General features: G+C 32.9%; 3 protein-coding genes across 6 annotated transcripts in view; 2 read left to right on the forward strand and 1 right to left on the reverse strand.

Moving 5' to 3' along the window:
* Positions 1-1,209: 1,209 nt before the first annotated feature.
* LOC132757688 (RNA-binding protein Musashi homolog Rbp6-like) lies at positions 1,210-111,299 on the reverse strand. Of its 4 annotated transcripts, XM_060749041.1 has the most exons (16): positions 111,137-111,298; positions 110,936-110,976; positions 110,667-110,748; positions 101,167-101,251; positions 99,339-99,380; positions 78,951-79,043; positions 47,523-47,571; positions 22,123-22,205; positions 20,956-21,031; positions 18,714-18,776; positions 15,217-15,309; positions 8,218-8,316; positions 5,722-5,946; positions 3,966-4,150; positions 3,332-3,391; positions 1,210-2,591 (listed from the first exon to the last, which is right to left on the reverse strand). In XM_060749041.1, exons 1-15 carry the CDS (start codon positions 111,202-111,204, stop codon positions 3,353-3,355), a joined length of 1,323 nt encoding a protein of 440 aa, XP_060605024.1. In that variant the 5' UTR covers positions 111,205-111,298; the 3' UTR covers positions 1,210-2,591; positions 3,332-3,352. The 4 variants fall into 4 exon arrangements, with proteins under 4 accessions (XP_060605024.1, XP_060605026.1, XP_060605027.1 ...); XM_060749043.1 differs by lacking the exon at positions 18,714-18,776 and having other exon boundaries at positions 111,137-111,299; XM_060749044.1 differs by lacking the exon at positions 8,218-8,316 and having other exon boundaries at positions 111,137-111,296.
* Positions 111,300-131,685: 20,386 nt separating this feature from the next.
* LOC132757678 (uncharacterized) lies at positions 131,686-140,518 on the forward strand. The gene is made up of 4 exons (XM_060749028.1): positions 131,686-131,764; positions 135,063-135,878; positions 136,574-136,633; positions 140,332-140,518. The coding sequence occupies exons 2-4, from the start codon at positions 135,259-135,261 to the stop codon at positions 140,516-140,518; spliced, it is 867 nt and encodes a 288-aa protein (XP_060605011.1). The 5' UTR covers positions 131,686-131,764; positions 135,063-135,258.
* Positions 140,519-140,716: 198 nt separating this feature from the next.
* Positions 140,717-144,179, forward strand: part of LOC132757689 (uncharacterized) — a 5,129-nt gene continuing 1,666 nt past the window's right edge. The window contains exons 1-2 of the mRNA XM_060749046.1: positions 140,717-140,897; positions 143,106-144,179. The exon at positions 143,106-144,179 is cut by the window's right edge and continues 1,666 nt beyond it. Coding sequence (XP_060605029.1) covers positions 140,797-140,897; positions 143,106-143,508 — 504 coding nt within the window. The 5' untranslated portion in view covers positions 140,717-140,796 and the 3' untranslated portion in view covers positions 143,509-144,179. The remainder of the gene's footprint in view (positions 140,898-143,105) is intronic.

Raw genomic sequence — 144,179 nt, forward strand, 5'->3', positions numbered from 1 at the left:
GCACCGATGAACAGACTCAATCAAACAGAATTATTAATATTGGCAATGTTGTCTTCTTTGCCGTACTTTAAGGTTCTCATTTTAACTGTTTTATTTATCTTTTGAGAACCTTTCCATTGCACATAATCATGGTACAATTTTCATTGTGTAAGCCATATATATACTTTATACATCTAAGATGTACACTTATATTTAAAAACAATTCTAATGTTTGTTTTGTTTGGTTTTACAGTGCACCAACACAATCTAGGTCAAACGGTGTTGAAACAGGAAAAGATTATTTTGGCTAACCTCCGGTGTTGTAAACTTAAAGAAAACACAAAGGGGTCATAAGCACCTCACATGCTGGAGCTAAGAGATGCAGACTCCAGTACAAAAAAAAACAACACATTTAAAGAATCCCAAATTTGGAAAGAGTTGTTTTAGGCTGTTGAACAGAGTAGTATAGAACACTATAGGTTACATAATGAATGCAGGTATATAAACACAAGAAGTGATAGAGAGAATGGTAAAAGCACATAGAGAAACGAGGAATATACACATGTACGTGTAACTATGGTTACTAAATGGAAGATAGTCACATGATCAAATACAATATGGTCACATGACTGTATCACATAGCGTCAAAAAAACGAGGAAAAAAAACCGAAAAAAAAAGAAATCTTGCATAATGTTAATAAAAATGAATGCCTAGTAAAAAAAAAATATCGCCACTACCAAAGAAATAAACAAAATGTTTGGTCCTAGACTGCTATTTACAGATAAAAATATGTCAAGTCTCAAAAAACATTTAATAAAATATAGAAATCATTCTACTTTGATGTTATTCTGTATAGTATTCACCCTCAATCAGTATAAATCAATACCTTTATTGCAGTAATGCGTTAAATCTAATAAATTTAATATTGAGTTAACCCGCTACTGCATTACGGTTATGAAATTTACTGCCATACCTGCAATGAAATGATCTCGAATGTATTGCCATAGCTTTTTTACACAAAACAAGCTTATTGCTTAGTTTTGAGATCAAAGCATTCTTTTTTTTTTCATTTTTCAATGCCAATACTTTTTTTTTCCAAAACCCAATTAAAAAAACATGTGTAATTAATGCCACAATCAAATGAGACTTGAGACCCTGTGAACTCTACACAACTCTACGTTAGCTCTAAAAAAAGCTTGGAAGTTCCAAAAAAATAACAATACTTGAAATAAAGTCATCAAAAATATAAGTACCAGTTAAAAATAAAAATCAATAAAAATCACAAACAAAAGATAGAGAAAAAAAAACATGTGCAACAAAAAAATGTTGTTCTGGTCATGTATATACATAATGAATTTCAACCAAGGTGTATGCAAATTTAAAGTCATTTAAATAATCTAATGAATATTCATTTGCACGATGTCCATTTTTAAACATGCACCTGCCAGGGCCTTCTATGTAGTCTCAGACAACATAACTTCTGATGCGATTTACAAAAAATAATAAAATGTTCCAAGCTTGTCACTAGCTAAAGACAAAATGGAGAGAAGCATGTTTTATTCGTGCTGAAATTTAAAGAGATGGATTGAAAAATGTGATGCTTGCTTGACAAAGTTTAGGCCAACATATGCCATTTGAAGTAAACTTAAAAAAAAGTACAGAATTCTAGCTGCAAGCTCGTGTGCTAGGCTAGAACATGCAGGGATATAATGAATTCAAATATAGCAAGCAACTTTAAAAATGAATTTCCATCGATGTGTGTGCAGGACTCTTCAATTTGAATAATGGACGCATTTTTTCAATGCCAATAAATTTGCATACAACATTAGCTTGATTATAAATGACAATCACTATTTAACATAACGTCACATTATGTGACAAAATTATAATATTATAATAATATAACATCTTAATAAAAGACTCTCCAGATAAAAAATGTATGTCAATCTTATTCAGACCCTTCTGTACATAGATACCCTATCTACCAATGAAAAAAGAATGGCAATATTCGTATCTATTTATAGCATACCTATTTATAGCATACCTATTTATAGATCTGGGAGGTCTGGTTCCCAGTCCATCACAAGACAGTAAAGCAAATAATTTCTGCCAATGACAGAGAATGAAAACAGTTACTATGACAACACAAAATGGTAACCTTGACAATGCAAATTTGTAAACTTCACAATAGATAACAGATTTATATAATAACATTTTGTGATACAAAAAAAGGATTATTACTTAACAAGATTAGATATAAAGACATAAACAAATGAAGTTCCTTCTCCCTCAGCAATGCATTTTTCACTTCGTCATATACGCTGGGACGTCATATATTGTGGGACTCTTTTTTTTTATTAAATTTTCTTCAGCATTGCACTGTGTCCAGCTCTTAAGTATATTAAAGTAATTGGTGTCATTTTCACAAATAGTTGCGCAAAATGACCTTTACTCGACCTTTGGTCACATGGTCTTTGACCTCCACGTAGAAAGCAATTTAAACTTATCAGTCTTTAGTGTAAAGAATTTCTAGAAACAGCATTGAAGAAGAAAACAACTGTAGGAAAAGTCAGCAAAATGTCTTGTTATCTTTGGCAAATTGTCTTGCTTCCTGTAGAATAAAATATAATATTTATCAATTATAAATCTATCTACATGTATAAATAGATTAGAAAATAAGACTGATTATAAACCAAAACAATCCTAGTACAATAACACATAACACCTAAATGTCATTAGAGCCGTGTCATGACAAAACCAACATAATGGGTTTTGCGACCAGCATGGATCTAGACCAGCCTGCCCATCCGCGCAGTCTGATCAGGATCCATGCTGTTCGCTATCAGTTTCTTTATTTGTGATAAAGTTTGTAAGCGAACAGCATGGATCCTGATCAGACTGCGCGGACGCGCAGGCTGGTCTGGATCCATGCTGGTCGCAAACGCATTATGTTGGTTTTGTCGTGACGCGGCTCAAATGTCATTTAATTATTCAGCTGTTGATTCAGTTACTTTATAACACATATTGATATGTTAAATATAAGTTAGCTCAACAGTGTTGTAAGAATCATTTACAGAACAAGTAGTCACTTTTTATTAATCTTGGCATCAGTGGCCAAGTTTTTTAGGTCGTTGACTTTAAACCACCGCTGTGAAACCACGGCTGTGGGTTCAAGTCCCAACATGGGCTTTGGGTGTGAGGAAGCTATTCAGCTAGCGTACCTGTCCTAATTTAAAATGCTTTGATCTTTTATAGGAATGGATTCAAAGTTAAATAGTCTTAATATAGATATTCAAGATAAATACATAAGATGAATAATTTAAATTCATGTTAAGACAGTATGTTTTTTACCTGTCATCTAAAGCGAGGAATTTAATGGTAGCCATTCTGGAAGCTGACCAGCTGTGTTGGCTGAAATCAAAGAAAGTTTCAATGTATATGTTAATTTTCATATATTATTCAATGTAAACTCTCGTATAATATAGACTACAATCATGTACGTACATCAATTTTCATTTCATTTAATATTCAATACAATGTTTCATATAAATTATATACATCAATTTTCATTAATTAATAAATACGATATTGATTCACTTCATATAATATTGATAATAATATCAATTTTGAAATCAATATTCATTAATTCATATAATAATCAAAGTACACACATCAATTTTCCTTAATTGATACATGTATAATATTCACAATATACAATCCTCATATAACAAAAATTCTTTATTTGACATATAATATACATGTAGATAACATGTTCAGTTTTCAAATAAAAGTTCTTTTCCATATTACTTCATACATTCATGCAATATGATAATCAAATGCTATGGCATTCTGTAATAAAGTTATTTTCATATCATATTTTTTTAAATTAAAGTCACTTAAATGAAGTAACAGGTTAATTGCTATTAAATTTCAATGGGAGTGAAACCATTAATGCACTCAGGTGGCAAAATATGCATGGACTTACCCTGGTCAGATTAAGCCCGCTGAAGCCGGCTGGCTGTGGGCTTGTTGCCTGCAAGTAGCTGAGGGGGTCCTGTACTGAGATCAGTTGATCGAGAGGCCCTGGGCTGCTGGCCCCGGGTATGATCTGACGACTTGTAAGAGGAGAGGTAGCCTGTGGGACTTGTTGAAGGGACGAAAATGCCATAGCTACAATATATCAAAATATTATCTTGTTATTTGTTATAAATAAACTCTGAAATAATGCTCACACATGATCAAATTTACATATTTACATGACTAGCTCAAGAATTCTGTTTGTTTCAGATATCATTGTCCCATTCCTTATTTAGACCGCAAAATCTACAGTTCTCTGTCGTCCAAGTCAGGTTCACTGTAAATGGTGACCTTGACCCATTTAAATGGGGGTAAATGATCAATCTGAAATAACTGCAGAAGCAATTGCCTAGTTTTCTACTTCTATAAAATGTACTCAATACTGTCATCCTACTAGATACATATTATGTTGGCAAATTGCTACCAGTGTTTTGCATAAATTGCAGTTTGAAAATGATTTTCATCAGAAGTGACTGGCCTTTGGTATAGTTAACTATCATTCTATACATTTTTACTAACTGTGCTACTTCACACATTGTTTCATTTTAATTTCTACATAAGGGGGTATATTTTTAACATTGGTCCTTACTACTCTAAAAGTCTAATTAACACATTTTAGTATTCTAGTTCTTGGGAAAACTGGTGTATATCCTAGAACAAAGAGCTCCCCCATGATATAAAGTCATCAAACATAATCTGTATAGTAAATTATACAATATTCATCAAGAAAAATGGTCTTTGGTTATAAATCATATTTTCCTTAAACTGGTCTTGGGTTAAATATTCTCTTTTTCTTAAATAAACATGTCTTTGGTTAAATATTCTCTTTTTCTTAAATAAACTGGTCTTTGGTTAAATATAAACTTTTTGTTAAATAAACTGCTTTTTGGTTAAAAAGTATCTTCTTTTTTTCTTAAATAAACTGGTCTTTGGTTAAAAATTCTCTTTTTAATTCTTAAATAAACTGCTCTTTGGCTAAATATAATAAATGTTATATTTTATCTTTTTCTTAAACTTGTCTTTGATAATACAATTACTATCTTTTCCTGAAATAAACTGGTCTTTGAATATAAAATAAATGTATATGTGCAGAGAATATTTTTAAGAGAAACATTAATTTTCTATAAAATCTAAGAGAATTTTACTACTAAGATGTATTAAAATCTAACAAAATGATACATCAATTACCTAATTTACTACTAAGATATAATTCTGCAATCTGCTAATTGAATAATTGCCTGCAAAGCAATTCATGTGATGCTAGCTGTATGCTTGTATCTGACTTAGTTATAAGCATCAGTTGAATTTTGTTCATTATTTTACTATAGCAAAATTCAAGCAAAACGAAACTTTTTCTTGCATATGAAGCTTGATTTCCTAGGAATTCCTCCAGTGAAGGGACAGAAGACAAATATCTATATTTTTTTGTAATTACAATTTCTTTTGAACTAATTACTATATCTAACATGTAATATGCAAGAAAAATAACTGCAAACAGACGCGAATATCTCGCTCTTAGGCAACTGTGTAGCAGGAACTTGGCAGAGCCGCATTACAGCTGTTAACAGTAACCAACAAGCACAATATTCACGTTCGTGTTGACAGTCAAGAGTAAAATTCATAATAATTAATACAAATGTTAAAAGCATTACGAAGATATTTACCTGAGCGCTGGGCATTTACTAGAGCCTGTGCCTGGGAATGGGCCGTGAACAGGGCCTGTGTGTCATTGGCTCGTTGTAGAGGGGAAGTGGAGACATTTGGGAGTGGAGACGGCTCACTCCTCTGAATTGTGGGGACTCCAGTAGTCACGTCAGCAAAGTTATACAGAGCAGTCGGAGAAGCGTGTCTCTCATTTGCCGAGGGGATCAAGCCGTAACTAGGGAAGCCTAAGACAAAAAAAAATGTTGTTTTTTTATAAATTTTGAAATAACTGCATTTTCCAGACAGATGTTGTAGCCATTTAAACACAGTTTATCAAAATGTACAAAAAATATGATCATGAACCTCTGATGGCTTCCCTCGTTATTGCTCTGAGTGTCAGGTTTTGTAAACGGCACACAGAAATTTCTTTTGCTTTTTTTCCCTTTCTCTTTACACTGAATAAAGCTCTTTTATAACTAAAGGCTCATTTTTTTTGTTGAATTTAGTAAAATAAAGTATTTCAAACTCATTGGTTGGCTGAACTCAGTATTTCTAGCTTTACAATGATTGTTTTTTTTCTACAAAACTAAAAACTATTCACTACTTTCTACAATTTTTTTTTGACTGGTTACATTTGTTTTAGTGCATCATGGGTAAAAGATGCAATTCAAATTCTTTTTCTCAAATGAAAAAAAAAAAAGTTCTTCAAAACAATCAAACAATACATGCAAAAAGTAAAACTACACTTGATTCATGGCAAAACTACATTTCTACAAGCAGACAGATTGATGTGTGTGCTGTCGTCACTAAAACCAGGACATGCAGAGCAATAATGTTAGGAGTAGCCTCCCTTGTCATTTAATTATAAATATATAACGTTCATCATAACATAAATACATTTAATCCTAAAAATAGCAGCCAAATACAATACATATATGAATTTTGATTAATATATATCGATTTTGGCTTAATTAAATGTACCTTTAAAGCCAATTATTGATTTATGACCATTTAATAATCTCTAAACCTAATCTCTAAACTTAATCAACACAGGTGCATATGCATTCCCTCCCCTGTTTAATAAAATTATGAATCTTGATTCAACTGAATACCATGTGACCAATTTTTACTATAAAACATGTGTCAAATCAGGTCTAGTTTAGACGCCGAGAATTTTCTACATCATAAATTTATGACACAAATTTGAATCAGAATAAAATGTCTTCAAACAGGGACATCAAACATTTTATAAAATCATGACAACATTTCAACACATATTAAAATAGTCGTGACAGCAGTGTGTCCCAAACTGCCGTCATAAGGCAATAAGTTTTAATAAACCATGCCTCGTGTAAGTGTTGCGGTAAAGAATAGACAGTATACATGTATATCATACAGATGCACACATTGTTTTAAAGAGAGAAGCGAGATTGAAAATAAATCACTGTATTAGTTAATGAAAAGCTGGGTCAGGAACAAACACAAATATATACATGTCTCAAGCACTAAATATATATATAATATATACACAATTATAGTTATGTTATTGAACACATAAGAACAAATCTCTTTGCTGTCCTTAGAATCACAAGGTCAAAAAAAATCAACTTATCTATCTGTATAATAGTTGAAATTAAAGATAAATATTTACAAATATACCTCTGAATAATTATAAATTGCTAGTGAAATTTTTGACAGTATTTCACCAAAATATATACCTTATTAGTATGTCAAAATACATATTATTATATCATGTACCAAACATTACTGGTAAATACTTTTAATAACTGTTAGCCAACATTAAAACTTTTAATAACTGTTAGCCAACATTAAATACTTCTAAATATAAAACAGAAAAATTTAATTTTCAAACTGAAAGTACAGCAAACAACAGTTCTTATGAGTTACCAGAGATTTGTAAATGTACATTTTGAACACAAAATGTGTATATAGAAATAACAGTAATATACAATTTTAAAAGTACAGCAGCTCTCCTGTTCACATTATATTGAAGTGATTACATTACAATATAAACCCATAACCTGCAGGGAACTGGAAATGATTAGCCTTTACCACCAGTTTAGAGCCAGGCCGGCCAGCCTGCCAACCAGACTTTACACTGTTGGTAGTAGGGTTTTTGTTTTTAGATACTGAAATCCCTAAAATAATTAATGGACTGTTCCAAATTCAAAGCTTGGGCAAATCCATTTCACAAATTCAGCAGGTTAAGGTATAATAGAAATGTGAAGAGAACAAAGTACTAATCTCAACTGTGGTACAACATTTAACAATACTGTTTAACATGAGCGGCAAAATTTTTTTTTTTTTCAACCGTTGCAATATTTCAGACACAATTTATCACTTTTAACCTACATTCTAAAAGATAAACAAAATATTTAGCAAGACTTTCAACTATGTTTGGTACATTTGTGTTATAAAAAATATCGGAAACAGTATTGTTTAAATTTGCACAAGTAGTACGAAGATCTACACTGAAACTAGGGGACACCGCTTACCGGGCGTTCGGGACACAGTTGAAGCCCGTGTACTGAATGCAAGTGCCGCATTCTGAGCTGGCGTGACGCCAACACTTTGCCCAAGAGAGCCTAGCCCAGCTGTGAGTAGAAAAAAATACAGAAGATCTGTCAGTTACTATGACAACCATCTGTTTACATCGCTATGGCAACTAATAATTTATCTACATTTTACAATATCTACAGAAATTACATTATGTGCTTCTACCTTGTTTCTAAGCAACAGAAACATTGTCTATTGTGTGTCAATACATTTAAGTTTTTGATCCCTCTACAAACAACTGTCCCTCTCCCTTTAAGACTGACCCCTCCCAATACACCCCTTTCCAATCATTCCCCACCATCTTTATATCCCCTACTGACACTTCCCCGATCCCTCTACCAAATCAACCCATATTAAACCCCATCTTCCCTGTCAAAATATCACATTTCACGTGTTTTTCAAATATATCTACAACTGTAACACATACTGACACTCTCTGACAATAAATAAAACATGAACAGATCTTATCAAGAGTAAAAGCAGTATCCTAAGGTCAAAAAGGTCATATATAATTTACATGCTTTTCTTTCCGAAGTTAACAAATGTACAGCATTGTTAGTGACTAACATAACGGTCAATCTTGAAATACACATACAATTCGGTCACTCGATACAAAACACTTGCAAATTAAATACATACATAAAAATGATCGTCTATTCTAACATAAAAGGCGGCTCTAAACCCCGATTTAAAAAATCGTCAATTAAAAAAAAATTGGCAATAATATATCCAAGGTTCCGAAGTTCCTCATTATATTTGGGCAACTGAAGAGTCATTCATATCAAATTTTCAATTTTAGATTCTAGTATACTGTTTATAAAATCAAATACAATAAAACGTATAATAAATCATTTTAGAGCTGCCCTCTATAAAAAGCCACTCACTTCAAATACATACATAAATCAAAATAGAAATTCAGCAAACGTAGCAAGCAAAAATCAGTTGTTGTATTTTTTCTTAATGTAAAACTACATTTTATTGTTCCAAAAAAAAACAAGCAAATTTGGTAATTCTATATAAAAATGTATCACAAAAAAGAAGGAGTATGATCTAACAAAAGTTTGCATGCATCAGCCAACCTTTTCATTGGTAAGACAAGTATTGAAATTGAAGAAAAAATACAGTGAAAAATGTAAAAAAAACTCAATACAAAAAAATGTTTCTTTTATGAATATTTCAGCTAGTAAACCAGTGGAAAAGTTTTATTACCGCATCAAAATAGTGACATTTATTATTGTCCACACATAAAAAGGTCCAGATCAAGATTTGGGAGAAAACAAAAACAAAACAAAAACTTGATTCACAATTAGGGCAGGCTCAGTCATTTAATGGTATATAATAATACATTATAGATCTAAATTTTGTACCAATCACTACCCCATGACCCCATTTTTATAAACAGCTCATTACATACAAATCAAATATATTGAAAAAGAATTGTGCAAATTTTAAAATTTTTAAACTTTTTTTAAAAAGTGTTGATGCGTAACATGACCTGAGCTCAGTACTGAAACGTTTTATGAAACAGACTTTGAAGTTATGAATATAAATTATTATAAACGCTGAAAAATCTTTTTCCCTCCTAAATTTTTTTAGCTTTAATTTAAAAAAAAAATGTTTAAACTCTTAAAACAAGTATTCCATTGCTGGCACACACATATACAAAACCTGACAAGAAAATAAAAATGAATCAAATAAACTCAATCATTATTTTTATTGCATCATGATACAGTTAAAATTGAAATCATTATTTTATTTTAATGAGAGACAGAAAACCTTACAAATTCAGTAATTGTCGCATCGTAAATGATCAAATAAACATGGCTTCTACTTGTATGTGTGTGTGTGCGTGTGAGCACTTTATACAAAATATCTTAACTTGTTCATTTATTTGGATTTTGAAAAACCAAACATTCAAAAATATCATTATAATCAATTGATAAATTAAAAAGAAAAAAAAAACATAAAAATTTACCAATCAAAAGAGGCTTCTATAGACAAAAGATTCTCATTTCACCTTTTTTACTATCCATACTTTTTGAAAATAGCGCAATATCATGTTTACGTACAGTATGTATTAGTGCATGCTTTTTTTTTAAAAGGTTGCAGACTTCTCGTATTTGGTAAGAAAAAAAAAAATATTTTTTGATCAGCAACCATGTTTACTTGTTACAATAATGAAGATATTTGGTCTTTTGGGCACTTTACAAAAACAACAAAGATACAATTGAAAAATCACAGCCCGATATCAACGTGAGAGGGTTAACACGAGTCCGTCTTTAATTTGTGATTTCTTCTCGCAATTTCTAAGGAAAATGATTGAAGAAATCACAAACACTTGACAGAACTGAAATTGACAACGATTTCAAAGCATTACATAAATATATAAATATATTACAATAAATATATGATAATGATATAATAACATTTAATATAACACGAAAAAAAAAAGAAAACGAAAAAAAAACAAAGTATATATTATATATGTTTTTTTGTACATTATGTTTTTTTGGCACAGTGGCACCGCTGGTTTGTATACTCCCCACTGACAACAACAACAATAACAACAAATTGTTCTATTAAGCACAAAACAACAGGTACATTGCTTATGTTTGTTAAAATCTTATCTGTAACATTTTTTTTTTCATCTTTGAATCTTATTTATAAATTCATTAAATTCTATTAGACCCGATTTACATTTCAAATTGTGAATTGTGGACACATCTTTAAAGACACAAAACTTGGGTCCAGTCAGAGACAAGAAATTTTATATCGCATTTACTTAAATCCATCTCTTTGAAACATCGTATCCGAGACAAACCATTAATATTAACGTATTTACTTATTGTTATGTCGAACAAATTCACTGACTTCTGTACAAAACCATTTTCTTAGTTATTTCATAGAGGACAAAAAAGGTATAAAACTAGAAATGTGTCATCATGCCACGGATGCCCCCGCATGCAGCCAAAATTACAGATGGTGCATTAATTATTTTTTTCATTTTAAGTTCAAAGCCCTTAATTAAAACTTTAAAATGTTAACACAAACCATTTTCATACAATGTTCAAGACACTGAAATTATTCAGTCTTAACCTTTTAAAAATAGCATATTGCATATTTGTAGCCAAAATAATGGCTAAAAGTATGAGTGCTGAAACTGAAAGTTCAAAATTTTTCCAACATTCAGGAAAGATAAGTTTGTCTAAAATCATTGAACCACAACCAAATTCAAACTTAAACTGCTTATTCCTAAGATGTATCTGTATTATTTTCAAAGTGAAAGGGACATAACTCTGCAAAAAAATCATCAAACCATGACCAAATTCCAACTTGACCTGCCCATTCATTTGACATATCCATATGTCAAATTTAAGTTGAATATGTAACACTGTTGGGTAGATAATGAACAGAAACTGTAAATTTCATATTATTTTCAAAGTGAAAGGGGCATAACTCTGCCAAAAATCATTAAACCATGACCAAATTCAAACTTGGCCTGGGCATTCCAAAAACATATCCATATGTCAAATTTGAGTTGAATGTGTTGTACTGTTGGGGAGATAATAAACGGAAACTGTAAATTTCATATTACTTTCAAAGTGAAAGGGGCATAACTCTGCCAAAAATCATTGAACCATGACCAAATTTGAACTTGACCTGTATTTTCTCACATGACATATCCATGTCAAGTTTGAGTTGAATGTTTTGTACCGTTGGGGAGATAATGAACGGAAACTGAAAATTTCATATTATTTTCAAAGTAAAAGGGGCATAACTCTGCCAAAAATCATCAAACCATGACCAAATTCGAACTTGACCTGTATTTTCTCATGACATATCCATATGTCAAGTTTGAGTTGAATGTGTTGTACCGTTGGGGAGATAATGAACGGAAACTGAAAATTTCATATTATTTTCAAAGTAAAAGGGGCATAACTCTGCCAAAAATCATCGAACCATGACCAAATTCGAACTTGACCTGTATTTTGTCATGACATATCCATATGTCAAGTTTGAGTTGAATGTGTTGTACCGTTGGGGAGATAATGAACGGAAACTGAAATTTCATATTATTTTCAAAGTAAAAGGGGCATAACTCTGTCAAAAATCATCGAACCATGACCAAATTCGAACTTGACCTGTATTTTGTCATGACATATTCATATGTCAAATTTGAGTTGAATGTGTGCAACCGTTCGTAAGATAATGAACGGAAACTGATGATGACGGAATGACAGAATGACGGAAGGACGGAAGGACGGAAGGATGGAAGGACGGAAGGACGGAAGGACGGAAGGACGGAACAGGGTAACACTATATGCCCCGGCCATTACATGGCGGGGGCATAAAAACGTGACAGAAAGTACGAATATTGAATGTATATTTGAGATACATGGTCAGAAAGGGGGTCCACAACAAGATTATATACATGTAAAAATATTATAATTACAAGGTACAACATATTAACACAGGTTTGATCATAAGGGGGATCGCACATACATTAATGCTGTAAATGCCTTATAACGTAAAACAACTTAATATGCATAGTTTAGTGAGATTTCTATCGTCATTTTTACTTTCTGATCATAGAGTACAACATAAACCCTTCACCCCCTGAATTTGTGTAAATGGATTTGCCCTGCTTTGAATTTGGAATAGTCCATTCAAAGACTAAGACTAATATCAAAACACAAGAATCGAGCTAATAACAGTACCGAGTTAAATGGACAGACTGGCTTGGCCTTATACTGGAGGGCGAAGATTAAGGATTCACAAAAAACATCTTCATAAAAAATTTAGCATGAAATGACAGGCAGGTTTTACATCTTAGAAAATATGGCACAAAAACACAGACTAAAACAAACGTTCAAATTTTTAGCTTAATTGGCCCATTCAATTATTTAAGCTACTTTACCCTTAATTTAAATAATGGACATGTCATGCTTTAAATTTGGACTGGTCCATTAATAGCATGAGGGCAGCTGATGTTGAAAAAATTTATAAGTTATTCAAAAGCAGGTAGTGCTTTTTTCTGTGCTTTTTACTTTCACATTCACAAGCAACAGGTTTATATTATTGCCCACATAACGTTTAATAAGACATGAAGTCACATCATTTTTAAGCAGTTAAAATCACATCTGAAACAAAGAAAATACCCTATAACAGGAATGTTAAGAATCTTGTGAGATAGTAAAGGGAGAAAACCCTTGTTGTAAAAACAGCAATTGATTTCAGGGCAGAAAGAGTTACACAACTTTCTTTTGTGTTTTATTACATGATGAGGAGCCCAAAGTCTAATGCTGTTGTGATACATACAGATCCCAGCTTTTCTTGTCTGACAAGTCCCTTTAAGAAAAGGTTGATGCACCCAAATTGGTTAAACATCCAAAAAAAGAAGACATTTTTTTTTTCAACATAAGACAGGTAGATTTTCAGAGGAATTCTTGTTTCAATATAACATTTAGATCATGTATTATAATAAATAACTAATGTATTTACAGATTCTACGTTCACCCCGTCACTTTCATATCATTCAAATAAATACAATGTACATGTTTATATACAATGGCTGTATTAATATTAAATATCATAATTTAAATTATATATACAAAAAATTTCAACAAGCCGTTCTCTTAAATCTTCAAGTCTTCAATATTTTAACTTACTTTCCTGAGACCTTGTGCTCTGTTTTTCTTTCATTACAAATTGCAGGTTTTCAAATAAGTAAAGGGATGCAACTCTTGAATAACAAAATTTATTTTACTTATACAAGTAGTCTCCCTTTTACCAACATTAGTTTAACTTGGAAAAAAAGAAAATAGGATTCATTTTTACTCTCATTTTAGCTAAATAAATAATTAAGCTCATGAAATAACATAATTCTGTTAAACATTTATTCTCGTATCATGAAAATATGATATACATATAAATACTGCAAAAGAGCGGGTGGTTTTTTGGATTTGAATTTGGTTCAATTTATGAATACAAAGACTTTTTCTATAAAGACTTTATCTCACTTACATGGATTGAGGTAATGCTTTTTATAAAAGAGTAGACGCAAAATATGATGTCATCAAATTGACATATTACAATGGGTGGGGAGCGATGGGACAATGTCACACTATATGGCAAGAATTTCGAATGAAAACTATTGTCTGTTGGTACACATAATACTGATATGTTAAGATTTGCATAAAAATATTATTCAAATATTTTTGTTTCTCTCTCATTTAGACTAATGATATATGGCCATAAAAAATACATGTTTTGTTAAAAAATTTACTTGTTCTGATATAATAAAATCAGAAATTTTTGCAAGGACATTATTTCTAGTAATATTAACAATAAATAAATTTCCATAAGTCTTTAACTGAAAGAGATTAAAAGAGAATTATGTTTTTGTTTGGAAAAAGCTTTAAACTTGAAGTGTATATTCTATTGTAGCCTTTAAGCATATCTTTAATATATTTACAATTAACCCCCCCCCCAAACACCCCTCAGTTTCATAAAAGAAAACCTCTCTTTGCAAAAATATCTGATTTGAATATATCCTGCCTTTTAACAAAAACCCCTTTGATTTGTATTAAATGACAAAGAGATATGCAGGGGTATAACAGTGGTCTTAACCAACATGGAACAATACAAATATGTCCATAAAATTATTCACACTCATCACAGTTTCAGTTGAAATAACTTTTCTGTCCATGCGTCCGTACACTTAGTTCACTTGATCCGTCTCAAACTTTGCATCATTTGCATTCAAAAGTATATAAATGTAACAATATCAATGATTCTTGGGGGGGTTCGTTTCCTTCCACAAATTTTCACACTAATTTTCCTTGTTGCCATGGTGATGACCTCTCCTGTCACATGACTGTAGCTAAAGGTGAAATATTAAAATGGATACCATTGACCTAAATCTAATATCTCCATACCTGGATAATAATAGCCTGCCGGAGCGAATGCTGCAGTTGGCAATCCACGACCATACGCTGCTTGATACGGTTGCAACATATTTGGAACCAAACCTGTAAGACACAGTGATTATAGTCATTCATACTTTCACTCAACCTGTTAGACACAGTGATCATGCAAAGTTAAAAGTCAGCAATACAATTTTTCATTCAATTCACAATCATGTCATCTAAAATTCTGATAATTTTTTGTCATATCATTTCTTCATAGTAAATTTGGCTTTGTCATGTCTTGTCACAATTCAAATCAATGTCTAAAAAAAGTACAGGCAAAATTTCATTAATGAAAGATTCTTGGAATTTCAAGATGGAATTTTTTTTTCTAATTCAAACATTGACTTTCAAGTTTCGTGGAAACATTCAATTCTACTAGAACTTTCTGAAAATACCATTTTTATTATCTTTATCTTCGGAGTTACTTCAACGTTGTGATCAATCTCACACTTTAAAAACCAACATGGCAGCTACTATCCAAGAAAACCGATAAATTTAAAACCAAAAATTGGCAAAAAAAAACTCGTACTTATTTCCACGAATAAATTCCACTTTCTGACAAGCAATGAGATTAGTTGGCATGAACAACACTCGTGTTGCTATTTTCATCTGCGTATCACCTGTAATCACCATTTCATAAAACGGAAAACACGTCGCAAACCTGTTTTAATAACCCATTAAAACTATATAATGATTTTTATTCTCAAGTGCAAATGTACTGATTAAAATTATCTTTGTTCCACGTTACTTTTTCTCCCATATTTTATTACTATATTTTTTCGCGTCCAACAAATATTCTGGCCCAGGTATCAAAAATACTTCAAGAGTACCGGAACTTAATATGAACTGTTTTCCTCTTTCTCCGTTAATATGTGTTAAACAATTAATGACTTGTAAATGTTATAATTTTTTCTTCTTGCTTATCAGTCGGTTAAACGAACCAATTTGTAAACAACAATTATAACAGTGCTCCTGCGCATGTTCTCTTTACTAGCGATCTTCTAATGTTTATACCCTAATCTTCAATCACTTGCATGGAAACTTTCTGTTTCTGCACTCATCTAGACTATTGAATCAACAGATCTCTGGCATTTTTGAAAAGCAATTAAAACCGTTTATGCCACGTTTGTTGCGTTTTGGACTCGCGGCGCCGTTGGATAAGCATTCTTGATTCGACATATGTTTGTATTGTGTGAACACGGAAAAAAAATATTGCATTCACAGATACCACTATCTCAACTCACTCGGAGATGTATTTTAAGTACCCGATTTTGGCAGGAAGTGGGAAAATTAACACCTTGATCGGCCATTTAAAATGGATAAAACATTCCATAGATTTCCTGATTATTCTTCATTCATCAAGTTGGTAGAGGGGGGTACAGCAGTTAACTGAGATTTTCGGAGATTTTCCAGTTCCAACTGATAAAAAGCAAAAAAATTACAGAAGCAATCAGTCTGAAATGGCACACATGCTACATTTTTTTAAGACTACTCTTCAGAGATCTTCAAAAAGAAGGTAGCTTTATCTAAATCTTCACAAAGGAGGTAGCTTTATCTAAATCTTCACAAAGGAGGTAGCTTTATCTGCATTTCATACATCACACCCAGCTAAACTAACTACTTACTGATAGAAATGTTTGATTAGATAAATTATCCCAGAAAATCTTCCAAATTGAAGGAGATGAAACTCCCTACAGAAGAATTAATTAATGAGCCACCTAAGTGTAACTTCAGATTTCTTGAAAAACTGTTGTTACAAGGAAACCATCCTGGAAAAAAGGTAAAACTTTCACCTTCAGGACATTGCTCTAAAACTGAACAAAAATCAAATGTTTGAACAACATTCTTCTCAAAAACTGAAAAAATAACTCTAGCTGTTACACCATCCTGCAAATCATTTTTGACAAGTTTAAGCCTTAAAGGCTAGTTCTTCTTTCATTTCCCCCTGTAAAATGGAAATTCAATCTTGAAATTCACAAGTCAAATCTAATCTCAAAGGTAAAAAACTTTCAGTCTTTTCTGTACAAAGGCCATATTTCTGTTATAATGTGGTTGTCTTCACACATTTTTGCTCACGCAAATATCTGAATTTTAGCATGTTACCGAGATCTTTTTTGTTACTACTTTTTTTTATTACTATTATTGCATTACGAATAATAAATTATGTATTTACTAAAAATGCTACATGACATGAACCACCTGAATTGTGACAAGACGAAGATCTTAATTTAATTCCCAATTTTGGGAAAAAATTAATGGTTCAATACACCATTGTAACACTTCCAAGAACTTACGACGGAAGTTACCACACATATGTGTTGTACCCTAAGACAATACATTTAAATTAAAGTTTTCATCAATTCTTGTATACAGTTAAAATTTCATTAATATATATTATAAGAAGATCGAATCACTTAGTTCAATTCCAAGTCACCTTGGTTACAAAGTTACAATAGAACTTCTACATTACAAGAGACATGCTACTTCTACGAGTTCTAGAACTTTCTACATTTTAATTTTCAAAGAACAATGAAACAGACTATAATTTTTTTTTCTCTCTTTCTACTTATCATTTACAGTATAGCCTTTTTCAACATGTGAATGTATTAATGAATATTAAAGATTTTTACTTGAATAAATTCGGGGGATTTTAATCAAACTCATCTGCTGGCATATGTCAGCTGCATGGAGGATATTTTTTTTATTAAAGTTCATTTGTAATATCTATGCACTTAATAAAACATAAAATTGAATTGTTTGAAAGCAAATTTATTGTCTAATGATAAATAATTCAAGATAAAGCAAAGGGCTTTAGCATAAGGGCTTATCAGCAATATAGGCTTTGCACATCGTCATGGTAACAGAGATGCTAGCTGTGAATGTAAAGAAGTTACTTTTCTTTATAATTTTGATATTAATGTGAAATCCTAAGTTATCAGTCTGAACTGATCTGTCTACTGAACAAAAAATGCAAATTATCATGTTGTTGTTTTTTTTTTTTTCCAGGTATCACTAAATTTTGTTGAAGGCTGGAAGCCAAAAAGCCAAATACAGGAAGTCAGTATATATATATATCTTTTTTTTTTAAGTTGAAACAAAGCCAAATTTTTCACAACATATTTCAACAATCTGATCCAAGACATGGCTTTTTCTATCTATCTATTGTATATCTATATTTCCATAGAAATTTCAATACTAAAGAATTGTTTCTTAAGTGATATATTAATTCTTCAATGAAAATAAATCCCAACACCCTTTTCCTGTAATCTCAAATGATAAATTCCCCCCCCCCCCCCACCCCGAACGAAACCATTTCCACTAAAAGAAGATCCAATAACATAGGCAGAGCAAGTGTAACAAATCCATATTTGAAGAAATTCTAAAAAGAAAAGAACTAGCATCTCTGTTGGGGGTAGAATAAAAGATATGCCCTTGTTGTCATGGAGAAAAGATGGTGCACTTACACAATTCTGGCATAACAAGGTCACTGGGTAAAGGTTCCCAGATAATCTCTCCATCCTCGGTCACTACGGAAGATTAGAAAAAAAGGGAAAAAAATATGTTTAGTGGCAGCAAGAAATATAAGCTTCACACTCTTGTCAAAATTGCAAACAAAATCATGCTGCATGTTTAAAATACTGAAATAAAGTACAGTCAACCCTATGGGTAATGACCATTGGTGAACCGAGACCAGTTGTACTGTATATAAAATTCTTTTTAGCAATAACAATGCATATTTATCCTTAAATACAGAGCAACTTGTAATCAGGAGCCACCAAGTGGTTATCCATATGATGGTCCTTTTATACAGGTTTTTCTGCAGCTTATCAAAAAAAAATATATTTTTTTTTTAATCGAATTTTTTTTAAAATAAAACATCAGTTGATTCCTTGTAACTCGGTATCTTTTTTCTTATATTTCACATGACAGCAACATGATTTTCTATGCAGCTTGAATGAACTGGGGGAAACACTCACTTCTCATCGGCACTTTCTCCAAACAAACTATAAAATATTTTTACTGTTCCGATGTTTACCAAAAGCCAATTTCTTTAGAGAAGAAAAAAAACTCCTGATAAGTGGAAAAGCCATTCCAGTTTTTCTGATTAGAACGTGTTCTGTATAAACACTGTATTTGATTTCCTCAAAATGTTTTTTTTTGGTTTTGTTTTTCTTTTGCTATTCTCGTTTTGGAGAAAGTTTGAAATAGCTAAAATAACTTGGCAATCCTATGCTCCAAAACAAATTTATTCTAGAATCTATATAGAAATACCAGGCAAATTACTCTAAAAAAACCTGTCACACAACAGATGTGAAACAATCAAATCATTTCAACCCACAGTGCAGTCATTCTACAAAAACTATTTTGAAAAGTTTCCCATCTTTGAAAAAAAATAAAAGAAATATATCCAGTTTTTCTGTAAAAAGAAACAGAAAGTGGTGTTTCCCCAGGTTTATGTGCCTCAACATTATTGATTCCAAATTCTTCCTGGGTATTTCATGACATCATGATCATGTGACCTGACTGTGGTTATTTTAACCAATCAGACGATGGCTTACAACATAGTATGACCAATCAAAATTGTCCCAGATAGAATTTGAATTCAAATTTTTCAAAATCTAAATATAAATATTTCTAATCAGAACAGACATAATTACAAGACTCTATGATATATAAAAAAATATTTCATTGATAAAACTTCAAACTGATAAAAAACAGGAAAATCAGTGATTAATTTTCTAAGTTGATACAATTTGTCAAAATCCGTGTATAAACACCTTTAAAAGCTAGTGATAGCACAATAAAATCTAAATTCATGGAAAGATAATAAAAAACACTGAAATTTCTACACAAGTTTCCCTTTTGCATGACCTTTTACCTCTCTGAAACATTGTTTTTTTTTGTGACATCACCGTGGGTATTTTATTAACAGAATAAAAAATTCAACATTTAAAAGTAACTCTATCATACAATGGTCATGCATAAAAAACACATGAAATATATATGTCTTACACCTATATTATAACAGTCTACTAATAGCAGCATAGTCTAAATAAATCACGTCTTTACTGAATTTTGTTTCAAAAAACGTCAATTTCTTGCTAAGACATTCTGTAAATTATCTTCAACATCAGATAACTAGTTAAATTGTTTACATGGTTACATGAACTAAATGACCCCCTAAAAGAGCATGCAGAAACTGTTTCCTAGCAACAGAATGGCAAAAGGTCTTATGCAATGGATTACAGCATTAATATAACACAAAATGCTCCGGCAGATTTACAATTTCTAAATAAAGTGGCATTAAAGAAAAAGATAACCTCTCAGTACTGTATAAGTGGTGAAGTTAGCGCCGCAGAAATACTGGCGAAGTTCTCGAATAGTTGTAAATCGCTAAAATTTATTCCAAAGTAAATATCAACCAACTTGTCATTTAATTCTACCCTTGCAAGTTATGCTAATATTTTCTCTCATGTAATGTCAGAATTTTAAATTCGCTAACTTTTCGACACACGGAAATATCTACTTATACAGTATATCGCAAAATTTGTATGCAAAGTCAAAATAACGATCTGCCGGAACATTTGGCGTTCAACAGAATGTCTACAATAACCATAAAATTACATTTCTACTTTTCTAGTTTTTACCAAAAAAAAATTAATCCCCCCTCGGTCCCCATTTACAATATTACTACAGCATATTTACCTCGTGCAATACCGCGACCACGTGCCAATTGTTGCGGCAACATCACTTCTTTGGGCTGTGCTTTCTTGCACTCAACCTGTTAAATGATAAACAAATATAATATACATACAAATTCCTTCGAAAGCTTATCATTTCAATAAAGCGCATAATTATGGAAATCTATTATTTTCAGCTCAAGGTGATATTTTGTGCATAAATGAGAAACATAATAATATAATAGTAATATAATTTATGTCATAACAGTTTATCAATAAAAAACATCCAATATCATTATAGAAGTATTTATCAGGGCTTACGACCAAGTGCTTATGACAAATGGAACATATCTTACACATAAACAGCCATATTTACTGTTACAGTATAACCTGTGCAAAGAAACGCCCTTTGGGAGAGAAATATTAAACTTGGTTACTGCTTAGAGGTCATTGCTCTACAGTGGTTAAATATAGTGAAAATTGTTCATTATAGAAGAAATAAAATGGTTGTTGTACAGAGGTAATTGCTCTATAGAGGCTATACCATACTCATTTCATTAAATGAAACAGTCTAGTTTCTTAGATATTTTGGATTTCAATTCATGGTAATCACAGAATTTGTTTGCACATGCACACATACCAGTATTATTTCAATATATCTAACATTGAAAATATTTAGGGAGCGCAATGGACCAGAACATGTATTATATAAAGTGTCTCAGGGTTCTCATTCTATTGGATTCACATAAGTACTGTATATATATATATATTGAAGACTGTGTACTCTCTAAAAATGTTCAATTGGCTCTTTGCTGATACATGTCAATTGTTAACACGGAACTCCAGCTTTGAATTCGAAACTGTCAATTGCTATTTAAGGTAATGTTTCAGTATCTATAAGGTAATATTCAGAGCTGCCCCTTAAGACTATGCTGATGTACGGACTAGACTGGCTTTATACCAATGACATAGGACTTTGATGGCCACAATTAGTTTTTTTTTGTCGGGTTTTACGTCTCAATTCAAGCTCAATAGAGATCATAGAACAACTTTCCAGCTTTACTGGTGGAGGAACCCAACAGGTGCACACCTCCCCCCACCCTCTGAAACTTGAGGAGAACAACAGTTACTGACGTTTTAGCAAGCTATTACTCAAACAGTTACGATCAAGTAAATAAACTGTAATACTAACCATCTTCTTGTTGATTTCATGGAAATGGAGTTCACACACTCTTTCAACAGTATCTTCGTCTTCAAACGTAACAAAACCAAATCCTGCAAGAATAAAATATTGAATTTCTTTACACATATGTCAACATTATCTTTTATTTACACAATGCATACAAAGATGGTCAATGTGTATAATTATATATACACATTACAGTTGCGAAAGTTCCCAAACAGTACCACGGGCATTGGCAATACAGTCTCGTTATTTCGTATTATTTTCTGCCTGCTGCCAAGGTGAAGTGAACAATTTTTTTCTGAAAATCGAACCAATATTGTATTATCTGAAATGGTTTTGAGATTAAATAATCAATTTAAACCCTGCTGTAAAAACGTTAGAATTCTATTCATTTACTGCAGCATATCAGGTGTAAAGTACGAAGACTATGTCATGTGTAAACACATTTCTTATTACACAATTTCATCAGCAAGCATATTACTTAACAGAAATATTAATTTTATATCAATATAAATGTTTAAATTCCACCGAAACCATTTCTTACATCATTGTTAATTTATTTTTTTAATGCATTTTTCACTTTCAAAACTTTAGGTTAAACCCCTACTTTCATTGTTTTGCCTAGCACTAAAGTGCATAAAATAAGAATAGGAAATTCGTTTAAGTAAAATATAATTATTCTAATGAAATTCTCTAGTAGGGGGAAAAAGTCTAATAGATACATTAAAGAAAGGAATATCTAATTTTTTGGTCTAATGAAAGCAAATGTCTTTTAGTTTTTGTTTGTGCTCATTTTTACTAGAGTATTTTCAGTTATAATTAAGTTATGCTATTCATAAAACCTTTAACCCTTTAACATTCCGCTTCCTGGCAGCACCGGAGCCTTACCCACGCTACAAGAGCAGACAAAGATCAGCTGGCAAATCTGTGCCGTCTGGTCAGGGTCTGCACTATTTGCTATTTGATCAGTTCTTATTTCAAAATTTTCTTTAAAGATGATAAACGATTTTGTCCAGATTGAAAGAAAGACGGAAATCCATTTCAACATATTAATGGCATCCTAAAATACATATTTTTATTGCAGAACATTATCCTGGTTCAACCGATTCACAGACTTTTCAAGAGGGGGGAGAAAAAAAATACTGCAGCTCTAAAAATAGCACATACAGTATATATCTAGCTACATGACTGCTTTTATGTTTAACTTTTCCGGAAATACCTGCAGCAAAAATAGAGCTGTGACATGCCTTTTCATCAATACTTGTAACTGCTGTTAACTGTTCAGAAACATTTTTAACGATTTTCTCGACAGACTCAGAAATGTTGGAAATTAAAACAAAGAGTTGGTGATATAAGTTTTTTTCGATAAAAACGCCATGGTAATAAAATAACATTGCTTTTTAGTTAACATTACAAATCATTAAAAAAAATTTACGATCCCTTAAAAGAACGTATTTGTGTTAAAAGTACCCTTATTTTTTTAAACCTCAGATTTTTTTTAAGTATTTTATTTAATAAATTTATATAAACCAGGAGAGTAAAAAAAAAAATGTTTCAAGAGTAAAAAAGTACATCTATTCTACATAATCAACAAAGTGCATAATGGTCATTCAAAAAAGCTTTCTATTAAGTTAAGCAGTCAAAGACTTTCCGAGCTATCAACCTGCCTGTTCTCAGCATTCCTGATAAACAATGCGGTACCTGCTCCTGCATAAAATAACTATCAACACCAATCTAAATACTGTAGTATCTACAAGCAAAGTTTTTGTTCGCCGAGACAGGTTTTTAATAAAAAAAAAAAATTATTAATACTTGGTACATCTAAATAAACAGTAGCAGTACATGTGCAGAGTTTTTGACGTGTCTGGCCGTAGGTTGCGAACACAAAAAATGAAGAAAAAAAACAATATTTTGACCAGTTCCGCATTATGGCATGCCAGAAATCTACAAAACATGCGTCACATGACCTAAGTTGGAATATTAAGGGTGCTTAAGACAGCTGTAAAGAGACATAATATAGCTACGAAACTGTGAAGTTATATACAGTACTTTCTAAAACGTTCAACACTGTAATTCCGTCACCAACTGTATATTTTCCACTATATTCCTCAAAATGGCTACTGGTAACTGCTGCTGATTCTACTCTAAGAATAAGAAAGCTGTTTGACAGAACATACAGTAAGAATAAATTATATTACAGTCCAAAATCAGTAAAATTATCTTCAAAAATTATTGTTTTGGCGACATTCTACTTGAATTTGAAGTCACTTCCTGAAACAATGTTGTATCTTATTCTAAAGATCTTTAAACAGTTGCATCGCTGTCTTTTTTTTACCCTCCAAAATTGTTTCTTTACGTACATTATTTAAATAACATGTTTCGAGTTGCCATTTTGAGGATTTTTACTGCAGTAAATGAACAGAAATGATTATCAAAGCTACAACAAGGGCGATAATTATACAATCACATTGCCAGATCAAATACAATAGGTATACATAATGTAAAAGCATCTCTTTCTCTTCTTGAAAATAACGACCAAGAATCTTTTCTAAGACACGACTAGGCTATTTTAGTTTTTTTCCTATACTAGAGTGGAGTTTACCCATACACATACATTGTTTCCTGCCTGTGTCTCCATCGAAATCACTGACCTGAAAAAATTGGCACATCATCATTTTTATTCAATTTGATGCTATTAATAAAGGGGGCTAACTCTACAGGCATTACAATAGCAATGTTTCTTAATCCAGAGTTACATCCCTTCCACCCTGTCATAATAAAAGAGCACACAAGGTTTAAAACAAAAAACTTGTTATTTATACAAGTCTCAATTTCTAATTACAATATAAGATGAATAAAAGATCTGGAGAATCTATTATCATACAGTAAAACATTATTGATTAATCATTCATTTCCTACGATCATTTATTTCAGTCAATTATCTTGAATTATATAAAAACTTGGCAAAGTCGAATATAAATATCATAAATCAACATTCCCGATGATTAATCGTACTATTTATAGCTCAGTATCAATTTACACTAAATATATTCAGGTTGTGAATATTCGTATGGGTATAAATCATTATGGGACATCCTACTTCCGAAAGGTACGATTGTAAATAAATTCTGGGCGGCACTCTTTACTTAAGTTATTTGATCGATAATCGGCGCTGAAATCTGGCAATACAATTGCACTCACTAACTTGACATGCTCAACATCTGCATTTGCTTTTTATTTAAACATTTTTTTTGTTTGTAGAAACCGATTGTGGTTTAACTCATTAATCAATTAATTATATACACAACAATGATTTAAATCCATCAATGCCATGCTCTAAGGTCACATCGAAGCTGGATTTGAAATAGCAGCAGGAAAAAAAAAAACACCCTGAATTCATGATATGTTTAAGCAGACTTTTTTTTTACTTTTTACAACCACACAGCTTTTAGAATGACGTTGCTATCTCTACATATGTTTAGAAATGCATATTAGTTCATCCATATACATGGCCATATCATATCCGATTCCTAAATCATAATACAGTTACATCAAATCTAGTTAGCTCAAAAGACAAAAAAAATTCCATGATAATTTATCTCTCCACCCACATTCTGCTGCAGAGTTGAAAACTTCAAATTCATTTTTTTTTATTTTCTTGAAGTATAAATGAGCCGCGTCACGACAAAACCAACATAATGGGTTTGCGACCAGCATGGATCCAGACCAGCCTGCGCATCCGCGCAGTCTGATCAGGATCCATGCTGTTCGCTTACAAACCGTATTATAAGTAGAGAAACTGATAGCGAACAGTATGGATCCTGATCAGCCTGCGCGGATGCGCAGGCTGGTCTGGATCCATGCTGGTCGCAAACGCATTATGTTGGTTTTGTCGTGTGACGCGGCTCAAATATTGTTCAGTAGTTGTATAACTGATGTTAACTGATTATTAAAGTGTAAGAGGATTTATGTATTTATTAATGTTTCAATGTCAGACACGTCATAAATTACAGCAACTCCCAGTAAAGTACTGCCTCATATTAACTTGAAAATCAGGTATTACACCCATGTTGTATAGATCAATGCATGTCTTTGTTACTTAGATGTTGTTTTTTTCCCTATTCAATTTTTGGAGAACCAGTCACGGTCTACTAAACTGGAATTTTTTTATTCATGATAGAAAATAAATTTGGGAAAAACAAGCCATTCACAACAGCCGAAATGTGAATTTTTACAAAACTTTGGCAAAATAAGCAATATTAAGGGAAAAGGAATTTACGAAGTCCCCCCTCCCTCCCAACTGTTCCTTTTAACAGACATGTCTAACGAAATTAAGGGGGGGTGGGGGACACAAATTTTCTTTATATGTGTGTTCATAATTTGACAAAAATAATTTGTTCATATGCCTATCGTTTTTCTATAAGTCTCAATAAAAGCTTATTTCTAAATTTGGAAAATTTCAATCCAATGATGTAAATTTCAGTATTGGCATAAAGCTGTAATGTATACATGAATATATTCTGAACCTCGGTGCAGCATGTGCACAGCATATATTGACAGGAACATATAGGCAAGAAAAACAATAAATTACGATTTACAAGGGTTCAAAATCACTCAAATACTTCAGAACTAATAACCCTTATAAAAGGTGTTCACTAATATTTTACTTCTCATTTAGCACAAACAAAAGGTATACAGTCCTTGAGAATTTTATTGTATTTTGCTAAATGCACTTAATGAGTTCATTCTTAAACAATGAAAACAGCTCTTATAAATAAAATTACAAAGCTAAATATTTAGTTTATTATATCATAATTATTGTAGTAGGAAGTGGTCAAAACATTTGAATTTGCTTCTTCAGAAGTTTGCCAACATTAAATACTTTCAGAGCAATGATTGATTAAAAATTTGAATAAAAAATAAATCAAACAGTTCTACAATCAGGCATTCTTGTTTAATATGTGAATAAGAATAATGTTCCTCTTCATTTGACAGAAAGTAGCCAAAAGATGAACTCTGGTACAATGTGTGTGTGTTGTTGTTGGTTTTTTTTTCAAGACAATAACATTTAACATCTGACTCCCTCTGAAAATACTTTTGTATTTACAGTACAACAAACAACAAGGAATTATTATGTAGTATATTGTTTTCTGTATGTGAAAGACAAATGTTCCACAGGTTTCAAACGAGAAATTGATTTGATTAGAGCTCATTCAGGGAAAACACATTCTTGTAAATTCTTGTAAGTGTTTGGAAATTGTGCATGTAATTTATTGTGTTTCTGGCAAACACACACCTACAGCTTGCAATAAAAACTGACATAGAATCCTCTCTGTTTTCAAAATGAAAAATCACCTCTTAAACCAAAGTTAACTTTAAGGTGACGAAAAGTGAAAAATAATTGAAAAGTTTCATCTAATCTTTCTTCAGGACTCTAGGCCAGGCTAAACTTTACACTCGTACTTGTTTCATTACTTGAAATTTTCATACTGTCATCTCCGGGTTTATACCCAAAAACAGCAATATAGTTACTCAAATCAGCATACGTAAAACGGTATTTACTACTGATCGATGAAAATATCTTACAATGACATTTACTTAAACTTAATCACAATTCCATTAATCTCTTTGTTTTTACGCAAAGTTTTTTATTTTCCAAATTTCGAAACATTAATTAAGAACAACTTGAAAAAAAAGATAGGAAAACTAACACAATGAGTACTTAAAGTTTCAAAATACATTCCGACAAAAGATTCATGTTCTAATTTCATTTCAAAGCATGTAATTAAGAAAATGAAGTGCCTACACTTATTCTAAAAACAATTAGTTTTAAAGAAATCTTAAAATTTCAAAACTTTCTTCAGAGGGGGGGGGGGGGCATATATGAGAAGACAGAACTACTTAATTTCATGCCAAGTTTCACTGAATCTCAAAATACATTCTTGATAGATGGGATGCACTATGCTTTCCTTGGCTTACCACCCATTTTCCAAATCAGATCGAAGTAACGAAGGCAAAAAAACCAAACTGAAGAATTATACTTAACATTGGGATTAGATGAGAAAACATTAACTGATGATAAAAGATAAAATTTCCTCCTGTTTAATACTGTTAAGGACTCCTTCTCCCAACGTTTTTTCCCCCTAACCTCTGGTGTAATGGAATTCAATTTTCAAGCTAAAGAAGCGTTTTTACTAATAAATGTGAAATGAAAAAACATTATCTACAAATGAGTTTTCAAAGATCAATATGTCTCAGAACACCACGGAAACGCTGCGGGGTCTGAAAATTTAAATGTATTCCAACGTGCTTAAGAATTTTCCACAAATCTTCGGTATTTTTTTTTGTAGGATTACTTTAATCAATCTGGTTATTAAAAAGACGAGTGCACAAAAACCCGCCCCAAAAGTATTTACAGTGCCACTGCGAGACATAAAGAATATCTTACTAATTGCCAACATCGCAGCATTATGTTTTGTTGTTGTTTTTTTTTAAATTAAAAACCATTTGCAACAGATTTTTTATAAAATACTTGGATGGTAAAATCTTTGCAAGATGTCCCAGCACTGCACACTGGACATTTACTGCACGATATTTTGATTCAATAACAAATCCGTATACATGTATATCTCAATGACTCGGTTGTCTCATTTCCCCTACCCACTCTCCCAGGACCGCTGGGCGTCGGTTTTAATTGACATGTGCATATGATTTTTTAAATAAAAACTGGACTTAAAACCAAGTTCCACTAACCACCTTTGTCATCAAGTATCAAGTTCAACCGTCCCTGAAAGTCAGGGGTGACTTCTACCAAACAGATTATGCCAAAGTAATGGTAATTATTTCGAGACAATAAGAAAGCTACATTTCATAAGGTTTATTTACACATTTTTATTACATCAATCAATGAAACTTGACTTTTTTCTCTTTTCCAATGCACTTATGAAAAACATTATGCCCTGCACTTAATCTTAGCAATTTGAGAACAAAGACTTCCAACAGGAAAAACTGTTTTTTTCCCCTCACAATATTTTATCAATTAAGCAAAACAAAATCCCCTGTTAACAAAGGGCGTGGACAAAGCCTTCTTTCTTACCACAGACTTTTTAAGCAATCAATTATAATAAAATGCAAGTACTTTTACAATTAATTGGCTAACAAGCAAAGTCAATTATAGGACCCAGTAAGCTTTCAGATAAAAAAAGAAAAGAAAGCGAGCATGTTAAAACATTGTTATGAAATTCGAGTCGAACAAATGTTGCATTAAACAGAGCTATGAGAAAAGTAGGGACATTTAAGTGCAATAGCGTAATTTGAACTATAATAACTGTCAATAATGATTTATCGTGTTTTACTCTCCACCAAAAAAAAACATACACAAACTGTTAATTATACAATAATACCATTTTGTTATGACATTATGCGGCGTTAATGACAAAAAGAATTACGATGAAAAAAAAATGCCCACATTTTTTGATATCCAGTCATTTCAGTTTGATGGCATTTAAAGACATTATCTTTTTCTTATAAGTTGCGATATTGAAATAACATCTTCCTAAGTTTATTAATAAATAACAAGACATTGGTTGTTGTTTTTTTTTTACACATGATATTAAAAATGACCTAAAAAAAACTGCCGCCACAAAACTCTCTGAAATGTTAATAACCTCGCTTGTTTGTGTACAGTATTTTACTGTTATTATCATTTATGTTAATCAATAGGTGTAATATGATTTCAACAATATGAACTCCGATATCTATAAATTTTTATGGCTCGGAAATAAATAAATCTCAATTGTCTTGATGTAGGAAACATTCACGGAGCCGAACATCTTTTAGAACATTTCTTATCTTTCGTTTTTTTTCCCATATCATTGGCAATTTGGAATTTCATATCAGTGGTTATACAAAGACGAGAAAAGTTTACTATCTAGCTAACTGATTTATAGGAAATGGCTGAACATTAATTTCCATTCACTACAAAGGCAGCGCTTCTAGATTGATTGGAATGATTTTTTCCACCCTGTCTAATTTAATTGTTAATTGAATGTGCACAGTGATAGTATAGCGTTTGCACTGAAAGTGTCCCAAAGTATAAATATTGATCAAAGCTGCACTCAATTATTACAAAAAAACCTGTGAGAAAATATCTTCTTTTCCGCTCTCTAGTGCCATATTTTTGCAATGAGATTGAACAACCAATCAGAAGGAACATGTTATTTTTTTCATTTCTTCTCATTGATTTTTCTTCCCACAGAAGATGAAAGCAAAATGATTGATTTCATTAATTAAGAAAACACTTAAGGAGGGCTTAAAGACTCCTTCATGGGTACTTTAGCCAATGACTGGCAGGTTAATATTCCCCAGAATGAACAACTTCTTACCTCCCTTGATTACAAGTGGTCAGTATGAATTACCTCCCTTATTTTATTGTACATCTTCCCATGACCACCACTTTGCAAAACATTTCATAGACACAGAGTACAATTATATTAAGTAATTTCTGGATAGCTATCATATTCAACGTAACTAGCATGAAAGAATTGCATCCCTTTCACATAGATGAATTTTCTTGACTTCAGTAATAAAACACTGTGTTTCACCATCTGAATAATTAAATAATATACCTCAGTCGGAAAAATATTCTATCGAAACCGTTTCTAACTTACATGGACAGAAATATATGAGCCATGCCATGACAAAACCAACGTAATGCGTTTGCCACCTGCATGGATCCAGACCAGCCTGTGCATCCGCGCAGTCTGATCAGGATCCATGCTGTTCGCTGTCAATTTCTCCACTTGTAATAGAGATGGTGAGCGAACAGCATGGATCCTGATCAGACTGACTGCGCAGATGCCGCAGGCTGGTCTGGATCCATGCTGGTAGCAAACCCACTATGTTGGTTTTGTCGTGACGCGGCTCATATACTGACTACCAGTATTTATCCTAGATTATGTAACCATAGTGATTATTAGTTCAATGCTTAATCTCAATCTGCTGGAATTCCCCTGGGTGCTAAAAACATAACAAATCTGAACTGAACTGATATAGGGAGTCTATCAAATAACATTAGATAAATATGCAATTTGGAAAGTAGTAGAATTAATATCCATGGGGAAAGCTGGAGTTACTGATGAGAAACGAATACAGATCATTCTAAGGAAACTTACTTGACGCACTTCCTTAAAACTTTCTAATTTGCTAATAGCCCCGTGTAAGTCGATGTGAAATTTTGACGATTATCTCTAAATATAGCGAAATTACATTAAAATCTATACACATGGCTGAAGTATCGCACCGTGTTACTTAAATTCATCCAGGTCACATTTAATGCTTAATTTCCGAGAACGTTTCCAGCCGAGAAGAGGGAAATTTCTTAAAAGATGTATTTTAGCATATTGATCAGCCTTAGCTAACTCGATGTGACACAAATTGTAAATCTTCAGGCCAAGGCAGACCGTGCTATAATTTTCTACAAAGAAAATTGGAAGCGTTTCTGAGACTGTTCTCAATTGGCGTTAATTGAATTTTGTCTTGTACATGAGCACGTTTTAGACTTTCTCTAATTTAATAGAAATGCATATAATGTGTTTTCCAATGTCGTCATTTTGCTCAAAACTGGTTCGTCAGACGAAAAATCCATACAACAGACGCAAGTGACGGCCCGTTGTTACCTCAAATTATGAAACTCTTCCGAACCGAAATGACCTTGATAATAATGTGCATAATCATTCCATTTCCTCAAGATTTTAAAATTTGTGATTATTATAGCAAAAGATATATATAACAATTTGAAGAAGGTTTTATGGGCGCTTTGATTTTATGAATTCCTGTCTATTTTACGTTGTAAATAATTCCAAAAGACACTGTCGTTAATTTACAATAACCATAATATCTTTGAAAACATGTCTTCAGATTTTACAGGAAATGCCATTCAACTGTCGGTTTTGCTGTCGATTCTTTATTTTTATTTTGCAAAAATTTTTTGTAAAAAAAGAAAACCCACCATGATGCGTAAGTCATTATATCTTTTACTGCAATAAGTGCTTCTATATATTCATCTTCCTCCTAACCCAAAGTGCTTAATTGAACATAATGTAGTCAAATGTAATACCTGTAAGTACAAGGGTATTACTATAACATGAAAAGAAGTTACAAAGAGACAGAATCGAGAAACCCTCTTGTCATTAATGTATGTTACAGTCTACCATTACGCTATCTGTTTCATTGTGTCAAAGATTATTTGTCAGATGTGCGAATTATTTGTCAAATGCCAAGCAGCATTGTCAGTTTCGAATTAGCTGAAGTAACTACCCTTAGAATATCATTTATTTTACGTAATGAACATATCCAGTTGAGAATTAGTTATTACATAAATAGATAAAAGTTTTTTTTTTTTGAAGACTGTGAAGAGGAGGTCTGTGGCACAAAGAGGGGGGAGGGGGAATAATGTAAATGAATATAAGAGAAATTTTAAAGAAATTTCCTTGAGTGAAGACGCCTTTAAACAGCCTCTGCTGTAGATGGGGAAAAAAGACCTTAAATTGTAACAAAAAGGACTAAATTGCCCTTGTATAAAAACAAAGATATGTACGCTGATGTTAAATTTTTCCATAAGGAGCTGTAAAATTTTATATACCAAACATTTAAGACAGATGTTCAGTCTTAAGATGATATAAATGAAACAACCATCATAAAATTTGACATGAACGTAACGGATTTTCCCGTTCTTCATTGTTCGCTTTAATGGAATTTTGAATTGTTCTGTACTAAAGCTGTCCACTCGCATCAATAATCTTCCATGCGGAGCAAAAATCACATTTTCTCTCATGATTGAAAGTCAATATTTCATTTTCTTTCGGACGGCTAGATATAGTATCTTTCATAACTGCGAGACTCGGCTTTCTTGTGACAAATAATCAGCCGGACTGGGAAACAGCACGAAATGAAATGAATATTAGCGAAAATGTGCCGCTACGCTTGAGAGATCAATACGTTGTCATTGTTACATTCCGACATTGAATGGTTGGCGTCGGAAATGAGATTGTATACCAACTGTATGACTCCGTTTTCTCATTAAAAAAATTTATACCAAGATTGACTGACAGGCATATTGTTCGAAGGAAAAAAGGCCTCGGCAAATTTGGCAAAACGTTGATTGTTTGCTGGTTTTTACACGCTGACGACTGAAAGGTTGAAAAGACGGTGGTGAATTAATCTGTCACATTATCCAGGCATATTGATAGATCCGTGTCTTGTCCCTTCTCTTAATGCTATATCTCATTTCTTATAACACATTCCCTCGAAATGTTGCCTAACTTAATTCTGAAGCATATCTCCCGAGCTCTTAACTTCGTTTTCTTTTGATATTCAATGCAAATATTTTCCCAATGAAATTCAAGAAAGTGTGGGGAGGCTTACCAAAACACAAAATCTGCAATTTAATTGCTTTGTACTTAAAATTCTACATTCCTTGAAAATCAGCACTTTACATTTTCTAAAGGTGGATGATTAGAAAAGGATTCAGATTGTTGTCTGGTAAATAAATTAACCTCGACATGACAAGGGGAGTAACTCCGTGGGGATTTACCCCTTGGGGAGCTACTGTGACTTTCATACTGAACTATAAATATCCTAGTATCAAGAAAACATTATGCGAAATACATTTAGACTTTCTCAAACAGATTATGTATAATAATTTCCATAGAAACAGATCTCTTCCAGTAGGGTTTGGTTATCAATTTTTATCTCTCCTATCTGAACTGCTGCAGGTTTTTCTGGCGTAATTATAAAAAAAAAAACTCAACTCAACCTATTTTTCTTTCTTTTTTTTTCCCATATGTATGAAGAAAAAAAATAAGTACACTACACAGTATTTGGATCCACTTTTTTCCCATCTGGTATCTGTGTTTAGAAATGTTGTAAACACCAGAGGTTTCTGTGCCTCCCTGGAGGCTGACTCCATTCTACATATGGCTTAACATTATATCATCATACAACATTGGTTTATGTCTTGTGCTTGTTTATAACAGTTCCTACAGATTTTTATTTTAAAAGATTCTTTGTTTTTATGTTATAACAGACACCCCCACACACCCTATTTATCATTATTAGGAACTATAGAATAAAGGGCTGTAACCCTAACATTCAATTGGATAATTCAAGGGCTGTAACCCATAACTTCCCTGTGCATAAATCATACTGGATTGCACATCTTTTCAATGACCATAACCCTTATAAGCTTTTCAATGACCATAACAAATACAAATATGTTGTTTTACTCCCAGAATCTTTATATGTGATCACCTGTTTATACAACAAAGGCACTATTTCTTCAGATTCTCAACTTTTACAGATCTGTTGAAATGATCAGTGTAATTCCATGACATAACAGCATTTTTATGACATCATATGACAGATCAGGGCAACTGTAATAAACACTGGACTTTAAATACCAGTTTTGGGACCAATTTAGAGGACATGACTGATCACAACTGAAAGCCTAAAAGCCTGGGACAATAAATTAAAGATAAAATACAGAAAATGCCTCATCAATTATTGCTACTGCAACAAAAAAAATCCCAAGCTTCTGGTTCACTCTGACAGTGCAGGCAAGCCTCTATGATACCCTGATGAGCATTAGCCAATCAGTGGCTTGAAAAAATTGAAATTCAAATTTTCAAAAGCTAAAAGGCAATTTGCATGCAGTGAAATAATAAAAAGAGAATATTAAATGGTAAAAGTTTAGTTTTCATTTGACAGCCATTTTCAGTTCATCAGTAATAACAATCTGGAAGCAAACTCATGAAAAATTCAAAGAAATTTAATTGTTTCAAGGTATATAATCAAGTTCGACTTCAAAGAAAGCACACAAAATTCATTATCACATAGCAATCCCAGAATGCAACTGGAATAAACAAACTTTTGAACATTTTGTGGGAGAAAATACCAAAGTCATGCTGCATTTTGTGGGTTCAATAAGATTTATTGATATTTCATTAGTTCATCTTTACAAACATTTCCCAGAGACAGAAATTCCCAGAACTTTAAAAAAAATATACATTAATATTAATTCCAGGTTTAACGAATCTCTTTAAAGTAACATACTGTAATTAAGTTCGTACATCATTTTCATTTATTTATAGGAGAAAAAACAACTTAATAATGAATAGGCAACCAGAATTTGAATTATCATATTAAACGTATACATTAATAGTATTAATAGTGAAGACACTCGGAAACTGTAATTAAGCCAGGAAGTTGTTAAACGCTGACACTTGACACAGGTAATTAGCCGCTAATTAGTGATTCATGAATATTCAAGATGTTTACTTCCTTTTTTTTCTGATTTAGTGTTTTTTTTCCTGATTTTGCACCGTATTTTTAAAAGTATTTACTAAGAATGAATTTCAAATCTTAAAAAAAAAAATCGCCTTCTAAAAAAAAACAGTAATTTAAAAACAATGTTGTTAACTAATAATTATAATAATTTTGAATCTTAATTATTCATACGCATCTTCACGGAACACTTAAACCAAATTGCGTTTGAAACTAATGAAGCAATTTTCCCCCTTGTAATCGAGTTATTAAGTCCAAATAGAAACCTTTATAGCTGCCCAACAACACAAAACTGGTAATAATACAGGCTTGGTTGATTAATTAAAGTTTTAATGACTGAAGTGGACTTTAACACATTACTTAATGGATTTGCCTGTTTTAATTTTGGAACAGTCCATTTGAAGATTGAAGGATCTCAATAACAAAGTACAAAAGATGAGTTACTGAAAGAGTCCCGATGGAACTTAGACTCTATATTATAACTTAATAGAGTTGGTTCCAGCAAGATATGGGTCAAGTTGTGAATAAAACTTCATTGGATTTACAAGTTAACATCATTATAACATCCTTATAAATAAATTGTATTTTTTTTAGTTGTTCGGAATATTTCATATAACATAAACCACTGTATTCACTACAAAACAATAGTCTACTTTCCCTGCTGACAAAGGCTAGCAATAACAAGGCTTCTGTTTTACTACCGACAGTTTTACATATTTAAACACTAATCAACATTTTTCCGCAATTATTTCTAGCATTAATAACCTTCTAATTGCAGGCAATTATTACCAAGGCTCTGCCCTGCCACTTGTGTTTCTTTCTAAAATTTCTCTTCTGTATAAACAATTTATTGGCTAGAATGCTGGAGTCTATGATATTTCAATTCTCATAAAAAAGCTGCCGAACTGCCCTGGCAGAGAAAGTCACATAAACAAAATCATTGCAAAGATTTTACAAAATATGTTTTAATGTAATCCTGGCCCTTTTTTTGACAAAGTTGTATAGAAAATTCTTGACCCCATGATAATTATTATCTATTCCTCAACAATATCTTAAATTTCTTATAACATTTTCTGACTTTTAATTAAGCCATGAAATAAATATTTGGAATGGCCTTTAAAGCTTTATGTCTCTGGGTCACATTTTCCAGGTTTCTCCAGAAACCGTGCCAGATTTTTCCTGACTGTCTATAAAAATCAGTAGGCAAAGAAAAACATATGGCAACTACCTTTCACCATAAATTATGGCAGTAAAAAAGAACATACACCACAAAATAGGCCTATAGGAAGGAAGATAAGCAATCCAACTGTCTCGACACATCATCTTCATAGTCAATGAACTTTAAAAAGGTGACCTTTAACCTTTTCAGAGCTACTTAGCATGACAAAATGAATGCCCTACCTGTCCATAGGACCTGATGTCAATCTGAAAGTCAAGTCAACTCAACATTCATTTGATCTCATGCAAAACAGAGGTAACAAATATGAATCAAAACAGCAATAATGTTGCATATCAAGCCATTACTCCTGATAATACGTAAATAATCTAATAGTACAAGTGGAGCAAGCAAAAGCACAGGTTGCTGCATTTCAGTAGTTCTATACTGAAATCCGTATTTTAATACTGAAATCCATATTATAATACTGAAACCTATATTTTAATACTGAAATACATATTCTAATACTAAGATACATATTCTAATACTGAGATACATATTATTATACTGAAATACATATTCAATACTGAAACCCGTATTCTAATACTGAAATCCATAGTCTAATACTGAAATAAATATTCTAATACTGAGATACATATTCTAATACTGGAATACATTATTCTAAAACTGAAATCTGTATTCTTATACTGAAATCCATATTCAAGACTGAAATCCAGATTTTAATACTGAAATATGTATTTTAATACTGAAATCCCTATTCTAATACTGAAATCCCTGTATCTTCCAAAGCAAGCCCAGTTAACAAATTCAGCTATTTCAGTTCGGTGGCTTTGAAGAAGCACCATTTAAATTGTTTAACTCAATAAACAACTAAGACAAGAAAAAAACAACAGTTACATAATAAATCCTGGATTATCAAAGGAGCCAAAAACCTCCACTTTTCCATTAAAACATGCACTTCCTCTTGCAAAAGACATTATTTTCACAGACTTTGATTCAAATCAATAGAAACAACCGTTTCAACATGATGTTTATAAAGTAACAAAGTCCCGTCTTTTACATCAAACTATTAGTGCGAGTATAGGTATCAAAGACTGCAGCTGTCAGTCAGCCTGTCTTTACGTGCAAACTTCTTTCCCTGTGCCAAATTACCTGCCATTTTATTGCCCCGTTTGTAATTAATGGAAAATGCTGCCGAAAACACTTCCTCGTGTTTCTCCTGGAAATGTCAGACTGGAGATGTTTTTGTGAGGGGTAGAGATATAAGGTACAAGTTTGAGTAAGAATGATGAAAGTATAGTATCATTGTTTGACCTTTTTATATATATATATACCCCTCCCCCAACCCTCTCTGATGACCTTGGTTTGAGATGTCCACATACATGAGTAGATCAAGTAGCCATTAGTAAGGTTCAACTTTAAATCTCACTAGCAGCAAAAGATAAACAGGTTTTGACAGTTGTTGCATAATGAAAGTACATTTCAGTTAAATTTAGCATTTTAAATTTAGGCATGAAATGTTCGTAAATAAGCTGCATTTTCTTTTACCATAACAAATCAAGATGATAAATCTTTATACAAAATCTTGATGGAAATACATCTAAATGGGTATACTCCAAGAAAAACAAAACAAAGTGATTCCATCTAAATTGAACGAAAAATCATTATCTTTGATAAAGAATAAGAAAAGTATTATCTTCTTAAGATAATCGAAAACAAAAAAACGAAGCCTTCAGAATTGTTTAAAGTGATAAATGACCATGTCTGATTGACCAATGATTTATCTGATGCTGGGCCAAACTGTCAGTATTCTTCTTAATAAGGTACATCAATCTTGATCGCACTTTTAGAAACGATCACTTAATGAGATCTCAGATGTGACAGATTCATGTTTATTTCCCCCTCTCCTATAAAGATAAGATACCAAATTTAATTTCCCTGATGGGAAATGATCTTACAGAGTCACTAATAACAATGTGTTACATTACTAGTATTGTTGAAAAAAATACCAAGCCCGTCCCTTAAACCCCCTCCTCACCATTGCATCATCACACTTGAATACCACAAATCTGAGGGTCACTTATCTTGTCCATTTTTCCATCCGCTTGGTCTCTTGTGTCACATTCAAAGAACAAGATCACTTTGTCAGAACTTCATTGGAGCGATTATAATTAGGACTTAACTAGCCGTATTTAAACTGGTCTACAGCGTAAGTTTCTATTACATAAGAAACACCAGACAAGAGTTACTGCCCTTTCTATCTCTCATCTTTGCAATCTGACCAGGCTCTATATACAGTAACTGTTGTCTGGCTGCAACTATAAATCTTTCCCTTGACTTCCCCCAAAAATAGATAACGGACAGTTCCAAAACTAGAAGCTGGTCAAGTCCACTTAAGAAATTCGGTAGGTTAAGGGAATGAATACATTCCATGGAGTTACCTTGAATGTAAATGTTTACAGTTATTAAATTATATATTAACAAGAGTATTTTTTTAGGTATTACGCTCCTATCATTTCCTTGGAAGTAATCATCAGGAATTTCTCGCTCAAAAGCAATCTGGTAAGCTCATCAGTCTTGGTATAGAATAAATGGAATGACAAAGACCTTAAAGCAATTACAATGAAATATAATCTATACATAATAATATTAACAATGATCCACATTTCGTTAACCTTTTTCCTACAGTGAGGAAAAAAAACCAGGGATGATCTATAAAAATTGCAGACTCACTTTGATTTGTCTATATAAATTTATTTTAGTTTGATTGTGTTCAAAGCAATATGCTTATAAAAACACTCTGGAATCCGTTCCTGGAACAAACCATTAGTTAGCAATTAGTATAGTTTCTTGCTCAAGACAGGGTTTCTGCCCCAGACAGGGTTTGAACCCATGCCACGCAAATCCTTAGATTACTAGTCTGATGCGTTAACCACTCAGCCACGTCACCACGGTTTGATTGAAACTGCTCATGACCAATAATGTAAAAGTGCAACATCTCTCACGCTTGTTTAGAGCAGCACTCAATCTTCAAGCCTAAAGTGCTGGAATCAGTGATCAAAAGTCAGTTACGACAATAGTTTTTTGTACATAGCTAGGGACAAAGAATTTCTAAAACAGGAAATATCTGTGACGCTACAAGCTTCCAAATATTGACAAATATTCATCGCGCTCCCAAAGTCCCTGTCCACGACCAAAATTCATACTTCAGCAGAATTGGATTTTTCTTCTCTCAGAATTAATATACCCTCGGTTCATAACTCAGGAGCAATTCATGAGCGAAAGATTGAAATGAATTGCAAAGGTCTTGTCACTTTTCCTTCACACTCGTATAGATCTACACGCCTAATATAATCTATCAGAATAATTCTTGCTTTTTTTTCTTCTCCCAATTCAGCGTAGGAAAAGTAAATAACTTTTCTCAGAATTGTAAGGCACTATGATCCATCAAAATATTCTAAGTTGGATGTTTTGTATGGGCAAAGGAAAAGTAAATAAGTTTTCTCGGTATTGTTTAGCACATAGACAAGCATCATTCCCGTCACAACTGACAAATATGAATGGAGTATATACACATTCCTTGACTGCAATATCTTCAGATGAATTGATTTCCCACAATTACAATCTCCACTCCAAGTGGAAATTAAACAATTGTTTTTGTCTCTCTCCCCCCATCTAAGAGGCAGCAATTTTCCCATAATGCTTTGCATCCTTTACATTTTTGGTTTCCACCATTGAAGAGTTTTATGTTACAAATTTGTCATTTACAATGGCTTCTGTCAGTGGGAGAAGGGGATTATTGAACAAATGACTGGAATAAAGTAGATTGTATTCTGGATTAACAGATCTGTCATACATCAATTTTATCATGATCAATATAAACAGATTTTGTTGGCTCTTTCAATTAAATGAATATTTTCCATATCAGCATGACAGAAGGGCCTGCAGCAGATAGCTTGAGATAGCTAATCTTACAAAAACAAAGCAACAAAATGGTGACAAAGTGTTGACATATTTGACAGCGGCATTATGCGCATAAAAAAGCTCATCAAAGCTTGAAACGGCTAACGACTTAACACCAACAGTTACGATTGGCCCAGAGATTAACTAATATGTTCCATCAGATAAATAAAGACCCTTAAATATATACCTGCAGTAAATTCGAACTTACACCTGATTTGGTGTTTCGAAAATGAAAAATGTACAACAGTAAGTCAGTTATACCACAAATCATGATTAGAGGTAAAAATTCACAAGAAAACTCCTGGGGTTATGTAAGTGCAAACTTTATCAAAATTGAAAGAATATCAAAAGTTAAGCCAAAAGTATCTAAATTTGAAAACATTATAACCTCCACAATTTATGATCCAACAACAAAGTAATAGTTTTAAAATTTGTAAATAAGATAGAACATTTCACCTAGTTCCTTGAACTCCATGTTGGTATTTTTAAGACAAAAGCGAGGAAAAAAAAAAAAGAGGGGAAAAAAATCGGTTTTGTGTAAGGATTATTGTGTCGTCTGCTTACTTAATCAACCATATTGTTATCATAAGCTATGTAACACATAACTTAAAAACACAAGCTCATCAATTATTGCAATGCATTTTTACAAGCATAATTCATTACAAAATACTGGAATTTTACACAAAGAACAATTGACGTCTGTGTAATTACTTTTGGAACAGAAATCAAGAACCAGTAATTGCTAAAGAAACCATTAAATTTAATGTAAAACTTCAGTTTTATAATTCAATGGACTAATATCTTTGCCAATACAGATATAATTTTAACTGTGGGAAGACTGAACACTCGAAAAATAATTACAGCTTCCAAATTTTAAACAGGCAATGAAGGCAAAATGAATGTTGTAGATACCGTATATCAAATATTGCGGAAACGGAGATAAGCCCTTTTTTTTTTCTTAGGTAGGATGCTATAAATCTAGGAATTCAAAATGAACAAATAAATACTTTATAGAAAACAGGGAGATTTATTATCCATGGACGATCATATAGACAACATAAGCATTTCACATATTTCAGTAAGTGCGAACATTTTCCAGAAGTTATATAAGCATAAAGCAACACTGTAACATAATCTTCGAGTTCGCTGAGTTACGATATAAACCCTGGAATTACGACCTTAAACCCTGAAAATAACAAACCAATCAGATTGATGAGAATACAGACCTGACGTATAAACACGAAAAACTTGTGAAAACAACACTCAAATCAAGTAATGGCTAGACAGAGGACATTATATCTGCCCGAAGAATACAACTTAATCAACGGATTCAAATAACCAATCTTTTTTCTCTTCAATATTTTTCTCCGATTCGTAACCGAAATTGATGACATGCCAATTCTCATTGAAGGTTTATCAACGCAAAATCTTCATGAAAAGATATTTGTGCCATTTATTTTGAGAACATTTACTTCTAAATCACTGAAGATAAGACAGCACAATATCCTTTTTCCAAATTTATGTTGCCATGGTAACAACAGTCTTCATTGTATGTAATCCATAACATCTTTTGGGGGAAAAGGAACCAGTTTCTAACTCCTATCATAGATTGAATTGATTTTCTGTCAGATAATATTAGACATCTAGGCTGATTGAAATCCCTATAAAGTGGCAAACACGATTCTTATTTGTTTCCAATCCAAACACTTAATTCCACCGATGCGTTCCTGCACGCGATTTTCAAAGACAAACGTCATAACAAATTCCATTATAGCTCGAGTATGCAAATACAAAATGGTAGGTAAACAATAACTCTGCCATGATCATTTCATATTTTATTGTTTTGTCATGTGAAGCAATCGTAAGTAATCGGACGACTTACAATAAAACGTCGTAACTTCGAAAAACATTTTTGTAGAAAGTATCGGTATTAACATGCTATCTATTCTGCATTTTTATTCTCAGATTTCTTGGGGCATATAAATATTTTTTTTAACATGAAGTTATGGCACAATTGCAATTTATGGGTAAGACATTTATGGAAAATATGCAAATTTTGGCGGAAATCAAATATTTTCTTTACACAGTGATCGATGGACTTTTAAGGAATTGCGATAAGAATTTTTTTGCAAGCATTTCAATATCACTGTAATATTGGAAAATATACCATTGTTATTCCACTGTTTAATCAATCGTAATCCGTCATGGATAAAGTATCTTGCCATGATAATTTTTTTTTCACGAATTTTGAAATCTACAAGCATCGCATAAATAATTAATTAGTCATCTCATAAAAAATGTAATATCGTTCCATCATAGCGTTAAGATTTTCAGTTAAAGCGTGAGACAGTCGCTGATATTTCAATATTCAGTACTTTGATGATAACATATTAGGGTCGTTGGTTCTTTAGCCAAATCGTAATTACGCGAGGAGACAATTTCCTCGAAAGTCGATTTCTTCCATCCAGGAAATAGGGCCGAAGATAAACAAAATTACAATGAATATGAAGGAATTTAGCCGTAAACCATAAACAGATATCGGAACAATTACTGCCGCAAATGGTTTGGTAAACTAAATTGGACCTTTAATGATGAAAAATTCCATCCGAATGAACACTAAGCAGGGATCGCTAAACGGTTATTAGTTCAATTGATATAAACAACATGTCTGAAATACACAGACAAATAAATTTAATTCTTTAATGAATTATTTTAGACTCTATAAAAATGTGACATATTTATAGTAACATGAATGGAGCAATAATTCATAATTAATCTACAAGGAAAATCTTCCCCCCCTCCCCTCCCATCTGAAAAGCTGGTAGATAGATGCTGGAGATTTTTGACATGTATTCTAGGCGGCTGACACCCTGATTCTGTGAGATAACGCACCAGGAGTTGTTAAACTAATAAACAATCTCTCAGGTAAAAGCATTGCCAATGACATTAACAATTTTTTTCTGCTTCGTTGACAAGCATTTCTCTCTCTCTCTCCACTTTTCATTGCCATTTTTTCCCCTCCCTCTTGACAAATTTTATGCTATCATGTAATGCAAACATTTCATACAATTTTATCTAAGAGGGGAACCTGCCTATATCAATGCATTGGAAAAGATAACCACTTGTTACTAATTTAAAGGAGATATAATAATTAAAACACTGAATTTTCACAGGTCTTGAATTGTCACCTAATGGGTACTAGAGAATCAGTACCAGGTTTGATATTCAGGCCGGCCTGGATTTATTCAGGTGGCATATATATATAGACCAGTCAATTGTACTTCTTGCATTATAACAGGGTTAAAATGTATCAAAAATACCGATTTGTTATACTTGCAGAATCATTTGTACATGTCTATAAATATATGAATGAAATTACTCTTACTGTTTCTATGCCAACTAAAGTCTTACATAACATACTCTGACAGTTTCTTCCGAAACATCTTATCAAATCTTTCCGATGAAACACATGTACATCATTTTTTATAGAATATAGATATACTTTTATAATCCTATCTCTAAATTAAGAACATATGTAAAGACAAAAATAATCTACACTATTCCTGGTGCTTGAAAACTTTGTTTAAACTCCAAAAGCATGGTTTTAACAAAAGTAATTACTCGTTAATGATGGTGGGGGCGGGCATTCCCTTATTACTTTAACAGCATATTCTCGACATTTCTTAAATCTTTTACTGCCGCATTAATGCCTCAGAGGTTCAATTTTCCTACCTATGTAATAATTTAATTTCACAGGAAATGTAGGTAACTCGAAATAACTGCAAACGAGCCAAGAGGCTCATTGCGAGCTGCGTCTTCAATTTTTGAAAAGTTCTGGAAGTAATTTCTAAACTGTAAATGAAGTTGGGAGTTTTGTATATTGCAATACGGAAGGAAATATTAAAAGCCGACAGGATGATTCTTTCCACATGTCAGTGTAAACAATAACTTCAGGCACATTTCATCAGTCAACAGTCTTCCTGGTTTAAGATTTATGATTCTACAAGTACAACGGATCAATGGAAATGAGGAAAAACCACAAAGGAACTGTAACTCTTATAGCCCTAAATTGATACCAATGTAAAATGTTTGTCGAATTTCTTGGACACAGAGCATTTAAATATGTCAGAGGCCCTGTTCCTATTAATAAATTTGGGTATATTCAGAAAATACAATGACTGGAAGAAATTTTTATCTTATATAAGCATTAATTTCATTCAAAACAGACCAAAAGTTCTAAGAAGGGAACAAAAGGCAATGTAAAATCATAAGTATACAGGCTAAACAGAAATTGCTGAGAAAGAATAGAATGGATTTAAAAATAAATGTCCAAAAATATTTTAAACAAAAAAAAAAACGGATTTTGGTAAATTTGTAACAATTATTCACAATCAGGATTAAAAGTTAGTTTTTCAAAAAGGCTTTACACATCACCTTATGAAAAGCTTTTAAGATGACCTTTTTCGATTATCAACAACAACATAAGGTTATGTTTCTCCTGCTACTCAGCAATTTCTAATATTCAAAGAGATTTTCTGTTCAATAGATTTTCGCCCTCCGTCAATAAATTTGCTTGGCAAAGCTATTCAATCATTTTCTTTTCTTTACGTCAAACGCTAGGGCATCCTATTGTTATATTTCTGAAAACCATTCCATAACTGGAGCCAGTAGAACAGCATTCTCTGACTCGACCCATCTATCAACATGGATGAAATATTTCAAATTAGTCTGGGAGCAAAAAAATACTAAATTATGAATACTTCTGGCCTTTCTAATTACAGAGGTGCTGATACAGACTGGTTTATGACAAAGATTGGTCGCCTTATACTCAGTATTTAATACTAACCAGTCTATGATTTTCGCACCAAATCAATCACAGAACCAGTCAGAATTTTTTTTTTTTTTTTCAAATTTTTAACTACAGAAGAGTGTGCTATGGTTATTTTCCACCTCCCTGCAGGATTTATTGCCAGTAATTATCTCTTAAAGAATCTCTATGTACATTTTCTAAGTAAATTAATATTACATATGGGGAAAATCAACATATGGAGCCTTAACAATATTGCATTTTCCTCTCATTTTTACCTTCAACAGATGAAAAATTTGCTGAGATCTACCATACTTATATATATAGTAACAATGAGGTTCAGTTTATAATCCAAGAGTTAAGCACAGTAAATGGTATCATGGAAATAATCAAGCTGAATATGTGAAGTATTTAAGAAGCAGCCCATTTCCAACACTTCCGAAAAAATTCAATCTTAAGTCGCAGAGTGGCCCTAAAGCCCTAATTCTGTACCACTATTACTCCACAAGAAGCTATAAATTTAAACAACCTTAAAAAGTTTCTTGAAAACCCTTAAGTTCATCTGTAATATTATATTAACATTTTAATTATTCTACAAATACTTTTGTTAGTGATACAGGAGTTTGTGTTACTTTTATGTCAACCCTACGGCAGTTGTACAACCAAATGTGTGCAAATGGATTCCATATTGGGAATTGTTTATGTCAAAGAATGTTCGAATTTGATCCGGAATTAAAATTGAAAGTATCACAGTTTAATGACTTAAATGCATATAACTGCAATTTACTTCCTATTAACAGGAAAAACTCTTTCAAATTGATTCATTATAATTATATGTTTCTGCGACTGTCACTGAAATTTCAAAGCAATAATCAAATTAAAGAATCATTCATTAAATGTCACAGGTGTAACTTAACAATTATAAATCCTATGTCTGAAATGAATTCCTACGAGGTCAATCTCTGTTTCAGACTGGGATTTTTAAACAGCTTTTTTAGAAAAGAAAATCAAAGTTATGTCTGAAAATAGAAATCTCTGTTTGGCCCCCCAATGGACAGGGAATATTCTCTCCCTGTAAACAAAGCATGACATAAAATATAAAATCTCCGACTGGTTCTTTATCTTAGCACCAGATATTAAACATATAGACAAAATAATGTATAATCTGTAAACCAGTCTTTAAATTTTTCTCTCTCTATGACTTGGCAGCAGACACCAAAAACTACTCAACTTATAAATTATATAGAAGCAAAAATGATAGGTTTAGATAATATACTGTGAAATCTTTTAATTTTGTGGCCAGGAAGATTTGTGGTTTAGCAATAAAACCAGACTGGTTTTAGTTCTTTTAAAAAAAAAACTTTTAAAAATATCAACAAAAACTGTTTGCAACCACCTATCACACAGTCTACTGAATTCATTTCACCACAAAATGATCTAATTTCACAGATGAGTTGAGTTTTATTGGGTTTTAACTCAAGGTGATATAGGGGCTTTCCAGCTTTACTGGTGAAGGATGACCCCAGGTGCCGCTCTGTGCATAATTTCAAGCACAAGCGGGGACCAAAGAACTCCTGGAGTTCTGTATACTTGTCGGATAGCTTCCTCACATAAAATATTCAAACCCCCCGAGGGGACTAAAAATAAGCCAAAACAGTGGGGGGGCAATTTTTTTTGAATAAGGGACCGAAAACCACTCGAAAAGGACACAGGTTTGAAGTGAAGGAGTAACCACCGCCCAAAAAGGCACCTCATGGTTTAAGTGAAGGGAAATATACCACTCGGCCCTTGGGAAACACCCCCCAAGATTAAAAGGTTTTTCTTTAAAGGGAAATTAATTACGTTAACTAAACCAAAATTCTAAATTTGAATTTAGACAGAAAAAAAAAAACTAGAGGAAAGTTACGATTTTAGTATTGACCCATTTTTAACCCCAAATCTCTGAAAACATCTTTATTACAGAAAATTTTGTTAAAATTTAAAGGAGAACAACAAAACACAAAACCCCAAACAAGCCTTTTTGATGACCAAAATCCACAAAACTTCATTCTTACAAAATCAAAACATTTCACAGTATAATTATTACATATATATTGGAACTGGCATCAAGAAACTCACCTCTATGTCTGTTTGTAGTTTTATCAAACATCAGCATAGCATCTTCTATCTGAAAATACACAAAAAGATACACAAGGATAAGTATACATGGCTTAATTAAATGGCATCAAGTTACTATATCATTTAATTAGCTCATTTGAATATGTCAAAGGCTTCTGAAAACATTCTGATAGTGTTGATAATGTGAGAGAACACACATACTGTTATTACTCAGGTATCTATAACACAATAGAAACAAAGAAGCTCTTCATCTTATCTTGTGACCTCACTCATTTTAATTAACATTTTTTTATTATTAATTTTTTTTGTTGTGTTTTACATGGCATCAACATAGTATATAGGTCATATGGCCACTTTCCAGCTTTACAGGTGTAGGTAGACCTAGGGTGTCCCTCTGTACATTATTATATGCACAAACAGGCACCCGAGTACAGCCACAGACATTCTGTAAGCAAGCTGGATAGCTGTCTTAGGTGTTGAATCTGTAGACCCTTGCAAAGCTCAAACCTACAGCAGTGAGTGGCAAACTTTTATCTGATTAGTCCCTCTGCGCATTATTTCAGGCACGATTGGGCATCTGCGTAAAACAACTAACAACCTTCTGTTTGGAAATAGCTGGAAAACATCCTCAAATGCAAGTCCTTTTCGAGTTTTATACTGATGTCAAAAAGGAGCAAATGATGTCATAAGTCGGCGATGCTATAATTATCAAATGGTCTAATACCAGCTATATTTCATACTTTAAAACATTTTTCTGACCATAACAAATCAGATCACACGTCTTGGCGTGATGCGATGTAGGTATCATTTTTTCTATAACACTGTAAATTACCATTTTACTTCGTTCTTCTTATAGACGCCAGCACTAAGTGGTGTAACTGAACTTATGCAACACTATATAGACGGTGTGAACATGTATATTTGTATGCAAATAGATGTCGAGTCAGACACCATTAGCTACCAGATCGTTATACCAAAATGTGAATCTGTTTATATACCAAGAACAGACCAATCAACAGTCATTCTGTCAGAAATCTAGCCAATAACAGATAATCTAAATGGTAAATATTGCCAAAATCAAACTTAAAACATCAAACATTCACTATGGGAAATGATTTATAGTGATCATGATCAAATGAATGGCAAGGCCTATACCACTTTTGGCATATAACAATGAAAATGTAAGAAAGAACACAACCTCGAATGTGCATGAAGAAAAATTATGGTACGACAAAAAAGAGACTCGTGTTTACATAACTTGATTGCATATTATCTATTAACCTTTTTATCTCTAACGGGTACATTTTACGAACTTCAATCGTATCTCGCCAAAGACAAAGTCATCTGCACAAGTCTCTACTGATCTACTGACAAAACTTAATCGTACTTCATCGACAGACATTGAACAGCTAAACAATTCCTCTAAACACACCGCAAACAGTTTTGCTCGATCGTATCGGAACACCGTGTCACCAAAATGATTACCACTGTTCAGCGGTAATGAATATCAAACTTCATCTGACTTGTGTCTTCCGCAAGACAAAACGGTCTTTTGACAATATGCCTTATCAAGATAAACTACGTCAGACTGTAACGCATATACGACATGAAAAAGCACTCAATTAGAACAAGTCTATATTCATTATAACCACTCAATATGCTTTATTATCCGATCATTTACAATCATTAGAAAATTCAACATAGCTTTTTAACGAGGAAAAAACGTGAAGGTCGTGAAATATAAAAAATATTTTAAGGTTTTATTTACATAGTATCTCTATGCTACTTTCACAACATTTGAAGGGGTTCTCCTTTTTTGTTATAAAAACTAACACACTTGCACATGTATAACCCTCTTATATTAAATATTGCAAATTACACATGGGTGAAAGTTGAAAATTCTAAAAATCCTGACATGAAATTACACCATTTCCAAACAATTCTCAATCAAGGTCATTGAAGAAATTTAAAGCAGACGCATGCATGTTAAAACTTTGTCCAATTTTAGAAAAATAATTTAACTCAACATGAACTGTAACACTAAATACAGTGAAATGATCATCACAGAGTGAAATATACATGGCTGAGGAGAACTTATTCCCCTTGTTTGACTTGAACCCTATTATAGCTAACCTGCTGGGACCAGTGACTAAGCCTTTGCCATCAGTATGGAGCCAGGCTGGCCTGTGCATCTGTGCAGTCTAAGCTATATATAGTCCAAAATTGAAGCTGGACAAGTTGTTTTAAGAAATATTCAACAGGTTATAGGTTAGAAGATAATACAGTATCAATAGTGACACCGGGGGTATAATGAAATAATAATTACAAAGGTGAAATGGAAATGGCTAAGCATAATAGGAATTTTTTTCTTCCGTTTTGACATGAACTTTGTTAACGTTACACGACATGTAAGGCCATGGCATCAGAACTGCAGGAACAGGTAGGCACTATATTACATACAGAATGAAGACTGACAGCTATTTTGTACTACACGTCATGTTTCATGTGTAATAGTACAATCTACACGAGTAATTAAACTTGTAATATGTGCAATTCTCAAACCCTTGTTCGACATTCTTTCCCGTATCAAGAAGTGACGAAATTACATGTTCCTGTCCACAAGAGAGATTCACGATTGACATTAACATTATTATACATGTGTGACTAAGACGAAAATAGAATATAAAAGAAAATAAGCAAGAAATACGCAACGTGAAAAGTGCTCCTAACCTAAAGACTTCCTAAGATATTTCCTTGAGATAATCACCAGTTTGTTGCCAGTTTGTTGTGTGCAATATTAATTGTTTTAGTATTGTCAATGACATTTATGCACGTGATATAAGCATGTCATTAGCACTTACCCGCCCACTTACTTTTCTTATAATAAGTGCAATTTGCACTTTAATTCATCAGACAGCAAAATCAAACTTCACTTGTTAATTCAGTGTCACATTAATTATAAACCACTGCCATACAATATCTGCTAATGATTCAGTTTCTGCAATTTGAAATGACGATAACAAATTCGATGTTTATCATTTTTCATCGTTCAATTCATTTTTCACGACCCATGTTGTACATTTCGATTCATCACACATTTATTACGGAGTTTATAATTCATTTCCAAATGTAACGCACCTGAAAAGTGACAACAGGAACATGTAGTAATCCTGACATAAACCTAGTGATCTCGGTATTGGATACCCCGATATTTTGTTCTATAAATGGATATACGCCACCATCATCAATTTCCCGTGCTACAGTAATTGTCCATGTCTCGGTGGTTTCTCTATCATTAATGACAGGTTCACACTTTTCAGGGATTAGTGAAAAGGAGTCAGGTATCAGAGTTTTGTATTTTCGACAAAGCTGATCCGAGGCCATTTAAAATTTTAAAAAGAAAATTTTTTTCTGTCATTTCAATACAAGATTGTATCATTTTTTGTAACCACAGCTTTGTGACTGTTTTGACTGGTTTGTTGTATTTTTTGTTACCTCACTTAATTATCTAATTATAAGAACAAAAGAGAGCATGTTAAAAAATTAAGTACAGTTTAACTTACTTTTGTCAAGAATCCATTATTCATTATTACTGCTAATTGACTTAAACAAAAAGCCAATTAACAAAGATGTTTAGAATGGCTGAAGATAATGTTAATTTGTATTTTCTTGAAACAAAATTGGCTTCAACTTTGCCTCCAAACTTCTACAACTGGCTCTTTATTTTGTCCTAGTATACAGAAGACTTGTCAAAAGTCAGATTCAAACCCATGGTCAATGAATTTGTCCAGCTTTGAATACCAATAGTACAGCTTCAACCATCGAAAAATGTATTGGTTTAAGCTACAACATTTTTGGCCACAATGCATCACAAATTTTAACCTCAGACTGGTGACCAGTAACACTCCAAAGACTGCAGCCTGGGTACTAAAGCAAACTCTTGCAAACCAGTCAAAGCCTTTGTATGGATGGCTTAGTGAAACCAGTCTGACTTGATCCCGGCTTGATTTCTTATGACTTACAACCATTTTGCATTAAACTCTAAAAAGTTTTTTTATTTCATATTAATTCAGCTATTGCATCCATGCTAGAATAAAATAACTCATCTGAAATGCAATAAAACGGTATTAAACCATACTTAAAAGGGGAGTAGAATACATAAAATCAGGCAGTAATGTTTGCGTTACAAATAAACATTATTAAACTTCTTTCAAATCTTTTTTCATTTACCTCTCATAAAGAATGGATAACAGAACAATTTATAATCAACTTTTGCCCCCAAAATTCACAACCGCGTAAAGTTTACATGCTCGCAGTTGCTGAAGCCAAGCCAGGGATGTACTGACTTACCCAACTTCGCTCTCAGTCACGACAAACACCAATTTTTGTCTTAACATTTACCTCTACAATCATGCAACCTTAAAATGTTTAAAGATAAAGACATAATCTATGTAAACATGCCAGCACAAGATTGAGTCATCGAGAAACAATACGCCTTTTCATGACCGTCAAACCAAAAAATCAGTTTTTACAATAATTTAATTGAAAATCTTGGTGACCTATAAACACCTGTTTCAACCTGGGCTCGTCAACTTATGCAGCAAAGTTTGACAAAAGAATTTCAAACTTTTATCTCAATTTGTGACGCGTTTACGTTTTAAGTAACGAGTCATTTTACATGCAAAACATATTAATTATAAGCAATAATATTCCACACCCGTGTATTCTATTAAACATGCCTTTTCATATAAAACGCACATCAATAATAAATATTCAAATCGATACGAAATCGTTTAAATTACGTCAATCAAATATTATAAATATGATCTTGGATCAGTATCATTGGAATGTTTTTATTCTATATGACCACGTCTGCCAATTATGCAAAATGAATTTATACTCTAATCAGATCTAATTTGACAGTATTGCTGACCTACAAGCCAATTCACTTTTAAAACAATTTCCGGAAAGATTGTTGTCGCAAAAGAAGACAATTTTTTTTTTTTGATTAAGCATTATGTAAATATTTTTTGCTTTGGATTTCGGTCATACAAAATAAAAGCATGGAACTTTCAACACTAAGAAGCCAATACCACCAGTCTGAGGTGGGGAATCCGATATCAAAATATCAAGATTCTGATATCAAAATCATTAGATTTCCATAGCAAAATATCAAAATTCTGATATCAAAATCACTAGATTCCAATAGTAAAATATTAAGATATCAAAATAAAACTTTAGTGCTACACCATATAGAGCCTTCTGTTTCAGACTGCAAAGGGTTGATATTAATTACACAAATGACAAATAGAAACGCATTAATAAAATACAATACAGAAACTGTAAATTGTGTGGACCTTACAGTATTAATGGTCAGTGGAAGGCATTTAACAACAACCCAATTAGGAAAATGCTACATCAATAGAATACTATAACACCCGGGGGACGTTAACATATGAGAAAAAAACTGAAAGTCACTGACTTTGATATCAAGATTCAATGACTGCTACAGTTTGCTGAATGAATTTAGAGTCGGCTACCATAGGTCAAAATAGCTGCCTAAAAATGCATTTACGGGCCGGCTGCCGCAGGTCAAAATAGCTGCCTAAAAATGCATTTACGGGCCGGCTGCCGCAGGTCAAAATAGCTGCCTAAAAATGCATTTAGGGGCTGGCTGCCGCAGGTCAAAATAGCTGCCTAAAAATGCAATTAGGGGCCGGCTGCCGCAGGTCAAAATGGCCGTCTAAAAATGCATTTCATGCCTGCCTCAAAAGTAATAAAAACACTGTTAATGTGATAAAGCCAAAAATGATCGCCTTAAAAAAGACCGTCTTAAAATAATACAGTCAAGACTCAATACATCGGAATCCATTATACTGACAAATTCAAATAACGACAGTGAATTGGTGGGAACCAATTTTTTTTAACGTTATTATAATCCTTTATAACGGAAAATTCGTATTCCGACTCCGACACAATAAAATTGGAAACCAAACATGTTATTTTCTATACAATCAGTACCCGTTACACTGACACTTGGTCAGTCAAGCGTGCGAATAAAACAAAAGCCGCAAGGTGTTAAAACAGGTATTGTGGTTTGGTCAGTTGATTGTTACACCTTATTACAATACCAAGGTGTTGTTGTCAGCAGAATTTTGTTACACTAGCCAACTTATGACAACAAACAGTGTGCAATCAATTTTTAAAGGTTTAGGGGGCTAGGTGGCGTGGACAGTAACATGCACTTTACAGTACCGTCCATGAACAGGCTCAATCAAACCGAGCCTGCAACATTTTCAATTTTGTTGTGTTGGACTTTCTTGAGGGATTCTGTTTTTCTCTATTTTTTTTTAATTTTCAAAAGTCCTATTATTGTATGTGCTTTTTATTTTATAAAGTTTTATCATTTTCATAAAAATCTTTAATTGTATTTAAGTTGTTATTATTTTAATGAAGAAGTTGTATTATGTGTATGATATGTAATGTGTGTAATGAAGTGAACACATAAACACAAAAATCTTTTTCATTAGATGTTTATTATAGAATCTGATCTAAATACATAATTTTCAGATACCAGTGACTAAGCACTGATGAATGATGAAATTCAATATACCGACAAATTCGATATACTGACATATCCTTTGGGAACCAACAGTGTCGTTGTAATGAGTCCTGACTGTATCATACAAATAACAGTCATTTAATATCATACTTTACAATTATAATTCAAGGTTTCAAAATTTATTGGCTTTTATAATCTACATGCAAAATAATAAAATGATACTTATTTTGTTTGATACTTAGAGGGAGAAATCATTTCCTAACATGCTTCTTTAATAACTGTTATATGATCTTTTTTCTTTCTGGCAAACCAACATCACCTTAGTGCAGTAACAGGTTAACTCCTTTTGAATTTTATAGGAGTTAAGCCGTTTCTGCACTAATATGACAATATATTGGGAAGTGCTGACATATTTTGCGCGAGATACAACAAAACCTATTCCTTAGCAATTTGATAGAATAATCATCGATTATACCCTGATTCTCAGGACCTATACGCATGTAAATGGGAGTTAATTTTCTTTTACACTATTGTTGATTACCATTATGTCCCAGAATAAACTTTTCTTTAGAACACAAAGGACATAAAAACCTTGTCCCAAAAACTATAAAATGGAAGGACATGGGTGATAAATTATCAGCTTCTACATCATTGCTACTATACATCCCTCGTTCATTATTCTTAGAGGTATATAAATTCCTCGAGACGTAGGCCCGTTATCGACTCTGCCGCTAAATTGTAATTAAATCTTGCCTTTCCCAAGCAATTTTCTTCTTAAGTTAGTTGATTAACATAGGTTCTATTTCTGATGATGGCACGTCAATGTCACAAACACCACTCTCGAGATCGGGAAGCAAACGAAAACATATATCGTAAAAATATAAGTCGCCGTTACGATATAGATTACCATCACTGCTGCCGTTGTCTATGCAAAGAATCTCCGCCCACTTTACAGGAATATTTAAGACACAATTACATGACTTCCGTACTTTTAAACCCATTAAGTTAACTTTCTGTACCTCCGTATGTAAATTAAGTTGAAAAAGATTAATTACTACCAGTGCAAGTCGTTTTTGCAGGAGAAAACGATAAGTAATTACGTACCATTACAATTCTGAAACGGATTCTAAATTGTGTAAAAGCCACGCATGTCCGTAAGTTTCACCTCATTACATCGCGGCTGAAGTTTTAAAATACAGTACTTAACAAGGAAGACTGCCAGGACAGTTACTAACGAATCTGATTTGAATGTCGTAATGAGCTAATTTAAATTTAAAAGTTTGCGAAAATAAAGTGAGAAATGATCCAGACAAAACCTACGTTACTTCATGCAGCGCTCTCAAATTGATGTAATACCTATTTCTGGAAACAAACAGACAAAATCTCTTCAATTTATTCTGATAGAATCTCTTAAACTATTCATACACGTGATTTCCTAAATGTTAATGTTTGTAAAAAAGTGTTTTTTCTATAACAGACCATGGTACAAAGTTGTATTCCACTGTAATTAAATCACTGTCTATTGATGTATTTAATTAAGTAACGGCTTCGTCAAAAACCAATGAAGATAAAATTTTCACATTATAAAATGAGCCGTGTCATGACAAAACCAACATAATGGGTTTGCGACCAGCATGGATCCAGACCAGCCTGCGCATCCGCGCAGTCTGATCAGGATCCATGCTGTTCGCTTATCAACTCTATTACAAGTAGAGAAACTGATAGCGAACAGCATGGATCCTGATCAGACTGCGCGGATGCGCAGGCTGGTCTGGATCCATGCTGGTCGCAAACCCATTATGTTGGTTTTGTCGTGACACCGCTCAAATGCCAATATGAAATGTATCAATCTTTGACCAATCTTGCAGTCAGCTCTCTACAAAAAAGAGAGCAATTTTCCTCCCCATCAGCCGAATCAATAATAGAAACATTGTGCCTATGACCAGAAAAAGCTTTCACAGGGAGATAAATAAAAGGATAACATAAAACAATAATTATTTTTTAAAGTTGTTACAATGGAATAATTGCTTTCATCTCGCTTCACTCTTTCTGACACTCGGATAGCAACTAGGAAGAGAAAATGCCTTCGCTGCCAATATGCAGGATTGTCACTAGGAAGCTACTGTAGGTCAAAATGGCCTTCTAAAAATGCATTTAGGGCTGGCTGCTATAGGTCAAAATGGCCTTCTAAAAATGCATTTAGGGCCGGCTGCTGTAGGTCAAAATGGCTGCCTAAAAATGCATTTAGGGCTGGCTGCTATAGGTCAAAATGGCTGCCTAAAAATGCATTTAGGGCTGGCTGCTATAGGTCAAAATGGCCTTCTAAAAATGCATTTAGGGCTGGCTGCTATAGGTCAAAATGGCCTTCTAAAAATGCATTTAGGGCTGGCTGCTATAGGTCAAAATGGCTGCCTAAAAATGCATTTAGGGCTGGCTGCTATAGGTCAAAATGGCCATCTAAAAATGCATTTAGGTGCCGGCTGCCGTAGGTCAAAATGGCTGCCTAAAAATGCATTTAGGGCTGGCTGCTATAGGTCAAAATGGCTGCCTTAAAACACATTTAGGGCCGGCTGCTGTAGGTCAAAATGGCTGCCTAAAAATGCATTTAGGGCCGGCTGCTATAGGTCAAAATGGCCGTCTAAAAATGCATTTAGGCCGGGCTGCTATAGGTCAAAATGGCTGTCTAAAATGCATTTCGTGCCTGCCTTAAAAGTAATAAAAACACTGTTAATGTGATAAAGCCAAAAATGATCGCCTTAATATAGACCATCTTAAAATAATATCTTACAAATAACAGTCATTTTATATCTTACTTTACATTTATAATTCAAGGTTTCAAAATTTATTGGCTTTTATAATCTACAGTAAAGACTGTCTTAGCGACCCCCTGTATATAGCGACGTTCTGTCTATAGTGACCATAGTTAGGTGCGCCGAACAGTATTTACTATATAAATGGTCTGTATGTAGCGACTCCCTGTCTAGTCCGTACAACGACCATGATTTAGTTCACCCGTTTACGGTATTTGAGCCAGTGAACAGCGACTTTTGCAAGGGGAGCATGGCTTGAACTAGGTGACGACTTTGGCGAAGAAGTCGCCTTGCGGATCAGCGACTTTGCTTCAGTCGCCCATTTTTATAATTTTCCGTCATACTTATTTTACGCCGCTGGGTCTGTTTATAATTTGTTTACCTCTCAATTACAACCAATTACCGTTAATCCGCTAATTAAGAACGCGTGTCAACATCAACAAAGTTAAATACACGCCGCAAGGCAAGAGTTCACTATGTTTATCTTTCTCATTACGTATTCATGCGATTGACGAATCAGAACGCGCGTTGTATCTACGGCAGTTCGCATTGACCAATCGGCGACACGCTAATACACTGTGGCTGTTTGTTGACAATTACAGAATATGGCGACAAATTCAATCAATTTTCGCCGATAAAATGATTAAAGACACATGCATATACATAATTGCTGCGGTGTTTTGGCGAGTAAAGATAAACAATGCCAAACGTCTTAAAGGTGTGGTTATGTTTGAAACCTCGATTGTTAATTTTTTTCGGAGCACTTATCTGTAGAAATTATGTGGAGATTTGTATCTAATGTTTTATTAATACATTGAACTCCGTAAAGTAAACAGGTTGATTATACAAAATTAAATGTCTCTACAGTAACATCTCATTAGTAAAATTGAAATTAAACATTTTTTTACAAACAGATTTATCAATATAAATTACATTTTAATGACTATGTAACTCTTAGATACTAATGTTATGGTGTAGTTTATAATCTTAACCAATTATACATGCAATTTTAAATTAAACCCTTAGTATGGTACTATCCTGCTTTTCAACAAAATATTGGTATGATATGTTCATATATCCGAATTATATAGAGACTGTCCACAGTGACTCCCTGTCTATAATGACCTTTTTTCTTTTCTCCCATCGAAGGTCACTGTAAACAGTCTTTACTGTACATGCAAAATAATAAATCATGTAAAAATCCAACAATAATTGTTGTCAATTACCTTAATTGATGGATGTGTATAGTGTTGAAACTTTTCGCCATAAAAATTCATAACTCATGCATATAATATGTCGTATATAAAAAAAATAATTAAAATTAGACAAGACTAATAAATCATTGTTTTAATAAAGAGTAAAAAGCTTATACAGCACCAGTAACAACATATTTGTCATTCATGAATGACTTTTCAAAACTAAAGATATTTATGTTAATGAATTTCCTTATTCTATAATCGATGTGATGTTATAATTATGAGCCACCTCACGACAAAACCAACGTAATGCTTTTGCGACCAGCATGGATCCAGACCAGCCTGTGCCTCTGCATACGTGCAGTCTGATCAGGATCCATCCTGTTCCCTTACAATCCCTATTACAAGTAGAGAAACTAATAGCAAACAGCATGGATCCTTATCAGACTGCGCGGATGCGAGGCGCAGGCTGGTTTGGATCCATGCTAGTCGCAAACCCACTATGTTGGTTTTGTCATGACGCGGCTCATGTATATATATACATATATGAATTTTATGGACATATTTGAACTCAGATACTATGAATAATAAATCTGCATATAAACCAATCATTCAGAGAGGAACTTATTGTTCTTATTAACAAATACCTCAATTGAGCGCACTTTACTCTTCCAAATAAAAAGGAAGAATCTATCTTGAAATATCTTGAAATAGAAATCTAAACAGCCAATTATCTATGATTTAAGAACAATTTCTCTTCTTGTTTATGGTTTGTTCAAGATTTTAAATTTCCCAATTATTCTATTCTATATTTCTTAAACCTATCTAAAGTTCAATTTACCAACTTTATAGCCATAATGCTTAAAGCTGTTACCCAGAATTCCATAAATGTTTAATTTGTTTTAGTTCTGTATCTTCCATTATTGTTTAAGTTCTGTATCTGTAAGACATTAAAATACGCACCAATATACCTTTCCGCACTACCAAATTCAATCCTTTCCATATTAAACTCATGTAGCGGCCATGCCCTGCTTTATATTTGCAAATGTCTATTGTGTATGCAAGGATTTCAATATTAAAATGCTCAACTTGTGCGATCAACAGAATGGAATCAGGTCAGAATGCGTACAAATGGACAGACGGCTCAGTGGTCTGTCGGCCAACCTAACTAGAACATTCATTATTACTGGGACCCACAATTGAAATGCTCTATATCCTGGCACTTGACTGTGCATTGTGGTATCTGGAAAGTAAATCTTTCGAGAAAAAATGGCTTTCATGTATATGCAAGCAGCCTACCATTAACCTGTTAAATAAAACATTGAAATAATCATAACCTTAAAAGTATCGCGACTGATGTTTCATTAATGAATGCCGCTACACTTCTATTAGTGAAATACTCTATTTTCCTCGCAACTTGTAATCAACTGCAGCATTATGGGTAACCGCATATAATATTTTCATTAAACAGCAACCAATTGGTATTTTAATAGACCACGCTTGAATAACTACCCGTGAGAAATCAATACGACATTGTATCCGCGGTTATTCAAGCTTGACAGCTTATATGTATAAAAATTGTAAAGAGGTGTAAAAAAACTGTTACTTCAGTACTGTCAAACACACATCAAATTTGATTAATTACCATTTCACACATAAAAGTTGGAATTAAAAGTATAATGCACTTAAGATAATTTCCTACTTGACAAGGAGAATTAAGAAATCTGATGTGGCTCAGGTATAAAGAAAACATAGATCAACGCTCGGATCTCTAGACTAATTGAGGATTACTAATCGAAAACGTCATCTGACTTAGCAAGACCCATCTTCAATTTGACAAACTTTCTTATTCCTGAAAAGAATGCTTTTATTCCCATGCCATATGCAATTCAAGTTTGTATTCTTATAATAGTAAGACTCAAACCAAAGACCTGAGTCTCAAACCAAAGACCTGTACGCCAAAACATGACTAGTTGGCATTTTTACCCGACGAGCAATTTTGATCATGTATACAACAATGCTTACACATCAATTGCCAAGATTCTTGATGCTCAGTTATTCTAATAATAGCATTTAATATACATTTATATACCATATTCTTTTAAAATCAATTATACCACACTGAAGAACAATGGCACAATTGTGCTGCCTGAAGATAGAGTTAGAGAGAGAGAAACAAAAATATCCAAAACAATTTACGTTGTAATGAAGCAATGATTGCGGAGCTGTGTTATATTGTTTACTCCCCGGGGATCTCATAATCACAATCAGTTTATTACACATAATATTCTATCTGAATTACTAATGACTATTTTCATTACATCCCGTCGTCAACGAGCAATGATCTGACATTAATATTTAATACTAGCTTACACCGCTGGGGTATTGTACATCCTTTCTTTGTTCCCGCCTCTCTCCAAAGTTCGCTCTCACTGCCTCATCATTTACAATATCTCCTTTTTTGTAAAAAGACAAATTGACATCTATTGTAAATGGTTAGGTGTTAATTATGATTTAGGTCATTTCCTATTTTAACATCTTTTCATCGGTACTTTATTGATCTTCCATAATGACGCGAGATGCGACGATTAAAAAAAGCCATATATATATATTTTCCACGTATACTTTAATTTTAGAACAGACTTTTCGTATAGAGCAATCTATTCAATAAGTATAACATCATAAAAAGCTCAGGCCGTCATGTATTTCCAAACGTATTTCCAAAGTTTCGATTTTCTTCTTTATTTAGAGATTAAACCCACGTCACGGATGCGAATATAATCTTTGAAAAGGGCAAAGGTACGAAAATAAACCCCATCCCATTGCATCATAAACATTCTCAAGGATATGGAATATATTCTATATATAAAAAAATTATCAATAAAGTTCTCATACATTTGAATACGACTATAATCTCACAAAAAAATCGCCTTATTCACACGCAGCTATTTATTCCAAGCAGCTATTTATACGAAACTGTGAAATTGGATTAAAAAAGCTACAAAACCTGAATACTAATACAAATTAATCTAATCCCGACATGCTTTTGAAGATTGTGAAAAAGGACCCTATTGATACTGGTTGGGGGAAAAAAAACCTTTTAACGAAGGGTAGTAAAAATGCTCTCTCTCATAATTAAATTAAACACATCTCCTTGTTTGATTATGGTTTCTCTTAGTGGTAATTTAAAATCAGTATAAACTATAGTTTTTGGCAATGCTTTATGTATGATTGAACTGTTTTTCTTTTTCTTCTTCATTTATTTGTGTTATGCGGTCATTGACAGGTATCTCATAATTAGCCGATGCTAGGTCGGGGGCACTGACGGTACAACCTTGCGTGTCTATAATGCCACAGTGTAGAGCTTGACTGAGCTTGCACTTCTGTACAAACTAACCCGATAATAAAAAATTTAACTCTGGTTAAATTTACCATTTATAAAATCAACACCCTCCATAAATAATATAAATTGATTCGAAGTACCAATTTAAAAACGGAACAAGTATGTAACATAAGATATAAAATCAGCTATATTAGGGTTAATACAAAGTGCAAGAACAGTTTTCTGACTACACCAAGATGATTGAGTTGATTTATTATTCCAAACAGAGTCGATAATAAAGAACATGTTTAAAACTTTGATTATTGTACTTTTTTTCCGTTTATACATTACATTAATTATGACGACAGTCGTGTATTATACATGTGTGCAAGTTGTTGCTACTGTAACCTCTCTATAGGGACAATGATACATGTAATGTGACAGGCAGCATGTAAACACGATCTTGCTACAATTTTACAACCGTTACAGTAGTCATCATTACATTAATTATTTCCTGTCATTACCACTGCTATTTCTAACACAAATTATTCTCAAGGGCCCCCACTTGTGTATGATATAATTATTATTATATTATGTGCACCGAAGAAAAAAGTAATGTTTAAGCGGCTTGTCACCATAAGGGTTAAAGCGGCTTGCTACCATAAGGGTTAAAGCATCTTGCCAACGTAAGGGTTAAAGCGGCTTGCCACCGTAAGGGTCAAAGCGGCTTGCCACCATAAGGGTTAAAGAGGCTTGCCACCATAAGGGTTAAAGCGGCTTGCCACCATAAGGGTAAAAAAAAATCTTCAAAAGCAAGATTAAAGTAGCTTGCTCAATTCCATAAGAGTAACGTAATAATCTTCATCAACTAAAAATTTCATAGGGAAAAATCTTACATCTACTCTGTACAATATTATAGATAACATTCTCTAAGTCACTACATAAACTATTACAATCTTTGTTTTCCAAGGTCTATATCCTGACCAGTTTAAAACAGAAAGCCTTCGTGAATCTGGCAACATCGATATGTGTTTTCCTAACATTAAAACTTGAGAACTCTTCTCGCTACAACAAAGTAAAAGCTCTTAATGCACTTCCTATTGCAGTCATGATTTAGGTTATTAGAAACTCGTGTCCTTAGGTCATCACGCTACATCATGCCGATTTAGCAAAATTCACGTAAAACTAACTATATACGAAAGACAAATTGACAAACCATTTCTTTTATAGTACAAGAAATATGTGGTCAGCCCATCTATATATATATATTTGTTGAGAAGGTCATTTTAGAAAATCACTCAATAGCCTGGATAAAATATTTGTTATCTCCCTTTGACAGACAAGATTGACCAGTGTCAACATTGTGTTATCAGAAATGTAAGATGTAAAATCTGAAATGGTCTATTTTTAGACCAGACATGTATTAGCATATATGCATCGCAAAATAAAATGTAAGACATTTCACTATTATTGACAGCTGTTCAGCCTTGTCAAATCAAAACTTACTGAACATTGCCCTTCTTTTCATTTCAGAAACATCATACATGCATATGTTCTCAGTTGGCAATCATAAAATCAGTGCTCACTATCAATAAACAAAGATAACATGATTCTGTTTAATTCAATCTCTTCCATCTTTATAAGTTTAGCTCGACATTATCATTTATAAACCTAATTAATTTCTGTTACCACCATCCAGCCTACATGTATATATACAAACATGCCTTAGTGCTAAACGAGGCAACGCACCTGCCAAATACCTACCTATAAAGCTTATCCTAAAAGCCCCCCCTCCCTACAGGATTAATTAACATTCACCCCTAATCACCATGTCAAGATTTAGATAAAAGCTAATACAGGAGTTAAGATAAATAAGATAAAATCAATATCGGACATGTTATATCTCACTGATCTATCTACAGAATTCAGAGATGAGGCATCTGACCGATGTTAGAGATAGCTCCTGTATAAACAAACATGGATTTGTATGATCTAAGTGAACAAACAGATACCTGCCTATAAAACATGCTCTATCTGTAACACTAACATAGCACAACTTGTTCCCTGTTTGCCTGATAAGTATCTGTTACAATATTAGACATCTACGGTATGGATGTACTCAAACTGGTCATATGACACACAATAGAAGTGACACCATTATGTTCGGCAGCCATGATGAGACTGATTCCAGGCTGATTTCCATCTTGTGACACCAAATCAGTACTTCTTATGCAAATGGCAGGAGGTGTAATATATCATAATAAACTTCCCATGAAAGACCATTACTACAATATATTACTGGTGCAAGTGAACCTTTTGTTTTATTGGTCACATTTTCCACTGTGTAGGTTATATTAGTAATTTTCAAGCTTAACTGGCGGAGCAGCTCGCTCAAGCAGAACTAGAGACCTCCCAAAACCCAGCTGCAGAGATTTCTCCAGCCGGACAGATTTCTCCAGCCGGGCAGATTTCGACAGCCAAACATGTTCCTCACATAAAAGTTCCTAGCGGGATTCAAAAACAAAGCCATGCCATGCAAGGCAAGTAACTTGAAGTGTCAGTGACCAAAGAAGATCTGCAAGTATTTAATAATGCCTTTGAATGAGGCATTACAATAACATAATTTAGTAAAAATAAACAGTATTTATATTTCACTCGACCTTGACATTTCATAGTTTAATTACAGAACCTATAAACATTAAGTATGCATAGCAACAGCTACCATGATTTTCATTCCAATTTAATTCCTTTATCTAAATTAAGAACTTCTAATAAAAGAGCATGGTGTTTTCAAGTTCTCGGCAAATATTTACCATCTGTTTAGTGAATGTTGAAAAGTTAATTAGAGCTTAAAACTACTTTCTCTTATTGACAAGAGAGAATGAGCTATGAAAATTCATGTTTCAACACTTTTTAATTGATCTGGCAAAGGGTAACGAACGATCAATGCTAAAGAGCAAACTCAACTGATATTTCAAAGACCAGTGTTTCAGATTTCAAATGAATTACCTTTAATGCTAACACAGTCTCAGTTAATCAAGACTAACCAATGTAACCAGATCATCAAAGATCATGCAAATTTATATTGTTTACAATATTCTTTGAATGCATTGCAAATGATAATAATGCCAGAAGAATGGTTCAAGTTTCAAAGCAATAAATATCACTCTATTATTGCACAAACTCAACTAAAGGTAGGTGAGCAAAACAACTGAACCTTCACATTGAAGAATGTTTTAAATTTGTACATCAAATTAACAAATGGTTGTATGGCTTATTTTCAATTTTACTGGCAGAAGAAGAGCTGAGGTGCTTTACCAGTTACTGCACATTATTTCAAGCACGAGAAGGTAAGACTCTTAGCACAATCAACATTCCAAAAGTTAGCTAGAGCCAGACAATGCTTCCAATAGCAGAATTAAACCTGCAGCTGTGAGGGGCAAATGATTTTAAGTCTCAGCAACCTTAAACTCTCAGCCATGGAGGTCCCAAAAGTCTCCATGTGCAGTATGTTTCTGTTCTTTTTCTTTTTTTTTTAAGGTTTTCTTTTCTTTTTCTATTTTCATTTTTGCAGCTTTTAAATGACTCTGACCTGCCAGTGGTTTAACAGTAACAAGATGTAGTACAGATATATATTGACATTTTGTTATCTAAGGTCAATCTGTACAGAATACTTGAGATCACTATCTCATCAGTGATCTCATCAACTAGTATCTCATATAGACTGACCACAACATTGATTGTTATCTGGACAATGTTACCTGTCTTATACTTCAGCCCTATCTTCTTCTCCTCTCTTAAAATTTTAAACATTTTGACCATAGTACTTTAAAATTATGTATAAATATAATTATATATAATATATATATATACATTCTACATACAGAATTTTGTGCTAAACAGTTTTATCTCCCTTTCTTTGTTATATGACTTACGATAATTTTGAACAAAGTCTCACATGTATTTGTATGATGCAGTAGCCCCTTTCACAATGTTTTCAAGGCTATTCCAAATATATATATTATACATTTTATACTGTTATAATGTTACTATTTATTCATCTCGGCCTAAACTGTAAGATCACAGATCAAAATCGGATAGGCAAATCATGAAATACAACTCATCACTAATAATGTTTTCCCAAATCACTGGGGAGCGTTCATTATCGAAATATTTCAGTTCAGAGCAACATGATTTTGCTGCAACCAAATCAGAATATGAGACCACAATTGCTTATAATGCTGTTAGGAATAGTATGTAGAAGCCTGTTAACTCAATATCTCGTTAACTTGAGCCTTAACTCTTGAGCCATACTTAATATTCATAAGGCAATCAGGGAGAAACCATAAAATATGCCCTTTGTACTAACAAGGTTAACTGTCCAAGAGAAAATCAGTAGTGACTGCTGTCCCAGAGATATGTCAATCAAAGCTGTCAATCACATCATGCACTTGCTGTCGGTAAACTGTTGACAGGTACACTAATGTAATTAGCATAAAGACATTAGCAATGGGGCAGAATTATGATAAGGTGTCTGGAGGGACTAATTGGTTAATTGGGAGATGATGAATTGGCCAATGACATAAGTGTATATTCCCATGATAGTGGCAGGTTTTTCTCAACAGGTAGCTTGTTCTTTCATTACCACCAACATGATCAGATAAACTGACATGTTATCATGATGACCACCCTGGAAAAAAGCAAGATTGTGTATTCTTCAAGATATTACTAGAAATGTGTTCAGAAAGAGGGCCAGCTAGAAATGTGTTCAGAAAGAGGGCCAGCTAGAAATGTGTTCAGAAGGAATGCTATGGATACCCCCAAATCCCTTTGTTTTGAGCCTATGAATGGACAGTGTAACATGGCTGCCCCTACATCCCCCTGTTTTGTCAGTAACAGTGTGATGAACAGGAAAGGGCAGATCTTATATGGCCCACATCCCCTCTCATCAAGCAGTGGTAGCATAAGAATATCCTATATATGATATTTAGGCAATGACCCTTGATTTGGTTTTTAAATTTGAATATAAAACACACTGGAACACTGGAAAATGGATCATTCAGTACTTACATAGTAAATTACAAGAAAGCAATTACACTAATGGCAGGCAAAACAGAAATTACTCTTCATAGATTAAGTGCACATTTTATTAAACTATTTTTTCAAAACCTCTCCCAAAAAAATCTCCAGCCAGATTCTAAATATAAACCATTATAAAATATCATAAACACAGCACATAGAATAATATGTAACATTATTCTCAACTATGAATTCCAATCAAGCACACTATTACATTAAGTTATAAACGGAAATCGAGCACAGTCGATTCTTTGTTAGAAGAAGTAACTTTGCTCGGTGTAAATTATTATTTTGCAATAAAATATAATTTGTTTATAGTCTAGAATAATTCTCTATCAAATGTTTTTAATTCCTGTACCTGTCAGGCTAATAAACCTACACATAACTTACTAATTTTCACATACATTTCAAGCTGGGAGAATAAACCACAAATATAGGAAGAGCCTGTTCATGTGTTTTGTAGATTAACAGAGTTTCAGTAATAAACCAAAGGGGCATTAACCTTAGGGTGGAGTGTTCCTGTAGACTGAACCAGTACTCACCCAGCGTTCGCCCACAAGTAACTGACAACTTCTCCACAAAAAACCTACTACACTGGAGGACAAACCGGATTAGATAAATATTCCTTGTATATTGTCTTTTCATTGATTATAAGCTTCACTCTCACAACTCCAACCTCATAAACCTGAAGACTGCAGAGGTAAACCTCTAACTACAGAGTGAATCAAAAGGGCCAGATTTATGCATAACTGTAGAAAAGTGCTGACTCAAAATAGTTAAAGTATGAAAACAACCCTGTTGCAGGCTCGGCTTGACCCAACCCGTTCACTAACAAGGTAGTGGCAAATGCCAGCTTAATCGTTCACGCCCATCAGCACCCGATTAAGCAGAAAGTCAAAATTCAATATATAAACAGTGTTTGATCTAGAATTCTGGAACATCCGCATACCGTATATATATTTTCTCTTTCATAATCAACGTACTTCTGAGGCTGACACAGAGCAATTATTACATTAATGCATTTCAACCTTTATCAAATAATTTTAATCGATTCAATACTGTGCAAATGGGAATATTAATTTTTTTATCGTCTATTTTAAGAAACCTTTAATAGGCTTTAGATGAAAAGTTAATTAAATTAACATATGAAAATTAAAGTTCACAGCATATTATGAACTAAACTGAATTTTAAACATTACGAATACTCCCGTGAATGCAAAATTGATCTATGTGTATGTTTTTTTCTATTTTCAATGCAATGAAAATCAGATTGAATAATCGTACTGTACCTATTTTTTCTATATCAAAATTTGAATAACTTTCCTATAAATAACACAGTAATTAAATGAAATGTTTATCAATAAATATAAAATGCCGGTTTTTAAATAATCTCTTTATCCAAAAATAAAACTGTGTGATTTCAGTGCAATATTGGTGATATCGTACTCCGTTTTTTATTCTCCTTCATTTGTCATAATAATTAACCCATTCAAAATCAAATGATAAAAAGAACTGTTCAAAAGTCCTTAACCCAAGTCAAAGGCTTAAAAGAAATCTTAATTGCCAATTAGTGTCTTAATATTTTCACCAAGTAAACCTTTAATGCGAATATAAAGAATAAATTTCTATACATTCCGTTCTATTATTGGTAGGCTGGTTTTTTTCTCGGGGAGAAAGAATTGATTGCTTTAAAGAACACCGTCATGTTCTCTCTCTGTGAATTGATTGATTTGTGGTGAAATTCTCCGAAATCCTGTAATTGATATTAAAGGAAGCTTATCTTTGCTATAACTTAGCACTGAAAATAATCAATTATCTCTTTTCCATGTAATAGGGTAAAAGAAGAAAAATTGCTTTTTCTCTACATTTCTACATGTTTTTTCTCATCTTTACGCTCATCTTCCCTAAACAAATCCTATGTGTTTAATGATGTTGTTTTGAAATGGTTGTTAAAGCTGTAGCAAAAACATGAGGAAACTTTCAAAATCTTCAAAACAAGACACGACTGGTATAATCAGATTATGTTTGGAGCAAGAATTCTAGAAACAAGTTAAAGAAACACATCTGAAACATAGTTTTAGGCTCAGGCATGACTATAATTTAGGATTCAAAACCTGTTCTTACAATTTCTCCACAAAAGGTATTCACACAATTAGGATTACATTAGTCTTTAAGTCACCTGAGTAAAGAGCCAAGGCATCCTGTACATGCATGCATTTTGCATGACAAGGCTTTAATCTATACTGATGGAAGCTTATTTTTAGTATTTTCATACAGAATTCCCTTAAAATTTGAATGGACTTTTCCAATTTCAAAGATGGGCAAATCCATTATACAAATTAAGTGAGTTATGGGTTACAGAAAAAAACATCATCATAATAAAGAATTGATGTGAGCCATATCTATGATCAAAGATTGGCTAATAGTCTGAAGCCAAGGGGAGACTTTGAATATAAAATGTGTATAATTTGAGGCGAATTATCTTTGATATCCCATCAAACTGTCTTTTTCATATCTAGAAACTACCGCAGTAAAATTAGATCATGGAGTCACATAGCTAAATGTCTTTCTTAAATTGACGTTTGTTCTCATAAGAATCGGGAGAAATTATCTTAGGACATACAGACTTTTTTACACTTGGGTATCAATTAAGCTTTATAAAGTCATAAGAATTCCTCATTTCTTGAGCATGAAAGGAAACCTTGCATTTCTATAGGATCAATTTCTCTTCAATTTCTTTTTTATGAATGCTATTATATGTCAATTCAAATTTATATTGATATAATGATATCAGGCTTAAATACATTTATGAATTTGTTAGTCTAGAATACTACAGTCAAAGATCTATGCATAAAAGAAGAGGGCAAAAATGAAGTGTACTGGTATGATTTATAAACACTTCCAAAAAAATTAATCCTTATTTTTTTTCGAAATGAAAATCAAGCACAGCATTTTGATATCATGTAACCAATCAAACGGTTTGACACATTAAGGAGGATACTTAACCAATCACAACTAGTTTAATATAAAAAATAAATGTCTATCATTTTAAATATAGCATTCTCTGAAAATATTAAATATGTAAGTTAATCCTTAAATCTAAAATTAATATTTATTTTCTTAAAGAAATGAAATGTGAAGAGTACTCATTGTATATAATTTATTATAGAAACTAAAGTGGGGCAAAAATAATGAAACTGTATATAAAACCAAAGTGGGGAAAAAAATTAATGAAACAATTTCATGAAATTTTATGGCGAGGATTGTTGCCCTTTTCTTGACATTTTACAATGTTCTGGAGCTCTGCATGCTATTTGAAACATGCAGAGACTATTTTAAGAATGATACAATTAAAATATCCCTTGTCATTAAGCAAAGCAGAGGTTTTCTCTACTATAAATAATGTATGAGTAGAAATACTGTCCTGGGATATTGATTGCAGACAGAAACTAACTTACAAATTAAATCCTCATAACCCCCCAGGGTCCCTTATAAAATCACATGCCATCAGGGGTTGAATTTGTGTACAAGCACATTTGCTTATACGGTAATTGGGTTTTTGAGCATTTTACTTCAATTTTAGTTGTATCTTATACCTATTTCATTTTCTTTTATTGAAAACTTCTTTCAGGTTAACTTAATAACCGTAACACCAACAATAGTTCTGAAAATTAGATCGCTGCTAAAAGGTTCGAATCTGGGTATGGATGCTGAAATTTATCAAGTTATCTTGCTATCGTACAGAAGGTCTATGGTTTCAACTGGGTGGCTGCTGCTTCAAAAATGCCAAAAGCTATATATTTATATATGTACAAAGAGGGGCTGACCAGTCTGGCTTTCCATTTCTACTGCTTGGAAGATCGAAAGTGACAAAAGTTGGCATAGATCTACTATAACTATAACTATAACCATATCCCCATTCCTCACCGCCATTTGAAAACATAGACTAAGTGTCAGTTATTGATAAAAAAACCCCTCATTTACGGTCATGACAGCTTCCAATGTGGATGGGCGATAGGGAAAAAGATCTTTATCAGAATTTGAATGATTTTAGAAATTTTTTAATTTTAATTCCACATCTTAATTGTGAATCGAATTCAAGGTCAATGATATTGCTAGGATATTTTATCTCTGTTCGTTAACTATTTAATATATCGCTCTTCCCACGGTCACCCTCGGCAACTTCTTTGACAACAAATCCTAGTCTCTTAGGAATGTCCAATGAAATGACAAACTTTCATTTAATCTTTCATTTAATCAAAGATTAAATACATACGAAAGTAGATCGACCTCAAAGAGGGGTCTGTAAGCAAAATGATTCAAATTGTTTCTAAAAAGCACTTTGGTTAATTACGCTTTTTTAATATAAGTTCTGCGTTCTTTAATTGAAGAAATGACAGAAAGTTTACAACCATTAGAGGTTTATTCACGCAAGCTTTTTCTGCATGAATGCCAGTATACCCACGATTGTCATGGTGACGGCAAATATTTCTCGTTTTATTGATAGCGGCTTTAATTGAAATATATTTTTCACTTTCTACATGAATGATCATTTCCTAAAACCGACCAAATCTTATGAAGATCTACCGTTAGGGCACGTTCGGCAAAACTTTGACAGTGAAGAGATAAATCAATCTAAATTGATTTTTATACAATATTCTATTAGGAAATAATTTGTCCTTTAGATCAAAAATCACATTCAATTTACGCTTTTATAGCCGTCTAGAATGATAATTGTAAGGATAAACGTAATTTTATCTTGAGGAAATGCAAACGCACATTCAAAGTTTATATATAAAGCATATGTTGCTAAGATTTTTAACTCGGAAGTCTTGAAAAATGTATTTATTCAAGGGAACTGGAGTGCAGTAGACAGTAATTATATATAATACACGGGGCAAAAAAACAAGGAAATATCTTAGCTGCAGTAAAGATTGTTTGATCACTCCTATTGAAATTGTACTTAAAATATTATTAAACGACAATGCCCTTCTACCTCTATTTGTTCAGTGCTGACTAATGGATAATTCCTTCACATAAAAAAATAAACCATTACCAATCTTAACGTCCCTTGACGAAAATCGACAAGAAATCAAATTTTAATATTCATTTATTATATTGCACTTAAATTAATTTTTAGAAAAAAAATTCCGTTCGAAACATTTTGAAAATTTCTACGAAACTGATTGCGCCACATTTTTTGCTCTGTGTGTTTCTTATTTCCACAAATGAAATGCATACTTTAATTAACAGTCATCAAACTTTCATGTATGGAAATCCAATCCATTAACAGTGTTCAAATATTCACGATGTCTCTCACTGTGACATTCTACTTAATAAGCAATGTCATGTTTTTTTGTAACAATTGTAGCTTTAGTTCGATTCCGAGGAAGAAAGAGAGGACTTTATCTAAAATACAGTAAGACACACACTGTCAGGCAATGTACATCTTGAACCACAAGTTAAATGGATTAAAGAGTTTATTAATATTAGCCAAATTCATACCTGGTGAGGAACCGACCTAAAAAGCATCTAAAAACCAAATTTGTCCAAACAAGGTGATGTTTCTGTAAATGATGTACGAATCTTTCAGGGGAGAGTATAAATGGCTGGAACAGCCAGGAAGATATTGCACACAATCCAGCTATCTATATTGCTGTTCCAACTGCTTTTTTTTTTTTGGTATTTATCATGACAGATAATAAAACTTAGGTTATGAACTGTAAGTCACATTTAATTATAAATTTTTACATATTACATAATACCTCAAGACCTTAACATTGCACATACTTTAGAAATTCATGAATGGCGGAAGACTTTGAACAAAAAATCACTTATATTTTATCAAAAATATCCCCCAACAGCCTTTAAAAAGTTTGAATGATTTGGAAGTATTGTATTTAATGACATTTTTGTATTTCAATTAAAAAGGTGAGAATATTTTATCACAGCTTTGAACAGATTTAAATATCTCGGATAATTTATCACTCTAGTAGAAACCGGATAAAAGAAGGTTGTAAAAACAAATACTTCACAAAACGGCACAATGGGTTAAGGTAAAGTGCTTTAGTATATCAAGGTCAGATGAAGGTATAAATCTTGACACATATTGAATAAAAGCCACCTGGCAAGGAATGTTACACTTTCACTCTTCAATGGAGGAGTCAGAAAAAACACACCATCTTCACAAAAGGAGTCTGAAATATCACACTCTTCAATAAAGAGGTGGGAAAAATCATAATCTCCAATAGCCTGGTGGGGTTAAAAAGCGATTAAACATTGAAAACATTGATAAATAGCCCTAGGATTACATTAATGGATGCAATTTCTCACAATGCAGGGGTGTTTTACCACCTTTAAAAGCAACTTCCCTACAAGAAAATACTTGAAAATCAACATGCACTTTTCCCCATAAACTTTATTTACATCAACTTTTTTCCCTCCCATTCTTTACATCATTTTTTTTTCTTCCCATTCTGCAAAAATGAATTATATTTTTTTGCCTATTTTTAGAGATTGTCCCCTTCCCCTAACTGTGAAATGATTAATTTTTCCGAATGACATGTATCTTTCTATAAATAGTTTTTTAAAGTGCAATTTTCTGTTTAATTACTGCTGTATATATCTCTTTAAATTTTCATCCAGAAAAATAGCTGCTGCATCAAAAGTACATTAGTCTGTTAAACCAGGCAATAAATTAAACATCAGCATGATGTGTTACTCATAAATTGTTTGGTATGACAGTAACCAACAACAAAATAACATTTCTCTCAAGCAGAAAATAACCTAGAGATGAGGGTAAATAGAGTTTATAATGAACTGGGGGGAGAGGGGGGTGATTGGATGGTTTGCTGCATATACCTTGCTAATGTGACGATATTTTGTATCAATTATGGAATTATGAAAAAAATAGTAGACAGTGCATTGCAACTTAAGTGTGTAACAGTGGTACAGTGTTCTCAGAAACAAACAATTTACTAGTAATGCCCTAGATTCGACAAGAAATTTAGAAAAAAAATATATAATTAAAACAGTTTCCAACACCTTAAGCAATTTACTTTGCGCCTGAAACATCTTCCATATGGCCTAAATGAAACTTCCTAAATCCTGATTGCCATCATTAGTAATTGAAAGAAAGTGGTGAAGCAAAAAAAAAAAATCCATCCAGAATCATTATGTCAGAGAAAAAATAATAAAGCATTTACAATTTCAGAATCCCAGCCCTGTTTTCAGTGCTTCGATTTCGTAAGTCATGCAAGAAAAGTATTCATCACATTTTGCTCACTTTTTTTTGTTTCCCCTTTCACCTAAAGAGATATTTTTCTTGATTTGCTTGTTCATTAAATGAAGTATTTGCATGTAGCTTAATCATTCTGGACTGTCTTTTCTTCACCAATAACAGTCCTATTTCCACTAATAATCTCAATCCACATCAGCAGACAAAAGCATTTCTAGAGGTTAAATGCAACTTTTATCATTTTGCTCTTTCCGCTTAAAAAAGTTAAATAAATTCAAGTGGCGTCTGTTTATCCTTTGTTAATTCTAGTGGTGACTGTTAATACTTCATAAATTCTAGTGGCAACTTTTCATATTATGTAAATTCTAGTGGTGACTGTTCATACTATGTAATTTCTAGAGGTGTCGACTGTTCAACCTTGTAAAATCTAGTGGCGAGTCAACGTTTCGTACAATTTATCCCAAATATTAATTATCATTAATTCTTTTAAAGAAATAGATACATTTTTTAAATCTCTCAAGCCGGACTGAAATATTCATCCAATTTATGAACTCTTATGCCATTAATTGTGATTCAGTGACCTATTACAGGTGTCTTATAATTCAATTAACTAAAAAAAAAAAATCGACATTTAAAAGAAAATCAATGTCAAGTGGCTTTTTTTCTGTCATACTCCATCTGTCTTTATAATGTCAGTTCCCTTCTTACATTAACCTAAATTCTCACCTGTTTGTAACACAGGCTGCCCTAATTTTTATTAGCAAAACGAAAAAAGTCATAGACATAAAATTATCATCTCTACAGACTATCTACATTCTTGAGTATTTTTTTCTCCCACTATAATCAGGCATGCAGTTCTATGCACTACAGACTGTGAAGGAATTGGCAAAGGGAAGACAAAAATGTGAAACATTCGTTTATGAGATTCCAGGCCCATTTCAGCCGCCACTTAAGCAAAGAATCTGATTATCCAGCAGTCGAGATGGAGTATACCAGTATATATATCTGCGAAAAACGACTTCTGTACGTTGGCCCTATCTGTGAAACTACACGCATTTCCTGATATATTTATCAGTACCATCGTAAAAAGTAGGCATGTTCAGTAGGAGAAAATGTTTTATTGTTGAATTTATATATCTCTAATTGCCACCAGGTTTGTATGGTAAAAAAAGTTTTCACATTCCTGAGTAATATTTTTGTTCTATTCCTGGAGAAAGCATCACTTTCCCTGTTCAAAACAAGACGTCAATTAAATGTCTGGGAGATTGGTATCCTCTTTTAAACTATTAAATTATCTAGGGTAAATTTGTACAAGTCAAGTGCAAAAAAATAAATCTTTCTATATTTATTTATAGCTCATTGATAATTAATAAACGATGAACTCTTTGATCTTGACATTTTAGATCATTTTTTTGACATTGTAAATCTCTCATGGTGCACTAAATAGAGTCCTTACGACCGAGGATAACCCTTGCATCATCGTGAACTGTTGTACTGACTTCACCTCCCTGCCACCCCCTCAAATTTTGATCAGTCAATTACTATTTTAATGGATTTTAATTTACTTGAACTGTATAGCAAAAGGTACAGATTTTGGTCAAAATGTACAAACAATGCAGAAAAACAATATAAATCTTATAAGTCCCATTACATTCATATATATTTCTTGCTTTGTCTTCTTTTTTAACGCCATCTAAAAACTGCAAAATCCAGACAGGAAAATAATATTATATATATAACATGAGAATTAGTCATGAGAATTATTTAGTAACCTGATATAGGTTATATGTTATGGGCTGGTGGCGTACATCAATAAATTCTGTTCTGTTCTGCTCTAGTACAGGTTTGCTTGATTGTATTTGCTCTTTCATAGTCTGCTGATTCCACAGTAACATTGCACATTTAGAGAATATCGTTCTGAACCACTGAATTTAATTAATCAAATGCACCACATCACTATCATGATTATTTATCTTTTTATTTTTAATGATTTTTTTTTCTTAAATTAAACATGAAATTTTTATAGGACTACTTTATCATTGTTTTGCTGTATAAATTACAGCTATTGTAAATATGCATTATAAATGCAGGTGGATGTCAAAGGGCACGACCACACATGACATTGGGAAGGCAAAATTTAACGGAATAAAAGAAGCTCTGGGATGAAACTTCAATATCGCAATAAATGAAAATTTCTGTTTAAAATTTTAGTTAGTATAAGTTATAATCAATTTTGAAAGCCGAGTTTCGTTTTCTTTTCCTCATCAAATATTGACGGCTACAGTAAGCTAAAATGTGCAAAAACTTATAAGGTTCAATCTCGTCTCATTTGAGCCACGTGTTGAATAAATCACATAAATTATATTTATGAATTATGAATATATATCTCCAAAGCATGATAAATTTATGCAAAGTGATCAAAGTAATAGCTGCTTCAATGCGACTCTCAAAGTAAATGACAAGCTATTCACCTGAACACATTTTTAATTTAATCCTAAAGATGGTTAAAATATAAATAGTACATGAAGCGTGAACAGTCAAAAGGATAAGAGAAAGTAAAAACGTACATTTAGTTGGGTATGTATTAAGACGTTATATGTTTAAAAGTGCGTCTAAACTATTTACGGTTTAATGACTCTACACCTACGTAAATTACGCTATTAAATTCATTATATTTCAATGTCATGACAATCAAAAAATATTAGCTTTCAGTTAACGGAGGATATTTTATATAGAGTTAGAAACCTTATACGTCTTGTCTGAACAAGTAGTATTTCATAGATCGCTCAAATGCTTGCATCATTAATTTAAAGCTTCAAGGTAACCAGGACAATTTAACTCCCTTAAGTAAATGTAACCTAGCCCCATTCAAACAAATCTAATCCATTTCAAATATGTGACTTAACATTTATCTGAAAACCTTTGAGTTTTGAGTGGCCTTCTTTCAGAACGAGAACAAAAATATTTTTGCAAAATTTCAATGACCTTAAAGTGATGAAATGATATATTCAAGGTAATATACTTCTACTGTACTGAAATGCATTTATAAATCTTGATTCAAATGATGATTAGCGATGAGTCAGTTGAATTGGAAATAAATTTCGCTTGAAGAGATAACTACAGTAAACCCCTGACTTATAACGATATCATTTGTAACAATATAAAGACATACAAGTTATAACGATTCTGTTGCCTTGGTCCGGACTCTTGTTTTGAAATTGGTTGCCCCTCGGATATAATGATACCCAGAATAACAATATAAATTTGACGGTCCCCTGGATATCCTTTTAAGCAAGTTTACTGTACTGTTTAGAAAGGAAAGTCATACAATTATTTTCAATTCATTGCCGCCCTAATAAATATGCTGACTTAGTTTATTTACTCAGGATGCACCGTTATCCAAGATTTGAATGTATTTTCAAAGATTCACTAAAACAAATCCGTTTTCTGGAAGAAGAAATGTCTGCGCTTTTTGGAAATGCCAATCTTTGCCTCAGGTTACTGCAGACTTATTTTACCATCATTTGCGACATTTTCTTTGACAATAGCTCCGCATTATTGCAATCGATGACACTATAGTCACAACAGATTTGGAAAGCTTCCCTGCAACTGATACTTTGGACAACGGGACAATTACAGGATAATGAAAAGGAATTACAGGCATTCCGTCGAGTATTACGGAACTTCTTATAACTATTGTAATATGTATAATGTCCTAGTTTTTCCAAAACAGGAATCAATACTGTTAATTCGGAAACACGTTTTTCTTCCTTGCATGACACTGTCAAGTGAACCTGCATCTTGCACTCGGTGAAATATGAAAACTGGTGAACCACAGAAGTTAGTGAAATATGAAAGTTTACAATATCCCTTTTAAACTTTTCATCTTAACAAATAACTTGCTAAATTTGTATAATGGACTAGCCCTCCTTTGAATTTTGAACTGTTCTTTGTTTATTTTAGGGGTTTTCATAATGAAAAAAGTTAATCTATAGCAAAATTCCACAACCTTTGCAAGATGACCTGTAATTTTATATCTGTGGCATAAGCACATAATTATCATCATTGCCAGAATTCACAGCAATGTTTTTTAACCATATAAATTGCCTCTGTGTCATTAATATAATTATATTCTTTCATTGTTATCATTCTATACAGGTCAAATACTCATTACTATATCAGATGTTCATAAAATTTTAATATTAACGATGTTTCATTCAACAGCATTGCAGAGTTTTAACCAAGAAAATTCGGAATTCCACCAATCAAAATTATACGGACATGTAATTCAGCCCCTTTGTCTTAATTTGCATGTTTTTACCCTACATTTTCAACTAAGGTGACTGACCCCCATCTTATTTGATCTTTGCGTCATCTTGATGATTTATTCCTCGGACATTTATCATAACCATCTCCTAACAGATTACATTTAACTGTCCTAACAACAGAAGCTTCGTTCCTTACATTGAAAATCAATACAATATCTACAGATGTTTCTTTCAGTGTGTGTTATACGAAAAGAAAAAATATATAGGAACTCGGCTTTTTTTTTTTTAATACACGTGTCAATGTAAGTTTTCCGTAGCGATTGTTTACAGCATGCCAATGGTACAGATGTTCATTTATTTCATAAACGACTTCTTCATGCCTTTGAGCAGACTAATTAGCGCCATTTGACTTTTATCTACAGAGAGCCACGTGTCTTACATATCTCAAGTAATGAAATCATAAACATAATTTACCCGACTATAACGATATTGCTTCTTGCATGTAGACGCACACTTAATTTCATATTTGATGAAAAATTATTAATAACGCTTGTTATTGTGAATTCTTCTTCTTTATTTTTACCATTCTTATGTTCTCATATATGCAAGTACTCTATTATCTCTCCTCAGTGTCATGGTACATGAAATGGAGAAGAATTTCTTTACAGTACTCATTCTATTTTCATGTCTCTTTATCATCCAGTTCTAAAAGGTCAGTGTGTGTTCTTTGGAAAAGGGTTAGTGTGTGTGTTCTCTTACAAAATATCACAGAACTGTTTCCTTATAATAATATATGTTTTAAACTGAATATATGAACCAGTCTTGATATATTAGCATCTGATTGGTTGATTCAATGATTAATATTGAAACTGACCAATGAAAATGCAACATTTTGAGACTGGTTTACAAATTCAAATTTTGTTCTTTTGGAATGACTGGTAAGGAAGCACTTACTTTTCCAAATGTTGAGAAATATTTCTTCACATCTTCTACTGTGGTCTGCGCAGACAATCCTCCTACAAATATTTTCTTGGTCTTGGTCACCATCTGGAAAAGGAAATATCAATAATATGAAATAGGTGGATACATATAACCTTGGAAATGCTGAACCCAAAGATGGACTGCCTTTGCCATAGGAGTATACAGTCAGACCAGTCTGCAAATAATTGTGCCATCTGACCAGACTCTATACATCAGGCTGACCAACTTCAGAATTATTTATTGGACTGTTCCAGGGCAGAAGAATTTATTGGACTGTTCCAGGGTAACTTCTTTGCACAATGTCAATGTACTTATCAAAAGCATGTATATATATATATATCGCCTACTTTAATGCAGCAACAGTTTAAAATCTATTCAATTGTAATAGCAGAACAATGTTCTTTCAAAAATCTTAATCTTATATATACATTTTTAGAAATTTTGTTAAAAGTTTACAAAAATATTTATATAAATTCTTTCAAAACTGATTTAAAAAGTATGTAGTAAAAGCAACAAGAGGCTTCCCTTTGTGTATACAAATGAATGGCAGTCAACTTTTGACACTTCTTTGCGATCACACTATTATAAACCTTTCAAAAAAACTTTCAAACCCTGTCATTTTCTTGATGTTTTAAGCCATTATTTAAAGTAGTCAGAAACCAAATTTTCTTGTTCAGATGAGTGAACATAAACAACTTAGTGATAAAGGAAGATCGGAGTATGGTATGAATGATAAAATCACAACGGTATAATTTTGTTCGGCCTGTGTTTACATTATAATAACAGATGACCATCTTACCGAGCTAGTTCAGCCATATCTACAAAAATAACAGTCTAAACCTTTGTTGTCAATATGAACACAAGATTTTAGTACTCTCCACAGTTAAAAATACATACATCGATATTATAATAAACATTACAATCGAATGGACCAAAAAAAAACCTAACATACCACCATACCAACATGCCATAAAAGTATTAAAAATAAATCCGGACCAAAGTTTGATTCTTACGTAAGTGATTGTTGAATTCTGCACCGTAAGTGATTGTTGAATTCTGCACAAGTGTAATCAAATACCAACATGATCCCAGTTGGGCGGAAAGAGTCCTAATATTCACGCGCATACACAAACCACTTTTCATCAAGGTAAATTTTGAAGTGCGATCTTATAAAGTCCTTTACATCAATGAAACTTCCAGGAAAATATCAGCCCATCTTCACGGATTAGTCTGCATGTCTTGAAGAGGAATGTTTGGACAGAACAACCCGTTTTTCGTCTCTTGAGGGGGATTTTGATAATGGTAAAAGTGACAATATCAGCAGGACATTGAAGAGTATCTTTAAAAGCTTAGTGGTACAAGTACCGAGATAAAAAAATCAGAACAAACCCACTTGAGAAAAGTGCACAGAAGTGAAAAATGGAAAAGAAAGAACCGAAAAAAACTCTGCTTATCAGTGCAGATGTGTTTTATATAATTAAATTTATGACACCTGTTTGAAAGGTTTAATTTTTACAACAGGTTCTTAATTAAAACATGCCAGTGAACAAACAAAAGAATATTTGTCTTTACTTCAATCAACATCTATCCGAAGAAAACTTAAAAACAAACATGGGTTGTAAATTAAATCAAATAAAAGACAAAAGTAGATGAAATTCATGAAACAACAAACAATTAGTGTGTGTATGAAATTTATTGTTAAGATAACTATAGTTTACATCTCTTAAGTTTTTTTATAAAGAAACTGTTCTTCATTATTTTTGGAACTTTATCCATTGTTATTCTTAGATATTTCAATTTTAAATTCAAAATGTTGAAAACTCTGCAACGGACAGAGTAGTCTCGTGTCTGCATGGTCAGACAGCGAAGACGTGCCGAGTTATGACCGCAAATATTACAAGCAAAACTTGCCTTCATGTTGTATGATTCAAAGACTTCAAGCACACCTTAAGGTGCATCATTATTATTACCACTTGCATAATAATTATGTACATGCATTATATAACTAAAAGAAAGTGACAAATCATCAAAATCTGGGGAAAAAACAACAACAATATAAGATCTGAAAGATAATAGCATTGGTAAGTACAGTGCACCAGTTACCTATCAGTAAACTACATGACTGTCTTGAAATCAAAGAAGCTATTCTCCCACACTACAAAGACCAAGGTGACAAAAGACAACCTTAAAATTACAGTCATTAACGTTCGACCGCCCAAGAAAAACAAGGCCAAACAACTTTCGACCCTATCAGATTGTGTGAAATGAAAACTTTTTAATAACCAACGAAAAAGATCTCTTCATGATTGTAAAAACTAAAAAGAAAAATTCGCTTACGTTTTTGACAAGTCTTTTGTTTCAAACAAGAAAGCTGACCTTGGTCTAAATAATGATTAAATCTATAATGTATGTTTTCTTTTATCAGAGTACCCGGTAACAATAAAGATTTGAATAAGTATATTCGTGTCACTTTCTCTTCGGTTTTAGCGCTTTCATTTTTTTTTTCCTCGTTTTTATTTTGTATCTTAACTCATTTGAGTGTAACTGAATGACTGGTTTGTAATTTGCATAATGTAGATTGTATACAAAGTCTTGACTGCTGCTCAAATTTTATTAAAAGAATTATAATAATGTGTATATATACAACTAAAAATGGTGTTAATAATTCAAATGCAAGCATCTGATAGGGATATTCTCAAATTAAAACAACCAATGAAATATTGCTTATGAGGGATCAACCCTTTTCCAGACTTTTATTCCAGACTGACCCAAAACATGATTTCGTTGGAAAAAAACAATTTATTGAAAATGGAAAGCGGCCATTAAATACTTTTCAAACGGAGATGAAGGAAAGTAACGTCAGAAATACATGAAAGTCTTAGGATGACAATTATTGTACTGAAACAAAAGTTAAATAGGAAAGCGCTGGAAATAAAACCATTCCAGAAAACGATGGAAACTTGATTATCGATAATGACGTTGAGTTTAATTACTGCCACTGCACACGCCTTGTGTAAGTTGCTCTTTATTTAGATTAAAAGGTGTCGTGCCTGGCACATATACCAACAATTAGGAAACAAAAGCCTTAATCAACCTTACAATATTTTCACTATGAGCCAATCAATTGATACGATCCTATCATTAGAAGAGAACAAACTGCTAGCTTTTATACACGTTGTTAGAAATTTACTAAATACACATACAATCCGTGCTGTTGCATATTTGATTGTTTTTTATTTGAATAGAACAGCTGTTCAGTGATGTAAATATCGTACAAAACCTGCCCTAATACGATCAATCTCGGGGACGTAAAATGGCGTAAAATCAATTGGTTTATTACGAATGAATTACCCTTAAAATAGGATAAGACATGTAAAACATTTGTAATCAATGAATAATGAACTGTACACTAACATTAATGAGCTCGGATCAAAAACAGGCAGAAAAATGCGTACAAACTACCATCTCTGATAATACCAGCTGTTTAATTGGATACGATATCTTTGATATCGCATTTTGTAATTGATAAATCCAGCATACTAGACTAACTTAACTGTAACATTCTCTAATCATAGGTATTAAAAGTATTAAAATGTTATCAAAATAAAATTCAAAAAAACTTGAATTAAATCTTTCCAATCTTAATATAGAATAAAGATTGCTTTCAAAGTTAATGGCCTTTTCCATTAATACAAAATGTATCAGTTTTATAAATGTTTTAAATTTTATAAAAACTTTTAATCATGGCAAAAAAAAAACTGTTGTATTTTCTATTTTTTAAATAGGAACCAACACCCTTTAATTTTTTTCCCTCAGCTTTACGTTTTAAACACCTTTCTGATTTCGCAGTTACCGAAAATAAATGTTTAAGAAGTGTTATAACCATTGCCAAATTTGTACATGTAAAGTACAATACATGTGCTGACAAACTTTCCGATATATATCACAATATAATGGCCGATCATTATGTACAATTTGAAAGAAATTACTGTCGGCAACAAGTTTTGTTTTCACAGTTAGGTACAGTCGACAAACACTGTATCTCCAGATCACAATGCATGTTTGCTTTTCTTTTCACCGTTACAAAACATGAAAGGTTTTCTCTATGAAAGCTATGTAAACTTTGACATAAACATTTCCTTTAAATTAGAGACCTTCTTATATAAATATATCTACAAGTGGATACAAAATATCAATAGACAAAAACTGCGTATTTACTTATGAACAAAAGTTGAATGATTGCAAGGCAGTTAGAAAAGACCAGTGTCGAACACAAACGGAAAACTATGTTTATTCTGTTTGTTCTATACAGAACGTTCTCACGCAAGAGGTTACGCAATAAATTCTTACTTTGCAATAATATTTCATTTAATTTGTACTTATATACAATACCTTGGTTCATATTATAAGTCAATTTTAACCTATTAGTCATGTCTTCAAAGTCACAAATACCTTAACAATAACCTCAGGCTTTCAGATTCATATCTCTAATAGACGCAAGCATCTTTTGTAAAATGGGAGAAAGAAATTGCATCTTTATAATATAAATCTATATAAACAAAATCGCAGCGACATATTCATTCAATTTAAGTTACATTTCTACCATTTCTTTCTCCTTATAAGATGCAAATGCACTCACAAACAGATAAGAAGGTTTTCTTAACCAAATTGCCTTTCAGAAGAGAGGAAAAAAACGTCTTAAAGTAAAGCATCGTTCTCTTTACTCTGTAGAAAACGATACCTTAACACTTCGTTACCAAAAATAGATGTTTCTAAGTCTCTGGCATTTCCATAATCCGATCCAATTAGAGGAAACCGTTAGAGAAAGAAGAAAGATAGTCGATAAATATTGAATTTTTATACCATCACAGATCCTGACGTCGCTTGATCCGAAAGCAGAATCTCTGCCGGGCTGAGTGAGATATTGTCTCTTATGTTTATTTGATCAGTCGGTCTACCATACAAAACTAAACAAGCATTTTATACAATTAACCAAAGCATGGCTTAACCCCTAGACTTCCATATATCATATTACAAAAATAAAACGACCAGTGATAAATCAACTATAAATGTACAAGTTTTATCAGCAGTATCTTAATAAGATACAACCAGAAATAATTGAATGACAAACTTTTTTCTATAAATCAAACGTATAAACGAATTTTTCTACATTAACCCATCATGCTTTCCGATATATACAGTCATTCAGTCATTATATTAATGCCTATGCACCCAAGATTTTTAATTTCTAACCGCATCTGATATAAAACAGTGCATCCCGTTTTTAGAATCTTCAGGAAGTGCGTCTAGTTTTTGTGCGTTTTTACCGTAATGGCAGCTGGAACAGGTTCTGAGGCTTTAGATCTCAGCGGGTGCGCATCGTCTGTTCAAATTTCATCTTCAAAATCTTATCGTTTAAAACTTGATGATAAGCATTTGAGATATTGAAAAAACTTCTTCTTAGTTAAATCGCGAAATGAAATTAACGAGGTTTTTTTAGTCTCAGAAGATAGATGCTATCTCAAATTGTAAAGGTTCCCACAACAGCTTTACTTAAAGAAGAACATTGCATTCCCAAATATATCAAACTTATCAACCTTCATCAATATCTACTTGATAAATTATCTGAAGAGGAACTTCAAGAATACACCAGCAGAAAAAGTTTCTTTCTTTTCTCTTCAACAAAGAAAAATCCCCTCCCAACCATCAATGGAAAGCATATAAAGATTAATAGATTATTATGTAATTTATATAGCTTCAAAAAAATATAGAAACTTGCTAATGGATTCTCTCTGATGTCACTTTACTTAATCTAAAACCATAACAAATAACACAGTATGGTAACACCAACCAAAGGTAGAGGTCAGAAAAAGATACCAATACACCAACTATCTAAAATTAATCAGTCAATCACTTTGTAGCTATGTTAAATGATAAGAATTGTGATGGAAGCATGAAACTTAAGGTATGATGGATGGACAAACCAACTCGATGTTACAACATAAATGTTCTGCAACCATAAGGAAATGCAATCATCCTTTTTTTTCAAAAGCTGTATAGTAAGGAAATTTTGCCTTCTTTGCGAATGGTATATTGAGAACGACTATCATTCTATTTTTTATTTTCCATATCAAAACAGCATTTCTAGGTCCGCCCAATTATTATCTGCAATAATTTAGTTCTCTAAATTTATTACATTAAAAGTGCCACATTTGAAACGTTGATTTGTTATTTTTAGTCTGATTTTACTGGTCCTTATATTTGATATTAAATCACAGGGAAAGTGATTTTAATAGCGATTGTGTATCAATATCAGTGTTTGTGTTTTGTTTTTCAAATTCCTGCTGCTTCACCAGCTGTGATAAATGAGAAGGTGCAGAATGATTGATAGATATAGCAGGCACAAAACTCTACACTCCGCAAGTAGCCCTAGAAATCAATTATGATTAATTGATTAATGTTTCATACGGATCACAATTTTCACCTGATTCTCTGCCAGATACTACCTGCAACTTTTGTTTTCATTTTACAGACAATGGTATTCCATATATTGGCATTCCTGTTAAAACTTTTTTTCCAATGACTCTTTATACAATCAGTTTGAATGTACAACATAGTAATTAAAATTCAATTTTTTAAATAAATTAAAAAGAAACATTTGAAAATGCATGTTATAGTAAAAGAAAAATCTTTAATATACATGTATAACCACATAAACAGTAGGGATCTAGAAAGAGGAAATTATGTGAAGCAGTGTGGTGTCATCTCTTAAACATTCACCTTGCAATGCATGCATGTCCTTTCAAACTTACAGCAAGAACTATAAAAATCTGGCATTTTTGTAAACCTTTTTAAATCATCTTCTATAATGTTATCAGAATTTTAACTATTACTTAAGGAAAACCACATGCTTTAAATCAGAACAATGACAAAAACATCCCCCTCCCCCATGTTTGTCCTGATTCTATTACTATTTTCCTTTAAGCTATAACTGGAGTTGTACTATTCACATTAAAGAGAGAAGTTTCTTGCTTATCATTTGCCAGATCTCTAATCCAAGCAGATCACTGCAGACTCAACTCCTTCCATTAATCAAACAGATAATTATAGCTTTTTTTAACTCCAGCTAATTCCCTGAAGAGTTCTTACTTCATGGCAAAAAAAAATACAATCATGCACACGCTCTGGCTTTCTATATGTAAATAAAGGATTGATTGTCAAAAATTTCAGAGGATCATAAATGCGGCTAGAACTGTGTCTCTGAGTAAACTTTCAAACATCACAAAGAACTCGAGCACTGACTCCTGTTCTAATATCTACATGATCTACGTGATATATCTGCAGACAAGAAACAACATACTTACTAATGAACCAACTAATTTCTGTCAGCGAGTGCAAAAATCTTTAAACCTTGAGAGGACATGTAATCAGTACATCAATATCGAGACATTAACAAAATATTAGTTAAGCCACATAAAAGCTGATGAACCCTACTACTAAGCAGACGTCACACAGTGAATAAAAAATGGTGGGAATTGCAGAGTGCACTGTATTTCACCATGATGGTCGGAGGAAAATGAAGAATTACATCATGTCAGAATCAGTTTCAGTTTTACACCGGATCCTCCAGTTTAGCACCGGATTTTCCAGTTTTACACCGAACCTCCCAATTCTACACCGAACCTTCAATGATTACATAATTTTACAAATCCTGATAATACTACCATACATATAACTCTGACCTAAGGAATTTGATTGGTCAAAAACAAGCACAGAATTTGCACTGACCAATGAAAATACTAAGATCTCAAAAAAATTATTTTTAAACTTTCAGGCCAGTAACACTTGATAATTCAGAGTTTGAAACTTTGAGCAAGCACAGCTATCAATAACCGAAGATATTAATGAGCGAAAAAGGGGGGGAAAAAATCTTGAAATACATCCAATTTTTCTCTCCATAAATAAATGGATTCGGATCACCAGCATCAAACAGAAGCCATGATACATAAATAGCCACTTACAGTATCAGGGACAGAAGTTGTATGACAAGATATGGGGGGAGCGAGGGTAACATTTGACATGTACCATTTGCTGTATACATTTATCTCACAGTCTGTGTCTAGTATCATACTCCCCTAAAAATCTCTCTCTGGCAAATGCCAGATGTTATTTTGAAGTATGTAAGAAATTTCCCATCTACCCTTGTATATATAGATATTACATGTCATTTGAAATGTTAATAATTAGACTATTAATGTCTGCTTAACCTTTAGCCCTTAGCCTTTGCCATCATGCACTTCTTGTATTTTAATACTAGAAAATCCCTTAGAAAGAAAACCTAACATAGGACAATATTTTGGTCCATTTTTATCACCTGACATCAAGTATGATTTTTTTTCTTCAGAAGTCTCAACACCTATTTTTACTACATTTACATCTATTCAAAGAACGCCTGCTGTGTCTATTAATCATTGCTCATTTTAATTTCCTCATGATTCTATTCAGAGTATAAATCGTAAGTTAATGCTTCAAAGAACTGTAATGGCAGAGATTAAAGCTAGAATGATGCTAGGAATATAGTGGCGTGAATACATGTTGCCAATAACGTCCTAATAACAATCATCCTCATAATAAGCGTACTTTAATTTCAACTTTTGATTGATGAAAAATCAATTAGAATAAACTCTCTTAATCTTAAAGGCTTAATTTGGTCTTTATACAGTGCTTTCTCATTTAAATGATATATTTCAATAAAAACCATGTGAATCTCCATTACAGAATATGATTTCTCCAACTTTGAACATAAAACATTGATCTTGCCAAGTTCATCTTTTATTGAAATCTCATAGTAGCATATATATGATTCTAGGCCAACTTATTTAAAAAACCACCAAACTAAATGGTCAAACTTATCCAACTAATTTAAAAGACCATCCAACTTATCTAAAAGACCACCAAACTAAATAGTTCAACTTATTTAAAAGACCACCAAACTAAACAGTTCAACTTATTTAAAAGACCACCAAACTAAATAGTTCAACTTATTTTAAAAGTTCAACTTATTTAAAAGACAACCAGACAAAATTGGCTTTGTGAAGCTGACCATTTTGACAGAAAGTGCAATACAGGTTTCGGATCCACTGCATTCCATTGCTTTTATTTCTGGATCTTTTCTTAAACAATTTTTAAAAATCGGAAATCGAAAATTTTTGGTAAAATATGGGCTCTCAAAACTAGTTACTGCTGTAGTTGCTAAAAACAAGGAATTTAAAACAGTGACCTCCTTCATGCATCAGCTACGACTGTACATGTGAACAGCTGATATTTTACTTGTTCTTACGTCACACCATTTCGTTTCAAGAAATCAGACAAAGGTAACTGACAAGTAAGGAATGCCAAAAAATCCTTCTCAACCTTCTCCTATCACTATGAGAAACCACAGGGCTGGAATTTTTACATACTGATAATTGTTATACAATTGCTTTATTTTTACAAGGCGTTTGTTAAAACCAAAACATTTCATGTTTTACTCTAGCCATGAATGTTCCCCCTTGTTTTCAGCAATCATGATTTACGTGCACCTACAATCAGTTGCTGGAGACAAAAAACACTTTGAAGAAATGACGTTTGTTTATACATAAGTAGTAATTGTATGCAAACTTTTTCGTAGGTGTAATGATAATTAATAATGTTGTTCTTCTAAAAAATGATTTTATCAATATAAACTCTGTCCGAACTGTTCGGTTGCATTAAAGTTAACAAAAGATTATACTTTGCAGTAATATAATAACAATTAAAAAATATGCGATCTGATAAATATCATAAATGAACTTGTAAGTTCTTAAAATCTTGACAAAACCATTGCATTCATTAAGAATTTTTTTTTTAAATAATGTACTAACTGAAAAGCAGACAGTGCAGACCATGATCAGATTGCCTAAGTGTGCAGGTTATCAAGGTCAGCAATGGTCGAGCATAAGCGCAGTATCTGAACATTGCCGCAAGCAGGCTTAGGATTAAAGCCATTTCTTTTACAGAATCATCATCGGAACATCATAACATGGTAACTTTTAGACTACAACTATCTGATGTATGGCACATGTCATGTAAACTTCCCACTTGATTACACGTTATCTCCTTTACCCCATAATTACATGACTATGATTTTTTCCTCTTTTTTTTTCTGTCTTGGTTTTTCAGACTTCATTACTTTTAATCATTTATAGTTCATTCTACTCCCAGAGAGCACCAGATAGACAACTTGGTGAACTCCTTATTTGCTTCCGTAAAAAGCACTTTGAATTGTTCTAATAGAACAATAAATACAGGACATGTGTTATATCAAAATAATAACTGAACACTGCATAATGATTCTATAAGAGTTACCTTAAAAAATGATTAAAAATATTAGTTTAATACAAAACGACTTTAGAAACAGAAAAGATGGTTAGAGGAAAAATAATTATCAGAAAATAGGGGATCTTAGTTTCACTAATGCACCTGTTACTAAACAAAATACAATCTTTAGTCAAATAAACCCAACGATTCTTAACTCCATTTTTTTTTTAAATTTTATCCATATGTTTCGTATTGCCTAACTTCAGAATGTTTTGACAAATAACTTACTTTTGAATGCTACCGCCGATCAAGCAATTACCATATGTTAAAATCAGAAAACCAAATTTTTTTGTGTCCTTCTCTAAGAACAGAATAGTTCTCAGTTTTATTTCATCAAGCTGAATGAAACAAAAGTGTAGAATATGAATTAAATGAAGTAGAAAGCTAACCTTTACAGTGGTGTTGGTAGAGCCTGGAGTAAAAGCTGCATGTGCTGGAGACATCATATTTCGAAATAAATGAAAATTTCTTATAAAAATCCTTGTGATAGAGCAAATAACACCTTGCCTTTTCCAAACAGACAAGACTTAACAAAGACTAAGCTTGAAATGACTTAACACCAGGGGTGCGAGCCAAACAAATATTTGTTCTAAAACTGTTAAAAACGCCTCGGATATCATCTATTAACATAATTATGGTGCAATTTCCTCGACTATTTCTTTTGTCTCCACGTCTTTTTCTCATTTTTTTCAATCATTTTCTTTTCTTTAACATAACAATACAAAAAATTGAGAAAAAGTCATTTTTGTGATGATTTTTTTTTACTGTGCAAAAGAATGACAATTAGTTAATGAATCATCGAAAGTTTTCTTTAAAGACTTCACAAAGGTGCTTCTGACTAGGGAATCCTTAAGAAAATTGACACACGATTGAGAGGGTAGCAGGCAATTATTTTTGACGAACGTTTATCAGACTGGTTGACAATGGTATGTAATATTATAATCCACTTCAAGGTTGCCATTGTATTAAAGACAAGAAATCGTCAAATTATACCTCATTATTACCGACAGATAAATGGTCACTTTCCCTCGGGGAATCACTGACATGTGTACAAGTACGAGGGTGATAAAACCGACAGTTTGTCACATGAATCCTTTAACAAATTACCTTATTTAGCATATCGCTCTCTCGTAAAAATTCTGACCAATACATGTACCATACCCACTGCTTATATCAGATGTGTTGTGTAATAATTGACATTGTGAATTCAACACTATTATCAAATGTAAGAAATGAAAGAATTCATAAATGTTGGCTACTACACTTTAGGAACCAGAAGCTGGTCTCCTGGTCACCCATTAAGCTGAAGTAATACCTTCTAAGGCTCCTATCAGTCTGCATGCAACTAAACCTTTAAATCATTACAGAATGCATATTTACTGTTGCTGAAAACTTCCAGGACTTGCAATGCAATTATTTTCGATTTTTTAAAAATTTTCATCAATGTCATCGTAACTTTTATAATCAAACAGTACTTAAATTCAAGACTTTGTGAGAGTAAAAAAAATAACAGATTATTCTAATTCTAATAAAAACAAACCCTAACCAACATTTAATGACATTGTTTATGGCCGTATTTAATTTTTTTTCTTTTTTAGAAAAAACAAACTTCAGTTTTCAGTTTTTTAATAGCATTAGGGAAATCAACGACCCTTTGTGACTGAAATCTTTAAACAGTTATAATAATACTGCTCTCAAAGGGGCTTTCAAAAATTCTTTATATTTCTCTATTCATTAATAAATTACATGGACAAACATTATATATCGGCATAGTAAATTACCATTTATTTACAGTAAAGACCCGTTACACAACTGTGTGAATTTACCGCGTTTTCCTTTATATAGAAGTCTAAGCTTTTACTTTGGAAGCCAAATAAGAATTATTCTTAAGTAAACAAAAAAGTTCAAAGTGGCATGAAAAATCGACAATATTTCTAAAGACCGTACCATACAAGAAGCTTGTTCAAATAGAAAACTTTGTGACTTTATACTAACAACAATGGGCGCCCCTGTTTGCCTACACTTCTGACCTGTGTTTACGTTTACAAAGAATAAACAAATACCCTGTTGAAGATTTCAAATATTGGACATGTACATGGCTCTTTGCCATGGCAACATTATATACATGTTGTTACTTGTGATTCTTTTTTCAGAATAATCAAAACTTTATAAATTCAATTTCTATATACATGTACAAAGTGTATTATCAAAAAAGTTCCAATTTAAATAAAAACTCCTTTTTTAAGGTGATTAAATTAGTTTTCGGTTTAATTTTTCTTCTCCCAAAAATTACCTCAATCCCTAACTTTGTTCCTTGCATTGATAGCTTCATTTAGTGCACTGATGAAGATTAGCTTCTACGCAAAACTGACAAAAAAACGCTCTACAATCATTCACTTTCTGCCAAATGTTTGCCACAATATACCGAACAAATTGAACAAAATCGATAACATATCACCTAATTTGGTATTTGCCACAGAAAGAATTAAACTTTGAAATTGAAATTCATGTAAAGACGTTATAAACACGAGGGACTTTCCTGACAGTTTAGCACACAATGATTTATATGGCCAAATTTACAGTGCTAGCAGGCAGTAATGGGATAAATATTATAGTTCTTTCCAAATTTGGCCATCATTTTCTACTTTGTTAAATTTCTGAAGAGACAAAAAAAATTAACAATTTTAAAAAAGAAACTATTTCTAAAACCCCCCTACTGCTCCAGTTCAAAATAACAAAATGTTTAAATGAGTTTAGTTTGTGAAGAAAATTAATGCAGTTATATTTCTTTGTTATGTACATTAGTAAATTAAAGTGACTAATTTAAGATTAAATTAACAGTTGTTGAAATTGTCACTTTTGCCAGTTGTGACTTCAATTTTCTTAAGTCAAGCATTTTCTTACCATGATCATACTTGATCATGATCATAGAGAAGACTTCGTTGTTGTTTTTTGCTTAATCATGCTTTCTAGCAGCAAATAACAGAAGACAACATTGTAGATTTTATGTTTCGACAAGCTCAAGTGAAATTGCCATTTCAAGTTAAACTAATTTACTCTCTTCACTTATCAATAAATGGGTTTTTAAGTAAACATAGAATGTCAGTACAAACTGGATCAATTCTTATTAGGTTTTCTAACCATCTCTCAAAAGCAGATATTTGCAACATAAAGAGGACATCAAACATGTATTAAGAACACGAGATACAAAAATTAAGTGAGCACAGCATTATGGGAAATTAGTACAACAATGTGATGTAAATTGTATAGTAATGGGCATACTATACAAGAAAAGAGTTCTACTTCGGTTATTTTTTAGTTTCTGCTTGGTTCGAAAGTTAATTTAGTACAACAATGATGTAAATTGTAATGTAATGGACATACCTCTACCATAGTGCAGTAATGCATTAACTCCTATTAAATTATATTAAGAGTTAACCCGTAACTGCATTAAGGTGACAATACTCTACAAGTAAAGAGTTTCTGTTTAATTTATAACTTAGTTTCTATCCATCAGAACAGAGACCACAAAAAGCATTGGCATATACCAAAAAAGTGACACAAAAATGTCAAAAGGTTACCAAACAATGCCAAAGTATGCCCATTCAATGCAAGAAATTAGCTAAACAATGCTAAAAAGTAACCAAACCCTGGTTAGCATTGTCCTTCCATTAGTAAGAGAACCTGGGCAAGGCCGCTAAAGAAGGCTGTGCAATTCAAGTCCTTTTTGACTGGCTGTTTAATATACAATGTATGTATCAATTTGGGACAAATTTGAACAATGCCATATTTTTGTGAAACCTTGTACCTATTATATATGTATAAGACAGTAGTAGGTTTGGGAATACAATAGAGTACGTACAACCCTTATGGTTTGAGAGAAATCACCATAACAGATGCTCATTTTAATTTTTAAGGACAATATCAACATATTAAAGTTTAGATAGAACATTCTTTTCTGTAATTTTTGTTCTTTTGTTGTAACTGCTGAGAAAAGGAAGAAATTCACTGGGTATCAAGACGGCAGGGGTCCGATGGGAACAGTTTAACATTTGATATTGAATGCTGGACTGTGATTGAAATGCCGTGCTGATTGTATCTATTATCATGCAGGAATACCCATCCATAAAAACACCAACTTAATCACTTTCCAACATGAAACACAATTCTTACATGAAACACAATTCTTAAGCTAACTTGCCTATCATCAGAGGCAGTGGAAAAAAGAATAAACCTGACTTTCACTGGGGATTCAGAGGGGAAACATCAAATCAGTGAAAATTCAAATACAAAAACTGAAATTTTATTGTTCGAAACAACAACACTTCCTCGGCTTAAAATTTCACATCTTTTCTCTCTCTTTTTTCTGTGATATTCTTCTCTTCTGCCGTCAGCACGATTGTTGACTTAGGATTTTCCACCCATTCAATCAGGCAGGGTAAACACAATAAATTCTCTATCGGACCCCTGTATGTCCAGACAATTTTCTCCACTCTATCAGCCCGCTGCCATTGAAAATCATGATTCAATACAACTGGACATCTAGTGACCAGAGATGATAACAGGGTATTGATTGTACAGCTATCAGCTATAATTAAATATCGCCATTAAGCCAGCTATACTACAAACTGACTGTTTTTAGCATTATCTGCTCAACACAGAAGGAATTTCTGGCTTCGTTTTGCCCCGCAAAGGCCAGATAACGTAACTTACGAATGAGTGGAAAGTACGCAAACATTACACTAACTAAATTCCAACCGATCCGGTTTATAGGAAAATTGATAAAATGATATTTAATTCGGCTTTTTAAGTCCACCTGATTTAATTTAGTCATGATTAATGGTGAGGTTTTCTCTATGTATATATATACACTGGGAAAATCGGTGTATTTTTATCAATAGCTCTTCCAATTTCTAAACCAGTCTCTTGCCATTATCAAATCTTGCTAGGCAAAAAGACAAAAATCAATTTGATATATGGGTGAATTAAGTATGGCTGCCGGAACTGTTTTATATTAGAAGAAAACAGAAATCTTTTTTCTGTCTTCGGTTAGGTGAATATCTGGCGGTCAGTATCGCATATTGTCTCCTTAGTGCAGTAACGGGTTAACTCCTTATATAATTTAATATGAGATAACCCGTTACTACACTAGGTGACGATTTATACATTTACATTTGTCTCAATGACCAACGTCTTGCCTTTAATTTGTGATAAAGTCCCACTGATGATCAATTACTGATCACAAAACCTTCTATTGAACTAAGACTTTTTTTTCATTATGTAAAATAGATGGTTCTCCGGAATTTCTTCATGATTAAAAGCTGAAGCTGTGTCGGCTACCAGAGGACATGGGGAATGTAACAAACAAAGTCACTATTTCCCACAATGCCAGTGGGACAGTCATTAATTATCTCAGATGTCAGTACAAATCAAAAACCCCTTTTCTTCTAAATTTTGTCTTGTCCACACTGATAACATTGACTTAGCTAATCATTGTACAAGGGATCATGGGATTTGAAAAGCTTTCAAATAAGCTGTCAAAGTCAGCAGGTCACTGATGACAGTTTAAATACATGTGGAGGATACAGAATAATTTTTGTATCGCTGGGCTCTTTAAATGCCGATTTTTAACAGTATTTTTTCATTTAACAGTGTTTTCAACCATTTACCACATAAAGTGTTCCTGGATATGAATCTGTTTCTCCACAAGTAGGTGTCAACTTCTCTACCTTATTCATTTCAAACATCAGTGGAGAACTGATCATATATAAGACATGTTGACCTCAACAAATATTCAAGAGAATCATCCATAATAAACAAAGTTCATCCCAGTGCCCAAACTTGGGAAACCAAAGTCTGCTGACCTAGTACTCTTGCTATCAACCTAATTGGGTATGGAGTCTTTTAAATACAAACTTAGTCTGGTAACGGCAAAAAATTTAACCCATGTGACCAGTGCAGATCAAGATCAGGCAGCCATTTATTTGATCATGGACAACACTATTCACTTAATACATGTGTTAAAATTGTCCTTATGTTTGATGAATGGTTCATCCCAAAATGAAAGCTCATTATAATCAAGACAAGTCCATTTAAGATAATTAGGGAAGGTAAGGGCTAAATTACCTATAGATGAGATGATAAATTGTACTGAAAACTTAAACCACAATATGTCATATATTTGTCATTACATAATACACTATCACCAGCCTGTTTATCAATTTGCATTAAGTGAATGATATATTAATATCAAAATGAAAAGGTAGCATCGTCTTTACGAGAAGACTAAATTTCATTGCTTTATGTAATGTAAAGAGATCACAATCATTTATCAAAATTTCGTTACTTATATACAAATTTGAACTACAAATGTAACATTACCGTATACATAAAATCGGTAATACCTAGGTCGTCTCGAAACGTAACGACTATTGTATATATCTGACACTATTTTATCACTTGTCGTTCAGTACAGGAAAATGTCACACACTCCTTTTGAGGCACGATTACGACCTAACAATATCTGTACAATGGATTTTCTTAATCTTATACCATTACAATAGTCAAGTTTTCTATTCAGGACCCTTCTTTTCATTAAATAAATATTATTCCAGCAAAACTTAATCCCTTCGCATTTTAATACCTTCTCGACAAAAAAAAAAAATGTGTCAGTTTTTTGCCTTCTTAAGAAACAATATAAACATTACATCTAAATCTGCAGACTAAAACCCTTTCTAAAAATATTGTCAGAAGTAAATGCTGTTTAAATATAGGTTTCAATAGAATGAGAGTTTATGAATGGGGTTTATTAAAATAATACTCTCTTCATCTTCATGTACATTTAGATATTTCCTAGTTTTATTAACTATAAATATATATCAACTTGTTAGACATTATTCTTTATTTTTTACCCCCTTTCATTTATGCAATGGACTTTTCCTGATTTTGACTTTGGAATATTCAATTGTTATTAAATGGGACTTCAACATACTGTTAATAGTAGTTAGGCAATGGTAACACTGCATAATTGTGCAAAGGCTGGCGCCTGGCTCTATCCTATTAGAGAAAATGCAAACAGTAAGCCATTTTAATCATAATCATGGAAAGGGTACAATTAAAAAATTCCTAACAGAGTTGCCAAAGACAACAGAGTTGTTCACATCAGGTAAAAGAAACATTCTTTAACTAACAAAACAATATACCAAAACAATTTTCAATATAACCACCACTAATTGGTTTGAAATTTTATATAATCTTTTATTATGGGGCACGTCATAAATATATTGTTATGTTACGATGTGAACGAGGAAATAGGAAAGGCCCGAGTACGTCATCGACTTACGCAGGATTCTCAGAATACGTAGAGACTACATCAAACTAGTGTCATACTGTGCAAGGTGTATACTATCATGAATTCATCATTATATCTTCATATAAATCAAAGAGAAAACGCAAACAGTTCCCCGAATTGCTCGGAATGCTAAACGAGCCTGTTTTTTTTCTAATTCTCCCCACCATGATACCTATCTAGCTAAGTCGCTACAAATGTTCGTAAAACAGTAAAGAGAAGTCTGTCTACGAGAGTTTCGTATTTTTGCCTTGATCTTGAGCGATGACATTATACGTTGTTTGACAAATTGGTGCGTTCTACTTGAGCATCCTTATACCCAATTTCTTAATATCATCATAACACTTCTTATACATTACTGAAAGGTATAATATATTAATATGTGTACTAAACATGCGGCATGTATCAAGGACATGTATATGTATATCCCTATAATATAGAAGACAGGGAGTTTCCCTTGAAGCGGAGGATGGCGTCCTCTTAAATACCAAGTTGCAGACGACTTAAAGGAATAGTACAACATTGACCTTAAGTTTCTATAATTATAGCCTTTTTAAAGTAACAATGAAAACAAATATAAAATTGTGTGGGTTTTTTTTTCTTTTGTCAATTTACCGTTTTTTTATTATAGAAAAAAAAAGAATAAATAATTTACATTTGTATTCTTATTTTCATATTAATTTCAATAATATTTTCCTTCTCTTTTGACCAGGATAAATTCCTAACACTAAGCCAGAAATGATCTTTTGAATCATATTCCAACCAATCGACAATTAAAACATGGAATATTCAGAGCCATCAGAAAATATAGATATATTCTAAGACACAAATCACTTTAAACATAAGCCAACAAAATACATATCTCGCATGCCCAGATGACAGGTTTAATACCCTCAGCATTAAGCAAATGTTGCAGCTAGATTAAACGCCTTAAGACCGATTCATTAAATTATTTCTGCGAGAACTTGGACCTTTGTCGAATAGTGGAAACTTTCTTCCCTGAAAAGAATCCCTGAGATTTTTATTTATCTACAGGGCTGCCAATGTAATCTAAACTACAGATATGCTTCAATATTTCGGGGGAAGAAACCATATTGTATTAACGCGTTGGTAGCCAATACTTCTGTTAGACGCATTTTAAACAGTAACAAAAAACTGAACGCACTCGTGCTGGAAAAACCAAAAATCGAGAAAACAGCTGTGCACAGTTTCTTCCTGTTTCCAACAGAAATACATAATGGCATCTGGTTCAGACGAAAAAATAGGCAGAGAATATGAAAGAGTGCGTGTTTACTTTGCCATGAAATGCAGATTAATTTATAAATTGTTAAGAATTAAAAAACGCAAAATAAACCATGACATTGCCGTATCTCCTCTTATTGTTACATAAACAGCTTCGCACACATAAAAAAAACCCTATCTTATAAATAACTTTGCTTCACTTTCAATCTATTCCAGTGCTTTAGGTTCTACTTTATCAAAAGATTTCATTTTCTGGGCCAAAGAAAAAAAACAACATACAAGCTATATGTCCCAGTGGAAATACAAGACACGTACAGATTAGTAAGCAAATGAGAAATCTTTTTTATTCTTTTTTTCCTTCAGATTAAATTTTCAATTCATACTGAACCAGCAAATTAATTGAACACTATCAAGGGAAAATGGTTCTTCGCTATTTAAAAACTCATAAAACTTTCCCTTGTCATAACAATGAGGCCTGTATGTCTAGAAAATATTACCATAAATACTACTATAAATATCAACCAAGTAAATGTAATAAAGAAAAACATCATTTCAAGAAAAACTCATTATCCAGTTTACATTTTCCCCTATTCGATCCCCATGCCATTGATATCAAGATTTACAACAACAACACAAATTAAACTTTATGCACATTAATAAAGTTCAGGACACTATTGCATTTAACCCTTTGTATATTACTTTATTCCATATTTACATAAAGTATAACTTTTTTGTACCATTTTTTTACCTCCTTAATAACTGTCACCTTCCATTTCATGAAAGAAAACATGCATATATAGCAATAATATAACAGTGTAATACTTAGAAATTGTCAGAAACATCAGTTCAAGCATTGCTTCAAACCAAAACAGTAAAGAAAATGAGAAAAATCAAATCTCGAATGGAATTTTGCCAGTCTGCTAATTCCCAGTTGGATAAATCGATGTTATTTTTGAAAATATTTGTGTTTGGAATTATGGCCCTGAACACTAATGCTAGATAAATACACGAAAATATGAAATACAAGATCAAAGAAATGAAAACATACGAAGCTGACTAAATCTGATGACAGCAGGCCAACAGAAGAAAAACCCAACAACTTCTGTCAATGAATATGAAAGTGGATCGCAAAAAAGAAGTGAACAAAAGCACAACTGCTGCTGTCTATATACATGTTATCGACAACCTTTAACAATTTATCTTTGAAAAAAATAATTATAAGATTAAGATTCACGTTGTATACCTAGCACATGTTTTCATCATGTTGAACACTGTGATAAATATATATCATGATTCATAGCTTAGAAAACTGTTTAAAGCATTAAACTTGAATTAATCAGAGCGAAGTCAAAAATTGGAAATGAAATGCTTACCTTTGGCTGTGCTTTTCTAGGGAACGCCACTTTTGGGTCAACCTGTGGATAGACATAATAAATGTTCTCCATTCTTGACTCTATTCTGAACTGGCAAATATATTCAATAAATTTTAATTATATTCCAAGGCTCCCGCGACCGGTTTAACACGAAAATGCAAACAAATTAGTTTGGTTATAACACTGTGTTGTTCAAATATACCAAAATCCACCTTGTCGAGTTAAAATTGCTTTAGTTAATACCGTTTGCCCAATTAGTAAATAGAATGTCGATGTGAAACCATAGGAAATCTATCACAAAAAGATGTATAAAGATGAACTAGTATGACAAAACAAGTCCTAAGTGTCGCGGTCAGGTGCGTAAAATCGGTTGCACTCGAACGATTATATTCTCCTTCCTGACACAATTTGACATCTATATGATACCGAAATCTCACAAAATGTGGCAGGATCAGTCCTATGTATATACTGTTGGAGACACGTATATATTAAATATGCTACAATGTAAATGTGCGACTTCGTTAACAGTCCAAAGAAAATTGACTTGAAAATTTGAACTGGAAGAGTTTTAAACACGCTGCTTCTATTTGAACATGTACAGAAGGGACTTACGTAGCAGATGGGGAACAATGGTAAGTGACGCCCTCTTTTTTTCAAAATTTACAAACCCGCAATCATTGGCAAATATTAATAAATATGAAATCGAACTTTTCTTTTGTGATGTAACCGTTGGTTCGTTTTATTGAATAAATAAGTAAACACACAATGTTTGAGAAAACTTAAGCCCCCTTCCTGAGTTGGAAATAGCGTACAAAATGCCATAATGGCTTCAGTTCTAAATATCTATTCATGGCGTTCAGTAGACCTTGTAGAAAGTACACAGGTGTAAACATTTGTGTATGCACAATCGTCAATCAATTATAGTTGAAAAAGCTTATCAAACAAACCGTCTTCTACATGAAGAATCTATTAATTTATGACAGTAAATATAGCCATATTTGACCTCGTTGACTGACAATAAACACTGTATACATAGCTCACAAAAGTGGTCATATAAACATCAAAAACAAGTCAATAGTGACAGAACAACAAATTTTTCTCTTTTTTTCGACCAATCAACATCATGTATAATTATAGATTAGCATAAATCTGACCTATCCAAAAACTAATGTGTAACTTATATTATGAATTCATAACGTATATATAATGACCCGATTTCTCATATATACCATTGATAAGAGTTACATGTAATAAAGCAATGAAGAATAAACATGGTCTAAAATTTCTTAATGTCATCTCAGGGTGCAAATACAGTGGACTTTATTCAAACAGCCTATCAAAGATGAAGTGATCATGCTCATAAAAATGTCTTACAAGGCAAACATCTCTTCACAGATGGTAGTTACTCTATACAGATTACTATCATTTTCATTTGACCAAGTACATATTATAAAATATTTACAACTGACTTGGTATACAATGTATAAAATTCATGCAAGAAACTTCACAGCTTATGAAAGCTTAATATCAGATATCTTAGACATTGTGAAAAGAGAATGACATAACATTATCTCCCTTTTCAAAAATAAAATTTGCATGAAATAAAGGCAAACTATTGCACTTTTTCCCTCGACTTACAAAACTATTGGAAATTGCCCAAAAAAGGTGGAGATTTCTAGCACAATGCCAGTTATGAGGCTTTTTTCTGATTGTATTTTTCATTAATATATAGATGTACTTTTAGATCAGAAAAATTGAAAGCTTTTAAACTTTTCTTATTTTCAAGTACCATTATTTATAATTTAAATAAACAAGGTTTTCAACTTACTTGTTTTCCATCCAGTATATGAGGTCCATTTTCTAAGCACTGATCTACACTAATTGGGTCTTTATATGTCACGAAACCAAATCCCCTGAAAAAAAACAACAACATAAATTTAATGAAATATCATACATTTGACATTAAAAATTATTCTTTAAGACACATCCCACGAGAACAAACTAGACTAAAGAGCAGACAAGAAGCACTAAAGTGAACTTTTCTTACAGTTCTATGATTTTGACTGACTTTGCAACTGATATTCTTCAAATTGAAAATCACATATTTTTCAAAAAATATTTACCATTGATATAGACATTCAGTCAATGGTTATTGCAAAAGATGTGTGAGTGGTTTGTTTGTTTGTATTTCTACATGTAGATGATCTATTACTACAAGTAAATTCCAAGTTTTGAGCAAATCATTACTCAAAAGACCTGCCTGTTTTAACACCAATTTTAATACAATTTCACATTTTTGGTCATATCTCAACTGTTTACTTTAAACCAGCTTTCCTGGATAACTAACCTGTAATGTTTGGGATCTAGTAATTGTCACAGAGAAATTTTGTCTTACCGAAGGATCAAACCTGAGTGACCTATTGAGCTAAGCAGGCAGGCAGGCTGGCAGAGGACCAAACAAATCAAAATATAATATCTGTTTAATTTTGTCCAAAAAAAAGTGTATTTTCATATAAAAATCGAAATTATCGCACAACTAAAACCAGATTAAGAAAGCCTACTTTTCTTTCAGTTAATCCTTTTCCTTCAGGGAATTTTCATTTTTTCTTCATAAACGGATGACACGAATTTCCAAGCCATGGAAATATATTTTTCATCTTTTTGTTTATAGGCAGGGCAAAATGAATTTTGTCTGAGATATATACATATATATATATATGGGAATGTTTTCTCTCAGGCCGCTAGAGAAAAAGGAGATAATTCTAAATAATCTAATCTTAGACTGATATCTTTCAATGACCATGAACAAAACAAGAGAATACTGCCATTTATGGCAAGAAAAACAAATGCAAAAATAAATGTTTTTTTGTGTGTTTGAAACCATACAAAGACGTTTTCTAATTAAAAGAAGACAAATTAATTTACATTATACAGGACTCAATATTTTCGCTCAAAGTTGTATAAAGACATTTTTCCAAGGCACCAGTAGACCTAAATATTAAATTAAGGAATTTTCTAAAGACTTCTGAAGATATTCTTATAGATTTTTTATTAACCATTTGATTATACCGTTTAAGATGTTTCTTAATTTTCAATTATGCAATTGGAGATGTTCTCTAATTTTACAATTATACCATTTAAGACGTTCTTAAAATTCAATTATATTATTATTTAAGATCTTTTCTAAATTTTCAATTATATTATAAACTTAGTGGTTTTTCAAACTTAATTGATAGCCTCTTGATTTTGGGGAAAATTGTAGCTAAAATTGCTTATCTGGGAAGTAAAAAAGCTGGTTTGGAAAACTGCATGATTTTTAAAACAAAATTTTGATTGAGAGGCCTCTGTTATATAAGGTGAAAAGTCATTGATTAATTATAATAATGTTTGATTCTGCTGAAAGTTTTTCCTCATTTAATTGGGAAGATGCCTTAACATCCTGATTTTTGGGAAAAATTGCAAATATGGGATGTAAAAAGTATGTTGGCATGCATTAACATAGACATCCACAAAATTAAACTAACAATCTTATTTTAACTGTCTGGCAACCTTTACCAAGTTCCCATTTCACTATTTTTTTAAAGAAAGTGGGAAAAAAAATACAAATATGAGGATATGCAGCTCCTATAAATTTAGGCCCAAAAAAAGTTCTGTTTTGTGTACCTGTTACCTTAAAATTCTTTTTTAATTGCCAACCCTCGACTTTTACCAGCCTTTCTGATTTTTACATATCATAATATGTAATTATATAATGTTATAATTGTATAATAAATTATTACCAAACTGTCTTTTTTTAGGGTTTGAAAACCAGGAATAGAACTAATTATTTTATTAATATTTCCCCTTAATGTGACATGCAATTTAATTTTATTTCGCTTTCAGACTGAAGTATTGGTCGAGCATCTGGGCTGGTCGAGCACAGGTACTGTGACTCTATATATATGGGAATGTTTTCTCTCAGGCCGCTAGAGAAAAAGGAGATAATTCTAAATAATCTAATCTTAGACTGGTATCTTTCAATGACCATGAACAAAACAGAGAACACTGCCATTTATGGCAAGAAAAACAAATGCAAAAATAAATGGTTTTTTTTGTGTTTTTGAAACCATACAAAGACGTTTTCTAATTAAAAGAAGACAAATTAATTTACATAATACAGGACTCATTATTTTCGCTCAAATTTTTATAAAGACACTTTTCCAAGGCACCAGTAGACCTAAATATTAAATTAAGGAAAAGTTTCTAAAGACTTCTGAAGATATTCTTATAGATTTTTTATTAACTCTTTGATTATACCATTTAAGATGTTTCTAAATTTTCAATTATGCAATTGGAGATGTTCTCTAATTCTACAATTATATCATTTAAGACGTTCTTAAAATTCAATTATATTATTTAAGATATTTTCCAAATTTTCAATTATACTTCAAACTTAGTGTTTTTACAAACTTAATTGAGAAGAGTACATAGCCTATTGATTTGGGGGAAAATTTTAGCTAATATTGCTTATCTGGGAAGTAAAAAAGCTGGTATAAGTTCAGATTTTTTGGGAAAACTGCATGGTTTTTAACACAAAATTTAAATTGGGAGGCCTCTGTTATATAAGGTGAAAAGTCATTGATTAATTATAATAATGTTTGATTCTGTGCTGAAAGTTTTTTTCTCATTTAATTGGGAAGAGGCCTTCCCATCCTGATTTTTGGGAAAAATTGCAAATATGGGAAGTAAAAAGTATGTTGGCATGCATTAACACAGACATCCACAAAATTAAACTAACAATCTTATTATAACTGTCTGGCAATCTTTACCAAGTTCCCATTTCACTATTTTTTAAAGAAAGTGGGGAAAAAAATATAAATATGAGAATATGCAGCTCCTATAAATTTAGGCCCAAAAAAGTTCTGTTTTATGTATCCCTATTAAACTTCTATTTTAATTGCCAACCCTTGACTTTTTACCAGCCTTTCTGCTTTTTCAAAACATTAATTTTCTTACAAAATATGTAATTATATAATATTATAATTGTATAATAAATTATTACCAAACTGTCTTTTTAGGGTTTGAAAACCAGAAATAGAACTAATTATTTTATTAATATTTCTTAATGTGAAATGCAATTTAATTTTATTTCGCTTTCAGACTGAAGGGTTGATTTGTGTTAAATTTACAATAGCATCAACAAAGATATTTCTAAATAGTTTTTATTAACCCGCATAATAACCTAAAAACACTCATAAATTTGACATTTTTTATCTTATATTGCAAATTCATATGACCCATATTCTACTTTTTCTATTCAAAAACTTAATTTGATCCCATTTTTAAACAGTTTCTATTTAAATGATATTTCATACAATTTTATCAATCATAAAAGTTTTACACATTTATTGACCATAATCAAGAAGCTCTGTTGCAACACAACAATTCAATATAACCCATTAAAACATTCAATCATAGAAAATGGTTGCAATAAATAGGTAATACACGCTTATAATAGAACCCATTTGAAAGGGAACTGTGAAGGACTCTTAAAAAATACGCAAATAAGCCATTATCCAATTTTATTTTTTCACTCTAGACTATTTTATCTTATCGGTGAATATTTGAAAGGAGCTAATGAACGCTTTAATTGTTTGCACAGCGTATTAGAGAAAAATTTCACAGTGAACAATGGCCGAAAATTGTGTGTACACAGAACACAATGGATCAGTGTTCTATATTTACATTTAATATTCATTTTTCATAGCTTGAAATGAAAGGGCCATTACTCGTGTAAGTCACAATGCAAGATTTCAGTCAAATATTGCAATTACATTCACGATTTAACATATATGTAGGCTTTAACGATGCAAGGTGGACCTTTAACTTGGAGAAAATTTTAAACAAATATTACATTTTTATCTTGGAAACAAACGTGAACCAAAGCCCTATCATAAAACGTAATCTCCAGATTAGTTCTTATATTCATTTAAAAATTTACGGGTTTTAAAAGCAATGGCGGCCCCATGATATGGGTTCATGATAAACTCCCCATATCAATTACCCTTCAAAGAGTACTTACTGTCAATTTCAAGCATGCAAAAAATGCATTTCAATATATATGGAAAGATAAAGAAAGGAAAACTAGTGAAGGTTAAGACCGCTAACCCTTCGTTTCACGATAAGATTACAATTTCAGTTCGCTAATCAGGTCCCAGTTTGCGAGATTGAAGAATGTTTAAGAGCTACCGTCTAGCTGAGTCACTACTGTTTTTCACCGACACGAAGGCTTCTTAACGTTTTACATTTTGAACATAGGAACACATGTACCAGTGAAACCAGCTACGTTCAGCAGGAATGCATGTATTAAGGTATGCGTAAATATCCTAAATGATACAAAAAAAAAACATGTACATATGACGATTTATGTAACATCAAAGACGTGAGCATATTGTAACACATACTGTACGATGCAAAGAACAATTAAGCAAGCATTCTACAGGTACTTAATCTCGTTTACATCGACATAAAATCTGGCTCTTACAAAAATCTGCAGCTTATGACTGAACTGATTTTATATCCTATTAACTATGATATAACAGTAGGTCACATAAATTGATGATAATGATAAAGCTAGGGGGATTAAACTGAAAAACCTATCAGGGCTATAGATCTGGTAACTATCATAAATTCAGGCAAAAATGCGGAAGCCACAGAAACATTTTACGTTTTCCGAACAGGGTATGCTGGGAAAACACTTAACAGTTAAGTGAGTGGGTAATAAGAATATCGTAGAATACGAAGCAGTAAAAGAAGGAACTCAATGCATCATGGCCTTCAAAGAACGAGTGTACGCTCATAGTAACTCATTCAGCCAGATCCTCGAGTTAGTACAGATTTGAGTTGACTCATCATCACGACCTTGTGTTATAAGTTATCAATTCAAGGTTGTATTACATTACGTCACATTTGAAATTGCTGATGAAGGGGTTTTATGAAGGGGCCGAGACTTTACTGAGTTTACTCAATAACAAACGATCATAATCATTTGGAAATGAACCTAAAATGAATATCATACTGCAGTTTCTGTAGAAATTCCGATTCTTTTTCAGAAAGGACAAACTGTTATGTTTAAGACGATCATGTAACGGATTATGTCTTTCTTTTTTTTTAAAAATGAGACCTTAATGACTTTCAGCATGCAAACAAGTCATTGCACTCGTCCAACTAAAGTAATAGTTTATTTGAAAGATATTAACCATTAATATTGAAAAAATTCAAGATTCGATGAAAACGAAATGCCGATTTTTTTGTGCCATGTCATCTGTTAAAACAATAAACCTGTGACATTTTTAAGAGCAACTTAAAGTGCAGCATTGCTTTTAAATTCTATGCAACTGGTATTGGTGATTAGGGACTTCTGACCTTGTGAATCAATGACATAACGACATACTGTCATATTGGAGCAATTCAAACATTTTACGACCATGATTCTGTGAGAAGATATAAACGTGCATTAAAATAAATCATCTAAAAATGTTTAATTCAACCTTTTTTTAACCCCTCTATTGAAATAGATATACTGTAGTAGAAATAGCACAGATTGAAACGTTCCGCAAAATGTGTCATTCAATTGTACGTAAGATTAACGGGTACAAATATGAAACTCGAGTCAAGTCATTCAAATTGACTATTTCAGAAACTCTATATCCTTCGGTATATTTTGTGTGTACTACCTTCTGCCTATCATCCTTTTAACTCTAATTAAACTGTACAATAGATTTCTCGAAGGTCGCAGTTGACGAGCACCGATGCGGGACGGTGGTGCCCACTAGCTTTAATGTGAATTTCTTGTATCGTGCCAAGTCAACCTGAACAAACAAACAGACATCAAAGCTTTTTCAACTGCTGTAAATATTCTACTTCATTTATAATTAATTTTTTTTTCTCGCCGATCATTTGACGTTATGATAGTGCCTGATTTCCGTCATGATGTTACATGCATACCTTCACACATGAGCCATTAAACTGAACGCTACCCTTGGAAAACATGGAAAGTCAATTTATTCTATAGAGCATCACGAGTATACATTTCTAAACTAAACCATGGTAACAAAACATGGACATGAAATTGATCGGTAACATAATTACAACTATGAAAGGATATATAACTTTCATCTTTTGGATAACTCACAGTCACTGTGAGTAAAATGAAAACCAGGGTTGTCATTTTGAAGCGACTGTGGACAAAAATGCCTGTTTCAAATGCATTTGGACCGCTTCAAAAACTAAGAAAATACTCATTGTTGTACTGATAAAACCGAAAATTACTGCTTAAAATCTGAAAACTTTGCATACTAAATGTTTTGCTTTCTCAGCTCTTTAATTTTGACAGAAGTACCAAATTACCAAAAAAAATGTCTTAGAACTTTAATATCAACTTACTAATATTAGAGTCAAAAGTGATTTTGCTTAAAAAATTAGTAAAAAATTATTTCTTAAAATTTCCAAGAAAACTTTCACTTGAAAGCATTATTTATGCTTTATCTATAAAATACAAACTATAATCATATAGAAAAAAGTAAAATGTATAGTGTTAGACGATAACTAATTTCATGATGGCTCATGATTGTAAAATAATCAAAAAAGAAAAAATGAACGTATAAAATTGATTTCTGAATCATATTGTAGTGTACTCAATGCTGACTATATATACCGATAAAAATCAGTATAAAAAAGTGCAATAAAGGTTTCATATCTAAATTATCATTAAAAACACCAATTACAACAGCAACAATCCTGTTATATTAGGCTGACCATAAAAATGTGACATAATTATGACATTAAAGGGGCATCAATTTATATGTTATACCATAAACTCTTGACTGACTAATTGTTCTGAAACTTTTTGAAATTTTCATACATGTGTTAATCATACCCAAATCGTTTTGTGTAACTATAATACATTTCTTTAGCTTAATGTTCAAACGCGTTTATGGGTCAAAGGATCACTCCCATTAACTTTGCTATGGAGCAATATAAATGGATTTTAACTATTATTGTAAAGTATTTTCCCATGACCCATTCAATTTTTTTGTGAGATTTGAAATTTTTTGTAGATGTAATGTATGCCGTTATAAGGAAAAATCTTTGCATCAATATAATTTGTTAATTGATAATTTTATATTTATTATACTTGGAAAATATGATAGTTCTTTACCATTACAACAAAGTGTTCATAACTTAATGTGTATTAAGTATTCATTTAAACAATTAAAACGAAAATGCATTGCTGAAACGTGCTTGAAATTAAAATCTTTATGTATAGTCGTAATTTTGTTTCGTTAGTAATAAAGCTCTATAAATAAAACTCAAAGAAGAAGTTAGCAGATGCTAGTGTTGTTTCAGCATCCAAAGATTTCTTTACAATATAAACTTTATTGTGGTGAAATAAACCGAGAAGTGAGGATTTAGGGCTTGGCAGAAGAGTAAAGAATATAATAAATGGGGAAAAATTAAAGCATAAACATTTTTGGTATTTTTCTGCAAAAATGAATAATTATTTTGCAATAACAAACAAATTTCAGAAGCAGTTCTAGGATCCATGTCATGAAGTCCATGTTGCCTGACTTACACTTTATTAATTAAGATAGCACTTGTCAAGATACACTGATAACGAGGCATAAGTAAATCTGAAATGTTGGTACAGTAACTCATATATGGAACAACACAAAAGTATATATTTATATGTATGTAAATCAGGGGCTGTGTAATGAATAAAGAGTGACTCATATAAAATAAATAAAAAGTTTGTCAAGTAAGGATTAAAACATATAGAACACTAAAAATATCAACACTGAGTAAAAATTAGCCATTCTTTGATTTTATAGTACATCTTTGAGAATAAAATAGCTTCCCGAATCCCCAACCCCCATCTCTTTTAATGTAAAAGGCAATTAGAGTATTATGAACTTTTCTACTCTTCTAATCAAAGAATAAGTCAACTGCAAGTAAAGCCACCTCATTTCTCTTGTCTAAATTACATGGCTAGTATATAGCTCCTTTAAAAGCCATACAACATGCAAGGCCAATGTCAAGTGCAATATAATGCCAATATAGGCCTAAACAATATTTTTGTACATGTTTTAATGTGGGTGTGCTTACAAATGAAAACATTTCCTAGAAAATATTGAGACTCTTGTTACATAGCCTAGTCCAATTTTGGAGACAGTAGATTCATGTAAAGAGAGAATTGATTTTTATCTGGGTATTGTACCAAACTGGAAGTTATGCATACAGAACTTGTTTCATTAATGAAGCAATCTTGTTCCCCGTCATTCATCAACTGTAAGCACATTTGATTAGAAAAGAGAGAGAACATGTTCTCCACTCTGCCAATACAATTAAAACTGAGCACACAGCCATGCTGTCATTTTAACTGAGAATAGTTATAGGCTTTTAAAAATCGAAGCTCTATAAACATGGATGATGGAGTAGTGTTGATGCTTTGCATAATAATGTGTCTTTCCAAAAAAAAAAATCATACATTTTCCATATAAAAAAGGCAAATTTCTTAATCACCACTATCTGTGGTTAAAGAATACTTCTCAAACAAGATTTAAGCATTTTCTTGCCCTAATTAGGCCAGTGGACATTGAATAAAGTGTGACGTCCCAAGGGCATTCAATTATTCTCCTCTGGATGTGCGATCAATTCCTTTAATGGCAACGTGTAAAAACAGTCAACTTAATTGTCATTCAGCGTCTATAATTTCCTATGCAGTGGTCTTAGTTTACACACAAACAGAGCTAGTATTTGAATTGTGTCAGTTTTTAGCTTTTTATTGCTGGGCATTTACAAGGTCATTTAATCTTATTTTTATGGCCAGTCGTCCAGCCTTTGAATATTTTGTTACAAAATCAAGCCAAGTTTTATTGAATGGTTACACGGTGACAGGAGAAATAGAGCTTAAATCTACAACTCTTTAATGGCCTGATTCAGATCACCATAAATATAAAGCAATATTTGTCTTAATGCTTAAGCAAATATTTAAAGATAGAATTGAACATTTAATAGCAGGATTGCCTTGGATTTAGTAGCTAGTCCTACCTACATCTAGGTACATGCTGACTACATACTTACTGCTGAGAAAATAGTCCAACTTATATATTATAAAATATTTATTCCTATACACTACCTGTGTAGTACAATGCATTACCAACTCCAAAATAATTCTTTTGATTATTATTTGCTGAGAAATACTTGAAGCTAATTACTTCAGGCATACCACAATCCAGGGTGTATTTTACATCCTTTTTATCACTATGAGGGCTATAAATATACACGCACCTTGAACGTTTTGTTGTTGGGTCTTTCATAACCATGGATTCCTTAATTTCTCCGTATTTACCAAAGTGCTCTTTTAATTTTTCTGAAATTAAAATACATTAACGTGAATTTTAACAGATTTACGGTACTACAGCTTAGCAATTTAACGATGACAATCGAGAATTCCGCATGACTCGCGGGATTTTTAGCGTAATTAACAAATGTAAACAATACATGTACGCGGCGAGATCAATCGGTTTAAACAGGTGAAATCAGTCAAAATTGCATACCTGCAGTGGTCTGCCAGCTGAGGCCACCAATAAACATCTTCCTGTAAAAAGAAACGGGTAGAAATTGATAAACAAAGAGCCATTTTGAATTTTGTGAACCTATGACCTAAATGTCACTGTCGGTAAAGATGAAAGGCAAAAACATGAAATCAAAGATAACAATGAAATATGTCAATGTAACGAATTAAAATAAGAACTTACCCGGGATCATTTGGTATTTCCTCAGTCCCATTAGTTGGGGATGCAGGTCCGTTAGACTCCATTTTCATAATGTTTTAGATTCTACTCTACTAAACTACACTGCACAAATGAAAACTCTAAACACACGTGGGATTCTCGCTTACTTCTATTAAACATCTATTGGTCGTTCGTGGGTGGGCATTTGGCGCGTCCCGCTTAGGCGCGAACCATGGATGATTGACAGGGAGATACTCGCTTTGATTGGTTAGACATACTGTTGCTTGGCAACGTATAACGGTTTCTCATGACGTCAGTGAATGAAAAGCCTTGATGTTATCATTAAATTAGCATAAAACGATCCGCCTATTTTCTTTTTATAAACACGACTTGATAAAGAACCGCCCATTATACAAGTTAAATTGAAAATAGAAGTGAAAACAACAACAAACAATGCTTTTATTGACTATGTCTTATATCAAAATTGTCTTTAGCTACATCTGCTTAGCAAAAAGGATTAAAAACTTACAGAAGTCTTTATCTAATTGATTTTAGCTGACAGATTGGGAGAATATTTGAACTTAATTGACATTAAAAGGAAGGATATGTGTTGGTTTTTTTTTGCGTTTTAGAGAAATAACAAATATCCTGTCCATCCAACAAAAACCCGGCATTAAAATGAGTACTTTGTTATAACGTTTTGGCAAAAAAAGTGCGCTTGAAATTGGTCGAATTCACATCATATTGATGGGAGTAATTTTATGAAAGAAATAAAAACGATTAATGAAAGGGAGGTAACGCGTACATGCTAATATAGTAAAATAAATTGTATGAAATGAAGCACGGGTAGTGAGATTTGAACTTATAAAGAAGAATTGCTAAATATCTGACAATGTTAAAGATATACTATGCTCATCTTTGGGTAAAATATTTTTATCTTAGAAATGCATTGAAATCCATGGAATTCTTACTGAATATGTTTAATTTGAATAAAATAATGAATAAACTACATTCTCTATTACGAGTCAAGTAAAATTGGTCTTTTCTTTAATGGCACTATATATTCATATTATGACCACCTATAGTGTGTAGAGTTCAAAACATATCATATCTACCTTAAATGATGTTTATTTTATACATACAAAGAGACTGTGTAGAAATTATTAATATTTTTAAAAATCACATTTGAGCATAGTATATCTTTAATACATGTAGTAAATTTATAAAGTGTCTGTGCTTCGAAATACTATTTCACAAAGAAGTGCAGAGATGGTATTAAGTACATGTATATCTCTGGGAAGTGGCTACCCAGTATGAGCGTTTTTTATAAGAATTCATTCCACCCTTGTTTATACAAATATTAAAGTTGAATTGAATGTTTAATTGCTCAGTCAGCATAAAAAATATCATTGATAAATACACGCATGAATAACAGAATTATGTAAAACCAGCGATGTATGCAATGATCTTTCATAAGACGTCATTGAAATGCATGTACATTTCGTCGTAAATTAAAATAAATAATTTCAGTTATTTTTTTCTAAGCGGTGTTGACATGTGTTAAGTTTGTGGTTGCTATTTATATTTCTTTGGGTATCTGTTTTGAACTCCAGTAAATAAATAATCTTACAGTTAATCATTATTGACAATATTGCGTAAGAATCACTTAAACTTAAATAGCTTATTACAACTTCAAGAGCACTACTATTTACGTCACTGTTTGAAATATATACAAAACATTGAAGGACAGTAGAAGAAAAAACGCCGCAGGTAAAAAAAGAATATATTTGGAAAATATGCATTGCTTGCATCCCTTATATTTCTTGCCACTTCATAAACGTATAAATTAAAACAACAACAACACTGAAAGTGATATGACTGAATCAAGAAAAAACTCCGAACTTTTGTAAAATACTGCCTTAGAATGCGTCACCCTTGCTAAAAGATTGAACTAAAATATCAACTGTCATAAAATTTAAGCTCATTTGTATATATATCATTCATGTTGCATAATTCTTTAATTTTTAACAACCTTTAAAGTTGCATGCCTCCAGAAGAACCAAAATAAGAATATCAAGAAAGTCAAATTTTAGAAAATTTTAAGACAAAAAAAAAAAGATTCAAGTAATAAACTATTGTGTGTGATTATTAACTGGTTTTGCAGTATTAATTATTAACCATTATATCTCTACTGCATGAACACAATAAGTACTATTTTTTTGCATATTTTTACGTATCTTTTACGTACTTTGCGTGGATTGTTAGTGCTGTTTGCAAGTTGTAAATTACTCTCTTTGTTAACTTAACAATATTTTACTTTTAAATACATTTTCAAAGTTTTCATGATGCTATAATATGACTTGATACTCTCTATCAAATCATGCGCTAAAAATAAAGGAAGTCAATGGAATTTGATGTAAAACAGAAGTTACATTGATTAAAAATTTGCGGCCTCGGTTAATACATTTTATTTGTTCTCATTAACAGTATAATTATTCATAATTATTCATATAACAAGAAACAACAACTTTGAATTTAAAGGGAAAACATATACACCGGATCGTAATGTTCAACATGGCAATCACCGGCAAGTTTTTGAAGTCGCCCGAAATGTTCCGTTGCGACCAAAGATATTTCGTGCAAATATTACAGAAGTTTAACAACAAGTATAGGACCTGCTCCACTTTAGAATAGAATCTATCTACACGGATGCACAAAAAAACAACAACAACATTTTTTGCAGGCGATTAGCATATACTTATTCATAATACTAGTATTATATATGCTATGAATGCATTTAGCTGTGTTGACATAATGTTATTTTAATTTATTAGGCATTGTGCATACCAATCAATGGGCTATCTCGAAATTGTAATGTTTGTTTAGTTTTGGAATTACATATAATCCAGATGTAATGTGACTTCCAGGTCCTGTTGACCGCGAGGTCTTTGATGTATTATAATAAGTTTTTATAATGTTTGTGTACATAAGTCGCAATGATAAACAATTCCACATATTAACTTACTTACCTATTAACCAATAAGCGGATAAAAGACGCAACAATTGGTGACAGTTGTGAAATATTATATTCGAAACGACATTTATAAAAGTCATCCGAAGACATTTTCAATAAATCAATCTATACGATTAATTCTAGTTTGTTTTAAAACAATGTCTATAATTTATTTTCATCAGACTTGACAACTCTATCCAGATAGAGCCCTTTGGAGCAATCGCAACAGCTCGGCCCTTTCCGCCAACTTCGTGGCACTGAATAATGGTCGTGAAAACCCCAACGTGTATGGGATCCATTTTTTTACTGTTATACTAAAACCAATATTCCATTTAAATTTGTTCTGTGAATTCTGTTGAAAGTGAGGAACAATATCAAGCAGAGCAAATCTTTCAAACATTCTTCAGGGAATTTCCTACCCGAGTGGTTCAGGTCGCTTGCCCATTAGAGGGATTCCAAACTCGCCAGACACTACGAAGTCTTTCATGTCAGGAAGGTATCCCTGGTCGAGTGCTAAGCAAGAGAACAGCTGTCTATACCAATTTTGTCCAGTCTATTCGTATAACCTACGGTGGCACAAAGGTGTCATGTGTGTGTTTTTATTTATCTCGTGCGCACGAGATACTATGTCGTGACCACGAGTTACTAAGTCGCGGTCACGAGATAGTTAAGTCGTGGCCACGAGATAGTTAAGTCGTGGGAACGAGATATTATGTCGTGGCCATGAGATACTACTATCGTCCCACGACTTAACTATCTCGTGGCCACGACTAAGTATCTCGTGGCCACGACATAGCATCTCGTTCCAACGACTTAATTATCTCGAGACCACGACTTAGTAACTCGTGGCCACGACATAGTATTTCGTGCGCACGAGATAAATAAAAACACACACACATGTCACCTTTGTGCCACCGTATATAACAGTACTGCACGTTATCGAATCTTCAGCCGAATGATCCAAATATAATTTACGTTCTTTCATGTTTGGTTACTTGAAATATTCTTGTTTTTTACAAACCACAAACAGACACACAAAAAACTACGTATAAAACAAGATAGTTTGTCTGTAACATTGTCCGTTTAGTTCCATTGTCTGTGACATTGTGACAATAAATCAAATTGGATGAAAAAAGTTTCTGGTGAAAATGAGGATTGCTGTCCAGATCTCTGTTATGTTATGACGTCATCTAGCCAATATCTTTCTATATTATAGAAGATATATTGTCTCAATGATATTGCACGCATTGTCCACTAAAACCAGACATGTAACATAAATTGTATCCAATTGCAGGACAGTTTACGGTAAAAGGCATTCTGCAGTGTAGAGTTATATGGTAAAGTAGAATTATATGATAGTTTTTGATATTATGGTTAAAGAATTATATGGTTTTGGAATTTTATATGGTACATGTACACTCTATTGTATTAATTAACTATAAAATTCTGGCTCTTAGTCAGCTTTTCTGTATGCCCCGTATGTAAAAGAGATTTCGAGCCAATATATTTGAACATATAAGGCCAACAGACTAATACGAGAGAAAACAGGGCCAATATAGCAAACTGAGCAAATAAGGAAATCAGGCATTTTTATTGGCCGAAACACTGCATTTTTAGAATCCTTATCAAAAGACAACAACATAAACAAAACAAACAAAAACAAATGAGTCGCGTCATGACAAAACCAACATAGTGCGTTTGCGACAAGCATGGATCCAGACCAGCCTGCGCATCCGCGCAGTCTGATCAGGATCCATGCCGTTCGCTATCAGTTTCTCTACTTGTTATAGGGTTTGTAAGCGAACAGCATGGATCCTGATCAGACTGCGGTTTTGTCATGACGCGGCTCAAATGACTGTTGAATAATAAGATATTTTATAAATTATAAAGTATTACACGTAGTAACATATACAATGTACACCTATATCATGCTAAATATCCTAAATGGATTTGCCCATGTTTCAGTCTGGATAAATTCATTATTTTTAAGGAAAAAATTCACCAAAGTTGTACCAAGTGCACTGCGCACAATAATTAATCACAAAAGATGTACCAAGTGAATTGCCACAAATAATGACCAGACGACACACGGATGTGCCTGCACTGGTCGCATGGGTAGAATCAGTTGTCCCCAACAGGCCAAGGGTTTAAATTATCACATTTCATTAATTAATTAATTAATAGATAAATAAATATATATATAAATATAAACTTAATTTTGAGCATAAAGTTAAGTCAACGTACATAAGCCAGTGAGGCATAGAACGTACATTTAGTAACCTGTGACGAAATGAAAAGGTATCCTGTCAAAGGTGTAAACCTTTATAAGCTCAGAGCCCATCATGCCAGTCACCAGTACCCATCCGGTTCGTATCAGCCGCTTCTAAGAGCCTCTCCCCTCGGTATCAGTCAAGACATCTGGAGCAGAGGGTTGGAATAAATTGAAGTCCTGATGCTTCCAATGTGACGTTTACTGACGTACATACCTCTTGGCGACGTGCATGCAACGGGAAGACGCGAGAGCTACTTTCGTGCCGATTGCACGCGCAGGTTTGTTCGACCTTTTCCGTCAAACTCCGGATAATGACAATGTTTCGAATGCGTCTGGGATGAGTTTTGACAGGTACGTATATTAATATATATACCTGGTTTTGACAAGAAATGGAAATCTCAGCACTATACTTTATATTAAATTAAAAAGTGCATAGAGGTGTGAGGAAATTGATACGTTTTCAATCCATTAAATTCGATCTTTCACTCAGCTCAGCGGGTAAAGAAATTTCAAATCATAGCAATAAAATTTAAATCTTTAAATCTTATTAAATATTTTTCCTTATTTCCTATTTTACATGACAATACGTCCTTTATGTGCCATGTAGGGTAATAGAGGTACGGCTTTTCACTTGTTGATTTCAAGTTAGATATCTCAATTACCTTTTCGTTTAATCAATACAAAACCAGTTAACATGATTTTCGTGTTTTTATTCCAAGTGTAAAGGTACAATCGCGCTACTTTAGCAATTCCTACGCAAGTTGATTTTGTGACATGGACGTATAGATCATAATTCTATAACTATTACCGCGTCTTGAAATGAGTTTTCAGCTGATTAAATATAATATCAAATTAAACGATTTTAACTTACGATCCCGATATATATTGTGTTTATTGTTGAAATTCTAGGGTACGTGAACAAACAAGTACAGTCGGTTACCGGGAAGACATGGGTTTGAATTCAGACGTGACACAACAATAAGCACGTGTATTATACATGTCAAAATTTGTTTAAACAATGTCACACCCAATATTAATACTACCAAAATAAAAATATGCATATTTTCACTGACGTTCTTGCAGTTGTACTTTGGCATACATATTAACACTTGCATTTTTAGGCGTTTAATAATATTTTCGCCTTTCAAATCTACTTAATAAAAAAACGTGTCCGCCAATTATACTTTTACAACATTTGTAGAGGATATCTTGGCGATTTATACCTCAAAAAATGAGTGGGTTTATTAGCCCGTAGTATGCATATCATATAATAGCATTTAAATATAAATTGTTTTCTCTTTTTTTCACATACTCAAGTTGATCTTATAACGAAAGAAACAGCAAGTGTAAAACGTCACCGCTTGTACGAGTAACGTGCATGACGCATAGCAGCTACGTAAACGAATGAATTTTCAAAAATAACTGCCAGCCTTCAAATAAGAAAAAATAAAGACTTAAAGATCCTGTATGTTGTAACTGAGGTTGTATACCACACTTAAATGAAATTATATAATATGTAAATAATTATGCTTATAAAACAATTTTCAAACATGGAAAATAATTTTTTATTACCTCCCTTTATTTACAAGAAATGTTAAATTCGGTAATTATCTTTATGGAACTTACAATATTGATGAATCTAAATTTGAGCATCATATTTATAATATAAAACCATAAAAAATTGTGTTACAAGATCTTTAATGTTCATCGAATATGTCTTTAGAATTATTAACAGAATATTAAAATAAATACCCTAATGCCAACAGCTGCAGACAATTATGGGGCCTCCGTGGCCGAGTGGTTAAAGTCGCTGACTTGAGATCACAGGTCCCTCACCACTGTGGGTTCGATCCTCACTCGGGTCGAAATCTTTCATGTGAGGAAGCCATCCAGCTGGCTTACGGAAGGTCGGTGGTTCTACCCAGGTGCCCGCTCGTGCCTGAAATAATGCCCAGAGGGGCACCTGGGGTCTTCCTCCACCAATAAAGCTGGAAAAAAAATCGACGAAAAATCTCGGCGGGACGCTCTAGGATGACCCGACTTGAGTGTACGGTCGCCCATATGGGCTTTCCGGCGGCGACCTTAAATAAACGCATTAAAAAAAAAAAAAAAGCTGCAGACAAATAAATGTAACACAACTTAATCAGAAAATGCATCTAAATGCAATCGGAACGTCTCAGCTATTACCAATAACATTATCCGAAGACTGGCGGAAAGGGCCGAAAAGTTCTAATTGATTCTGAAGCACGCAACCACCATCTACTAAAGGCGTACCATTCTTATAGTTGATACTATTCGCAAAACTGGTATATATACTTGAATAATTTAAAATTCATTATGTTTGTTTCAAATACATGTCGTAATATTGTCAAAAGTTCTCCGGGATTTATACCAAAAATAATGGTAATATTTAGAAAGTAAGAAACGTTAATTGGATTTCAACGTCACATACCTCTAATGACGTCAATTTTCACCAAATGAAACTAATTAATATCAAATCATACTTTTGATACAAATTGTCTTGGTGCATTAAACAGCCTCAAAGGGTCACAAAATTATGCCGGAAGTTACACATGTCTATGGATTATAACTGCATGGTCTGCAATGATTGCACGGGTATTCTGTGTGGCCGTCGTGCGGACTCCTGGTCTGCACTGATTGCACGGGTAATCTATTTTGCCGCAAGTATGATAAAGGATAAATAACGACCAGTGTGAATTTATGGACACAGTACATTTTAAGAAAAGGACGTCTTGTCTTATATTTGGTCTTAAACAACACCAAGACGTCAGTACAAGTTTATGGATTTATGGGCGCAATGTACAATAAATCTTTATGCTGTTTCAAACTTTCGTTTTTGCAGAAAATATTTTAAGTCAGTTAATGCTGAAAGTTGTCAAATCAGGTAAATGTATTTTATGAAAGCATCTTTAATTCATTTTATACTTATGCGAACGATCATGTTTTACATATTTTATATAATTGTGACCGTGATGTATAGCGTTATTGTATCAATTTCCTGTAAAATCTTGCTAATTCAGTCAATATCGTTTCCCGCACGATTTTCACGTGCGCATTGTGAGTGCTTTATACCCGAGGAATAAACCATATCTTTCTAACTTATGGAAAATTATGTACGTATGTGCGCTATATTTTATAAAGAAATGACAAAACTATTGACCCTAGGATCAAGCTTGTATCCGTCTTTAAATTCGAATACCGTCGGAAGCTAGGGGGAAATGATAAGTAAATACAGTTTGATAAAACGAACATTCGTGTTTGTTTGGCAAACAAGTACTAGATTTGTTAATCTGTTGTCCACAATGAACATAAAAATATAAAACTTGACTCAACCTGAACGCATTTTTACCTATCTTCTTCAAACACATTTCGTGGTCGACCTAAAAACTACTTAACTGAAAGGAGTATTTGACTTGATGGATAAGGACCATTTTCATTTTTGAAATCCTACTGTATAAAATTTTACGAGCCATTAACTACCAAACTCAATACTTACACTTCAATAAGATTTTCGATTTTCAATAACAACTTTTGAAAAAGATCGTTGAAGGGTTGATAGGTCTGTATAAAAAATGAGAAAGCTATCTGGCCGACTTTACGGCGGTAGTTATAATTGAGCCGCGTCACGACAAAACCAACATAGTGGGTTTGCGACTAGCATGGATCCAGACCAGCCTGCGCATCCGCGCAGTCTGATCAGGATCCATGTTGTTCGCTGTCAGTTTCTCCACTTGTAATAGAGTTGGTAAGCGAACAGCATGGATCCTGATAAAACTGCGCGGATGCGCAGGCTGGTCTGGATCCATGCTGGTCGCAAACCCATTATGTTGGTTTTGCCGTGACGCGGCTCATATGACTGTGAGAGTTTAGAGACATCGGACTAGTTCGGATGACCGGAGTGGTATAAAAATACACGAATGATTAAAATTTTTAGGCAGAAATGAAGAGCAGTCTTAAAAAGTACCAGCTTAAGAATATTTTTCTTTGAGTACATTATCGTATGACTAGTAGATAACCGTTAGAATTTCCATTTCGTTGTTGGATCTCTCCTCTATGTACCAAGATGAAAATATATGTTAAGCATTGGATGATTCCCTTTTACAGCCCTAATATATTTATTTGTTTGTCCGTGCTGATCAATTGTTCAACATAAGTGAAGCTCCGTCGCTACCTTATTTGGCAAAACGTAAGCATAGTTTTGGTTTCGATGGAAGGAAAGAGGCAAAGTTTTGGCTTCGGTGGAAGGAAAAAGGCAAGTTTTGGCTTCGATGGAAGGAAAAAGACAAAATTTTGGCTTCGATGGAAGGAAAAGGCATAGTTTTGGCTTCGATGGAAGGAAAAAGGCAAGTTTTGGCTTCGGTGGAAGGAAAAAGGCAACAGATTTCAACAATGTGTAGCAAAAGGGTTGACAAAATTAAATGCAGTGACTTCAGTAACTTTATATATAGAAGGCACCCACCTTATCTTGTTCGTGGCAAATGATTTTAATGACTTTTACAAGACATTAGATGACATTACCTGATAGCACCGTTAGACTGAATAGCATAAGGGCTCATTATAACAAAGTACAATTTTATAAGTACGATTATGTTACATTTGAACTGCAAATAATAAATGTTTACTTGTAATTCTACAGTGAATGAAAAAATCTACATTCAATTCTTTGTTTGTATAGAATAGATAACAGTTGACAGTTACTCGCTGAAATAAATTTTCCATTTCTTATTAATGATAATCAAATATATTGAATAAATTGCCTCGTTAAATGAAACTTAGTGCTTTGAAGAAAACACGTGCTTTTGTGTTTAACGGTCGACCAATTTTGGGCAAATTAAACCCTCTAATTAGAATGTAAACATTTTTTAAATTTTTCATTTTGTTGCTTTATAGCAATATTCGATTGTTTTTAAAGTTTTTTTTGAAGTTGTTTAAAATAGTATTACATTTTGGCCTTTTCCATTACAGTTCGGAAACAACAATACCACCCCCACCCAAAAAAAAAAACGAAAAGAAAAAAACAGGAGTACCGAATTCTTTTGGCCTTTTCCCCCATATAACCAACCTCTCACGAGCTTCCCCATATAACCAACCACTCAGGCGCATCCCCATATAACCAACCTCTCAGAAGCATCCCCATATAAACAACCACTCAGGAGCATCCCCATATAACCAACCTCTCAGGAGCATCCCCATATAACCAACCTCTCAGGGGTATCCTCATATAACCAACCACTCAGGACATCCCAATATAACCAACCTCTCAGGAGCATCCCCATATAATCAACCTCTCAGGAGCATCCCCATATAATCAACCTCTCAGGAGCATCCCCATATAACCAACCTCTCAGGAGCATCCATATAACCAACATCTCAGGAGCATCCCCATATAACCAACCACTCAGGAGCATCCCCATATAACCAACATCTCAGGAGCATCCCCATATAACCAACCACTCAGGAGCATCCCTTATAACCAACCCCCATGAACATTCCTATATAACCAACCTCTCAGGAGCATCCCCATATAACCAACCTCTCAGGAACATCTCATTTAACCAACCCCCATGAACATTCCCATATAACCAACCTCTCAGGAGCATCCCCATATACCCAACCACTCAGGAGCATGGGTACCCGAGTAGAACCCTCGATTTTCCGGCGAGCTGGATAAATTTCCAAGGTTAGCATGCAGTTGTTGGTAAGTGGTTGACGAAAGTTTAAAAAAAACTTCCGAGTTGGTAAAATGAACATGAATTTATCGGCTATACAATATAATTTTATGAACATCGTAAAGGAACGGGTATGCATATATGAACAATAGGTCATATTCTGAGTATATATTAATCCACCTATTGATATAACAAACACAAATGATCAATAAATGTATAAACAGCACATGCTAATTGAAAGAAATGCAAGTAAAAATTGGTTTGAAGTTGATTGCACTTCGTAAAATAAGTCCTTCCTTTCTCAAACACACTTCAAAGTAAACTAAAAGTGCTCGACGGTTTTTTAGCACGGAGAAGACAAAAAATGATACAATAATACGTGTAGCATTAAAGGGACTCCACCGAAGTTTTTTGACATGATGGGACTGAAAATATTTTTTCCAGAAAAATGTACCATTGGATTTAAGTTTAAAACACTAATCTATGTGCAAAATTTCAGATCATTCGCGCACTTCGTCTTTCCAGAATAATTATTCAAATTGTAAAAAAATGACCTAAAATGAAAAGCGTTTAAACGCTTTTCACTCAAATCGGGCTAAGAAAAGCATAAACATACGATTTTTAATTTATTTCAAAGTATATTTCTTAACTATCTTTGCATTTATTTCTGTTTAAAATGCCCCAGCTCATTGGTGTAAAAAATTGAAATGTTATGATTTTAGAATTTTTAACCTCAGTGGAGTCCCTTTAAAATGAAGGGAAAAAAATCACTAAACATAAAAATTTGAAGAAGACTTTTAGGTTTACGTATTTTTACTATATACTTTGATAAAGGATTATCCAGAAGTTACACAATAAATGACGTTTGACGCATAGTTTCTCATACTAAGTGAAAATGCATCTCAAAATTTAAGCAAAAAAATGACTTAAAGTAGTTGTTAGCATTATTTTGCTGTGTTCTAGACTATCATGTAATAAAAATTCAATTGATACAATCATATGTATATTAAATTATATATTTTTCAATTTGATTTTGTTTTTAACATACTTATTACTGTAAAGTAGTCGTGTAACAAAAATTTCAATCGGAACACCTCGATGATTTTTGATAATCCTTATCCCCGAAGTTTGACGGAAAGGACCGAGAAGATGCGTTTTTCAACTCGTTTTGTATTGCTTATTGAACAAATAAATAACAAAAAGTAAATTTTAATATACATGCATGTGCAACAAAAAGGTTTCATAAATTTTGAAAACGGTGTTAGATCTACCTCAAAGATAAAGATATCTAAAAATTATCTCTGACTAAACATTTAGTTACTATATATAGCTACGCTACTTAAATTTTCTTTTAAAAACAGAAAGATGAGGGCTATTTGTTGCCTAGCAACGAGCTTCTAATATTTGTTTCGCAATACAAATTCACGAATGCTACCATTAAATCTTGTTTCAGATGATCACGTACAATCGCTTCATTGTGTTTACTTATTTTCTTACTTTGACATTGATGGCAAGTTGTCTCTGATTAATATAATGTAGATATATATCTCATAAAGATATATATCATCATGTAGATATATATCAGCGAGAACGGTTTATCATAAAGTTGTGAAAAAAAAGATGAAGGGAGATAACATTGATGACATCTACAGTGACTTTGTATGATGTAGGGATGCTATTGAATAAAAATAATTAAATGTACATGTCCGATGTGTTTAATAGAAGGACTTCATCCTAACACGATCCAATGTTCACTGTGTTGAATCGGTTAAAATGTTGGACACTTTTATAAATTAATTTTTGCTAAATAAGTAAAATGGATCTAGTTTTTAGAATAAAGAAAATCTAATTAAATCACGCCCGCGTCCGTGTCCTTGGGTAAAAAAATGATAGGCGGCACGTAGTGAATGAATGTATGCACGTTACATCTGTAAGACTTGAACCTAAGGTCCATGGATTCAGGGGACGACTTCTAGTCCATCAGATCATCCTTACCCTTAAGTTCAGGACATTACAGAAAGCAATATACATGCATTTTTAGATTTTTACTTTAATTAAAATGTGAAATACATTGAACTACTGCAAAGTGTGACTCCACAACCAAATCGATTACTAAAAGTGCAACCACTCCCCTCTCCTATAACTGCATTAAGACACATTTCTTTTTTGGTCCATTTGAGCATTGTGCCTGTAAATGGCCTTGCGTTCAAAACGCACGCTGTAGGGGGATTTTTTTCAGATGCGTTTGGCTTTAGTTTTTTTTTTTGTTTTTTTTTGAAAAACAAAACAAAACAAACAAACAATCAAACAACAACAAAGAAATAAACAACAAAATCATCACTGTTTTCAGTTATGGAAGATAATCAACATGTCGTCCGTCGCCTTCTTGAAACCGGGGTATGTATATACATGTATATATACACGTCCCTGTTTAAAGTAAGCACTACATGAAAACTTCATTTGAGAGATGAACAACAATTACGAAAACACTTCTATCCGAAGCCCGTGATTCAATGTTGAAGTGAAAAGTATATCTCATTCTATAAACTGTAAGATATAAAAGCAAGAGTTATGTTCAAGTGCTAGCCAAATGATCTTGAAGACTGAAGAATTCTTTATATCAAGCATTAATCTTGTGACAATCTGTAAATCTTAAAAACTCTTGATCACTTTTTTTGTCTCATTTAAGTTTTTCTTTTTCAAGTTGAACATGACACCACCTCAATGAGCACTTCTTTTATTTTTACGCTTTTTAGTTTTTTTTTTGTAGTCAATGTTTATATATACCATAGAATACTTGAAGGCGCGTAAAAAGTACAAAGTATAGTAGCAGGGAAGAAAGTTCGCAATGAAGTAGATCTTCGTCAACAGTATTTGCTAAACATGAGGTTTTTCGGTTTTTCTAAACATGAAACCATTTTGAAAAATTAGGGGCATTGTTTGGTGAATATAAATTAGGCCAGAAGATTATCTGCATTAAGCATTTGATATCTGCGTAGCAACGGTGAAAGCGACTTAGCCAAGGTTGAAAGTAATAAAAGGTTAAGATAGGTTATCTCAATTTTAAAGATTGATTTCTTAAACGAAATCAATATTGTATTAACCTAAGTATTATCTTAAGTCCCATGATTTGGAATAGATAAGTTTTTAAATCAAATTCATGATCACCGGACGCCGACCGGGGGTACATAAATATCGTCAGTTTCTTTTGTTTCTTTAAGCCATGATTTTAACTCTAGCAAGTCTTTACATCAACTTCTTCAATACGGCGAAAAAAGATAACAAAATCGACACTTTCAATACTTATTATCAGTCTAAAAGGTGACAACGTTAGGAACGAAAAAACTAAACCCTATAAATTAAAATAAATAATACTGAAAATTTTGTAACGTTTTTTTAAATTGGATAATTTTTGAGGGTCTATATAATCTTTCAATTTGGAATAAAGTATTTCCCATAAAATTCTGATGTTTTTAAAAATTTCCCGTTAAAAGAACTGACATGTTATATGAAACTTTATTTGATGGTTTTCCCAAAAAACCCCAATGTTTTAAGGGGTTATATAAACATTCAACCGTTTAAAACTGAAAACAATATTTCTGTCAGACAAAATAATATAGGGATTTTTTAAAAAAGGTTAAGGGCCCAGATTGGTCTTTGGGTTGTAAGTTTAAAATCGTCCTACCCTTGGGGGGGAAAGGTTTTTTATTGCAAACAACTGTTTAAACACGATCAAATAACCTGACAAAGTTCTGAACAACCTATTTATACAGCACACGTGTTATCCCAGATCAAATGTAAGTCAAACCTAAAATTTACAAATATAATGTAAACATTACGATTGTCCATTGAAAATTGACTTTACAAACAGACAACATTATATATGAGTTACGAAGACTAACACCAGGTTATATGGCATTGTGCAAACGGTTATTTGCTATATCACATGCTTAAAACGGTTTATGATAAGCCATATAAGTTTTTTTTCTTTCAGATGATTTATGGTGTTTATAAAGAAAGACAAACAAAAACCACACAGACAGCTCAGCATCCTTTTATTTTCATAAGTTCTTGGCAGACATAAGATTATGTATGATTTGAAAAATATGCCATTTATCTTATCTGGCACAGAAAAGAAAACAATCAGAAGTATATTTTACTCTATAAATTTACCAGTGGCAAATCATATGATATATTTGAATCATAGTAATAAAGTTCATCATAGATGCAAACTCAACTGTCGTAATAACTGGCTGTGACGGAAATTGCCGAAATGACTAGACGATTATTCATAGTCTTTACGGAAAGGACCGAAAAGATACGATTGCGCACTTTTGTCTCAGTCGCAACTTTTCAGCCCTTTCCGACAGACTTCGGATTATAGATTGCTTTTGTGTCTAAAATTTTCAGCATTTTCCGTCATATTTCGGTAAATGGTACGAGGGTGACAAACGATCGACATACATGATATTTTGTTTGTTTATAATTATGTCACAAACAGTCTTCTCTGGACACATGATGACTCCCGTCTACAAAAGTGTGTTATGTGACAAAAGACATGTCAAAACGGTGGCAATGGTCGGGTCCTGTGGTAATATTGTCTGACAAGAAATACAGGGGATGCAAGTTCAACCAAATGCCTCACCACCTCCCTACCTTCCACGCTAGTTCAACTAAAATTACAAACACGTCTTTGGTCGGATGTAACTTTGTAAGAATCGGCACCCTGTGACACCTTGTGTAACTTGCACTGTAAAGGACATAATGGAATTTATGTCTCCGCTGCAACCGGAACACCTCAACCATTATTCATAAATCGGGCCGAAAATTTGTGATTGTAGCCGTTGCACAAACTACAAGAAAGTCCTCGGAGAGAATCGTCCATAGGGGTTTCCGCTTGACTTTAGCGCACTTCAGTGCAGTAAAGTTGGAAACGCGTGAATCACATTCCCAAAGACGTGAAAATATGTTTTATAGTTCACTGATACAACATATGCATTTCATTTAATCTTATTTGGTTCATCTTTAGAGAATAAAATTCAAACATTTACAGCTTGTAAAAGACATATACTTTTTAAGCAGACGATTGGAGGGTTGAGGAACTAGACAGAAACATATAAATACAATATAGTACATGTCATATAATACAATTATACTGCATGACCGAGGTTTGTTTGTTTTCAAATATATCTCTCTCGTGTCTCAGAACGCGGAATCAAAGTCTTTACGCAATTTTAATGGTATGCACTTGTGAACGTTTCAATCTTTTTTCAGATTTAATGTCATGAAACGTAAGATATGCAAACATATAAATTAATACCATGGTTCCGGTACGTGAAATGGAGAGGTTCAAATTTCAAACTAATTATGTAATTAATTACCGAAGGATTTAAAGGAACCAGGCCCTGCTTGTTACGTAAATACTAGTCCATTTATATTATATCAACAACAAATAGTAACTGTTGTCAATGATAAAAAAACGAGAAAAAGCGAGATTTCGTTTCGATTGCACTGTTTCAAAGAGACATTTTATATACTCGCAGAAATTATCCTTAAAATAAACGGCTGTGGTAACTTTTTTCTCTTTTCTAATAATATACTTTCGATGGAGGAAGTCTATTAAAATGCCCTACAAAGATATCAAGCAAATTACCAAGTGCACGAGAGTTTATCTTTAGCACGAGCAATTAATATAACACCGCACCGGGAGAGAGAACGCTTATCAGTTTTATGCTTTCCCGATTCTGCTACTGTCATATGAAAATAAAACATCCCAACTGCTGTTAAAGATATCAGACTGATAAAAACCCAAGTAAAACATAAAACAAGCAATCTGGAAAACTGTTTTATGCAAGTATATTGGCACCAATGACGTCACGAGGCACGTGATGCCTGCTGTGCAAAGGCAATCGAAAATCCAAATGTTTAGTCTCCAAGTATTTATTGGGCTAATCATTTGTTTACTATCAAGTGTAGTTTTCAGTATAACACAATATCTAGAAATCATTATAAGAAAAGCATCCTAACATCTGTTTTGATACCAAGAAATTCTTTCCACTTTATGAGTTTTTGAAAGGGGATGAAAAGCCAAAAACCTTTTTCTAATTTCTTTTTAACGAGAGTGAAGATTTCTGGAATCTTTGAGCCCTACAGAAATTCATTATCTGATACCGACAATAAAAATATACAAATTCTTAAAATAAACCAGAAATACAATTTAAAGTATATTTGACCGTTTTCACTGTCAGTAATTTGAAATCAAATTTGTAAATAGACGATTTAACTTTCCTTTACGTTGGTACAATGAAACCATTCAAAGGAGCGCGTTAGCATTCTCAGCATAAATGTATCTTGCTCTTTATAGAAAGCATAACACAAGTTAATAAGGAGAGCACCGGGGTCATTTGTTAGATCCTTGACAAGGCATAAGTTCTCCGTAACAATCTATTTCGGACATTGTGTCAAATGGTCCATTGTTCCTCACCGCTGATTTAGAAATTCAGAAATCATGTTTGCTTAGTAATCGCTCACTTGCGGAGAATTTCGAAATTATACTGGGTAGTTATTCAGGAAAGCCAGTTTAAGGGGATATGACCAATAACAAATCGGCGTAAAAACGACATAAAACAAACTAACAAACAGCCTGTTGTCTTAAATTAATAAAAACTCGCTATATTATCCTGGAAAACAACAACAACAAAAACAACAACAAAATTCTTGTCCAGTGTGTGAACGCTTTCTTTCTATGCTTGTAAGTATGGAAACTGTAACGAAATTGGCTGAATACCTACGAAGTTTTGATGAATTGTATGCTTTTAATGAAGATGAAGATTTATAAAGATTGAAACAACCTAGTGTTGTGTACAATGTCTTTGTCCAATCCCTTGAAGTCTTTGGATCTTTTTTCCTGATACAAACGTCCGCGTCTTTTGCGAGTCTCTCAAAGAGCACAGAACGATGAACAACCTATGTGTTCCAGGACTTGTTTATATATTCTTTTCTTTTTATTACTGTATATTGATCAGTTTGGATACACACAGCACCTGTTACATACATTATCAAGCAAATGCAATCTTCTTTTTTGATTCTCCTGGTCGATTATAGATGTTAATTGTTTGATACCGTACAGCTGTTGTTTCAATTTGTCATAGGTCTCAATGTTATAACAGTCGATCTGAACGTTTTATGACATCTTATAAAAGAAAAGTTCTTGAACTGTTAATGTTGAAGTAATGTTAATTCGTCCTGTTATAAAGTCGAGCAAACGTGGTTTGATAAAAAGATATCTCTGATATGATGTGAATAATAGACGATCTAATAAAGGTTAGGGGTTGTTGTTTTGTCAAAATCTAATTATATTAGAAGTGTTACGTGCGACGAAAATACTTGAAAAATGCTATAGTTCGGTCCAGCATATTAAAAAAAGGGGAAAAAAACGAAGGCAATATGTTTGGCATATCACATTGGCAATGCCGTGAAGTGAATCTTTTCTATGGTAATTCGAAGAATCGTATTTTTGATACTTACTGTCACCAGCTTTTATTAATATGTGAAAAAGGAAGCGTTATCTTAATTAACACAAAGAAAGTCAGAAATGGTGCAACTTGAATTGCAACGTACCCAGCCACAAACAAATACATAATATTCATAAGGGACCCTTGTGAATATTATGTATTTGTTTGTGAAAACACTCAAACTTACTTATCCCTTGGACCACTTATACCTTAGTTATTAACATTTTGTTATGAAAATATGTTTAATTCTCAAATCTTGAGACACAATGGGGGATTACTAGAAAAAATGCCTATCAAATATTTGAAAGACCATGTAGAAACATATAGATAGTGCTAACACTGTATTTTATGGCTGCTGATTTGGAACGGCGCGTTGTCGGACTTTCGCCTTGTCGTCATGTCGCTAACGATGCACGCCAAACGGCGCGTTGGGTCGTGGCGGCGAAGGGGGTCGAGCGATGTCAATTAACCACCTTGGTTCAAATTCAAAGGATTGGCTTTTAATAAAGCCAATGAAAGGACGACATCAGCGGAACAAAACGCGCCGGGTTTGGCGTGCTTCGAACGACTAGAAGACAAGGACGACAAGAACGACAGCGAAACAAACCAGCGGCCGTTTCCGTTTTGTCGTGATCACGCTAGCGACAAGACGAAAAGTCGATAACGATATAAATTGTATTGTCGCTAACGACAAGGCAACGCGCAGTGTACCATAGCATTTAGGCGTCTGATATTTATCATAAACTAATAAAGGGAAGCAACTTCAAGAAAAAAAGAGATTACAGTGTATCGTTTGTTACTTCCCATAGACTGCAAAAAACGCAACAGTTTTTCCAAAATAACTTTATTTGAACCTATTTAGATCAATTATAAGATTTAAAATCATATTACATACTTTGGACTTAAAAACAGGTTACATTATCCATTAAAAATACAATGAAAGTGAAAAAAATGCATTTTTCTGACAGCGTTAAATTGGTCCGGTCGCTTCCGGTCTCCGGTCTCTCCCGGTCTATTTTGACCGGAATTTACGAGAGACCGGCGAATAGCATCATATTTACTGGCCCGGTCAGTGCCGGTCTTCTAAAAATTATCGATCTTTCTAGATGAAAAATGTGTTGATATAAGCTATTTTTTCGTATATAATGTATTTCGTTTCAAATTATTTGTTTTTAATTATGTTTTTTTGTTGTTGTTACTAATTTTATAATTTAATCAAATATATAAATGAATTAAGTACGGGGAATGGCATTAATGCAACAGTCATCTTTTTTTTTAATTATAACATTTTAATTTATAATTATAATTGTTACTTTTTTATGTTCATCAATGTAATATCGTGATTATCAATGGCATTTTTTTTAATGCGTTTATTTAAGGTCGCCGCCGGAAAGCCCATATGGGCGACCTAGTCCAACTAATTGTACTGCGCGACGAGATATTGTGCTATTTTCGTGTCTGGGCAATAAAAGCGAGATTCTGCCCCAGAACGAAAATATCTCAGAATCAAGCTTTGGCACGTCAATATATTTTGACTAATGGGCGACCGTACACTCAAGTCGGGCCATCCTAGAGCGTCCCGCCGAGATTTTTTCGTCGATTTTTTTCCAGCTTTATTGGTGGAGGAAGACCCCAGGTGCCCCTTCGGGCATTATTTCAGGCACGAGCGGGCACCTGGGTAGAACCACCGACCTTCCGTAAGCCAGCTTCTATTCTTAAACCATTTATTTTACTTAAAAAAAATAATCACTTAAATAATTCATAAATCCAATTTGAAACTTAGAATCTCTTAACTAAACGCTAATAACAAATTAAATAAAATGTTTCAAAGTTGATTGTGTCAAAATGTACCTTTTTTAAAATGAACAGTGCTTTTGTTATTTTTAGAACTGAAAGTTTTGTATGATAATAATTATAATAGATAAATAAATAAATTTGAGAGATGATCTGTGTTAATTCATTATTGTAACCAAACTAAGTGAAAACATTTAATTTGGGAAAAAATAACGGCCAAGGGAGGTAATCACTGTGAGGAGTTTGTTAAATAAGGACTCCGGAGTAACGCCCCTTAGTTTTTCTCCGCCATTTGTATCAAGGAAGGTGAGGTTGTTAAGTGTTCTATGAAACGCGGATAAATAACTCTTTATATTGGTATACACAAAGGTTGGTGACTTGTTTTTTCTTTCTTTGTATGTATGGACATATTTATCAGTTGATTCACTGTTTGTGTCGATACATTAGACTTAGAGAAAATTGTTTATTGGAAATATAGTGCAGTAAGTTCACATGTGGGATGATCAGATGATGACATCATTGATGTGTTTGATTGTGTCAAATCACAGTACTTGCACAATGGTCTTTGAAATCTATTTTTGAAACAATTTTGTTTTTAATTGGCACAGCATCATATAGCTAATTTAATTTATCACTGTTTCATTGTGATATTTTTTTTATTTTAACCACAACAGCTGCACGAACAGCACAAGGCGTATGAACACGGCTGTAGTTAAAGGTGTGGTATGAAGGAGTGTAGAATTTGTTGCTGATGACGTAGCTTTTGGAGAAAACATTACCATTCAATGCTACATAAACTATGCATAGTAGTCAAATTAATATAGCAGCTCTAGGTATTTTTATATCATCAGTTCCTCTAAGAGCCCCTAATATACATGTTCATGTAGAACATTGTTATAATTGTGATCATTTCATTCTCTTTCCTTACAGTCCAGCCCAATTATTGGTTACCGTTACCACACGTAAGGAAGATTAAAGGGGCCTTGTACCATAGCAGCTATTAGCTGGACTGTGGAAATATTATGTCCAAAGACTGGGTCATATGGTGCTTTAATAGAGGCAGAAATTATGGAGGTTTACTTCTTTGCAATGATAATGTCTTATAGATTAGTCAATCACTTTGACATTTAAAGGTTGACTCTGTGAACTTTTTTGTTCTGAATCTTGTACAGGGGAGATAATGCCTTATACTTAAAATGGCTCAACTTCTCCACTTGTAATCTAGTGTACGTATTCTGAGTTATATTTATTTTGGGCTAGAGTCTTTATCTAAGGTAGGGTGAGTGTAATAGATGACAAGTGTCCTGTTAATGAACATGTTTATGACGTCACTTTATTGCGGTAAATGCCAATGCATAAAATAACAATAAATCTCCGCATTAAACATCAGCTTTGTTCAGTGCACACTCAGGCACTGCAATATTGGTGAGATTTTTGGTGTGCGGAAATCATATACATGTATCTCTGAATTTATCAGCTTGAGGAAAAATGCAATGTAAAGAGCTTCTGAAGATACTTGATACTGTATATTGTTTCATTCTAGTGGTTATCTAGTTTCCAAGATTTGTATTGGATTTCAACACATTTAAATCTTCTTGAAGACTTGTGGGATACTGTAATAAAAAGAGCTTAGATTTTCGGTATACATGTAAAGGACCTCTACAAAGTATATATATAAATGCCTCGTGGTTAATATTGCTGCCACTAAATGTTTACTAAAGAAACTTAAATACAAAAATTTAACACATTTCTACATGGCCCCGAGCTGCACTGTAACACACAATGTATTTAGCATGATGCATTTCCTAGTAGATCTCTACAAAAGTTATATGAATCATACATAGCCATTGTTTTATAATTACTTATAATTGTTATCTTAGTAATTGACTTAGAGCATGTTAGATACAAGCAGCTTTGAATGTTAAATATTGGGTCATAGAAATATTGCGTCATAGAAGCAACAAGTAAACAAATTGTTATTTTGTCTTCCATACAAAGTACTTAATCTTTATAACTTTAGTTATGGCTAAAAAGCAAAGAATGGGTCAGATTTATGGCCAGTGAGTGGAGGAATAAAAGTATCTAACTGTTTTGGAAACTGTAACAGAACACTTAAGAAAAAGCCTTTGTGAAATAAAAGTGACACTCGGCACTTTTAATGAATCTTTCAGAATCTTTTCCCTACAAAGTACATACTACTTTGTACATGCCTTTTTAGATATTTCGTGTTACATGACTTTGTTGACCTTTATAAACATATAAATTACCCATAGGGTTAAACAGACCCCCAAAGCCCACTCCAATCCCTAAACCCCGCCCCCCTGCCCAATTATTTGTTTGGAAATGTCTAATTCTGATCAGAAACAGACCTGAGTACAAACTTAATAAAGACTTATATTTCTTAAATTAAGTTCACTCCAATGGAAATACCTTCAAGTTAAATTTAAAATTAAAGATCTTACTAGATTTTTGTAATAATAAAAGAACATGGCTGTATTCAGGTTATAAGTATGTGTGACCTTGGTAGAAGGAAGTGTAATTCTTTTTTATTTTCCTTAGCTGATTTAAACTGTTATATTCATTACAACCTTAAAAACACAAGTGTAATGAAACATTGTTAAATGGTGTCTTACACGTTAATGTATGATTAAATCTAGGTCATATGTCTGAAAAAAAACATTGTATGAATGAGGTACATGTAAATAAACTAGCCATTCAAAATGGGAAAAAAATGCTATACTGACTCTGTCATAAGTTAAATACTACACTCCATTGTGTGTATAAAACAGGCTAGCCAGTGTTTTTTAAAAGGTTTATACATGATGATATAATATAACTGGAATTGAATCAAGAATCGGTACTTGTAACTTTTGTCCTAAATAAAGTTTACGGTAGTTAACTAGATAAAGGTTGACTGTTAAAAGTTTTTTTTTTTTTTACTATATAACTTTTTAAAGTTGCACACAATTAGATACATTGTAATTAATTGTAAAAAAAATAATTAAAAAAAATAATTAAACTTAAAAAGACATATGATTGTATGAATAGTTTCAGAGACAAATAATTCACAGTTCAGGTGAACCTTTGTTTTGTGCAAAATGTGACAGAATTTTTTATTTTTATCACAATTCTACCCTTCCTCTAATAGAGTAAGAAAAAGTCATGCACATTTGGTATTTCCGTGAAAAATCAGAAAATTTGTACAAAATTTCTACTCATAAGAAGAATTTTTGAGTTTTCATGATTTTTTATTTTTGAAATTTTGTTTGTGGTCGGGGTCAAAATTTGTAAGAATTTCAGGTTACCATCCTTTCATTTATGTGTCAAGTGCTAAGAATGATTAATTAAATGATTATTTGTAAGAGGTTTACTGAGAAAATACAAAATATGCTGATATTCTCCATTAGTCATAGTTTTCATTTTTCAGCACCTATATTTTATAATTTTATTGAGTTAAATAAAAAATACTGCCTACGTACTACCTAGGGGTCAAGCTGAGGACAGGTACTTGTATAAGTAAATTTTAGTCAAAGGTTACAAAGTCTTGACTACTTATATGTTTTATATGTGCTTGTTGTAATTGAATATGGAAATTGTAATTGAAATTGAAAATTGGTTATGCTTGTATGAAATCATTCCTAATAAAAGTAATATATTTATATTGTAGATTCATTGGAGGATGGAGCTGATGATAAGATGGGTTATTTAGATGAATAAAAAAAGTGGAAGATTACATGACAAGTATTGCTCAAAGGATTCAGTATGTGAACCAAAAACGTTTTTTGTATAACTCGACTCATTTTGTAAATATCTCGTCAAGGATATTCATAAAGAAGTCGTGAACTTCATATTATTCAGATAGAATGGCGTATTTGTTGGTTTGTGTTAAAACAGAAGATACAATCTATGACCGGGCAGTGTTTAGCAAAGACCTTGCCCCAGTAAAGTTTGACAAATCTGAGGTGGGTATTGCCTTACGACATGACCCGTGTACAAATTCCGCTCAATATTTTGTGATACACAGACATACACATCACGGGAAAGTAACGCAGAAACAGAATTCAGTTAAAAACATTGAAAATGGAAATCAGACAGGAAGTGGAACCAGTCTGGAAAATAAGCCAAAGACGGGAAACAGTCAAATTTGCTCTTGTAATGGTTTGAACATGGAATGTTCTTGCCAGTCCTGCGATAACAACAAAATTGCTCCTAATTTTTCACTTGTGCTTTTAGATACTGAGTATAAAATAGTGACTAAACTGAAGTCAGATGTGGCTTATGAGAGCTTTCAAGAGATGTCACAATCCAAGGTATTCAGGGAGGGATTTATTAACTTTATGAGAAAGAATAACAAGTTAAGAGATGTGAGAAGAAAGCATTGTTCCTGTGAAAGCGTTTTATCAGCGTGTGAGCTCAGTATAAGACTGCCATGGCTGTTGGAAGTATGCCTAGAACCAGCCATCTCTCATGTATGCTATGCTTGGTAAGTTGAAATAAAGAGAAAATACATGTATATGTTTGTTTGGTATTAAGGTATAGTATTCTTGAGGATTTTTATAGATAAGTCTAAGAAGTAAATTGTTGGCTTCAAAACACTTGCCTCTAACCACTGTAGGTTCATGCCGCGTAATCATCTTTGAGTTCTATCATGTGAGAAAGCTATTTACTAGCTAGCTTACAGAAAGTTGGTGGTTCTACTCAGGTACCTGTTTATGCCTGAAATAATGCAAAAAAGAGGTACCTGAGGTCTTCCTCCACCAGTAAAGCTGGGAAGTCACCACATGACCTATATTGTGTAAGTGCAACCTAAATGCATGTATAACAGAAATTAATTAGGATAAAAACAAGGTTCTATAATTTTATGTACATCCTAAATTAATTTCAGCACATAACTCTAAATAAATAAATTTTAGAATGTTGTTTGAGAAAATAGAACATTTTCTGATAACCAACTCCCTTTTATTTAGCTTGACTATGTTAGGGACTGTGGTGTTATCATATCCACACAGTTGTGGGCATTGGCATAACCCTTATTATGTACGTTCATAATTTAGTATATCTTTTAAATTCAGGTATGTATGTATTCTAGGCTTAATGAAGGTATATATACGCTTTCAGGAGAGTACGGACCCTGTAAAATTTAGGTATGAAACTTAGACTGTTTATATATTTTGACAGGAATGAAAAGGTTGGAGGTTTAGTACAGAAACGCATGGTTCTAGAGGAAACTATGGCATGGTTTGGGGCCCACCCTCGGGAAAGGGGGGTCCTTACTTTGGGGATTATTTTCAACATTTTTTAAGTAAAAGGATATAGGTGGGGTCCTAAAAAAAAAATAAAAAAGTTTTAAAAAAATTAAAAAAGAAAATTAAAAAAATTTTAAAAGTGGGAAATTTTAGAAAATAAAAAAAAGTTTTTTCAACCAATCTTTAACCGTAAGCCTGCTGGCGGCCACTAAATCTACCCATGTGACCGGTTCAAACATACAAATGAGCCACGTCACGACAAAACCAACATAGTGTGTTTGCGACCAGCATGGATCCAGACCAGCCTGCGCGTCCGCACAGTCTGATCAGGATCCATGCTGTTCGCTGACCAACTCTATTACAAGTAGAGAAACTGATAGTGAACAGCATGGATCCCGATCAGACTGCGCAGGCTGGTCTGGATCCATGCTGGTCGCAAACATACTATGTTGGTTTTGTCATGATGCGGTTCAGACATAGTTTAGCCAGCATATCAATGTTGTCAGATCATGGTCTGCACTGTTTGTTATGTGTGAGTATTTGAGTTTATTTATACTCACCATCAGTTGCCCATATGGGCAGGTCCTCCAGAAGAGTATTAAGTATTAGTCATTTTAGATTTTGGAGGATAGTGCAAGATACAGAAAGATGCTCCAATTCCAGTAGCTTCTCCTGGTTCTTTTACGCGCCAAGTGTTTTAGCAATCATATACAAGACTTCGATTTAAAGTCTCATGACATCTGAAAGACTGTTAAGTAATTTAAGTTGGCCAGCCCGGGAATAGAACCCACAGTTTTGAGATTACAAGTCTCACGCTCTAATCGATTGAGCTATGTGAGCTGGCAACCATTTGTTAGTCAGGCTTTACATACATTTATTATTGAATGGTTTTGTCCAGATTGAAATATGGACAAAGTTATTTCAGAATGAGATATTTAGTGTAATAAAAGTTAATGCATTATTTCTACTCTTTATTATGCAACACATAATTTGATTGTCTGCAATAACTTGATTTTTGTGCCCCCATGTTAGTGGTGGGCATTTAGATTTACCCTTGTCCGTCTGTCTGTCCGCACTCACAGGACAGTAATTATGTGGCTAGAGGGATAATAGGTAACTGTTCTTTCTCTTTGATGTCATTCATTCCGTAATGCTTTTATGTGGCTATTTTCTTTTGTGTGGCTAAAATGAACAATAGAGAGAACAATAGAGTAGCCACATAATTACTGTCCTGTGAGAACGTCCGTCCGTCCTTCAGTCTGTCCGTTCACTTTTGTGTCGCACGTAACTCAAAAAGTATTTGACCTAGAGACATGAAACTTTACAGGAATGTTGATCAGTATGTGTAGTTGTGCACCTGGGTATTTTCGTCTGGATATTTTTAGTATTTTCAGAGTTATTGCCCTTGACTAAGTAAAATTTTGCAATTTTCAACTTGTGTCGCATGTAACTCAAAAAGTATTTGAGCTAGAGTCATGAAACTTTACAGGAATGTTGATCAGCATGTGTTGTTGTGCACCTGGGTATTTTCGTCTGGATATTTTTAGTATTTTCAGAGTTATTGCCCTTGACTTAGTAAAATTTTGCAATTTTCAACTTGTGTCGCATGTAATTCAAAAAGTATTTGACCTAGAGTCATGAAACTTTACAGGAATGTTGATCAGTATGTGTAGTTGTGCACCTGGGTATTTTCGTGTGGATATTTATAGTATTTTTAGAGTTAATGCCCTTGACTTAGTAAAATTTTGCAATTTTCAACTTGTGTCGCACCTAACTCAAAAAGTATTTGACCTAGAGTCATGAAACTTTACAGGAATGTTGATCAGCATGTGTAGTTGTGCACCTGGGTATTTTCGTGTGGATATTTTTAGTATTTTCAGAGTTATTTCCCTTGACTTAGTAAAATTTTGCAATTTTCAACTTGTGTCGCATGTAACTCAAAAAGTATTTGACCTAGAGTCATGTTACTTTACAGGAATATTGATCAGCATGTGCAGTTGTGCACCAGGTATTTTCGTCTGGATTTAGTATTTTTAGAGTAATTGCTATTCACTTAGAAAATTTTTGCAATTTTCAACTTGTGTCGCAAGTTACTCAAAAAGGATTTGACATAGTCATTAAACCTTATGGGCAGGTTGCTCAGCATATTTAGATTTGCACCTTGGGTTTCGCTTGTGGACTTATCCAGTATTTGTAGAGTTATTTCCCTTGACTTAGTAAAAAGATTGACAGAACAGTGGCGCGGTGGGGGCACCCGTGTCCTATGGACACATTTCTAGTTACATAAAGGTTGCCATTAATATAAATGTTAAGTATAGGCTGAATATTTCTGCATTTTGAAAATTCCCTGGAGTATAATGTTATTAATTTTCAATAGCTAAAGATAATTTTATAATTTTTTTGCAACTTCAAAAAATCTGTACATTAGTATAATTTGTTTATACACTTATGTCACACTTAAAATAAACCTACAATGAACTTGATCTAATTATCGTTTAAAAGTATAATCGTGACAGGAAAGAAAATTCTCATTTAAAAAGAAAACAACTTTTGTTTATCTACTTTCTTATTTGTTTATACAATATAATTATTAATATAAATGTGAAACTTTAATCATTTACATGTATATGCTATCAACAATACCAATATAGAGTCAGGCCAGCCTTTCATCAGTGCATTGTGACTAAACTCTAGCCTGTTTGCTATTTTTATACGCTCGTTTGAAAAATTAGTCATATTGTAGTTTTTGTCTGGAGCATATCTCTGAAAGGCATGGAGGAATTTTAATGAAACTTCATAGAAATGTTAACCACTATGAGAAGATGTGTCAAGCACATGAACCAGGTCAAAGGTCAAGGTCACACTTAGAGGTCATCGAAAAACACTTGTCCAGAGCAAATCTTCCACATACATAGAGTGATTTCTATATAACTTGGCATAACGTCAAGATCACACACACGGGTCAAAGTTCAGATAAAAATATGAAAATGTGTATTTGGATCATTTAGCACTCATTTTTTGAGGGATTGAAACACAAATGGTCATTATCTTGACTACGGGGGTGAAGCCTGTAATTTTAGGTTAATATATGCAGGGTCAAGGTCACTAAAGATGATAAAATATAGAGATTTTGTCCAGAGCATATCTCTTATACACATGGTAGGATTCAAATGAAACTTAATAGAAATGTTCACCACTATGAGAAGAAGTGTCATGCACATATTCCAGGTCCCTGCTGCCAGAGTCAAGGTCACATAGAGAGGTCAAAGTTTGTGTACGGGGACCATTTAGTCATCATTGATTGATAGATTGTATCACAAATGATTACTATCATGACTACATGTGTAACACATGCAATTTAGGTAAATATCTGCAAGCTCACTAGACATGATAAAATATCCAGATATTGTCCGGATTTTGTCCAGAGCATAATTATCTCCTATATGCATATCTATAATGGCCACATCTCTGTCAAACCTCCTTGAGACAGGCATATTTTGCGACATTGTTGCCCCTGTTGATGTTGAAATCCCTCAACCCTTTTCCTGCAAAGTGGCCTCCGTGGCTGAGTGGCAAAGGTCACTTCTTGCACATTTGCCTTTCACTGTTTTCATGCCAGGGATTTTGTATTATTGTGAGGAAGCTATCAAGCTAGCTAATTGTAGGTTGGTGTTTCTACTCTGGTTACAGCTCATGCCTGAATCAATGCAAGGATGGGGAATTGAGGTCTTCCTCCACTAGTAATGCTGGAAAGTTGCCATTTGACCTTTACTGTGTCAATGTGATTGAAAATCCAACAACACAAACAAATAAACTGCTAGCAGCAACTGAATATCCATGCAAGCAGTGCAGATTAAAATCTGCCAGTGCTGACTGATCATGGTCTGCACTGGTCAGTATTCAGCCATAGTCTGGAAATTTTTCCTACAATTGATGAATGGTTTGTCCACTTGATTGAATGGACAAGTTAATTAAATGTAGAGTGGTAAGGATTCACAGCAAAAGCACAGTTTTGTGAGCCATTTTTACATGTCTAATCATTAATGTAAAGAAATACACTTTTTTATTCACTGACAACAAATAAGACATGTGACCACTATTATATTGTAGTCAGAGGAGGCAGGAAGAATATCTGTAACACAGTTGAGAATCGCCATGGAGATGGGAGATCCTATAATGGCATCAAAATGTCGACTTTTCTATGCTTTAAGTTTGATGCAAAGGGGACCACTGTCATACAGCAAGAAATTAATCAGGTATTTTTATTATTTATTTTAAGTTATTAATTATAAAGGCTATTGTAAGGTATATTTATAAATCATGGGGGCGTACTTGACAGAATTAAGAATTAATATGTCTCCAGAAGTGATTTTATCGCTAGATAAAATCACTGTTTGGAGTTCAGATGCTACGCCCTGCACATCCGAATGACAAACATTGATTTTATCAAGCAGTAAAATCACTGCTTGGGATATATTATTTTGATTCTAACACATCAACAAATAAATGCTGCTGTACCTGATATCAAGCTTAATTGCGCCTGATTTGTTTCCCCTACTTATTTTCAGTGCGTTGTTGTGACTGAAAATCTAAACATTGCTAGGGATAATCATGTACAAAGTTTTAAAGTAAACTAGTTGTCAAGTTTAATATTTATCAGACCATCAAATGATCCTTGTTGACAGAAATTTGTTTACATGGTATTACAATAAATTGTATATTTCCTAAAATCAAAGCAAGCTGTGTTCGGAAAACATTTATATACTCACAAAGTTTATAGGTATAAAGGTGCTGTGACATTCAGGTTAGCAGACAAGGGCTGTTTCTCCTCTCTCTAAAGTTCTACAATACAGTGTAACTTCTGAAAACCGAACACCCATGGGACTTGTCAAAAAGTTCGGATTTCAGAGGTTTCCGGAATTCAGAGGTTTCGGATAATGTGGACAAGACTAAGCCACTAAATGTCACTAAATGTCAAGGAAAATGTGGCCATTACTGTAATATATAAAATAGTCTTTTAATCAAAATAAAGATAAGAAGGGAAAGAAAACATTTATATTTAACACTTTATTTAATACTGCAAATGCCTTTGAATTTCTGTCAGTTTGTAGAAATATTGTTAATTGCATAAACTTACATGTTGTCCGATGCTAGTTAATTAATTAGTGCATCAAATTCAATAAAATCCCTAAAGACTTTTGATGCATACATTGTCCCAACTAGTCATTTAATCCGCTAATAAACACTTCAAATGAACTGACCGCCGTAAATTACTTTCATTAACCGCATCACTTCAAACATGCCATTTCACAGTTTGTGATTTTAACGTGTGTCAAATTACACGATTACCGCTAATTGGTAAACAATCGATAGGGAGATTAAATATTCCTGCAGGGTAAACATTCTCGATTTACAATGTATTTCACACCTTTGGATATTTCCGGATTTTGGAGGTAAAATTGCATTGATTTGACTCTAATTTTACGAAAATATCGTCCGGAATTCAGAATTTAGAAGTTCCGGAATTCAGAAGTATTATATTAATAGAAAATAGAAGGAAAAAAATCGGGACCGAAAAAATTGTTCGGTTTTTAGAAGTTTCCGGATTTCAGAAGTTCCGGAATTCGGAAGTTACACTGTATTAGGTTATAAGGGGAGTAAAATTTCGAACCTGATAATTTTTACAAATATTTATGATCTAGTTCCTATGTTGTCTTTTATGTGTTTGCATTTAATTAATTCAAACATGTGATGGATCTTACTTTAATATCTAAAGAAAATGTATGTTTGTAACATTTCTTTTCATTGGATAATCTTGAGGTTTATATATAAACTACGTATTACACGGCTGCTGTCAATTTATTAAGTAATTTCTTGTCTTTATTTTTTTCTCAAATAAAAGGCAGTTTGCTGTATATTAATTTTGTTTTTAAAGATTCTTGACAGGTTATATGGTCTTATATAAACATTTGTTTGCAATACATGTATAATCTTCGCCTAGCTGTTTGGGTTATATATGTAAATAACTGTTTATATAGGCCATATAAACTGTCAATTATCTTTATGGACTGTCTGGTTAGCTCAATAGCATAGGACTGCGAATCGAGTGATCCGGTACCAATTCCCGAACGGCTGCAGGTCACTTTCGTTGTGATTTATCATGAAATCTTCTCGTAAGTCATTTGCACTGTACCTCTGTTCTGACATATTCAGAAGTTATCAGTTCCTTGCAAAAGTGTAGGCAAATAGTAAACTACCCAGCAGCCTGCCCAGGAACGATGCGGTAGCTGAACTGTGCTTTGATAAATTTAATGTAGCCTACTGCCGTGATCTGTTGTGAAAAGTACTTCAAAATAATTTTTGTAACTAAGAGTAAAATATATACAATATATACATATTATGATTGTAGTATTTCATATTTTTTTCAGAATTTGAAAACACTCATTCACTTGTTACTATTTTAGGGATGAATATCACTTTGCAACACATTTTAAAGTGCGGGATCAAAGACTTATTGACATGTGTCGGGGGATGTGGAGCAAACTACGTTACATGTATACAAGAAAGCAAAGAAGAAGGCTTGAATCAATATCATGCGAGGAATCTGCCACCTCGACGTCAGGTGACCATAGCGATCATGACGATCATAATAATCAGGACTTTTGTACTCTTCAAAATGAAGAGTATTCAAATCTCCAGGATGTACAGGAACTGCATATATATACACAACGATTTAAAGAAAAGTTTGGTTCCATTACTGGTAATGATTCTCAAACTTATCCAAATAATGGGGAGCCAATCGCAACGTCAAGATCAGGTTGCTATGACAACACGGATACTTCTATATGTAGTGAAATAGGAAGTTGATATCTCCCAAGACTAGATAATATATATATATACATGTATGTAAAACAATCATGTTTGTGCTGTTATTTATGTATTACTAATTTATCTATACGTTTGCTGGTAGGAAGCTATAATTTTATTTTGTTGAAGTGTGTGTTTTTTTTGTGAGATTACATTATTTCAAAATTTGTTTTGTTAAGAAAAAAAGCACTTTTATGCTCTTAGAGATTGTGTGATATTATCAGATCATATTTCCTTCAGAAATACTCTTGTCATATTTTTTGTTTAATTTCTAAAAAAATCAGGTACTAGTATTCCATTTTTGTGTGTTACTTAACAAAGAGAGTATCCTGATGAAACTCATGTTTAAACTAACAATTTGTTATAGAATATTGAACAGTGGTGTAGCTATCTGTTGGCTGTGTCTTTGCCTTCACTTTCTGGCCAGGAAAGTGAATAAAATCATTTACTTCTCTTTCTGCAATATCTTAACAATCCACTGAACATATTTTATATAGGCCAAAATAACATCAGACAATCTCAGTGTGAAAAAAATTGTAGAGGGGGCATCCCCAACCCAGATACCCCCACTCCCTCTTTCAAGACTTAGACGTACACATAATTTTAATCAAAGCTAAATCCCTGAGGATTGCTTCTAGCTTAGTTAACTTGAATTTAAGGAAGCTCTGTTT

The sequence above is a fragment of the Ruditapes philippinarum genome, unplaced genomic scaffold (assembly GCF_026571515.1).
Source record: "Ruditapes philippinarum isolate M1 unplaced genomic scaffold, ASM2657151v2 ctg29_1_1_1_1, whole genome shotgun sequence".
NCBI classification, from domain to species: domain Eukaryota; kingdom Metazoa; phylum Mollusca; class Bivalvia; order Venerida; family Veneridae; genus Ruditapes; species Ruditapes philippinarum.

What these genes read in the sequence shown, in the direction of transcription:
- LOC132757688 (XM_060749041.1), bottom strand. Translation starts at nt 111,204, where the DNA reads ATGAAAATGGAGTCTAACGGACCTGCATCCCCAACTAATGGGACTGAG. An exon ending in ATTTCTCAACATTTGGAAAA is followed by an intron (nt 47,572 to 78,950) that starts GTAAGTGCTTCC and finishes GTGTATTTTCAG; the next exon opens with ATAGAAGATGCTATGCTGAT. An exon ending in AGTAAATGCCCAGCGCTCAG is followed by an intron (nt 4,151 to 5,721) that starts GTAAATATCTTC and finishes GATATATTGTAG; the next exon opens with CTATGGCATTTTCGTCCCTT.
- LOC132757678 (XM_060749028.1), top strand. Translation starts at nt 135,259, where the DNA reads ATGGCGTATTTGTTGGTTTGTGTTAAAACAGAAGATACAATCTATGAC. An exon ending in TCTCATGTATGCTATGCTTG is followed by an intron (nt 135,879 to 136,573) that starts GTAAGTTGAAAT and finishes ATATTTTGACAG; the next exon opens with GAATGAAAAGGTTGGAGGTT. An exon ending in CTAGAGGAAACTATGGCATG is followed by an intron (nt 136,634 to 140,331) that starts GTTTGGGGCCCA and finishes CTCTGGTTACAG; the next exon opens with CTCATGCCTGAATCAATGCA.